The sequence below is a fragment of the Panicum virgatum genome, chromosome 2N (genome assembly GCF_016808335.1).
Source record: "Panicum virgatum strain AP13 chromosome 2N, P.virgatum_v5, whole genome shotgun sequence".
NCBI classification, from domain to species: domain Eukaryota; kingdom Viridiplantae; phylum Streptophyta; class Magnoliopsida; order Poales; family Poaceae; genus Panicum; species Panicum virgatum.
In genome coordinates this window covers 41,958,328-42,101,959 of record NC_053146.1, presented here as the reverse complement: position 1 = coordinate 42,101,959, position 143,632 = coordinate 41,958,328, and the positions used below count along the sequence as shown (strand labels likewise).

At 47.1% G+C, this 143,632-nt stretch overlaps 5 protein-coding genes across 9 annotated transcripts; 1 reads left to right on the top strand and 4 right to left on the bottom strand.

Annotated features, from left to right (window-relative positions):
- Positions 1–74,428: 74,428 nt before the first annotated feature.
- LOC120660540 lies at positions 74,429–75,640 on the bottom strand. The gene is made up of 3 exons (XM_039939110.1): positions 75,376–75,640; positions 75,147–75,265; positions 74,429–75,066 (listed from the first exon to the last, which is right to left on the bottom strand). Exons 1-3 carry the CDS (start codon positions 75,620–75,622, stop codon positions 74,575–74,577), a joined length of 858 nt encoding a protein of 285 aa, XP_039795044.1. The 5' UTR covers positions 75,623–75,640; the 3' UTR covers positions 74,429–74,574.
- Positions 75,641–75,766: 126 nt separating this feature from the next.
- On the bottom strand, positions 75,767–77,262 carry LOC120662643. The gene is made up of 4 exons (XM_039941747.1): positions 76,203–77,262; positions 75,983–76,127; positions 75,823–75,910; positions 75,767–75,775 (listed from the first exon to the last, which is right to left on the bottom strand). Exons 1-4 carry the CDS (start codon positions 77,260–77,262, stop codon positions 75,767–75,769), a joined length of 1,302 nt encoding a protein of 433 aa, XP_039797681.1.
- An 8,453-nt stretch (positions 77,263–85,715) lies between these two features.
- LOC120660539 lies at positions 85,716–88,884 on the bottom strand. Its single transcript, XM_039939109.1, has 2 exons — positions 87,686–88,884; positions 85,716–86,317 (listed from the first exon to the last, which is right to left on the bottom strand). The coding sequence occupies exons 1-2, from the start codon at positions 88,158–88,160 to the stop codon at positions 86,271–86,273; spliced, it is 522 nt and encodes a 173-aa protein (XP_039795043.1). The 5' UTR covers positions 88,161–88,884; the 3' UTR covers positions 85,716–86,270.
- Positions 88,885–112,278: 23,394 nt separating this feature from the next.
- Positions 112,279–130,723, top strand: LOC120660538 (CST complex subunit CTC1-like). 5 transcript variants are annotated; one of them, XM_039939103.1, is made up of 16 exons: positions 112,279–113,408; positions 113,484–113,602; positions 113,680–113,754; positions 113,880–113,958; positions 114,085–114,144; positions 114,415–114,492; positions 114,583–114,783; positions 115,618–115,722; positions 116,480–116,737; positions 116,834–117,172; positions 117,289–117,888; positions 117,969–118,060; positions 123,002–123,197; positions 123,397–123,487; positions 123,655–123,983; positions 129,880–130,723. In XM_039939103.1, exons 1-16 carry the CDS (start codon positions 112,311–112,313, stop codon positions 130,042–130,044), a joined length of 3,885 nt encoding a protein of 1,294 aa, XP_039795037.1. In that variant the 5' UTR covers positions 112,279–112,310; the 3' UTR covers positions 130,045–130,723. The 5 variants fall into 5 exon arrangements, with proteins under 5 accessions (XP_039795037.1, XP_039795038.1, XP_039795039.1 ...); XM_039939104.1 differs by lacking the exon at positions 116,480–116,737; XM_039939105.1 differs by lacking the exon at positions 129,880–130,723 and having other exon boundaries at positions 123,716–123,901.
- A 1,053-nt stretch (positions 130,724–131,776) lies between these two features.
- On the bottom strand, positions 131,777–134,290 carry LOC120660537 (RING-H2 finger protein ATL48-like). Its single transcript, XM_039939102.1, has 2 exons — positions 134,004–134,290; positions 131,777–132,214 (listed from the first exon to the last, which is right to left on the bottom strand). The coding sequence occupies exons 1-2, from the start codon at positions 134,116–134,118 to the stop codon at positions 132,027–132,029; spliced, it is 303 nt and encodes a 100-aa protein (XP_039795036.1). The 5' UTR covers positions 134,119–134,290; the 3' UTR covers positions 131,777–132,026.
- Between the last annotated feature and the right edge of the window lie 9,342 nt (positions 134,291–143,632).

Here is a 143,632-nt window from a genome sequence, read left to right as displayed (position 1 = left end):
ACATCAATAAGATTGAGACCAAGCTAGCAAAATGAGGGCACGAACAATGGAATGGATGCAAAGTGCAAATGCAGAGTTAGCAAAAACAAGTGTTAGCAAGATTGAAAGGATCTTTCGATGTTGTTCCGCAACTAGCTTATTCAAAAACAATTGCTAAGAGTGACAAAAAGCCTTCGCGACACTTCATAAGAAGTGAGGCTTTTGTCAATGAAAAGGTTATTCATCGAAAAAGGGTCAAGCAACCGAGCTAACAAGGTTTTAGAAGTAGGTTTATGGGTTTCCTATATTTTTAGCTTAAAAAATTTTTTTGAAGAGAGAGAGTGTTGGGTATAGAAATTCTATCTAAGGTGGTTTCAAAAAAAAACTAGAGAGAAACAAAAGTTAGCCTTTTTTTTGAATGAAAAACATACCCTATGGTTTTAGGATTGCTCTATGAGTGGTTTTCCTAAGGGTTTTAGGATCTCAAAAGCGAGGCTAGTCAATGTTTTTAGAAAAGTTTTTTTTAAATGCAACATGCAATGCAATGCAAGGGTGAGACGAACAACATGGTATGCAATGCAACACGGGGTGGGTGAACAAAATGATATGACATGATGAGGTGGTCTAAAACAAAACAAAAAGTTAGCCTAAGTTAACTAGCCACAAGTTTAGAATCAAAGGGTGGTGCAATGCTTCATAAATCTCTCTAAAAAGACACAAATAAAAAGACTCTAAACACTAATAGGCACACAAAAAGGTCTACAAGTTTCCCAAGAGCAAATAACAAAGTGCTCCCTCAATAACATTTAGAATGAACAACATGAAGTTGTGGTTTTTGTTAGAGCAATGGTACAATGTTACTTGATATTCCAATTAAAGAGTGCAATGTAGACGGTCATATTAATATATATAAAATAAAAGATCGGGTTGCCTCCCGCAAAGCGCTTCATTTAGAGTCATAGAGCTCGACTTTCTTACATACCTTCTCATTGATGCGAAGCCATGGTCCTTCATGCAAGAGGTGAAGGTGTTCCATGCAGCTCTTATTCCACTTCCCATGTTGGACATAATCAATCACGCTTAATGGAAAACTTGCCCAATCATCTCTCACATCATCGTCACCTCCTTCTTTGTTGTCCTTCGTCGCTACCTTTCTTTTCATGAATTTTCCTCTCTGTCCAGATTGGGAGTTGCACCAACCAACTGATCCAATGCAAGGTGCACGAAATCTTATTTCCAACAAGTCTTCATTTACCCAAAACGCATTCCAATTGAGGGAGTTATGCCCCTTTTTCCCCGATTACTGCAATCTGCCTCGTGCTGATTTCAGCACGCGCATCTCCGATGTTTGAGACATAGCTCCTCCCGTGGGTTTTCGATTGTATCGATCATGGATGCGTTGAACCGAGGACTTGATGGAGATCCTGAATATTCAACTTTCTTGCATTGCAAATCTCTGGACTTGTGCACAAAATTGATTAGGCTTAGCGACCTCCGTTCTTGAAACTTGAAGATGTTGATGATGGTGTTCAAAATTTTGGGCACAGTTTCCCTCCTCATCATTTGAGTTTCTTGTCCTGCATGGTTAGTGAAATTCGGGGCTTCTCCCGACATGTGCTCTTTTATGGTCATGAGCTTGACCAAGCGCAAAGCAAGATCGAGATTTGCAATTATTTGTAAACATATGCAACATAATCACATCCTCAATTAATTTTCATCAACAAGACATGGTGTAATTAAATGCAGCATGTGTTTCTTGCATAGTGCGGAGCTCATTATTAGGAAAAGGTTCTTTAAGCATGAAATCAACCTTCTCAAGAAACTCTAGCCTATCATCATGAAAAGAACAAGGCATAGAATTTAAACTTTCATTCCGACTATCGGTTCGAGCATGAGATTTTTAAAGATTATCAACAAAACCAATAGAAGCTTGAGAATTCACTGTATACCTTAGCCTCAGAGCTTTTTCATACTCATTGGAGTTGTGGTGCTTTGTGCGAGATGTCATCTTGATGCACTCTTCGTGGTCCGTCGTGATTTGCTTCTCACGTCTCCATGTGTTGAATGTTGCGCTCTTGTAATCCGTCGTGGTTTGTTTGCAACATCTTCATTTGTCTAAGGTCGACCGCTTGTGCCTTCATTTGCCAATGTCATTGGGGTTCTTCCTCTGCTCCAAGCCTATGAATTTTATCATGTACGCTTGATGAAAACATCGCCCAAGCTCCTCTTCATTGTTGTCATCGTCATCTTTTCTATCTTGTTCTCTTCGCGTTGCTCCTGCCTCTTCTTCATAGAATCTCTCCTGTACAATCAACAGAACATATACCAAAATATAGATCTATTGAAATTTTTATGAAATTACCTTTCCAACGAGTGGTCACTCGCTTTAAACGTAGTCCAAACGAGAGAGTTATGACCGTTTTACTTTAGCGCTGCGTGCTGTCTAGAAAATTTCAGAGTGCACGACTTTTGATGTTTTGGTCATAACTTCTTGTGGGAAACTTCGATTGACTTCATTCTTGATTCGTTGGAATCGGAACTTCGTGGAGCTTTTGAATATCCAAAAACATACTGCAATTTTCTTCTGAGGTCGAGCAGAATATTGATGAGAATAGTATCTTCTTGTGAATTCATCCGAAGATGTCAATGATCTCAATCATGTGGTCTTTGGAGCGTCTTGTCGTGCGTCCTTGGCTTCAAGGTCATCACCATTGATTTACCAGCACATAGCATGGCTTCAATGATGTGTCTTCTCCATGATTCTTGCTTTACCCAAGGTATCGGGATTAGTGGAGGCTCCCGTGCTTTGTGTTGATGATCTGACCGGTTTTCTTCCTTGATAGCATCACTCGACTAGAAGTATATCGAGCATCCCACTGGAGAAGATAGGTGGTGTCATGATTCTTCTAATCTTGTTGCCTCCAGCTTTGGTCAACTTCAAATCAACATCTTTTGTGCACTCGGCCTTCCAATCATCCTTTGACATCGTCATCACTTTCTCCGTTGTTTGCTGCTGCACCTTTCTTCGTTGAATTGCTCCTTTGTTCAGTGCAGAACATGTACCAAACTCCAAGCTCATTGTGAGGTGTATCAAATCATGTTTCCAACAAGTGGTCATTTACCCAAATTGGACCTCGGATGGAAAAGTTATGCTTGTTTTACTCCGGTGCTACGCTTCGTCCCGAGAGATTTCAGAACGCGCAGCGTTGAAAGATCTTTCCATAACTCTTCACACCGATCTCCAAATTAATGATTTTTGATGCGTTGGAAAGAAGACTTGACGGAACTTCATAATAATCTATTATTTCCTCATGGCACATATCTGATCTTGGACGAAAAACTCATCACAACAGCGACACTTCATAGATGATGATGATCCAATCGCACGATTTTCTTTTCGGACATGCTTCATACATATTGCTTGAGCAAACAAATCTTCCCAAAAACATTAGTCTTTAAAATCAATTGACATGGCGGCGTACCTTATTTATCATCTTTTGCTTTAGGGAGTGGGGACTCAATAGCGGATGCTGGGCCACTAACAAAAGTTAGCACCTACCACTAAAGAGCGAAACTTGATGTTTTTCACATCTTGTCGAAGTGGATCTAGGGTTTTCGATGTTGATGTCGAGAACTCCTCGATCGTCTTGTCGTCGATTGTCGAAGTTTGTTGGAGCGGGTTGTGGACTTCTCGAAGCCCAAGTTTGGTGTCTAGCTTTTTCCACCTGCTTTCAAGGACACGAACAAGAAAACAAGGGTATATGCAATAATAAAATTTAGGGTTAGCCCAAAAAAATTAGATAGATCGCCCTAGGGTTCGAGTTGCTGATTCCCGGCAACGGCGCTAGAAAAGCTTGTTGACGTTCACTAACGCCCCCGATTTGTATACCGCAAGCGCACGGTTCGTGGTAGCTTTTCCCTTAGAGTATTCCCCCAAGGTTTATCAATCCGTGGATCGACAATGAACTTACTAGGGTTTTCCATCTAATCTAATGGATCTATCCTAACATGAAGCATTAATTGCATATAAAAGCTGAACCTTTGATAAATATGAGTGATGTACGAAGGTTGATCTCATCCATGAACATCGGTAAGGATAAAGCATGACCGAAGGCATGACTAAACCTATCACACGCATTCTAGTTGTAGTTCTAGCTAAACGAGTAAGCTCAACATGCATCTCATCCAAAGCCTCTTTAAATCAAAACCTCCAATCCGATCCCTCGATACCCAACCTACTCTGTGGAGACGGCCTGTCACGACGCCCCCCTTTTCAACGGGATACCCTGAAGCAAGTCGAACCCCCTTTGGGTAGATCCGGTATGAACTCCTAGCCACCATAGCTACAAGAACACCCCATGCAATCTATCTCGAGAATAGATCTAGGAATAAGCGCACCCAAAGCAAGAACAAAATCGAAAGAGGAGAGACATGATCGCTAAATAGATCAGATGACATGAAGACATTACTCACATAATAGATTCGTTTGGATCGCCACCACCGCGTATACACCATTGATGACTCCAACTAGCTCATGAACTCCACCATGACACAACCACGTAGGGAGGCCATGGCGGCTAGGGATGGCCTAAGCCATCTCCTAGACAACTTCGAAGACTTGCGGCGGCCGTCGTCTCCCTCCGGTCTTGGCCCTAGGTTTTCGTCGAGTTCTGGTTGGATGGATGCCCCGAGTTGAGTAAGGTGGGAGCTATTTATAAGCCCAGGAAGCCACCGGTCGAAGGGGAAGGCAAACCGACTCGAAAACGGGCTGGGCCGGCCGGCCCCATAGGCCTAGGCCGGCCGGCCTACCCCTTTTCGGGCTCGCCTCGGTCTCATTTTTCACGTGTAGACTCCTCGCATCTTCTAGAGTTTCTGTCCTTCACAATTGCACCCCTTTGGACATCGTTATCTTGGAGATATCTTCGAGGAAAGGATAGGATAGGGAATCCTTCCTTAAATCTTCATTTGCTTTGCTTAATCCCGAAGTATCTTGATCTCATCTTCGTGGGCTTGGTCCTTTGGGCTCTCTTGGAGGATAGATGTGCATGAATGTGCTTCGAATCAACATGGGCTTTGGTCCTTCCTTTGGGCTTCGGCCTTCGTCTTTCTCCGTGTTAGCGCTCGATCACGGGCCTCGTCATTTCATGCTCCAAAATAGGCCAAAAACCTGCAAAAATGAAGTTCCTCCAAAATATATGTGCATATGTGAAAATGACCAATAATTAGGCCGGGGTTAGGACGGTTAGTGATTTTGATATTGAATTCATGCCATTATCAAGGATAAACAAGGGATAAAACGGATACTTAAGGAGCGCCAACAACCTCCCTTCTTCGGCACTACCTGGACTGGACTAACCCACTCGCTATGTGGCACGGGATAGATTATCCCGTCATGAAGGAGTTTCAGGACCTCTTTCTTGACAACCTCTCGCATCGTATGGTTGAGCCTACGCTAAGGCTCTCTGGAAGGTGTTTTTGTAGGATCTATCGGAATACGATGCATGCAAAGGGTAGCGCTGATTCCCTTAAGGTCTTGGAGTGAGTAGCCGAACACGGCCATATGCTTTTCCAGAACAGCAATTAATGTTGCTGTTTCCTCGTCAGATAGCTTGTCGCTAATGATGACGGGGGGTTTCAGTGTTATCATTTAGAAAAGCGTAGCGGAGTCCAGAGGGAAGAGGTTTCAATTCTATGGGTTGACGAGGAGGTTGTTCATCAGTAGGTAACTCAATTGTTTCATCCCGATCGTCCTCTTCTTCAGTAAAGAGTTCGGCATCGTTTTCTAAGGAAGATTCAGGAGTTTCTATGGGAAGGATGGCTTCAACCTCATCAACTATTTCCTCTTGGGGTGTAGGTTCGGTCAAGGAATCCTTTGCCCAGAGGATTCGCAAGCTAATGTCCTTACCCCCAAGAGTTACATCGAGTGATCCTAAAGTGGAATGTTTTGGAACATCTTCTCGACGGGATGCCCAATCAGAATTTCGAAGTCTTGGACTTCGAAAATATGAAAGTCTAGAGCAAGCTCAGTTTTATCATACCAAACAGGTATGTCATGCAAGATTCCGACCCCTTCCATGGTGGAGCGAGGTCCACTCCAGAGGGATCTTGAGGTCGGGTGCAATGGGTTGTCGCTTAGGTGGCTAAGCGCAAAGGATGCAAACATGATGTTTGCTCCGACCATGGGGCTGTAGTGAGCTGAGACAGCAGTTCCTTGGATGAAACAAGGAAGGGTATATAAGGGGGTTTGTAATCGAATTGCTTCGAGTGACATCTCCCCTTCGTGTACCCATTCATTGTTCATGATAGCTGTCACCCCCTTAACGGCTTCTTGTAAGGAAGCTTTGTCTGGAGGGGTTACTGGGTCCCTGGGAACTGGAGGTCTCTTTTCACATGGATATATCGAGGTGTTTCCAAAGTTTTGGAAAACGTCTTCCTCGATGTTGAAGGGAAACTCTGGAGGTTGAATTTCTTCTTCCTCCATTGTTTCTAGTTCGGGGGAAATTTCGGTGGTTGGTTCTATGGGATTTGGTGGTGGATTTGTGGAATCAACCATCAGAACTTCCACATGGCTTGAGGATTCTGCTGCCGGAAGGGTTTTTGTGAAGGATGTGTTCTCTAGGATACGATCCAGGAGAGCTTCTCCTTCGGCTGTGGTTTTATGGGTGAACAATCCAGTTCGACCCCACAGCTCCTTCTCCACCTGTTGGCGGTTTCGTGCAGACACCCCTGGCATCCTTCCCGATGTCACCTTTTCTTCCGACCGGGTTGTTTGCCAGCCCTACTGCTACTTCCACTTCTGCTCCGGCACCTACCCCATAGCCTAGTGTTTGGACTGCCGAGCAGCGTGCAGAGTTCCTTAGGCAGCAGCAGATTCTACACCAGCTCCAGCACCCGTCAGCTCAGTCCCTCACGTTCGAGTCACCTTCACAGGCTGAGGTGCTCCGTCCGTCCGTTGTGCGCCCCACTCAGCCAGACCTGACTCCCGTCACGTCTGCTCCTCCGATGGACTCCACAGTCGTCGCCGAGCCAGCTTCTACCGCTACTCCAGCTACTTCTGCAGCTCCGACGACTCCGGTCGAGCAGAAGTCCTCTTCGGTCGACGACGACTGGACGAACGACGACGCCGACGACTCCGCCGCTCAGTTTTCCACCAGACCCAGCCTGAAGACCCCACCTTCTCTAGCTCAGGATTAGATCGCCTTCCTTTTTGGTGCTTTGTTGCCAAAGGGGGAGATAGATAGGGGAGTAGAGATAGGGGAGCTTGGTGGTTTGTGGCGTGATTGGATCTTCATGGATTTTGTGTATGGACATGTTATTTGGATATTGTGTATGCTCTGTATTGACATGTCCCTACATGTGTTTTATTTCGAGTAATGCATGCTTGTTTTTCGCTTTCAATTTCATATCTTGTGTATCTCTACTTTGTGTTGTCATCAATCACCAAAAAGGGGGAGATTGAAGCGCATCTAGGCCGATAGATGCTAATGGTAAGTTTTGGTGATTAATGACAACCATATGCGACTAACGTGTGTTTTAAAGGAAAAATCAATGACTGGATTAGTCTCATATGAAATATGGAAGGAGACCCCTCAATTCGAAACAATCATGCGTGCCAAGGACTCAATTTGAAAGATTAAGGACCTTTCTAGTCTCAAGTGTCACAAGGAGATGAAGGACACTTGATTTAGCTAGGTTTTATAGTTTCTAGTTCTTGATCGTACTATTAAGAGGGGTTCATGAGTTAGTAGCTTGATCAAAATTGAGTTGGCCTTAGAAATCTTGCACACTCGCTCAAAAATAGTCTAAGATGGTCAATAGAAGTTAACACAACGCTTGGAGGAAGAAACAATCGAAGTTACATTCAAATCCAAGTCAATTCAGCTGAAAACAAAGAAAAACAGCAGCACCGGTTGAACCGATGCCCTAGCATCGGAGCATCCGATGCATGGTGGAAGGACCGATGCCCTGTCGGTCTATCTTCTCTGGATGAAGGCAGGAATCAAGTCAAAAGCTCTATAGCACCGGTTCAACCGATGGTCAAAAGATAAGCACCGGTGCAATGGAAGTACTTTGTTCCAGAGACTATGTTTTGGGGCACCTCAACTCCTCTTCAGCACCGGTTGAACCGACGCTTCAGAATCAAAGCATCGGTGCATTGAATGTACTATGTTCCAGAATGCTTGTTTGAGTTGATCAGTGAACCTCTTCAACACCGGTTGAACCGATGCCCCTACGGAGCATGCACCGGTGCAATGACGCAAGCCTGGATACTGTGTCAGAACCCCAACGGCTACAATTCGGACACAGAGAGACCGGTTGAACCGACGCCTCAACTTTGTCACCCGTCGGTTCTTCCGGTGGTCACGGTTTTTCTGCAGTAAACTTCCAACGGCTATGTGACCTCTTCCACTCTATATAAGGGCACCCCCTGGCTCATTTCAGTTGCCTTTGACACCTTGAAAACCTGAGGCCACCCTTGAGAAGAAGAGAAAGTGCTTTGAGCAAAAGAGAGAAGATCTAGTGTTTTGTTTGTGCTTCAACCTTGAAGAATTCATCCTTTGCAAGTGTAGCAAGTGTGCTTGAGCTAGGGCCAACTGAGTGTAGGTCAAGTGAAGGCTTAGGAGCTTGTTACTCTTGGTGATTGGCAGCACCTAGACGATCTTGGTGATTGAAGGTGTTTCTTCTGGAGCTTGCCAACGATTGTGGGAGCCCAAAGAAGTTTGTACGTGGCTTGAGCTCCACCACGCCGGGATGGTGAACGGAGACTCTTAGTGAGCGCCCAAGTCTCGGTGACATGGGAGGTGACAAGACTCTTAGTGAGTGTCACAATGTGGATTAAGGGTGTGTGCCAACACATCGACACCACGGGAAAAAAATCCGGTTGTCTCTTGCCCACTCTTTCATTTCAAGCACTTACTTTCTTGCAATCATTCATGTGCTTGACCTTAGAGACCATAACTTAGCTCTACCTTGCTTAGTTTCTTATCTTTGTTAGCTTGTGTAGTTTGCTTAGTTAGCCGGTTGGTGAATTGAGCCTTTCTAGCATTGCATAGGTTAAGGTTGCTTTAATTGTTTTAGAAATTTGAAAAAGGCCCAATTCACCCCCCCTCTTGGTCCATCGATCCTTACAATTGGTATCAGAGCCTCGTTGCTCATTTGGATCATTAGGCTTCACCGCCTAGAGCTATGGCCAAGATGGGAGGTTCGCCGCCTCACTTCGAGGGCAAGAACTTTGCCTATTGGAAAGTTCATATGGCCGCATACCTTGATGCGATTGCCCCCGAAGTGTGGTTGGCAACAAAGACCGGGTTCACCGGAACTCCCACCTTGGAGCAATTAAAATGGAATGCTAAGGCTAGAAATGTAATTTTTGAAGCCATTAGTGAGGAAGTCTTTGCTAGAGTAAATGGCATGGACTTAGCAAGTGATATATGGAAAGAGCTAATTGAAATTCATGAAGGCTCCACAAAAGTCTGTGAACAAAAATATCACTTGTTTAGAGCCAAGTATGATTCCTTTAAGATGCTAGCTCACGAAAATTACAATGATATGTATTCTTGCTTGAATGTCATTGTCAAGGACATTAATGCTCTTGAAGTTTCTAAAATTGACAGTGGCTCCATCAACCGCAAGATTCTCATGCTCCTTCCGAAGCCCAAGTATAACATCATCAATGCTATGCTTCAAAAGGAGAATCTTGATACAATGGAAGTGGGAGAGCTTGTGGGCGAAATTCGCACTCATGAAATGGGTATCCTTGGTATGTCCGAAGAGCCAACTACAAGCAAGTCAATCGCTCTCAAAACCAAGGTAAACAAGCCCCGCAAGCTCAAGATGATTAAGCAAGAATCAAGCTCAAGCAATGAAGAAGAAGATCATCATGAAAGCTCATCCGATGATGATGAAGATGGAGAACTTGCTCTCATGATGAGAAAGTTCACACGCTTGAGTGACAAGATCAACAAGAAGGGTTACAACTTTGACCCTAAAAGAAGAATGTTTCGGCCAAGGGAAGATATCAAGAACAAAACTTGCTACAATTGTGGAGAAAAAGGTCACATCTCTCCAAATTGCCCCAAGCCGGACAAGAGAAAGAAGGACAACAAGAGCAAGCATCGCCATGATTCAAGCGATGATGATGATGAAGATGAAAAGAAGAACAAAAACAAGAAACATGGGAAGAAGAAGAGCCATGACAAGAAGACCAAGCTCTTCCCAAAGAAAAAGGGCAACGCCAAGAGAAGCTTCTTGGTAGAAAAATAAGAGTGGGTGACCGATGTCTCATCAAGCGAAGAGTCAAGTGATGAGGAAGAAGATATCGTCACCATCGCCCTCACCAATGAAGAATCATCGCTACCTCCACCTCCCATGTGCCTCATGGCAAAAGGTAAAACAAAGGTATGTGAGGAGGATAGTGATAGTGATAATAATAGTGATGATGAGCTTGACCCTTTTGAGTTTACTAACCTCATTAATGAGTATACATCCGTTATCAAGAGGGAAAAGGGCAAAGTCCAGATTCTTGAGAGCACTCATGCCAAGTTAGAGCTTGCCCACTCCGACTTGCTTGGCAAGTACAATGACTTGCTCAAAAAGCACAATGAGTCACTTGTACTTGCTAAGCAAGTTGAAGAGAGCCACAAAAAGCTTAAACAAGAGCATAGGGAGTTGGCTCACAAATATCAAGAACTTGAATTTGCCTATGAAGCAATTGACCCAAGTCTTGAGAACTTTGTCAATGAAACTATTGAAAAGGTCAATGCTTCTACTTCATGTGGTGACCTACTCATTAATGCAAATGCCACTAATATTGTGCCCGAGCTTGCGTGTAACACCCGGTTTATAAAAGAACATAAACCGAGCAATCATATACGTGCCAGGATCAAGTCACACGTATATACAACAGAATGAACAGTATATCACAGCACATATCACGAATAAGACATAATAAATCGAAATACGAATGTTATTTATTACAATAATGACATAAATGTCTGATACAGCGGAAGCGAAGTACAAAATACGAAAAAGCTCTCCGAAGCTGAAGCAGGGCGCCACAGGGACATCGACTGGGAGACGAAGCACCTAGAAGTCCTCGTAGTCCTGGTAGCGCTGGACGAACTCCCTCGTGTCGGCAGGAACTGAGCAGCAGTAGCGTAGCCAAGAGGAAAAAGTAGAGAAGAGGCAAGGGTGAGTACACAACTTGTACTCAACAAGTATAACACAAACTATGAGGCTCTAAGGTTGGCTGACTCAACTGCATTAGCTTTTAAGTGTTGGCAAAATTTTATTAAAGCTATTTACTACGAGTTGATGAATTACCATTAACCCAGTTACATAGTAATTAATCAAGTTTAATCATGTGACTACTGAGAAACCAAACCAAAACCAAGCCACCAAGGTAACCCCGAGAAGCACCTCCCTCGTCGGAAGAAGATAACTCCACTAATCAAAAGGAGGATCTGGGCCGCTCATAACCGTGAGCACGGCTAGTATACCAGTTTTACACTCTGCAGAGGTTGCACATCTTTACCCACAAGCCGTGAGCTACGCTAGAGGTTCATCACACTTCCTTAGGTGAGATGACTAGCGACCCACTACGAGGCCTTTACAAAGAATCTCGTTGGTAAGGCGTAACCGCGAGAGTTAGGTCGGCGACGATGGGGCCCACCTCCGGGGGTACAAGCACAGGAGCGCAATCCAAGCACAGACCAAGCCGGAGGAGCAGGGACCATTGAAGCTTACTACTCTTGCCCCGCAGGTAAGTTACTCCAAACCAAAAAGATCTAATTATTACGCCAAGTCTATCCCATTCTAGCCTTGTGGTAGCGCTGTTGTCCCAGGTTGTCGCTCTATGAACCGGTCCTTATGGAGAGTGGCCAACCAGGCAGTAAGCACCGTGCTGGCCCCCTAAACCATGTTTCTACAAAAACCATCTTTTAACGAGACGTGAGCCACTCAAGCCACACAGAGGGCCACTCTCAGGATTAAGTTCAAGTAAACCATTAATCAAATTAATTAAAAAGGACCAAAGTGTGTTATAGCGCAGCAACCTAGAACAACTAACCAAAATGCAACCCAAAGGTATATATAAAGTGGCTAGGAAAGTCCTTATAGGCATACAGTATTAAAATGCAGTATGAAAATGTATTTAAAAATGATAGGTTGTTCATGTTATACTTGCCTTCCTCGTACTGCTCCTGCTGCTGCTCAAAGTGCTCGGAAGACGGCTGCTCCGGGTACTGGTACTGGGGCTCCTCAGATGGATCAACGTCTACTCACGAACACATGGCCAAAACAATGCACGAAAATAAGCATACAAACAAACATTAAAAAAAACTAAGAAACAGTACATCAATACATAAAAACAGCACACTAAACTACTCTAATACTGTTCTACGCGTTACAACGATCGTGTGGACATAAAGAACGCTAAAAACGGAGCTAAAACGCATTTTCTAGGCTAAAAACAAGTCCTAGGGGCTTTTCTGCGAGAAAAACTAAGTTCCAGGGGGTTTCCTGCAAAAACTGAGGGCTTAAACGTATTTAAACTAAAGCTTCAGGGTCTAACTCGCAAAAACGTCAAGCGTGGACTGCGGGTACTAAATCTAGAAAGGTCAGGGGGCTAAGCGCTAAAATCTGGGCCTCGGTGTAAATATTTTTACACTATATAGGATCGCGGGTTGAATACGAAGAAAGGTAGGGGTTCTTTAGCAAGTTTGCCAGGCCGAACCGGTATCTAGGGTTCTGGGCCGTTGGATCCGGATCTGAGGGTTGGGATTTGATCGGTTTGGGATCTAATCACGGGCGTACATCTCGGATCGGATGGCCAGGGTTGAACGCGACTGACGGCGGCGGCGGGACTCGCCGGGATTCCTCTCCCGCGGCGGGGGATCGCCGGCGTAAGCCGAAATCGACGCTCAGGGTCTCGATTCGACGCGGGTTAGTGTCTAGGATGGACTACGCGTCATGCGTAGTCCACCTGGGACCTTGGCGGGCCTCTGGGAGGTCCGTGGCGGTGAGAGCAAGGACGGCGGCGGCTCTGCACGGTGGCTCTCGCCGGCGAGCCGCGTTCTGGCGCCCAGGGTGTGCCTTGGCTACGGGAAGTAGCGCAGAAGCAAGAGGGGTCGGGGCGCAGCTCACCGAGGGGGTCGAGGTGGTCGGACTTGCAGCGTAGAGGCCCGGCGACTTCGACCGGCGGTGGTGAAGGGGCGGCGTTCGTGGTCCGGGCGGCGCGGGGTTCCTCCAGGCGCCTGGATTCCTTGGATCGACGCGTGGCGGCTCTACGAAGCAAGACCGGGGGTCAGCGGGGCACGGGAGACGCCGGCGGCGTGAACCCAAGCGAGCGGCGCAACTCACCATCGAGCGATTCGCGCGCGAATTCCGGCGAGGTGGGGCCTGGTCTCTGGGGCAAAGACCTTGGGGAGGTCCCCGGGTGCACGGCGGTTCTCCTGCGGGGTCTTGCGGAGTTGGTGGCGCAGCGGTGTGGCGTGGCCATGGCGACGCTGAGGGCTCTGCGCGGCGGAGCGAGCAGAGCGGGATGGAGGCGGCGCTAGGGTTCGTGGGGCGGCGCTCTGTTGGATTGGGAGAGGGCGCAGAGGATTGGGGCGGTTTAAAGGAGGCAGGCCGGGGATCTCGGCGTGGGAGCAAGGAAGGGAATCCCGGCGAACTCGGCGGGATTCAGGCGCGGGCGTTGCGCTGCGGGGGAGAAGAAGCTGGCAGGCGGGCCCGGGCTGCAGCGAGAGGAGAGGGGCGCTGGCTCGCTGGCGTGTGGGCCTAGGAGCGACGCGGGTCTTGCGAGCGACCGAGCGGGCCGGCGCGAAGCAGGCCGGGAGTGGGAGGGGGCCTGACGAGCGGGGCCCGGTGGCAGGCGGTGAGAGCGGGTCCGTGCGGGATGTCGCGCGCGGGCTGGGCTGCGCGTGAGGGAGAGCGTTGGGCCGCGGGGAAGTGGTGCGCTCGCGGGCTGAAGGGTGGCGTGCGGGCTGGGCCGAAGTGGGCCCGCGGAAAGGGAGAGGGCTTGGGCTGCTGGGTTGGGCTCGGGCCGGACTGGGGAGAGAGGTGGGCTGCGGGTTGGGTTTGCTTTGGGTTTTTCCTTTTCTATTTCTATTTCTATTCTATGTCTCACTCAAGCTCAACTATTTGAATTCAAAATAAATTTTGAATTCAAACCCCTATGAAATCAAACAATTAAAACAATGCATCAGCATGAATGCATTAACAAAGTTAAACCTAAGAAAATTTTTAATTACTTGTGAAACAAAAGCTAGATTAAATGCAAGTCTAACACAATAAACCTTAGAAATTTAAATAAAGCCAATTAAATTTATTAATAAATGCTGAAATTTAAATTAGGGTGTTACAGACCCTACCCCCTTAAAGAAATCTCGTCCCCGAGATTTAGCTGGGCTGGCTAGCAAAGAGATCTGGATACGTCTTCTTCAACTCATCTTCTCGCTCCCAAGTAGCCTCAGCTTCACTGTGGTGACTCCACTGAACTCTGCACATCTTGATGCGCTTGTTCCGAGTGACCCTCTCTGATGTCTCCAGAATCTTCACCGGATGCTCGGTATAAGTCAGATCTTCCTGGACATCCACTCCATCCAGGGGTGCCTGCTCCTCGGGTACTCGCAGACACCTCTTCAGCTGAGATATATGGAAGACATCATGAACTCCTGAGAGGCTGAGAGGTAACTCCAGGCGATAAGCAATTTGGCCTTTCCGCTCTAGCACCTTGAATGGCCCCACATAACGAGGTGCTAACTTCCCTTTGACATTAAATCTGCGGATTCCTCTCATCGGAGACACCTTCAGGTATACATAATCACCGACACTGAAAGTCAGGTCCCTCCGTTTGCCATCAGCATAGCTCTTCTGTCTGCTCTGTGCAATCCTCAGATTTTCTCGCACAGCCTGAACCATCTGCTCTGCATCATCTATGATCTCAGGGCCAAAGAGCTGCTTTTCACCAATCTGATCCCAATAGAGAGGAGTCCTGCACTTTCTGCCATACAATGCCTCAAAGGGGGACTTTTTCAGACTGGCCTGATAGCTGTTGTTATATGAGAACTCAGCATATGACAGGCACTTATCCCAACTAGTACCATACTGAATAGCACAAGCTCTCAGCATATCCTCCAACACTTGGTTGGTCCTCTCTGTCTGCCCATCTGTCTGAGGGTGATAAGCCGTACTGAAATGCAGCTTCGTATCCAACGAATCATGGAGCTGCTCCCAGAACCGAGAAGTGAACTGAGACCCTCTGTCAGATATAATCTTCTTCGGCACACCATGCAAGCAGACAATCCGAGAGATGTACAACTCTGCAAGTCTGGCACCGGAGTAAGTAGTGTTCACTGGAATGAAGTGAGCAACCTTCGTCAATCGATCCACTACTACCCAAATGGAGTTGTACCCTTTCTGAGTACGAGGCAATCCAACAATGAAATCCATAGTGATTTCCTCCCATTTCCACTCTGGAATCTTCAAAGGCTGTAACAGACCTGCTGGCCTCTGATGCTCAGCCTTGACACGTTGACAGGTGTCACAAATAGCCACGTACTCTGCCACTGAACGCTTCATCCCATACCACCAGAAACGTTCCTTCAGATCATAGTACATCTTCGTGCTGCCCGGATGAATAGAGTAAGCTGTATCATGGGCCTCACTCAGAATCAACTTCCGAAGATCCTTCACATCTGGAACACAGATCCGGTTCTTGTACCACAAAGTACCCTGATCATCCTCTCTGAAATAAGGAGCCTTGCCCTTCTTGAGCAACTCACGGATCTCCTGCAGCTTCTCATCATCTTTCTGATGCTGCCTGATCTCTGACTCTAGAGTCGGTACTGCCTCAAAAGCTGCACTAGAGGTATGATGCAAGAAGCCCAGACTCAACTGCTCGAACTCCTCGCATAACTCTGGAGGCATCTGGAAAGCCACGGCCATGTTGACATAACTTCTTCTGCTCAGAGCATCTGCTACAACATTGGCTTTGCCCGGATGATAGTGAATCTCCAGGTCATAATCCTTGACCAACTCTAGCCATCTTCTCTGCCGCATGTTCAGCTCATTCTGCGTGAAAATATACTTGAGGCTCTTGTGATCAGTGTAGATATCACACCGCTGCCCATACAAGTAATGCCTCCAAATCTTCAGAGCATGCACAACTGCGGCTAACTCAAGATCATGAGTAGGGTAATTCAGCTCATGCCGACGTAACTGCCGTGAAGCATAAGCTATCACTCTGCCCTCCTGCATCAGAACACACCCAAGACCATCCTTCGAAGCATCACAATACACCGTGAACCTCTTCGTCTGGTCTGGCAGAGTCAGGACTGGCGCCGTAGTCAACCTTTTCTTCAGCTCATCAAAGGCCATCTGACGCTCATCAGTCCATACAAAAGCCACATTCTTTTCTAGCAAAGAAGTCAAAGGCTTCGCGATCTTGGAGAAATTCTCAATGAACCTCCGATAATATCCAGCTAAGCCCAAGAAAGACCTGACTTCCTTCACTGTATGCGGTGTCTCCCACTCGAGCACATCCTTCACCTTGCTCGGATCAACAGCAATGCCTCCCTGAGAGATAACATGACCGAGGAATGGAACCTCGTCAATCTAGAACTCGCACTTGCTGAACTTGGCATACAGCTGATGCTCTCTCAATCTCTGCAACACGAGCCTCAGATGCTCTTCATGCTCTTCCTCTGTCTTGGAGAAGATCAGAATATCATCAATAAAGATCACCACGAAAACATCCAGATAATCCATGAAGACCATGTTCATCAGATGCATGAAGTAAGCCGGGGCATTAGTCAGGCCGAAGGACATGACTGTATACTCATATAGCCCGTACTTGCAGGTGAATGCCGTCTTCGGAATATCCCCAGGACGGATCCTCAGCTGAAAATAACCCGAACGAAGATCAATCTTCGAGAATATACGAGCACCTCGAAGTAGATCGAAGAGATCCTCAATACGGGGCAGTGGATGCTTGTTCTTGATAGTGACTGCATTCAGCTCACGATAATCCACACACATCCTCTTCGAGCCATCCTTCTTACCTACCAGCAACAATGGAAAAGCCCAAGGAGAGAAGCTGCGACGGATATAGCCCTTGGCTAGCAACTCATCAATAGTCTTCTTAACTTCTTCATGCTCTATAGGTGCCATACGGTAGGGCCGCTTTGCAATAGGAGTTGTGCCAGGCAAGAGATCAATACAAAACTCAATGGCGCGTTCAGGCAGCATACCTGGCAGATCATCCGGAAAGACATCCGGGAATTCAGACACCACGCGAATACCATCCGTGGGTCTAGCCTCCATCTGATGAAGAAATCCAGAAGGCTCTACTGCACTGATAACAACCTCTTGGCCACTGGAAGTTGATAGCAAGACTGTCCTCTGAGCACAATCTATCCGAACTCCCCATTTGGCCAGAGTCTCCATTCCCAGAATGACATCAATGCCCTTGGTGTCTAGCACCATCAGATCAGTACAGAACTCTACTCCCCTCAAAGAAACACTGACTCTCGGGCAGTAAGTGTGAGACCTCAACTGTCCTCCCGGTGAAGATACTAACAGGCACCTCTTTAATGTGCTAGTATGAATACCATGATGCTCGACAAAAGACTGAGTAATGAAGGAATGCGTAGCACCAGTATCAAAAAGCACTGTAGCTGGATATGAATTAACCATGAACGTACCAATAACCACGTTGGGAGCCTCGGCCGCTGACTCGGCCGTCACGTGGTTCACCCTGCCCTGTGCTGGCGCCCTGGGCTGAGCTGGGCGCCCCTGCTGTCCCGCCTGCGCCTTCCGGGGGCAAGCATTGGCGTAGTGCCCCGGCTGGCCGCAGTGAAAGCAGGTGCGAGGAGGTCCCTGAGCCTGCTGTCCGGTAGGAGCTGCCGGACGTGGAGCCTGTGGTGCCGGTGGAGCACGAGCCGGAGGTGCCGGTAACCTCTGGCCCTGACCTGCCTGCTGCTGTCGAGGCGGGTACTGCTGCGGTGGCCTCTGCTGGTACTGCTGAGGAGGCCGGTACTGCTGCTGGTACTGCTGGGGCGGCTGGAGTCGAGGACGAGTGTTGCTGCCGGAAGCAACGGGGACAACCTTCCTCTTCTTGTCCTCCATCTCCAGGTGCTTACGCTCAGTGTTGAGCGCACTGTCAACCAGATGGTTGAAGTCGTCGAAGCGGAGGTTGAGCAGCGCGTACTGGAGGTAGTCCTCAAGACCCTCCATGAAGTGCTCCTGCTTCTTGCGGTCATCCGCAACCTCGGCAGGGGCGTAGCGAGCCAGCTGAAGAAAGCGATCACGATACTCCGTGACCGACATAGTCCCCTGAAGTGACAAGGACAGATAGATGTCGAAAGATTAACTCAAGTTTTCATAAGGATAGAACAAGGGGGCATTAGCTCAAAAGAAAACGCTGAATGATTATACTCAAGGTTACCTGCTTCAGTGCAAGGAACTCCTTCTGCTTCATCTTCATAACGCCCGCGGGGACGTTGTGGCTACGGAAACGCTCCCTGAACTGGAGCCAGGTGAGAGTCTCGCGGTCGTGAACTGGGTGGGACTCCCACCAGTCCAAAGCTGCCCCTCGCAGCTGTCCTGCTGCGTACAAGACGCGCTCACGATCATCGCACTGGGCGATGTCCAGCTGACGCTCCACTGCACGGAGCCAGTCGTCGGCCTGAAGAGGGTCGGACGTGTGAGAAAACGTCGGCGGGTGACCCCTCAGGAACTCTGCACGCCTGTCGCGTGGCTGCGGCGGTGGAGGAGGCGGAGGCTGAGTGTGAGCGTGCTGAAGAGCCTGAACGGTGTTGTTTAGGGTAGCCATCATCTGCATCTGGAGCTGGAAGTACTGCTCCGGAGTCAAGGGTGGAGGCATCAGGATCCCGGTACTCTGGTTGTTCTGACCCTGTTGCTGGCCAGAACCGGAACCGGTGATCCTGGTGTTCACCATCTGATTTGAATAAAAGATTTCACGAGTAAGGATATTGCAGGAATAAATTCAGATGGATATGATAACTCTTTGCAGAAAAAGACTCAGCCATGATAAAGTAGACAGGATAGAGTTGACTGTTTTACCCCCAACGATCTAACTCATTTTATTAATTAGTTAACTTTAACATCCGAGTGATTTTCTTTAAACAAATTCAAGCTACTAAGCTATGCAATCATTCAAAAATCCAAATCAAGCATGTAGCATAATAACAAGCAGACAATTTTCACAACTTAGCCGAGTTTAACATACGACTCGACTAACACAACGCGTCGCAGAACGTGCTATCGTGTTATTATAAAAAGGTCACCTAGCTATACTCAAGGTGGTCAGATGACTGATTCAGGCCAAATCTACGAGAACTATTCTTCAGAGAGAGAAATCAAGGCAAGAAGGGTAAAAGTCATAGAAGTCAAGGGGTATAATAGTGAAATAATTTCAGCAGGCAAGGATTGGTGAGAAGAAGTCCTAAAACTCGACCAGTTCTATCTAGGCTTCGTCCTACAGTCGATACGGCTCTGATACCACTCTGTAACACCCGGTTTATAAAAGAACATAAACCGAGCAATCATATACGTGCCAGGATCAAGTCACACGTATATACAACAGAATGAACAGTATATCACAGCACATATCACGAATAAGACATAATAAATCGAAATACGAATGTTATTTATTACAATAATGACATAAATGTCTGATACAGCGGAAGCGAAGTACAAAATACGAAAAAGCTCTCCGAAGCTGAAGCAGGGCGCCACAGGGACGTCGACTGGGAGACGAAGCACCTAGAAGTCCTCGTAGTCCTGGTAGCGCTGGACGAACTCCCTCGTGTCGGCAGGAACTGAGCAGCAGTAGCGTAGCCAAGAGGAAAAAGTAGAGAAGAGGCAAGGGTGAGTACACAACTTGTACTCAACAAGTATAACACAAACTATGAGGCTCTAAGGTTGGCTGACTCAACTGCATTAGCTTTTAAGTGTTGGCAAAATTTTATTAAAGCTATTTACTACGAGTTGATGAATTACCATTAACCCAGTTACATAGTAATTAATCAAGTTTAATCATGTGACTACTGAGAAACCAAACCAAAACCAAGCCACCAAGGTAACCCCGAGAAGCACCTCCCTCGTCGGAAGAAGATAACTCCACTAATCAAAAGGAGGATCTGGGCCGCTCATAACCGTGAGCACGGCTAGTATACCAGTTTTACACTCTGCAGAGGTTGCACATCTTTACCCACAAGCCGTGAGCTACGCTAGAGGTTCATCACACTTCCTTAGGTGAGATGACTAGCGACCCACTACGAGGCCTTTACAAAGAATCTCGTTGGTAAGGTGTAACCGCGAGAGTTAGGTCGGCGACGATGGGGCCCACCTCCGGGGGTACAAGCACAGGAGCGCAATCCAAGCACAGACCAAGCCGGAGGAGCAGGGACCATTGAAGCTTACTACTCTTGCCCCGCAGGTAAGTTACTCCAAACCAAAAAGATCTAATTATTACGCCAAGTCTATCCCATTCTAGCCTTGTGGTAGCGCTGTTGTCCCAGGTTGTCGCTCTATGAACCGGTCCTTATGGAGAGTGGCCAACCAGGCAGTAAGCACCGTGCTGGCCCCCTAAACCATGTTTCTACAAAAACCATCTTTTAACGAGACGTGAGCCACTCAAGCCACACAGAGGGCCACTCTCAGGATTAAGTTCAAGTAAACCATTAATCAAATTAATTAAAAAGGACCAAAGTGTGTTATAGCGCAGCAACCTAGAACAACTAACCAAAATGCAACCCAAAGGTATATATAAAGGATATAAAGTGGCTAGGAAAGTCCTTATAGGCATACAGTATTAAAATGCAGTATGAAAATGTATTTAAAAATGATAGGTTGTTCATGTTATACTTGCCTTCCTCGTACTGCTCCTGCTGCTGCTCAAAGTGCTCGGAAGACGGCTGCTCCGGGTACTGGTACTGGGGCTCCTCAGATGGATCAACGTCTACTCACGAACACATGGCCAAAACAATGCACGAAAATAAGCATACAAACAAACATTAAAAAAAACTAAGAAACAGTACATCAATACATAAAAACAGCACACTAAACTACTCTAATACTGTTCTACGCGTTACAACGATCGCGTGGACATAAAGAACGCTAAAAACGGAGCTAAAACGCATTTTCTAGGCTAAAAACAAGTCCTAGGGGCTTTTCTGCGAGAAAAACTAAGTTCCAGGGGGTTTCCTGCAAAAACTGAGGGCTTAAACGTATTTAAACTAAAGCTTCAGGGTCTAACTCGCAAAAACGTCAAGCGTGGACTGCGGGTACTAAATCTAGAAAGGTCAGGGGGCTAAGCGCTAAAATCTGGGCCTCGGTGTAAATATTTTTACACTATATAGGATCGCGGGTTGAATACGAAGAAAGGTAGGGGTTCTTTAGCAAGTTTGCCAGGCCGAACCGGTATCTAGGGTTCTGGGCCGTTGGATCCGGATCTGAGGGTTGGGATTTGATCGGTTTGGGATCTAATCACGGGCGTACATCTCGGATCGGATGGCCAGGGTTGAACGCGACTGACGGCGGCGGCGGGACTCGCCGGGATTCCTCTCCCGCGGCGGGGGATCGCCGGCGTAAGCCGAAATCGACGCTCAGGGTCTCGATTCGACGCGGGTTAGTGTCTAGGATGGACTACGCGTCATGCGTAGTCCACCTGGGACCTTGGCGGGCCTCTGGGAGGTCCGTGGCGGTGAGAGCAAGGACGGCGGCGGCTCTGCACGGTGGCTCTCGCCGGCGAGCCGCGTTCTGGCGCCCAGGGTGTGCCTTGGCTACGGGAAGTAGCGCAGAAGCAAGAGGGGTCGGGGCGCAGCTCACCGAGGGGGTCGAGGCGGTCGGACTTGCAGCGTAGAGGCCCGGCGACTTCGACCGGCGGCGGTGAAGGGGCGGCGTTCGTGGTCCGGGCGGCGCGGGGTTCCTCCAGGCGCCTGGATTCCTTGGATCGACGCGTGGCGGCTCTACGAAGCAAGACCGGGGGTCAGCGGGGCACGGGAGACGCCGGCGGCGTGAACCCAAGCGAGCGGCGCAACTCACCGTCGAGCGATTCGCGCGCGAATTCCGGCGAGGTGGGGCCTGGTCTCTGGGGCAAAGACCTTGGGGAGGTCCCCGGGTGCACGGCGGTTCTCCTGCGGGGTCTTGCGGAGTTGGTGGCGCAGCGGTGTGGCGTGGCCACGGCGGCGCTGAGGGCTCTGCGCGGCGGAGCGAGCAGAGCGGGATGGAGGCGGCGCTAGGGTTCGTGGGGCGGCGCTCTGTTGGATTGGGAGAGGGCGCAGAGGATTGGGGCGGTTTAAAGGAGGCAGGCCGGGGATCTCGGCGTGGGAGCAAGGAAGGGAATCCCGGCGAACTCGGCGGGATTCAGGCGTGGGCGTTGCGCTGCGGGGGAGAAGAAGCTGGCAGGCGGGCCCGGGCTGCAGCGAGAGGAGAGGGGCGCTGGCTCGCTGGCGTGTGGGCCTAGGAGCGACGCGGGTCTTGCGAGCGACCGAGCGGGCCGGCGCGAAGCAGGCCGGGAGTGGGAGGGGGCCTGACGAGCGGGGCCCGGTGGCAGGCGGTGAGAGCGGGTCCGTGCGGGATGTCGCGCGCGGGCTGGGCTGCGCGTGAGGGACAGCGTTGGGCCGCGGGGAAGTGGTGCGCTTGCGGGCTGAAGGGTGGCGTGCGGGCTGGGCCGAAGTGGGCCCACGGAAAGGGAGAGGGCTTGGGCTGCTGGGTTGGGCTCGGGCCGGACTGGGGAGAGAGGTGGGCTGCGGGTTGGGTTTGCTTTGGGTTTTTCCTTTTCTATTTCTATTTCTATTCTATGTCTCACTCAAGCTCAACTATTTGAATTCAAAATAAATTTTGAATTCAAACCCCTATGAAATCAAACAATTAAAACAATGCATCAGCATGAATGCATTAACAAAGTTAAACCTAAGAAAATTTTTAATTACTTGTGAAACAAAAGCTAGATTAAATGCAAGTCTAACACAATAAACCTTAGAAATTTAAATAAAGCCAATTAAATTTATTAATAAATGCTGAAATTTAAATTAGGGTGTTACATTGCGCCTTCTAGGGAAAAGGAATTGATGGATCAAGTGGCAAGCCTCAAGAGTAGTGTGGAGAAGCTCTCAAGAGGAGAATACATCAACAAGGAAATTCTCTTCAACAATGCACATGACTATGGCAAGAGAGGTCTTGGTTCATTTCCGGAGCCAAATCAAGGCACTACTCCATCTCCGGAGATCAAGACTAGCTTCATCAAGGAAGTTGGTTCATATTGCCAACATTGCCAAGTCACCGGGCACCACACTAGGGAGTGCACCTTACCATCACGCCCTCTTCCCACTTTACCAACGAATTACTCATCAATGTTTCAAAATAACCATTTTCTTTTGAGTAAAGTGAAGGGAAAGGTGAAGGCCAAATTCATTGGCAAAATTGCTAAGGAGTCAAAGAAGAAGCTCCCCAAATAACTTTGGGTCCCAAAAGCTCTTGTCACACATGTGCAAGGCCCAAAGCTTGTTTTGGTTCCAAAAACTCAAAAGTGAATTCTCATGTGTGTAGGTGAACTACAAAGCCGGTGGAAAACATTGGGTACTTGATAGCGGTTGCTCTCAACACATGACCGGCAATGATAGCATGTTCACCTCTCTTGAAGACCCCGGCGATCATGAACATGTCACCTATGGTGATAACTCAAGGGGAAAAGTTTTAGGTTTGGGTAGAATAGCAATCTCTAAAGATTTATCTATTTCTAATTTCTTGTTTGTAGAAGCACTTAGTTTTAATCTCATTTCTATTGCTCAATTATGTGATCTTGGACTAACGTGTACCTTTGACAAGAATGGTGTTGTAGTAACTCTTGAAGAACACAAGTCATTGGTATTCACGGGGTTTAGGCATGGTAACATTTACTTGGTGGATTTCTCTTCAAAGCAAACAAGCTCCATGACATGCCTCTTCACCAAGTCGTCTCTTGGGTAGCTTTGGCATAGAAGAATTGCTCATATTGGCATGAGCAACCTCAAGAAAGCCCACAAGAGAGGGATGATCACCGGCTTGAAGGACGTCACATTTGACAAGAACAAGCTATGTAAAGCATGTCAAGCCGGGAAGCAAGTTGCAACACATCATCCCATCAAGACGATGTTGTCTACCTCCAAGCCGCTCGAGCTACTACACATGGATCTCTTTGGTCCAACTACATACAAGAGCATTGGTGGTAACCTCTATTGCCTAGTAATCGTTGATGATTTTTCACGTTATACTTGGGTTATGTTTCTAGGCGATAAGGGTGAAACTCCGGAAATCTTCAAGACATTTGCAAGAAGAGCTCAAAGGGAGTACAACTCCCCAATTGTGAAGATCCGGAGTGACAACGGCACCGAGTTCAAAAATATGAAGATTGAAGAATGGTGCGATGAAGAGGGCATCAAGCATGAATTCTCCGCCACCTACACGCCTCAACAAAATGGAGTGGTGGAAAGAAAGAACAAGACACTCATCACTCTAGCAAGAGCAATGTTGGATAATTATGGCACGTCCGAGAAGTTTTGGGCGGAAGCAATCAACACGGCGTGTCATGCATCCAACTGAGTGTATCCTCACCGACTCCTCAAGAAAACTCCATATGAGCTCATCACCGGGAAGAAACCAAATATATCATACTTTCGAGTCTTTGGTTGCAAATGCTTCATCTATAAGAAGAAAAGGCTCGGTAAGTTTGAGAGTAGATGTGATGAAGGTTTCTTTCTTGGTTATGCATCAAACTCCAAAGCATATAGAGTATTCAATCAAACCTCCGGGTTAGTTGAAGAAACATGTGATGTGGAGTTTGATGAATCTAATGGCTCCCAAGAGGAGGTTGTTGGCTATGACGATGTAGGTGATGAGGAGATTGATGAAGCTTTGAAGAAGATGTCCATTGGGGATATCAAGCCGGAAGAGGTGCATGAAGGCAATGATCAAGGGGGAGGACCTTTCTCATCTACACCAAGCACCTCTACGGCACCCCAAATGGATGAAGATCAAGAAAAAGATGATCCACAAACTCAAGAAAATGTGCCAACGCCAACACCCCAAGTCCAAGAACAAGAAGAGCAAATTGTTCCACCACAAGCACAAGTCACCAATGATCCACCCCAACAAGGATCCACGCAAGTACCACTAGTGAAGCATGGTCGCATCACCAAGGATCATCCAATTGATCAAATCATTGGTAGTCCTTCCAAGGGAATAAGAACTCGCTCTAAGCATGCTTCATTTTGCAAATATTACTCGTTTGTTTCTTGTATTGAACCCGCTAGCATAGAGGAAGCACTTGAGGACTCGGATTGGGTGATGGCCATGCAAGAAGAATTGAACAACTTCACCCGCAATGAAGTTTGGGTCCTCGAAGCTCCTCCGAAAGACAAGAACAGCATCGGCACAAACTGGGTCTTCCGAAACAAGCAAGATGAACATGGGGTGGTGATACACAACAAAGCAAGACTTGTGGCAAAAGGGTTCTCTCAAGTCGAAGGTTTGGCTTTTGGTGAAACTTTTGCTCCGGTCGCAAGACTTGAAGCTATCCGCATCCTTCTTGCTTACTCTTCACATCATAATATCAAGTTATATCAAATGGATGTGAAAAGTGCATTCTTAAATGGCGTTATTAACGAACTTGTTTATGTTGAGCAACCTCCCGGGTTTGAAGATCCGAGGAATCCTAACCATGTTTATAGGTTGCACAAGGCACTCTATGGGCTCAAACAAGCTCCAAGGGCTTGGTATGAGAGGCTTCGTGACTTCCTAATCATGCAAGGCTTCAAGATCGGGAGGGTGGACACCACATTGTTCACAAAAGACGTCAACGGGGATCTTTTCATTTGTCAAATTTATGTTGATGATATTATCTTTGGCTCAACTAATGATTCTCTAAGCCATGAGTTTGCTACCATGATGTCTAGGGAATTCGAGATGTCCATGATCGGCGAATTGACTTTCTTCCTTGGTTTTCAAGTCAAACAAATGAAGGAAGGGACATTCATCCATCAAGAAAAGTACACTAAAGATATCTTGAAGAAGTTCAAGATGGATGAATGCAAGCCGATCAAGACACCCATGGCAACCAATGGGCATCTCGACTTGGATGTGGACGGTAAACCGATTGATCAATCCCTCTATCATTCTATGATAGGGTCTTTGCTTTACCTTACCGCATCTAGGCCTGATATAATGTTTAGTGTGTGCTTGGGTGCCCGCTTTCAAGCAAACCCAAAGGAATCACACCTCTCGGCTGTGAATAGGATCCTTCGGTATCTCAAGCACACCCCAAGCATAGGCTTGTGGTACCCCAAAGGCGCTAGCTTAGATCTCTTGGGATACTCGGATTCGGATTTTGCCGAAAGCCGGGTGGATCGCAAGAGTACCTCCGGGGGTTGCCACTTGCTTGGGCGTTCTCTAGTTTCTTGGTCGAGTAAGAAGCAAAATTCCGTGGCTTTGTCCACCGCGGAAGCGGAATATATAGCGGCCGGTGCATGTTGTGCCCAAATCCTATATATGAAGCAAACCCTTTTGGACTTTGGTGTGAAACTAGATAGGATCCCACTCCTTTGTGACAATGAAAGTGCCGTAAAAATTGCCAAAAATCTGGTTCAACACTCACGCACAAAGCACATTGATATTCGCCATCACTTCTTGCGTGATCACGAAGCTAAAGGAGACATGTCTCTTCAAGGTGTGAGATCCGAGGAGCAATTGACGGATATTTTCACAAAACCATTAGACGAGAGTACTTTTGTTAGGCTAAGGAATGAGCTTAATGTATTAGATGCGGTAAACGTCATGTAAGTTGCCTTGTCATATAGAAAAATGCATACATATAGGACACTTGTCTAACCTTGTGAAGATAGTGATGAACATGGGTCTTGCATGAGCCGGTGGTCTTCGTTTCGCTCATGGCATGAAGAATGGTTCATCATGAAGAAGCTTACCAAGGGTTCAAACTTGACAAGATAGATTTAAATTTGTGCAATGCATGAGCTTGTCATATAGAATGCATCCATGTTTAATTTCTAGCTTTGCATTGGCATTGCATCACGTTAGTAGCATCACAAGGGAGCAAATCACACTTCGAGAAAGATATTAATGCTAAATATGATATATCATCTCTACAAGGGTGATAAGATCAATGTTGCGCTTTCATGCCTTTTGAGTCACGTCCTATCGAACTTAAAGTTTCAGTCTCTAAGTTCATAGGCAAAGTGGCTCATACATTTGGTTTTTGTGTTTAAACCTCGCTTGGATCTTAATTTGCCTATGTTAATATAAAAGCTTGCGAGCACTAAGTATGAGTGTTTGAGGAGTGAGGTTGTCCCTCGAAAATGGTCCAAATTGAGTGTTTATGGCTTTGGTTTTGAAAATTTGGATCAGAAGTAGAGTTTGTAGTTCAGCAGAAAATTCTCTTCACCACCGGTTAAACCGACGCCCTTGTTTTTCCCTGCATCAGTTCAACCAGTGCTTAAGTCTTCGTGGCTCGGGTTCTCCATCGTCTCTGGAACAAACTCCGACCGTTACACCGATGGCCACCAGTGCATCCGATGGTTGGCGGATGAACAGACGCCTTTGCATCGGTTCAACCGGTGCTACTGCGTGGAGTTTTGGCCCTTGCAGTGTCTCTGGACCTTACTCCTGATGTTGCACCGACGCCCGTCGGATGTTCCGATGCCTCAGTGGCGGTTCTTCCGGTGCCCCTAATGACCACGTTTTTCAACATATTCAGATCTGGTCAACCTTACACCGGTGGATACACCGACGCCTATTTCTCCGAACCATCGGACCTTCCGGTGCTTTAGGGTTGGCGGGCCCGCACGTTCTGTTTCACTTAATCTTTCCGCGGGCCCCGCGCGTCAGTCTCAACGACTCTTTTCTTCCTCCTCGCAAAACCGCCGCCCTCGCACCCGCGCCTCAGCCTGTACGCCGCTCCGCCGCCTCTCGCGCGCCGCTCCACCCCAGCTCGCACGCGCGCCGCCGCCGCAGCACTCCGCGCCCGCGCCGAGCCTTCACTGCGCCCGCGCCTCGCCCACGCCGCGCCTGCATCACCCGCGCGCCGCCCGCTCCGAGCCTGCGCCGCCCGTCCGCCGCCACGCCATTGCTGCTCCTCTGCGCTGCCGTTCGCCGCCGCCCGCAGCGCCAGCACACCTTCCTCACACTCCCACGCGCGTACATTCAAGGCCATTTCAAGTTCACTCCACCCTTGATACAAGTGCACGCAAGGTGTTCGAGGAATTGCCTCTTAGGCTTTTTCTTCGATTTCTTCCCTGATTTGTAAGGGTATGGCTTACACACTCTTTGGCATGTGAGGTTCCTTTGATACATCATCCTTTGCACACATACACATATACACACACACCCTTTCTTGATCCTGCAAACCCCTTTTTAGTGTGATGTTCGACAGATATCCACTAAATTTCGTGCTTTAGGCTCATTAGATGCTATGCTTCTATGACAGATGGCAGGAGACAAGAAGGGCAAGGGTAAGATGGTTGTGCAGAAGAAGAAGAAGCGCACCCGTGAGGATCGCGAGCGAGAGCAGGCTGAGGCAGTTGCAGATGCTGCAGACAGGCAGGGATCACTTCGAATCAGAGATCCTCAGACTCAGGGGGAGCCACAGCAGCAGTTACGTCGCTCAGGACGTACTCGTCAGCTAGAGACAGCGCAGACCACACCTGAGTCCCGCTCTCGTCCACGGACTGGAGGTGGTGGCACTCAGAGGGGAGCAGGTCCTGCACAGCAGCAGCACACCGGCAGTGGCACTGAGACAGGAGGTCAGGACAGTGGTGAGGAGCTGCCCGAGGTAGAGTTATTGGATCTCAGGGGCATTCCAGGACCTAGGGTCAAGAGATTGAGATATGTGACCCCGGAGCAGTGGTTTCCCGAGCAGAGGGACGTTGGAGTTGATCGTCGCTTTCACACTCTGCTCCAGGAGTCTTTTTACCATGCCTATTGCCAGTTGGATATCAAGATCAGTGAGCACAAGATGCTCCACTGGGTGGCTATGCGTGTGGCAGCAGGAGGGATTCCAGTGCTTCCTCTCTTCGAGAGATATGATGGATTGCCTGCTCTACTCAGTGAGAGGTCCAGATACATTCGAGAGTGGGTTCGAGTCTTCTACGCCACGCTGTTTATTGAGGAGGACTGACAGTTTATTGACTTCATGTTCCAGGAGAGGCACTATCGTCTAACTCGAGCACGTTTGGCTACTTTACTTGGAGTTCAGATTGCCGAGGAGCCACACTACTTACACTACATGGCCTATGGCAACATGGTGCCCCCTCGTCGCCCTCACGAGACTCTCTTCCCGTCTGACGAGGAAGTCAGCATTCTCTTTTAGCAGCCCTTCATACCTGGCACACCGAGGACTCCGGACAGGCTGACTCCCGTGGCACACTCTGTCCACCTAGCTTTGAGGAAGAGTCTGTTGTACCGGATTGGATACAACGAGGGGATTACAGCTCTGCAACAGTGGCTCTTGTCGACTTCTTCATCTGCGAGCTAGAGGACGTGATCATGGGTGGGATGACTGTTCACCATTGTCACCCCTTCGCTCATTGGATCTGTTGGATACTTTCTCAGCTCAGTCAGAATGCACAGGACGTTCTTTAGCTTCTATTCACCTTCTGCTCCTCGAGACGGTCGCCGCGGTCTGAGAGGCCAGCGCCGAGCACAGCGGATTCTGGATGAGCGTGTCTTGGCTGAGGGCAGAGTCGCAGATGATCCGACAGCAGCCGAGGATGCCTCACTAGCAGCAGCGGAGGCCCAGCTCCCACACTATCTAGTCACAGACTCAGAGGACTCGGAGGATGACGAGGAATATATTCCCACTATTACTGTTCCTCGAGGTGCTCATGACGATGAGGCAGGATCCTCCGGTGCAGCACGAGCCCCTGCTCCCCCAGTTACCACTGCTCCGGTCACACAGCCAGATTCTCTTGCAGCTATACTTTCTCGGCTATCAGACCAGCAGGACAGATTTGCTGTAGCTCAGCTGAGTATGCAAGCCGAGCAGGTTCACTAGCAGGAGGCACAGACTCTAGTCCTTGAGGGGATCCGTCAGCAGCAGGAGGCCATGAGGCTACAGCTACAGCAGCAGTCCCAGATTCAGCAGCAGATGTTCACATTCTTCTCGGGATGCTTCGGTCAGCTATACCGTCACACTGGACTGCCTGAGCCTCAGCTCCCTACACCCCAGCAGCTCCAGTTCGACCCCACAGCTCCTGCTCCACCTGTTGGCGGTTTCGTGCAGACACCCCTGGCATCCTTCCCGATGTCACCTTTTCTTCCGACCGGCTTGTTTGCTAGCCCTGCTGCTACTTCCACTTCTGCTCCGGCACCTGCCCCACAGCCTAGTGTTTGGACTGCCGAGCAGCGTGCAGAGTTCCTTAGGCAGCAGCAGATTCTACACCAGCTCCAGCACCCGTCAGCTCAGTCCCTCACGTTCGAGTCACCTTCACAGCCTGAGGTGCTCTGTCCGTCCGTTGTGCGCCCCACTCAGCCAGACCTGACACCTGTCATGTCTGCTCCTCCGACGGACTCCACGGTCGTCGCCGAGCCAGCTTCTACCGCTACTCCAGCTACTTCTGCTGCTTCGACGAGTAAGATCAACATGCATCTCATCCAAAGCCTCTTTAAATCAAAACCTCCAATCCGATCCCTTGATACCCAACCTACTTAGTGGCAACGGCCTGTCACGACGCCACCCCTTTCAACGGGATACCCTGAAGCAAGTCGAACCCCCTTTGGGTAGATCCGGTATGAACTCCTAGCCACCATAGCTACAAGAACACCCCATGCAATCTATCTCGAGAATAGATCTAGGAATAAGCGCACCCAAAGCAAGAACGAAATCGAAAGAGGAGAGACATGATCGCTAAATAGATCGGATGACATGAAGACATTACTTACATAATAGATTCGTTTGGATCGCCACCACCGCGTATACACCATTGACGACTCCAACTAGCTCATGAACTCCACCATGACACAACCACGCAGGGAGGCCATGGCGGCTAGGGATGGCCTAAGCCATCTCCTAGACAACTTCGAAGACTTGCGGCGGCCGTCGTCTCCCTCCGGTCTTGGCCCTAGGTTTTCGTCGAGTTCTGGTTGGATGGATGCTTCGAGTTGAATAAGGTGCGAGCTATTTATAAGCCGAGGAAGCCACCGGTCGAAGGGGAAGGCAAACCGCCTCAGAAAAGGGCTGGGCCGGCCGGCCCCATGGGCCTAGGCCGGCCGGCCTACCCCTTTTCGGGCTCGCCTCGGTCTCATTTTTGGCGTGTAGACTCCTCGCATCTTCTAGAGTTTCTGTCCTTCATGATTGCACCCCTTTGGACGTTGTTATCTTGGAGATATCTTCGAGAAAAGGATAGGATAGGGAATCCTTCCTTAAATCTTCATTTGCTTTGCTTAATCCCGAAGTATCTTGATCTCATCTTCGTGGGCTTGGTCCTTTGGGCTCTCTTGGAGGATGGATGTGCATGAATGTGCTTCGAATCAACATGGGCTTTGGTCCTTCCTTTGGGCTTTGGCCTTCGTCTTTCTCCATGTTAGCGCTCGATCACGGGCCTCGTCATTTCATGCTCCAAAATAAGCCAAAAACCTGCAAAAACGAAGTTCCTCCAAAATATATGTGCATATGTGAAAATGACCAATAATTAGGCCGGGGTTAGGACGGTTAGTGATTTTGATATAGAATTCATGCCATTATCAAGGATAAACAAGGGATAAAACGGGTACTTAAGGAGTGCCAACATTCCCCCCATGCTTAAACCTTGCTCGTCCTCGAGTAAGTCCAGGAGCTTTGCTTATAAAGAAATCAGCGTTGCCCCTCAATGTCCTCTCTGCACTTAGTCATACATAACAAGACATATTGCTCTCTCAAGTATTTAGCATTTAAGTTCATGTTGTGACCGGCTACTTCTTCATTATGGAAGATAGACTAGCAATTAAAGAACAAGCCACAATAATAAATAAATGCAATGCTCTCAAACTTAAGCGAACTTCAAACCTTTACCTTGTTTCATCGTGAAGAGTTTTCAAAAGAATGCATATCAAACATAAGTGAGGTTCTCTTGCAAAAGATCATGGAAATACTCATCTCATCAAGTCGCTCAAGCCTACATTAGATTGTTTTCAACCTATTCTACTCATATGTAAAAGTGGAAGGCTTATGTGGAGCTTGGTAGGTAAAAACAATCCTAGCAAAACAATATATCTGAAATATTGTCAAACTAAGAGAGAGATCTAATGGGATTACCGAGACTAGTCAAAATGGCCATTGGAAAATAATGTTGGAGAGGGGGAAAGATGAAACACACACATTTAGATAGGTGGACATGTGCAAGTGGCAAATGGATGATCCCGAGACACAAATGAAGTTCTCGTTATCGGATTGCACATGGTTGGAAGATTTGAGTATGGAATAATTCTTCAAAGTAACTTGGAAAATTAATGAAACCAAAAAGAACTAAGGAGCATTTTATTCTTCTCTTTTTTTTTCTTTTCTCCACTTTTTTTCATTTTTCATTTTTTTCTTTCTTTTTGCTCCTTAGAACTTTTGATAACATAGAATACTTACCCAGCCATCCCCCCATGCTTGAACGAATGCTCGTCCTCGAGTATGAATAGTGGGAGAACCAACTAGCTAGGGTAAGTATCTCAAATTCACCTTCTTCTTCGTAAAACCGCTTGAAGGTGTGTTCCAGGATCAAAACCTTTCCCTCCCGCATACTGTCACTACACGAGGATAATCGGTAACGAACAACAAGAACACGATAGTTGATGTACTCTAGGTAAACCATGCAAGAGCAAAGCAAACCCAAAGCGAAGTCGCGATTCTATTAGGCATCAAAGTATCTCCGGGGAGCCTTGTCTCCCAAAACTTTTCTTTATATGGTGCCCTTGATTCTTTTGATTCCGTCGAAATGATAATCCATACTCAAATTGGGTTGTGGTCAAGGAGGTAATCACAAAAAGATATTTTTGGTTTAGGGTGGATATCCAGCGAGGTTTGTAAAATTCCCGAAGTGGAAACTCACAATGCATGGATAGATAGGCTAGCAAAAAGAAGGTTACACAAAAAGAACGGAATGACCAGCTTCTTAGTCTCATACCAAAGAAATCAATCTTAATCCAACTCATCAAAATATAAGTTTGCAATCTAAAGGTTTCATCATGAAAGAATATGTGTGTATAGGCTTTGGTAGGTAGAACTTTGCAAGAGATTCACAAATGTAGATAGCATAGGAATTAAGTTTTCAAATTAAACAATCACAAGGTGTAAGGTCATCGGTAGACTTAAATCAAAGAGCAACATAGAATATGTGGGTTTAGAATTTAGTCATTTAACCTCCACAAATAAAAGAGCCGATATTTAATCATTTTAATTCTATTTAATTGAGAGCAAATGGTCAAGTCATATACAACATAGCGTAGGTAAAACAAAGCGGCAACTTCCATCATTTTTCCATAAGCATAAGGCATTGCCAAAATGTATCAATGTGGTGAGCACAAAGTGATGGTGGTCCTATACTTATTGAAAACAAAAACAAAACTAGGTTGTCCTCCTAGAAGCCATGTGATAGGTTGAGAGATATATACAAAGGTTGCATCTATGGTTGAAGGCATATATGTACAAGCATTTAGAAAAAGAGAGAGTTGAGGAAGAATTACCGTCCTTCTCGATGCTCGTAATGAAGTGTAGCGCGGCCTCCTCCATACTTAAGCATTGTGCTAAGCATGGAAGAAGAATCATAAGCATCTTGTGGCAACCGTGATTATCTTACTCCATGAGATCTTTCTTCCTTGTCCCCGAAATCCTCCCCCATGCTTAGCATGATGCTAGGCGTGGAAGGAGAAGATGGACCATCTTGAAATTCTTGAAGTCCTTCCCTCATGTGTATGAATATCATCTTCAATGTGTCTTCACCTTTGTTGCCTCAATTTCCTTCAACTTCTTCTTGTACTAAATCATGGTCCCAATCATTGCTTCACGTCGTCGTCGCCACCTTCAATTCCTTGTTGTCTCATTGCTGCCGCATCTTCACGAATTTTTCTTTCAATTTCCAGAACAGAACCTGTACTAAAACATTGCTCCATTGCGAAGTGCACGAATTTTTCTTTCCAACGAGTCCTATTCGCCCAAAATTGATTCCAAACAAGAGAGTTATGTTCATTTTATCCAAGCGCTGCAATCTGTCCCGACGAATTTCAGAACGCGCAACGTCCAATGTTCTTGCCATATCTCCTTGTACGGGTCTTCAAATTCATTGATCTTGAATGCGTTGGAATGAGAATTTGATGGAGCTTCTGAATATCAACTTTTTGCTTCTTGTACAGCTCTGAACATGTTCTCAAATTGGTGAAAACAGCTGCGTCCTTCTCGGGTTTCGACGATGTTGATGATCTTGATTGAAATTCTTTTGGTCTTGAACTCATGGGAGCGCTTCTTCATACCTGCAAAACATTTTAAACACACACTACCCCCGGGGTGACGGTCGGGAGTAGAAACAAATGCCAACAAACCTACCATTCCTAAGATCTCAATTTGTGGCAAAGTTAGCTTAGCGAAACTAGTGAGTGTATGTGTGTGCTAGTGTAAATGCAAATGAGAGGAAGGTATATAAACAAAGACAATGTTTACACCTAGTTCTAAACACCATGTTTACAACTAGATTGCCGAACTTCTTCATAGCCACAAAGACTTATTTAACCAAGGTCAAAACACCATGTCTATCCCAAGATCAATAGGTCTTCATAGCACAAGAAAAAAAATAAAGCGCATTGCAAAGCTTATAAACCAACCAAATGCAACCTCATAGCTTGGTAACTAAATGATGATGGTTTACAATCATGTCTAAACACCATGTTTACACAAGATTGCAAAAAGGAAAATGGTCACGTGAAGCATTAACATGGATATGAAAGCTTTCATCAATAAAGTTGAGACCAAGCTAGCAAAATGAGTGCATGAACAATGGAATGGACGCAAAGTGCAAATGCAAAGTTAGCAAAAACAAGAGTTAGCAAGATTGAAAGGACCTTTCGATATTGTTCCGCAACTAGCATATTCAAAAACAACTGCTAAGAGTGACAAAAAACCTTCGCGGCACTTCATAAGAAGTGAGGCTTTTGTCAATGAAAAAGGTTATTTATCAAAAAAGGATCAAGCAACCGAGCTAACAAGGTTTTAGAAGTAGGTTTATGGGTTTCCTATATTTTTTGCTTAAAACAAAAATTTTGAAGAGAGAGAGTGTTGGGTATAGAAATTCTATCTAAGGTGGTTTCAAAAAAAAACTAGAGAGAAACAAGAGTTAGATTTTTTTTGAATGAAAAACATACTCTATGGTTTTGGGATTGCTCTATGAGTGGTTTTTCTAAGGGTTTTAGGATCTCAAAAACGAGGCTAGTCAATGTTTTTTTAGAAAAGGTTTTTTTTCTTAAATGCAACATGCAATGCAATGTAAAGGTGAGATGAACAACATGGTATGCAATGCAACACGGGGTGGGTGAACAAAATGATATGACATGATGAGGTGGTCTAAAACAAAACAAAAAGTTAGCCTAAGTTAACTAGCCACAAGTTTAGAATCAAAGGGTGGTGCAATGCTTCATAAATCTCTCTAAAAAGACACAAAGAAAAAGACTCTAAACACTAATAGGCACACAAAAAGGTCTACAAGTTTCCCAAGAGCAAATAACAAAGTGCTCCCTCAATAACATTTAGAATGAACAACATGAAGTTGTGGTTTTTGTTAGAGCAATGGTACAATGTTACTTGATATTCCGATTAAAGAGTGCAATGTAGACGGTCATATTAATATATAAAATAAAAGATCGGGTTGCCTCCCGCAAAGCGCTTCATTTAAAGTCATAGAGCTCGACTTTCTTACATACCTTCTCATTGATGCGAAGCCATGGTCCTTCATGCAAGAGGTGAAGGTGTTCCATGCAGCTCTTATTTCACTTCCCATGTTGGACATGATCAATCACGCTTAATGGAAAACTTGCCCAATCGTCTCTCACATCATGATCACCTCCTTCTTTGTTGTCCTTCATCGCTACCTTTCTTTTCACGGATTTTCCTCTCTGTCCAAATTGGAAGTTGCACCAACCAATTGATCCAATGCAAGGTGCACGAAATCTTCTTTCCAACAAGTCTTCATTTACCCAAAACGCATTCCAATTGAGGGAGTTATGCCCCTTTTTCCCCGTTACTGCAATCTGCCTCGTGCTGATTTCAGCACGTGCATCTCCGATGTTTGAGACATAGCTCCTCCCGTGGGTTTTCAATTGTATCGATCATGGATGCGTTGAACCGAGGACTTGATGGAGATCCTGAATATTCAACTTTCTTGCATTGTAAACCTCTGGACTTGTGCACAAAATTGATGAAACTTAGCGACGTCCATTCTTGAAACTTGAATATGTTGATGATGGTGTTCAAAATTTTGGGCACAGTTTCCCTCCTCATCATTTGAGTTTCTTGTCCTGCATGGTTAGTGAAATTCGGGGCTTCTCCCGACATGTGCTCTTTTAGGGTCATGAGCTTGACCAAGCACAAAGCAAGATCGAGATTTGTAATTATTTGTAAACATACGCAACATAATCACATCCTCAATTAATTTTCATCAACAAGACATGGTGTAATTAAATGCAGCATGTGTTTCTTGCATAGTGTGGAGCTCATTATTAGGCAAAGGTTCTTTAAGCATGAAATCAACCTTCTCAAGAAACTCTAGCCTATCATCATGAAAAGAACAAGGCATAGAATTTAAACTTTCATTCCGACTATCGGTTCGAGCATGAGATTTTTAAAGATTATCAACAAAACCAATAGAAGCTTGAGAATTCACTGTATACCTTAGCCTCAGAGCTTTTTCATACTCATTGGAGTCGTGGTGCTTTGTGCGAGATGTCATCTTGATGCACTCTTCGTGGTCTGTCGTGATTTGCTTCTCACGTCTCCATGTGTTGAATGTTGCGCTCTTGTAATCCGTCGTGGTTTGTTTGCAACATCTTCATTTGTCTAAGGTCGACCGCTTGTGCCTTCATTTGCCAATGTCATTGGGGTTCTTCCTCTGCTCCAAGCCTCTGAATTTTATCATGTACGCTTGATGAAAACATCGCCCAAGCTCCTCTTCATTGTTGTCATCGTCATCTTTTCTATCTTGTTCTCTTCGCGTTGCTCCTGCCTCTTCTTCGTAGAATCTCTCCTGTACAATCAACAGAACATATACCAAAATATAGATCTATTGAAAAGTTTATGAAATTACCTTTCCAACGAGTGGTCACTCTCTTTAAACGGAGTCCAAACGAGAGAGTTATGACCGTTTTACTTTAGCGCTGCGTGCTGTCCAGAAAATTTTAGAGTGCACGACTTTTGATGTTTTGGCCATAACTTCTTGTGGGAAACTTCGATTGACTTCATTCTTGATTCGTTGGAATCGGAACTTCGTGGAGCTTTTGAATATCCAAAAATATACTGCAATTTTCTTCTGAGGTCGAGCAGAATATTGATGAGAATAGTATCTTCTTGTGAATTCATCCGAAGATGTCAATGATCTCAATCATGTGGTCTTTGGAGCGTCTTGTCGTGCGTCCTTGGCTTCAAGGTCATCACCATTGATTTACTAACACATAGCATGGCTTCAATGATGTGTCTTCTCCATGATTCTTGATTTACCCAAGGTATCGGGATTAGTGGAGGCTCACGTGCTTTGTGTTGATGATCTGAGCGGTTTTCTTCCTTGATAGCATCACTCGACTAGAAGTATATCGAGCATCCCACTGGAGAAGATAGGTGGTGTCATGATTCTTCTAATCTTGTTGCCTCCAGCTTTGGTCAACTTCAAATCATCATCTTTTGTGCAGTCGGCCTTCCAATCATCCTTTGACATCGTCATCACTTTCTCCGTTGTTTGCTGCTGCACCTTTCTTCGTTGAATTGCTCCTTTGTCTAGTTGTAGTTCTAGCTAAACGAGTAAGATAAACATGCATCTCATCCAAAGCCTCTTTAAATCAAAACCTCCAATCCGATCCCTTGATACCCAACCTACTTAGTGGCAACGGCCTGTCACGACGCCACCCCTTTCAACGGGATACCCTGAAGCAAGTCGAACCCCCTTTGGGTAGATCCGGTATGAACTCCTAGCCACCATAGCTACAAGAACACCACATGCAATCTATCTCAAGAATAGATCTAGGAATAAGCGCACCCAAAGCAAGAACGAAATCGAAAGAGGAGAGACATGATCGCTAAATAGATCGGATGACATGAAGACATTACTCACATAATAGATTCGTTTGGATCGCCACCACCGCGTATACACCATTGACGACTCCAACTAGCTCATGAACTCCACCATGACACAACCACGCAGGGAGGCCATGGCGGCTAGGGATGGCCTAAGCCATCTCCTAGACAACTTCGAAGACTTGCGGCGGCCGTCGTCTCCCTCCGGTCTTGGCCCTAGGTTTTCGTCGAGTTCTGGTTGGATGGATGCTTCGAGTTGAATAAGGTGCGAGCTATTTATAAGCCGAGGAAGCCACTGGTCGAAGGGGAAGGCAAACCGCCTCAGAAAAGGGCTGGGCCGGCCGGCCCCATGGGCCTAGGCTGGCCGGCCTACCCCTTTTCGGGCTCGCCTCGGTCTCATTTTTGGCGTGTAGACTCCTCGCATCTTCTAGAGTTTCTGTCCTTCACGATTGCACCCCTTTGGACGTTGTTATCTTGGAGATATCTTCGAGAAAAGGATAGGATAGGGAATCCTTCCTTAAATCTTCATTTGCTTTGCTTAATCCCGAAGTATCTTGATCTCATCTTCGTGGGCTTGGTCCTTTGGGCTCTCTTGGAGGATGGATGTGCATGAATGTGCTTCGAATCAACATGGGCTTTGGTCCTTCCTTTGGGCTTTGGCCTTCGTCTTTCTCCATGTTAGCGCTCGATCACGGGCCTCGTCATTTCATGCTCGAAAATAAGCCAAAAACCTGCAAAAACGAAGTTCCTCCAAAATATATGTGCATATGTGAAAATGACCAATAATTAGGCCGGGGTTGGGACGGTTAGTGATTTTGATATAGAATTCATGCCATTATCAAGGATAAACAAGGGATAAAACGGGTACTTAAGGAGCGCCAACAAGGACACTTGATTTAGCTAGGTTTTATAGTTTCTAGTTCTTGATCGTACTATTAAGAGGGGTTCATGAGTTAGTAGCTTGATCAAAATTGAGTTGGCCTTCGAATCTTGCACACTCGCTCAAAAACAGTCTAAGATGGTCAATAGAAGTTAACACAACGCTTGGAAGAAGAAACAATCGAAGTTACATTCAAATCCAAGCCAATTCAGCTGAAAACAAAGAAAAACAGTAGCACCGGTTGAACCGATGCCCTTGCATCGGAGCATCCAATGCATGGCGGAAGGACCGATGCCCTGTCGGTCTATCTTCTCTGGATGAAGGCAGGAATCAAGTCAAAAGCTCTATAGCACCGGTTGAACCGATGGTTAAAAGATAAGCACCGGTGCAATGGAAGTACTTTGTTCCAGAGAGTATGTTTTGGGGGACCTCAACTCCTCTTCAGCACCGGTTGAACCGACGCTTCAGAATCAAAGCACCGGTGCATTGAATGTACTATGTTCCAGAACGCTTGTTTGAGTTGATCAGTGAACCTCTTCAGCATCGGTTGAACCGATGCCCCTATGGAGCATGCACCGGTGCAATGACGCAAGCCTGGATACTGTGTTAGAACCCCAATGGCTACAATTTGGACACAGAGAGACCAGTTGAACCGACGCCTCAACTTTGTCACCCGTCGGTTCTTCCGGTGGTCACGGTTTTTCTGTAGTAAACTTCCAACAGCTATGTGACCTCCTCCACTCTATATAAGGGCACCCCTGGCTCATTTCAGTTGCCTTTGACACCTTGAATACCTGAGGCCACCCTTGAGAAGAAGAGAAAGTGCTTTGAGCAAAAGAGAGAAGATCTAGTGTTTTGTTTGTGCTTCAACCTTGAAGAATTCATCCTTTGCAAGTGTAGCAAGTGTGCTTGAGGTAGGGCCAACTGAGTGTAGGTCAAGTGAAGGCTTAGGAGCTTGTTACTCTTGGTGATTGGCAGAACCTAGACGATCTTGGTGATTGAAGGTGTTTCTTCCGGAGCTTGCCAACGATTGTGGGAGCCCGAAGAAGTTTGTACGTGGCTTGAGCTCCACCACGCCGGGATGGTGAACGGAGACTCTTAGTGAGTGCCCAAGTCTCGGTGACATGGGAGGTGACAAGACTCTTAGTGAGTGTCACAACGTGGATTAGGGGTGTGTGCCAACACATCGACACCACGGGAAAAAAAATCCGGTTGTCTCTTGCCCACTCTTTCATTTCAAGCACTTACTTTCTTGCAATCATTCATGTGCTTGACCTTAGAGACCATAACTTAGCTCTACCTTGCTTAGTTTCTTATCTTTGTTAGCTTGTATAGTTTGCTTAGTTAGCCGGTTGGTGAATTGAGCCTTTCTAGCATTGCATAGGTTAAGGTAGCTTTAATTGTTTTAGAAATTTGAAAAAGGCCCAATTCACCCCCCCTCTTGGTCCATCGATCCTTACAGCCCTAATCATAAGTGTTGGAGCAACACGTGGTCAGGGATAGACAAGTCTGGGCCGGCATGCGTAAGCTGTGAAAACCTGGCCCAGGCTGCACCTAAGGATTCCTTCTCATCCTTATGAAAGTCAAGGATTTCTTTTTGTAGGGAAGTGATGCGAGAAATGGGGAAGAACGTGAGACAGAATCTGTCCCGTAGTTCTTCCCATTCTCTGTTTACCTTTCCTACGTTATGGGCGTACCATTGTCTCGCCCTCTCATTGAGAGAGAAAGGAAACAACTTCCACCGAAGTGTTTTTTGTGCCATGCCTGCGATTGACAGGCATGAGCACAATTGCTCGAACTCTCGTAGGTGGTGGTAAGGATTTTCGTTATCAAATCTTGAGAAGGTTTGTTCCCGAACCATGGCTATAAAGCCAGAGCGGAGTTCAAAGCTAGGAGTTGTGATTGGCTTCAAAGATTGTGGTGCCTTTACAAATCCGCCCTTGGGAGCAGAAAGGTTTTGGATAGAAAGGTTTTCCATGATAAAAGAAAAGGATAAAATAAAAGAAAAGAAAAGGTAAAAGAAAAGATACACGGGCAAACTAGGTTCGAAGATAACTATAGCAACCATTCCCCGGCAACAGCGCCAGAAATGCTTGTTGATATTTCTTAACGTTCATAGAATAATCCGCAAGAACACGGAAGATACCATTGTAGCACTTCACCCGGAGAGTATTCAGGGTATTGTATTTTCACAGGGAACGGAGGTGTAACGATCTTCTGCCTAGTTTCAACCCAGGAGAATAAGAAGTAGGCGAGCTTTTGGGTAGTGTGGTTTATCTATGGTTAAGGATCAAGGCAAGGTAAACTTAGGCTCGTCACTTGTTTACTTCGGGCACCGGTCTGACCCAGGTACTGTTAGGGACCTCCGGCTTGTGGCTCTACACCGTACTCGGACAAGGGGGTGCACTAATCATGAAGCAGCTTCATAGCGGACCGACAGGGCTGTCGCCACATGTGGTCTACCCCGCAATACTGTGGAACACGAGGCAAACAAAGGCAATCTAGTACCTAAGTACCACGCTTAAGCCTTCGACTACGTACTCTAGCGTTGCGCAGGGTTACCCGTCTTTATCAGGGGCCCTCTACTAGAGTATCCGTTACGAGAACGGACGATGAACCCATAAACAAATGAATAACTTAAGAATACTAAACCAAGAACTTAACGAAAGATGAACTCCGGATACTTACTCAAATGATTCGTACCCGTCGAGGTACAAGACGAAGAGAGGCCAACACATCCGGCTCTTCTCCGATCCTTCTCCTTGCACACTCCCTCTACTCTAATGATACAAGTGGAGTCCTACAACTACTTCTCCAACAAGTGAATGGAATGGTGAATGGGAATGCTTGAGAGAGTGTGTGAAGGCCCTTTTTATAGCTCCAAAGGTCGGTTCCCGCCCTCAACAGATATGAGAACATTGACAACCGCCTTCTGGAGGATAAGAACGACGTTCCCGCCAAAACTCAGCCTGAGTCTCTGCCATGTGGGGTTGGCCGAACCCCTATGGCCGCCTCTGGCCACCTCCTTTGTCTGGGTCTCTGCTTGGTGGGTCCTGATGTCAGATTGGTCGGTGCCGGGGCTGGTTTGTGGGCCCTCTTTGTTGGTATGACGCAGCATCGCATATTCTATGCAATTGTGTTGCGTCTTTCGTCTGTTTTTGCTCTATTCCGGGTATGGGTGCCTGCAATCCAAGAATCACCAATTCCAGGTTATGGAAGACGGCCTCCACAGCGACATCACCACGCCTGGGCTTCGACGGGATGTTGGAGAAGGGAGCAGAGGCGAGAGCAGTAACGAGCGAGAGCAAGGAAGAGGATGGACACTAGAGGCGGCTGAGAGAGAAGGCAAGAGCCAGGCAAAGGGGGAGGTAAACCCCTCACTCCACGTACTAAAGGGCCAAAGGGTTTAGACTAGTGGGCCCCACCGGCCGGCGAGAAATCCGAAGTGGCACAGCATCAAGTGTGTTCGGCGCGTACCCCCGTTAGGCAGGAAGTAGGCTGGGCCCGATGGGCCGAATGCCCGTTGCGCGACGCCGAAGCCTGTCCATTCCCGACCTCCCTTGGGTGACGACCGACCCCGCGAGTCTGTGAAGTCTGAAGCCAATGACGGGACGGTCGCGGGGGTAACGGTCCCTTGTGGCCCCATCTTCCACAACAAAGAATGGCACTCACTCGAGACAAGACATGTTGGTTGATTGGTATGCGGAAATAGCGACACCAAGTCAAATTACACGGGATAAATGCACTTCCGATCAATTCCATTAAAACAATCTGCCAGAAGCCGTTACAATAGACGAAGACTAGCCATCCCCGACTCAAGGAAACAGCAGATACAATGAATCAAATCCATCTAATCCCTCGAAGGGGCGACTGTTATTGCCATAAATTAACAGGATTACTTTATGGGCCGAAAGCAAGATGGGCTTAAAACTGAAGATTAAAAAAACTTGTAAATCGGCTCCTGCGTGAGCGTCTGGGCCACATGGGCCATGTATCTTAGATTTAGTTTAAAAGACTAGAGATAGAGTCCGATCGGGACAAGATTAGTTTAGATTGTTTCCCAAGTCTCCGGACTATAAATATGTACCCTTTGTTATTCGTAAAGGAGAGTGTCATCACGTCTCGCAAACAACAACTCTCGGCGCATCGCCACCCCTAATTCTAGGGTTTCATCCAAGTAAGCGCCATGCTGCCCTGATTGCTTCTCGCGATCAGGGCAGTGTTGTTCTTGCTTTTACCTTGGTATTACTCGTACTGAAGCGTTTTTTATGGCGAGTAATGCTAGTTATCTTCATGTTCGTAGCATGGCTTTTAGTAGATCTATCGTGCCTTGTTGTTTATCATCTACGAATATCATGTTGTCTCTGTGCAGTCACGTTTCAATCTTATGCTAGTTCTTGTCATATAGGATTAGTTGCACAGAGACGACACCCTGCTTCTTTCATGTTTAGTAGATCTGATCTGTTACGGTTTGCTCTTGTTCTTAAGAGTTGGCGTAATATCTGCTAGGTTAGGCCATGCAAATGGGTTGGACGATCCGGTGGCGTCTTAGATGCTTTGCTTTAGTCTTAACAGGGAATTGATCCGGGAATCGGCTCTTGCTAGTTCTTAGGCCTCTGTTTTGGTTATGGTTTAGTTATCTGTTATGTTTATTAGGCCCAGTCACGTGTAGCATGTTCCGATCTAGCAGTGAAGCCTTTATCGTCGTGGATTAGATCAATTAGATTTAATTGAAGCAGCTTTACAGTTATTTGCTTTATTCATCAATATCCGGATAAATACAGATCTCATCTGACACCGGGACTCGATCGGCTCTTTAAAGCCGATGCAAGAGTCGTCCCGGGGAGCCGACCACGGCTCGGACTTATATTTCCATGTGTTTGTGTGTGCAGGTCAATCATCGCAATCACGTCCGCACCTTCCTGATCGGGTATAGGTCAGGTGGCACGCCCTGCGTCTTCACAAGCTGCGGCGCGTTGCTGGAATTGTGGGCCGTCGACGAGGGAGCAGTGCCTGCCAGCGCCCCGGCGACCTCCCGGCTCTTCGTGTTGCCTGTCGCTGCTCGCCGGTGGGTTTCGACCGACAACACATTATGGCACACCCGGTGGGACCCTTCTCGGCAACAACGTCCACCGCAACAATGACTGGAGCTCAAGATCAAGAACCCACTCCCAAGCCCGTCACAAATGAAGAGCTCCCTCCTGAACACAAGAAGAAGTATGATGAGATCAAAGCTCTGCTGGAAGCCGATCTCATCGGCTCTTTTGAGAAGACCCGCAACCATGGCATCAGGTGGAAGGGGTTCTCACCAGAAGGCACTCTTGACAATGTAGATCTGTCTGTGCCATCAGAAGAGCGCACCAGAGCCCTGCGTCAGGAGATGAATTACATGGTGGCCCATGCACTTCATCGGCACTCTCAGAGCCTGATGAACGAACTCGAGCGCATGGCGCATCGCGTCATCCAGGAGATAATCAAGAACCAGTACTCTCCATCGGGGCCAACCCTAGGGAGTCACACAGAGGAAGCTGCACTGCATTCTAGACCGATATTGCCGTTCTCATTTGCGGCTCCAAAACCACAAAATTCGCCGATCTACGTCGTCCACAAGATCGGCGGCGATCCTGGAGAAGGCCAATTCCTCACCGAGCCACCCAAGGAGATTCCGCACGGCTACACGTGCGCCTACATCCCTGACAGCGTCAATCCAACACGCTCGGTGCAGATGGTAAACCCAGGAGCTTCTGGAGCAGACGCGGAGAAACAAGCGTGGCTGGCAAAGTATGCTACTGGGCCGAGTGCTAAGCCATCGGTCCTAGGAGTTCTTAGTGTGGAGCAGGTCAGTGCAATACTGAGAGACCAATTCGGCATCCTGCCCAAGAGGAAAGCGATCGGCTATTCCAAGCCGTATCCAAGTGATTATGACTTGATCCCACTGCCACCCAAGTATCGGCTTCCTGAGTTCACCAAGTTCAACGGGTCAGAAGGAGCCAGCTCCATCGAGCACGTGAGCCGATACTTAACGCAGCTTGGGATGATCTCAGTGTCGGATCCGTTGAGGGTCCAGTTCTTCGGCTAATCCCTTATAGGCCTAGCTTTTGGATGGTATGCATCACTGGCTCCGGATTCGATTCGAACTTGGAGGCAGCTTGAAGATCAATTCCATACCCAGTACCACTCGGAGGCTGCTGAAGCTGGAATTGCCGACCTCGCCCAAGTCAGGCAGATGCGAGGAGAGACTGTGTCAGAATATATACAGCGCTTCAGGGAGGTCAAGAACCGATGCTACTCGTCGCGCATCACAGAGAAGGAGGCAGTCGATCTGGCTGTCCTGGGACTCGCTGTAACACCCTAATTTTAAATTTCAGTATTTATTAATAAATTAATTGGCTTTATTTAATTTTCTAAGGTTTATTGTGTTTAGTTGGCATTTAATCTAATTTTTGGTTCCTTGTTTAATTAAAATTTATCATAGGTTTAAATTTTTGTTGCATTCATGCTGGTGCATAATTTTTATTTGAGTGTGGTTTGGATTCAAATTCAAATTTGAATTCAAACTTTGTTTGGATTAGGTTTTGAATTGAGAGAGTAAATAGAAAATAGAAAGGAAAATTAGAAAACCCAGTCCGGCCCAAACCTTCAACCCAACCCAACCCGGCCGGCCCACCCCGGCCCAGCTAACTCTCCCTCTCTCTCGCCTCAGCCCGCGCGGAGCGCTCGCCCGCACCACCCGCTGCCACGCCGGGCCCACGCGTCAGACGCTCCTTCTACCTCGCGCAACCGCCGCGCCCATCACGCCGAGATCCCCGGCGAGTTCCCATCTGGGGCACGCCTGCCCAGGATCGCCCGCCTAGTTTAAAACGCGCCCCCGCGGCCCCTGCTCCCTATCCCGCAAGCCATCGCCGCCCCCAAAACCCTAACTAGCCGCGCCACGCCTCTGCTCCACCACCGAGCTCCATTCGCCGCCGCCACGCCACTCCGGCGGACCCCAACCCCACCGGAGCCACGCAGAGGCTTTGCCTCAACGCCGTGAAGCTCCCTGGAGCCTCCACACTCGTCCTAGATCCCTGCAGCGCCGGGATTTCGCCGGACCTCTCTCCGGTGAGTTTTCCCCCGCCCGCTCAATTTCTCGCCGCCGGCGCCGTTCGACCCGCGTTGACCCCTGCCCCAACTTTGCAGGAGTCCCACGAGCCGAACCGCAGGATCCCGAAGCCCGGAAGACCACCGCGCCGCCCTGTCCGCGAGCTCCACCCTGACCACGCCGCCGACCAACGTCGCCGCCGACCCTGCATCACGAATCCGCCGTCCCGAGTTTCTGGTGAGCCTCCCCGTGCTCCAATCTTGCCTCCAATCGTTTAGCGCTTCGAATTTATCCCTGGCACGGCGGGAACGACCGACTCCGGCGAGCCCGTCGCCGCAGCGCCGTCTCCACCGCCGAGCCCCACGCTCCGGCCATCCCCGGCCCACGCACGAGGTCCCAGTAGATCACACGTGTTTCCCTCATCCTTTTGCACCAGATCGCGACCCAAACGGGCCCCTGTAGCGGCCGAACGGCCAGCTCCGGCCGAGCGCCGCCGCGGAGCTCTGCTCCGGCGGTGTTCCGCCGCCGGCCGCGCGCCCTCTTGTCCCTGGCCACAGGATCAAGATCCAACGGCCTGAGTCAAGCCCGCCCGAAGTCAAAAAGAAAAGTTACCGGTCAGCGCCCGCGAATTTTCAAAAGAGCCCCTCCGTTTCTTTAGAATCAACCCGCGCTCCTTGCTAGTTCAAAAATATTTACAGATCGGCCCAAAACTTTGCACAGAACCCCCTAAGCTTTCTAGAAATCAAACCCGCCGTCCAAGGCCGCCGGTTTTGCGCGTTAGCCCCTGAAACTAAGGTTTAATTATGTTTAGGCCCTCGGTTTTAGCAGAAAAGTCCCTGGAACCCTGTTTTTATTACAAATAAGCCCCTGAACCTTGTTTTTAGCCTAGATTACGCGTTTTAACTCCGTTTTGGGCGTTCTTTATGTCCACGCGATCGTTGTAACGCGTAGAATAGTTTTAGACTAGTTTAGTGTGTTGTTTTTATGTATTGTTGTACTGTTTATTAGTGTTAGCCTTTGTTTGCTTGTATGTTTATGTTGTGAACTGTTTTTGGCCATGTGATCGTGAGTAGACGTTGATCCATCTGAGGAGCCCCAGTACCAGTACCCGGAGCAGCAGCCGTCTTCTGAGCACTTTGAGCAGCAGCCAGAGCAGTACGAGGAAGGCAAGTATAACATGAACAACCCATCACTTTTAAATACAATTTCATACTGCATTTTAATACTGTATGCCTTTAAGGATTTCCTAGCCACTTTATATCCTTTATATATACCTTTGGGTTGCATTTTGGTTAGTTGTGCTAGGTTGCTGCGCTATAACACACTCTGGTCCTTTTAATTAAATTGATTAATGGTTTACTTGAACTTAATTCTGAGAGTGGCACTCTGTGTGGCTTGAGTGGCTCACTTCTCGTTAAAAGATGTTTTTTTTAGAAACATGGTTTAGGGGGCCAGCACGGTGCTTACTGCCTGGTTGGCCACTCTCCATAAGGACCGGTTCATAGAGCGACAACCTGGGACAACAGCGCTACCACAAGGCTAGAATGGGATAGACTTGGCGTAATAATTAGATCTTTTTGGTTTGGAGTAACTTACCTGCGGGGCAAGAGTAGTAAGCTTCAATGGTCCCTGCTCCTCCGGCTTGGTCTGTGCTTGGATTGCGCTCCTGTGCTTGTACCCCCGGAGGTGGGCCCCATCGTCGCCGACCTAACTCTCGCGGTTACGCCTTACCAACGAGATTCTTTCTAAAGGCCTCGTAGTGAGTCGCTAGTCATCTCACCTAAGGAAGTGTGATGAACAACTGGCGTAGCTCACGACTTGTGGGTAAAGATGTGCAACCTCTGCAGAGTGTAAAACTGGTATACTAGCCGTGCTCACGGTTATGAGCGGCCCAGATCCTCCTTTTGATTAGTGAAGTTATCTCCTTCCGACGAGGGAGGTGCTTCTCGGGGTTTACCTTGGTGGCTTGGTCTTGGTTTGGATCTCAGTAGTAGTATAATTAAATTTGATTAATTACTATGTAACTGGGTAAATGGTAATTCATCAACTCGTAGTAAATAGCTTTAATAAAATTTTGCCAACACTTAAAAGCTAATGCAGTTGAGTCAGCCAGCCTAGAGCCTCATAGTTTGTGTTATACTTGTTGAGTACAAGTTGTGTACTCACTCTTGCCTCTTCTCTACTTTTTTTTTTCCTCTTGGCTACGCTACTGCTGCTCAGTTCCTGCCGACACGAGGGAGTTCGTCCAGCGCTACCAGGACTACGAGGACTTCTAGGTGCTTCGTCTCCCAGTCGACGTCCCTGTGGCGCCCTGTTTCAGCTTCGGAGAGCTTTTATTCGTATTTTGTACTTCGCTTCCGCTGTATCAGACATTTTGTCATTATTGTAATAAATAACACTCGTATTTCGCTTTATTATATCTTTTTACGTGATATGTGCTATGATATACTGTTCATTCTATTGTATATACGTGTGACTTGATCCTGGCACGTATATGATTGCTCGGTTTATGTTCTTTTATAAACCGGGTGTTACAGAGTGGTATCAGAGCCATATCGACTGTAGGACGAAGCCTAGATAGAACTGGTCGAGTTTTAGGACTTCTTCTCTCCAATCCTTGACTGCTGAAACTATTTTACTATTATACCCCTTGACTTCTATGGCTTTTTACCCTTCTTGCCTTGATTTCTCTCTCTGAAGAATAGTTTTCGTAGATTTTGGCCTGAATCAGTCATCTGACCACCATGAGTTAGCTAGGTGACCTTTTTATAATAACACGATAGCACGTTCTGCGACGCGTTGTGTTAGTCGAGTCTTTTGCTAAACTCGGCTAAGTCGTGAAAATTGTCTGCTTGTTATTATGCTACATGTTTGATTTGGATTTTTGAATGATTGCATAGCTTAGTAGTTTAAATTTGTTTAAAGAAAATCACTCAGATGTTAAAGTTAACTAATTAATAAAATGAGTTAGATCGTTGGGGGTAAAACAGTCAACTCTATCCTGTCCACTTTATCATGGCTGAGTCTTTTTCCGCTAAGAGTTATCATATCCATCTGAATTTATTCCTGCAATATCCTTACCCGTGAAATCTTTTGTTCAAATCAGATGGTGAACACCAGGAGCACCGGTTCAGGTTCTGGCCAGCAGCAGGGTCAGAACAACCAGGGTACTGGGATCCCGATGCCTCCACCCTTGACTCCGGAGCAGTACTTCCAGCTCCAGATGCAGATGATGGCTACCCTGAACAACACCGTTCAGGCTCTCCAGCACGCTCACACTCAGCCTCCGCCTCCTCCACCGCCGCAGCCTCGCGACAGGCGTGCTGAGTTCCTGAGGGGTCACCCGCCGACGTTCTCTCACACGTCCGACCCTCTTCAGGCCGACGACTGGCTCCGTGCAGTGGAGCGTCAGCTGGACATCGCCCAGTGCGATGATCGTGAGCGAGTTCTGTACGCAGCAGGACAGCTGCGAGGGGCAGCTTTGGACTGGTGGGAGTCCCACCCAGTTCACGACCGCGAGGCTCTCACCTGGCTCCAGTTCAGGGAGCGTTTCCGCAGCCACAACGTCCCCGCGGGCGTTATGAAGATGAAGCAGAAGGAGTTCCTTGCACTGAAGCAGGTAATCTTAAGTATAATCATTCAGCGGTTCCTTTTGAGCTAATGCCCCTTGTTCTATCCTTATGAATCTTGAGTTAATTTTCCGATATCTATCTGTCTTTGTGAATTCAGGGGACTATGTCGGTCACGGAGTATCGTGATCGTTTTCTTCAGCTGGCACGCTACGCCCCTGCCGAGGTTGCGGATGACCGCAAGAAGCAGGAGCACTTCATGGAGGGTCTTGAGGACTACCTCCAGTACGCGCTGCTCAACCTCCGCTTCGACGACTTCAACCATCTGGTTGACAGTGCGCTCAACACTGAGCGTAAGCACCTGGAGATGGAGGACAAGAAGAGGAAGGTTGTCCCCGTTGCTTCCGGCAGCAACACTCGTCCACGACTCCAGCAGCCTCAGCCGTACCAGCAGCAGTACCGGCCTCCTCAGCAGTACCAGCAGAGGCCACCGCAGCAGTACCCGCCTCGACAGCAGCAGGCAGGTCAGGGCCCGAGGTTACCGGCACCTCCGGCTCGTGCTCCACCAGCACCGCAGGCTCCACGTCCGGCAGCTCCTACCGGACAGCAGGCTCAGGGACCTCCTCGCACCTGCTTTCACTGCGGCCAGCCGGGGCACTACGCCAACGCTTGCCCCCGGAAGGCGCAGGCGGGACAGCAGGGGCGCCCAGCTCAGCCCAGGGCGCCAGCACAGGGCAGGGTGAACCACGTGACGGCCGAGTCAGCGGCCGAGGCTCCCAACGTGGTTATTGGTACGTTCATGGTTAATTCATATCCAGCTACAGTGCTTTTTGATACTGGTGCTACGCATTCCTTCATTACTCAGTCTTTTGTCGAGCATCATGGTATTCATACTAGCACATTAAAGAGGTGCCTGTTAGTATCTTCACCGGGAGGACAGTTGAGGTCTCACACTTACTGCCCGAGAGTCAGTATTTCTTTGAGGGGAGTAGAGTTCTGTACTGATCTGATGGTGCTAGACACCAAGGGTATTGATGTCATTCTGGGAATGGAGACTCTGGCCAAATGGGGAGTTCGTATAGATTGTGCTCAGAGGACAGTCTTGTTATCAGCTTCCAGTGGCCAAGAGGTTGTTATCAGTGCAGTAGAGCCTTCTGGATTTCTTCATCAGATGGAGGCTAGACCCACGGACGGTATTCGCGTGGTGTCTGAATTCCCGGATGTCTTTCCGGATGATCTGCCAGGTATGCCGCCTGAACGCGCCATTGAGTTTTGTATTGATCTCTTGCCTGGCACAGCTCCTATTGCAAAGCGGCCCTACCGTATGGCGCCTATAGAGCATGAAGAAGTTAAGAAGACTATTGATGAGTTGCTAGCCAAGGGCTATATCCGTCGCAGCTTCTCTCCTTGGGCTTTTCCGTTGCTGTTAGTAGATAAGAAGGATGGCTCGAAGAGGATGTGTGTGGATTATCGGGAGCTGAATGCAGTTACTATCAAGAACAAGCATCCACTGCCCCGTATTGAGGATCTCTTCGATTTGCTTCGAGGTGCTCGTATATTCTCGAAGATTGATCTTCGTTCGGGTTATTTTCAGCTGAGGATCCGTCCTGGGGATATTCCGAAGACGGCATTCACCTGCAAGTACGGGCTATATGAGTATACAGTCATGTCCTTCGGCTTGACTAATGCCCCGGCTTTCTTCATGCATCTGATGAACATGGTCTTCATGGATTATCTGGATGTCTTCGTGGTGATTTTCATTGATGATATTCTGATCTTCTCTAAGACAGAAGAAGAGCATGAGGAGCATCTGAGACTCGTGTTGCAGAGATTGAGAGAGCATCAGCTGTATGCCAAGTTCAGCAAGTGCGAGTTCTGGATTGACGAGGTTCCATTCCTCGGTCATGTTATCTCTCAGGGAGGCATTGCTGTTGATCCGAGCAAGGTGAAGGATGTGCTCGAGTGGGAGACACCGCAGACAGTGAAGGAAGTCAGATCTTTCTTGGGCTTAGCTGGATATTATCGGAGGTTCATTGAGAATTTCTCCAAGATCGCAAAGCCTTTGACTTCTTTGCTAGAGAAGAATGTGGCTTTTGTATGGACTGATGAGCGTCAGATGGCCTTCGATGAGTTGAAGAAAAGGTTGACTACGGCGCCAGTCCTGACTCTGCCAGACCAGACGAAGAGGTTCACGGTATATTGTGATGCTTCGAAGGATGGTCTTGGGTGTGTTCTGATGCAGGAGGGCAGAGTGATTGCTTATGCTTCACGGCAGTTACGCCGGCATGAGCTGAATTATCCTACTCATGATCTTGAGTTAGCCGCAGTTGTGCATGCTCTGAAGATTTGGAGGCATTACTTGTATGGGCAGCGATGTGATATCTACACTGATCACAAGAGCCTCAAGTATATTTTCACGCAGAATGAGCTGAATATGCGGCAGAGAAGATGGCTAGAGTTGGTCAAGGATTATGATCTGGAGATTCACTACCATCCGGGCAAGGCCAATGTTGTAGCAGATGCTTTGAGCAGAAGGAGTTATGTCAACATGGCTGTTGCTTTCCAGATGTCTCCAGAGTTATGCGAGGAGTTCGAGCAGTTGAGTCTGGGCTTCTTGCATCATACTTCGAGTGCAGCATTCGAGGCAGTACCGACTCTAGAGTCAGAGATCAGGCAGCATCAGAAAGATGATGAGAAGCTGCAGGAGATTCGTGAGTTGCTCAAGAAGGGCAAGGCTCCTCATTTCAGAGAGGATGATCAGGGTACCTTGTGGTACAAGAACCGGATCTGCGTGCCTGATGTGCATGATCTTCGGAAGTTGATTCTGAGTGAGGCCCATGATACAGCTTATTCTATTCATCCGGGCAGCACAAAGATGTATTATGATCTGAAGGAACGTTTCTGGTGGTATGGGATGAAGCGTTCAGTGGCAGAGTACGTGGCTATTTGTGACACCTGTCAGCGTGTCAAGGCTGAGCATCAGAGGCCAGCAGGTCTGTTACAGCCTTTGAAGATTCCAGAGTGGAAATGGGAGGAAATCACGATGGACTTCATTGTTGGATTGCCTCGTACTCAGAAAGGGTACAACTCCATCTGGGTAGTAGTGGATCGTCTGACGAAGGTTGCTCACTTCATTCCAGTGAACACTACTTACTCCGGTGCTAGACTAGCAGAGTTGTACATCTCTCGGATTGTCTGCTTGCATGGTGTGCCCAAGAAGATCATATCTGACAGAGGGTCTCAGTTCACTTCTCGGTTCTGGGAGCAGCTTCATGACTCGTTGGATACGAAGCTGCGATTCAGTACGGCTTATCACCCTCAGACAGATGGACAGACAGAGAGAACCAACCAAGTGTTGGAGGATATGCTGAGAGCTTGTGCTATTCAGTATGGTACTAGTTGGGATAAGTGCCTGTCATTTGCTGAGTTTTCATATAACAACAGCTATCAGGCCAGTCTGAAGAAGTCACCATTTGAGGCATTGTATGGCAGAAAGTGCAGGACTCCTCTCTATTGGGATCAGATCGGTGAGAAGCAGTTCTTTGGTCCTGAGATCATAGATGATGCAGAGCAGATGGTTCAGGCTGTGCGAGAAAATCTGAGGATTGCACAGAGCAGGCAGAAGAGCTATGCAGATGGCAAACGGAGAGACCTGACTTTCAGTGTCGGTGATTATGTGTATCTGAAGGTGTCTCCGATGAGAGGAATCCGCAGATTTAATGTCAAAGGGAAGTTAGCACCTCGGTATGTGGGGCCATTCAAGGTGCTAGAGCGGAAAGGCGAAGTTGCTTATCGCCTGGAGTTACCTCTCAGCCTCTCAGGAATTCATGATGTCTTCCATATATCTCAGCTGAAGAGGTGTTTGCGAGTACCCGAGGAGCAGGCACCCCTGGATGGAGTAGATGTCCAGGAGGACCTGACTTATACTGAGCATCCGGTGAAGATTCTGGAGACATCAGAGAGGGTTACTCGGAACAAGCGCATCAAGATGTGCAGAGTTCAGTGGAGTCACCACAGTGAAGCTGAGGCTACTTGGGAGCGAGAAGATGAGCTGATGAAGACATATCCAGATCTCTTTGCTAGCCAGCCCAGCTAAATCTCGGGACGAGATTTCTTTAAGGGGGTAGGGTCTGTAACACCCTAATTTTAAATTTCAGTATTTATTAATAAATTAATTGGCTTTATTTAATTTTCTAAGGTTTATTGTGTTTAGTTGGCATTTAATCTAATTTTTGGTTCCTTGTTTAATTAAAATTTATCATAGGTTTAAATTTTTGTTGCATTCATGCTGGTGCATAATTTTTATTTGAGTGTGGTTTGGATTCAAATTCAAATTTGAATTCAAACTTTGTTTGGATTAGGTTTTGAATTGAGAGAGTAAATAGAAAATAGAAAGGAAAATTAGAAAACCCAGTCCGGCCCAAACCTTCAACCCAACCCAACCCGGCCGGCCCACCCCGGCCCAGCTAACTCTCCCTCTCTCTCGCCTCAGCCCGCGCGGAGCGCTCGCCCGCACCACCCGCTGCCACGCCGGGCCCACGCGTCAGACGCTCCTTCTACCTCGCGCAACCGCCGCGCCCATCACGCCGAGATCCCCGGCGAGTTCCCATCTGGGGCACGCCTGCCCAGGATCGCCCGCCTAGTTTAAAACGCGCCCCCGCGGCCCCTGCTCCCTATCCCGCAAGCCATCGCCGCCCCCAAAACCCTAACTAGCCGCGCCACGCCTCTGCTCCACCACCGAGCTCCATTCGCCGCCGCCACGCCACTCCGGCGGACCCCAACCCCACCGGAGCCACGCAGAGGCTTTGCCTCAACGCCGTGAAGCTCCCTGGAGCCTCCACACTCGTCCTAGATCCCTGCAGCGCCGGGATTTCGCCGGACCTCTCTCCGGTGAGTTTTCCCCCGCCCGCTCAATTTCTCGCCGCCGGCGCCGTTCGACCCGCGTTGACCCCTGCCCCAACTTTGCAGGAGTCCCACGAGCCGAACCGCAGGATCCCGAAGCCCGGAAGACCACCGCGCCGCCCTGTCCGCGAGCTCCACCCTGACCACGCCGCCGACCAACGTCGCCGCCGACCCTGCATCACGAATCCGCCGTCCCGAGTTTCTGGTGAGCCTCCCCGTGCTCCAATCTTGCCTCCAATCGTTTAGCGCTTCGAATTTATCCCTGGCACGGCGGGAACGACCGACTCCGGCGAGCCCGTCGCCGCAGCGCCGTCTCCACCGCCGAGCCCCACGCTCCGGCCATCCCCGGCCCACGCACGAGGTCCCAGTAGATCACACGTGTTTCCCTCATCCTTTTGCACCAGATCGCGACCCAAACGGGCCCCTGTAGCGGCCGAACGGCCAGCTCCGGCCGAGCGCCGCCGCGGAGCTCTGCTCCGGCGGTGTTCCGCCGCCGGCCGCGCGCCCTCTTGTCCCTGGCCACAGGATCAAGATCCAACGGCCTGAGTCAAGCCCGCCCGAAGTCAAAAAGAAAAGTTACCGGTCAGCGCCCGCGAATTTTCAAAAGAGCCCCTCCGTTTCTTTAGAATCAACCCGCGCTCCTTGCTAGTTCAAAAATATTTACAGATCGGCCCAAAACTTTGCACAGAACCCCCTAAGCTTTCTAGAAATCAAACCCGCCGTCCAAGGCCGCCGGTTTTGCGCGTTAGCCCCTGAAACTAAGGTTTAATTATGTTTAGGCCCTCGGTTTTAGCAGAAAAGTCCCTGGAACCCTGTTTTTATTACAAATAAGCCCCTGAACCTTGTTTTTAGCCTAGATTACGCGTTTTAACTCCGTTTTGGGCGTTCTTTATGTCCACGCGATCGTTGTAACGCGTAGAATAGTTTTAGACTAGTTTAGTGTGTTGTTTTTATGTATTGTTGTACTGTTTATTAGTGTTAGCCTTTGTTTGCTTGTATGTTTATGTTGTGAACTGTTTTTGGCCATGTGATCGTGAGTAGACGTTGATCCATCTGAGGAGCCCCAGTACCAGTACCCGGAGCAGCAGCCGTCTTCTGAGCACTTTGAGCAGCAGCCAGAGCAGTACGAGGAAGGCAAGTATAACATGAACAACCCATCACTTTTAAATACAATTTCATACTGCATTTTAATACTGTATGCCTTTAAGGATTTCCTAGCCACTTTATATCCTTTATATATACCTTTGGGTTGCATTTTGGTTAGTTGTGCTAGGTTGCTGCGCTATAACACACTCTGGTCCTTTTAATTAAATTGATTAATGGTTTACTTGAACTTAATTCTGAGAGTGGCACTCTGTGTGGCTTGAGTGGCTCACTTCTCGTTAAAAGATGTTTTTTTTAGAAACATGGTTTAGGGGGCCAGCACGGTGCTTACTGCCTGGTTGGCCACTCTCCATAAGGACCGGTTCATAGAGCGACAACCTGGGACAACAGCGCTACCACAAGGCTAGAATGGGATAGACTTGGCGTAATAATTAGATCTTTTTGGTTTGGAGTAACTTACCTGCGGGGCAAGAGTAGTAAGCTTCAATGGTCCCTGCTCCTCCGGCTTGGTCTGTGCTTGGATTGCGCTCCTGTGCTTGTACCCCCGGAGGTGGGCCCCATCGTCGCCGACCTAACTCTCGCGGTTACGCCTTACCAACGAGATTCTTTCTAAAGGCCTCGTAGTGAGTCGCTAGTCATCTCACCTAAGGAAGTGTGATGAACAACTGGCGTAGCTCACGACTTGTGGGTAAAGATGTGCAACCTCTGCAGAGTGTAAAACTGGTATACTAGCCGTGCTCACGGTTATGAGCGGCCCAGATCCTCCTTTTGATTAGTGAAGTTATCTCCTTCCGACGAGGGAGGTGCTTCTCGGGGTTTACCTTGGTGGCTTGGTCTTGGTTTGGATCTCAGTAGTAGTATAATTAAATTTGATTAATTACTATGTAACTGGGTAAATGGTAATTCATCAACTCGTAGTAAATAGCTTTAATAAAATTTTGCCAACACTTAAAAGCTAATGCAGTTGAGTCAGCCAGCCTAGAGCCTCATAGTTTGTGTTATACTTGTTGAGTACAAGTTGTGTACTCACTCTTGCCTCTTCTCTACTTTTTTTTTCCTCTTGGCTACGCTACTGCTGCTCAGTTCCTGCCGACACGAGGGAGTTCGTCCAGCGCTACCAGGACTACGAGGACTTCTAGGTGCTTCGTCTCCCAGTCGACGTCCCTGTGGCGCCCTGTTTCAGCTTCGGAGAGCTTTTATTCGTATTTTGTACTTCGCTTCCGCTGTATCAGACATTTTGTCATTATTGTAATAAATAACACTCGTATTTCGCTTTATTATATCTTTTTACGTGATATGTGCTATGATATACTGTTCATTCTGTTGTATATACGTGTGACTTGATCCTGGCACGTATATGATTGCTCGGTTTATGTTCTTTTATAAACCGGGTGTTACACTCGCTAAGCCGATCAAGGATGCGGCTTTTCAGTTGGAGTTCACATCTTTGGCGCACCTGGTGCAGAAGCTTACAGCATACGAACATTATCATCCTGAGCTGTACCAGGACAAGTTCAAGTACCATGTAAACATGGCCCAGGCGGAAGAATCTGATGACTCTGGCGAGGAGCAAGAAGTAGCCGTGGCAGAGTGGACCCGGGGGACAAACCCTGTCCCGTGTAAGTGGGTCAAATAGCAGGGGCTTGTGAAGGGCTTCGACTTCGACGTGACCAAGGCAGAGCAGATATTTGATCTGCTCCTCAAAGAAAAACAGCTGAAGCTCCCAGAAAATCACAAGTTACCAACGGCACAAGAGCTGCAGGGAAGACTGTACTGCAAATGGCACCACTCGTTCACTCATTCCACGGGTGAATGCAAGGAGCTACGTCATTAGATACAATCGGCTATCGAGCAAGGCCGATTAATCCTGGCTCAACACACGATGAAGGTTGACACAAAGCCCTTCCCACAAGCTAACGTAGCAGAGCTGTCAGATTTTGGATCCAAGGGCCAGGATTTGGCGTTCCAGGTCAACATGGTGGGGTCCATGCGCCGCCATGACAAGCAGAGGAGAGAGGTCGCTTCTGGCAAACGGCCGCAGGATGAACGCAAGTTGGAACAGCATCATGTGACTGAGGAGCAGGTGCGTCACATCCGCAATCAGCTTCCAGCCTCTAATCGGCTTCTGGAAAAGTACCAGTACCAGTACAAGTTGCGCCGCCGATACAAATCGGAAGAGGATGAGTACGAGCACCGCTCAGGAAGGACACTGGGGAGACGCCAGGCTATACGCGACCACTGGCACTGCCCGTTCTTCAGGTACTGTTGGAATTCTGGCATGAGTTGATTGCCTACTATAGATGATTGCTTGGAGTGCAGGCCTCGAGGACACCAGCAGGACGAGACATCAGTGTTCCAGCGCTTAGGGCCCGGAACACGTCATGATGATCGTGTGAGGAGGCCAACCAGGGGTGATTCCAAGCAAGAAGAAGAAGAAGATAGGTACCATCGTCCACGATGGTGTCCTGACGGGCTTAATCGCTCGCAGAAGCGCAGAGTGCAGCGCTTGCGCAATCTGGAAGAGGCGGAAGCAAAGTACATCGACGTGCTGAGGAAAGCGCGTCCGGATCTCGCGGAGCAAGTAAGGCGACCGCGGAGGGAGGAAAGGCGCCCTCCGAGAAAAGAGTGGTGCCCCAAGCAGACAAAAGCCGATGAGAAGCCATCGGCTGATGTGAACATGGTGTTCGTGCTCCCATCGGAGTTTCGGGCACCCCAACCGGAAGAATCGGCTATCGCACAGCTGGATCTGGGCCCACAGCCAATCATCTTCGAGAAGCCCAAGGAGAAAAGCTACAAGCACCTAAAGGGATTGTATCTCAAGGGCTTCATCAATGGCAAGCCTATAAACAGTATGTTGGTCGACACTGGTGCCGCAGTCAACCTGATGCCGTATTCTGTGCTACGCCGATTGGGTCGTTCTTCTGCCGATCTGATCAAGACCAATGTGATGCTCAATGACTTCAAAGGACAACCATCAGAGGCAATGGGGGTCCTTAATGTGGAGTTGACAGTGGGCCGCAAGACAATCCCAACTTCGTTCTTCATCGTCAACAGCAAAAGTACATACACGGTATTGCTTGGGAGGGATTGGATTCACGCCAACTGTTGTATCCCTTCTACAATGCATCAGTATCTCGTCCAATGAGATGGCGATGAAGTGGAGGTGGCCCGTGCAGATGACTCTAGCGAGGTCTCGCTCGCAGACATGAACGCCTGGGATGCGGAAGGGCAGGAGCCGATCTCAGGGATCACCCTGGAAGACTGTGATCGGATCGAGGCGACAAAAAATGGACTGAGGCTGGTCTTATCCACTGGCCTCACAGAATAGATGCATCCTGGCATGCCATAGGATGTAATAGAAATAGAGAGGCTGATCCCAGCGATCGGCCCCAAAAAATAGAAAAATCCTGTTTTGGTTCGGAGTTGTTACATCATGTACACACGATGGCCTGCTCTGGCAGTTGGCCACTCATCGACAATTTGGTTTCGAATGATAATGGAATTATAGAGGTGGCCAGCCCGTGCGGTTGGCCAGATAATTTTTCTTGTCATCTCCCTGTGTTTGCCGCTGATCTTGTGGATAACGAAGACTCGCTTGCGTTCGCAGCTGGTTTTTCAGATGACGGCAAACTCGGATATGGGTTCACATCAGCTGATGATTTGGAAGAGGTTGACATCGGTCCTGGGGATAAGCCACGGCCGACATTTATCAGCAAGAAGTTGGATCCGGCCTTGCGAGAGGAGATGATTGCACTACTGAAAGAGTACCGGGACTGTTTTGCATGGGACTACACCGAGATGCCTGGTCTGGATAGAAGCATCGTCGAGCATCGGCTCCCGCTTGAGAAAGGGTTTCGGCCATTTCAGCAACGAGCACGTCAGATGAAGGCCGAAGTCCTAGAAGAAGTCAAGAAAGAGGTGGAGAAGATGCTGGATGCTGGGTTCATCAGGCCGTGCCGGTATGCAGAATGGATCTCTAGTGTGGTACCGGTGCAAAAGAAGGATGGCCGATGGCGTGTTTGCGTCGATTTTAGAGATCTCAACAGAGCGACGCCAAAGGACGAGTACCCGATGCCTGTTGCGGAGACATTGATCAACGCAGCTGCCGGCCACAAGATGATGAGTTTTATGGACGGTAATGCTGGTTACAACCAGATCTTCATGGCCCCAGAAGATGTGAACAAGACTGCGTTCAGAGTACCAGACGCAGTCGGCTTGTTCGAATATTTGGTTATGACCTTTGGACTGAAAAATGCCGGTGCAACGTACCAACGTGCCATGAATTATATTTTTCATGATCTCATCGGCAAACTGGTAGAGATTTATTTTGATGATGTCGTGGTCAAGTCCAAGTCAGCTGGGGGCATCTAGAAGATCTGCGCCAAGTTTTGGAACGGACTCGAAGGTTTGGGCTCAAAATGAACCCAAAGAAGTGTGCCTTTGGCGTGTCGGCCGGTCAATTTTTGGGATTCCTGGTGCATGAATGGGGAATTGAGATCGGCCTGAAGAGTCAAGAAGCTGTGAAGACGATGAAGCCACCAACTACGAAGAAAGAGTTGCAGAAGCTCATTGGTAAAATTAACTTTGTCAGGCGATTTATTTCTAATCTGTCTGGGCGCATCGAACCGTTCATGGGTTTAGTAAAGATCAAATCCGATGACGAGTTTCGCTGGGGGCAGAACAGCAGCAAGTTTTCGATGAAATCAAGGAATATTTGTCAAAGCCTCCAGTGTTGGTTCCTCCTCAGCAAGATAGGCCATTCTACGTGTACCTATCCGTGGGTGACACTTCCATTGCTTCGGTGTTAGTCCAGAAGCACGACGGCCAGGAGAGGGTGGTTTTCTACCTCAACAGGCGCATGTTAGACGCCGAGACCAGGTACCCTGAAATTGAGAAGCTTTGTCTTTGCTTATACTTTACATGTACAAAGCTTCGCCATATTTTGCTCTCGGCGGAAACAATTGTCATATGCAAATCGGATGTCATAAAACACATGTTGTCGGCTTCTGTCCTGAAAGGCCGGCTAGGAAAATGGATGTTTGCATTGTCAGAGCGATATTCGGTATCAGCCTGCGAAAGCGGTCAAAGGACAAGCACTGACGGATCTTGTTGCAGACAGAATCAGCACTGATATTGCTGCATTATTTATTCGTGCTTGGGCTATGTTTTTCGATGGATCGGCTTGTGATGATGGATGCGGTGTGGGAATTCTGTTGGTCTCGCCGTGTCGGGCGACTTACTCCTTTTCCATCAGAATGACCGCCCCATGCACCAATAATTTAGTGGAATATGAAGCCGTTCACAAAGGGATGGAACTGCTCCTCGAAGCTGGTGCAGAAGTGGTGGAAATTTTTGGAGATTCAAAGTTGGTGATTTCTCAGCTCACGGAAGAATATAGATGTGAGTGTGAGGCTCTATTTCCGATATGGATGCAGTGCCGTGAGTTGATGTCACAATTCAGGTACATCAATTTCCACTGGATACGCAGAACTCTGAACAATGAAGCCAATGATTTGGCACAGATGGCTTCCGGGTACAGGGAAACAGCCGATGGAGTTGACGTGGAGGTTCAGTTTCTAGAACCCGGAGACTGGAGAGCCGATATCTTCAATTACTTGAAGGATTCGGCTCGGGGGCACCCAGAAGGATAAGACTCAAGGCCATGAAGTATGTTCTGATAGGGGATAACATGTTCTACAGGACCTTGGAAGGACTACTGCTTAAGTGTCTGGGACCTTCAGAGTCAAATCGGCTCTTGCATGAGGTTCATGAAGGAGCCTGCAGTACTCATCAATCGGCTCACAAGATGAAGTGGCTGATTAGGCGATCGGGTTATTACTGGCCTACTATGATTGAAGATTGTTTCAAATATTACAAAGGATGTCAGGCATGTCAGAGGTTTGGCAAAATTCAGATAGTGCCAGCGTCAGTAATGAATCCTATCATCAAACCGTGGCCATTCAGAGGTTGGGCCATGGACATGATTGGTCAGATCAATCCGTCGTCTAGCAAGGGTCACCAATGGGTCTTAGCTGCCATAGATTATTTCACAAAGTGGGTGGAGGCAGTACCCATGAGGTCAGTAGCGTCGAAAGATGTGATCGGCTTTGTCAAAGAGCATATCGTTCACAGATTTGGGATTCCTCAGACCATTACGACCGATGGAGGGTCGGTTTTTATATCAGAGGAATTTAGGAAGTTTGCCGATGACATGGGAATTAAGCTGATCAGATCATCTCCATATTATGCCCAAGCTAATGGACAGGCTGAAGCATCCAACCAGAGCCTCATCAAGCTTACAAAGAGAAAGATCGATGAATATCCTAGGCGTTGGCATGAGGTGTTATCAGAAGCTTTGTGGGCATATCGTATTTCATGTCATGGGTCCACCAAGACGTCGCCATACCATCTAGTCTACGGCCAGGACGCTGTATTACCATGGGAAATCACGGCGGGATCAAGGCGTGTTGAGTTCCAGAATGATCTATCCGCTGAACAGTATGCAGCCTTGATAAATGACAACGTGGAGGACCTGACAGAGCTAAGGCTTTGGTCGCTGGAGAAGATCAAAGAAAATAAGGTTAAAGTTGCTCGTGCGTACAACAAGAAGGTCAGGCCTAAGGATTTCCAGGTTGGAGACTTGGTTTGGGAGGCAGTATTGCCATTGGGAACTAAAGATAAAAAGTTTGGTAAATGGTCTCCAACTTGGCATGGGCCGTACAAGGTTGATCAGGTCTTGCCTGGGAATGCATACATGCTCGAGGAATTGGACGGCGTCAAGTTTCCTGTTGCTGTCAATGGCCAACATCTCAAGAAGTTTTTCCCGAGCATGTGGGAAGGCGAGCAATGAAAAGCCGATGAGATCCATCTGGCTGCAGTGTAATAGGCCAACACATTGAGTTGGCCGCAAAAAAAAATAAAAATAATCATGATAGGCCAACACGTTGAGTTGGCCAATAAAAAAAAGGAAAATGACAGGCCAACACGTTGAGTTGGCCAGTAAGAAAAAAAAAAGGGGAAAAGTAAAGAGATAGGCCAACACGTTGAGTTGGCCAGTAAAAAAAATGGAGACAGGCCAACACGTTGAGTGGCCAGTAAAAAAAAGGAGAGAAGGGGCCAACACGTTGAGTTGGCTAGTAAAATATATATATAAAGCAAGACAGCCGATGTCTAACCATCGACTTAAGATGTTTTTTAAAAAACAGTTACAAGTTTCAGGTTAACAGGCAGTACTAATTGTATCTTGAGCCTATCTACTGGTTCAGGAATTCTTCTATGACATGGATGGCTTCTGTGCGGACGGCGTCTGCTCGTGCTATGATTGCTTCGTCATCCTTGTCATCGCCTGTTACTATCTGCCGGCTCAAGGTGCTTATCTCTGCAAACTCTGCTTGTATCTGCTCGGTTATTTCCTGGGTCTCTTGTTCGGAGTTTGCGATGGAAGTTTCTTCGGCCTGGATGAGTTCCTTGGTGGTGCGGACTTTTTCTTCGAGTTCCGCCAGTTCTTTCTTCAGGAGGTCGAGTCGTTTCTTGTTGGCAGACACGTCACCTTTGGTATCTAGAGTTGCCTTCTTCTGGTTGAGGGCCTTGCACTTTTGGGTAATGTCAGCTTTCAGAGAAGCTTGAGAGCGACGTGCTTCCATCCGTTGTTGTGCTTTATTCACTTCTATCCGAAAGAATGGAAGGTTGCTGGCTGGCCAGAGCTTGATTTGCAACGGCTCCGGGAGTTGGGTTTCTATTTGCTCGAAGATGTTCTTTATCTTGCTGGAATCATCAACCAGAGCAGTGATCGGAGTGGATAGTAGATCCTTGAAGAGTTGAAACTTATGTGCCAAGTTAGCTGATTGCTGCAAAGATGATGAGGGAGAGTCAGACCCATTGATGCCGGGTCAAAGGAAAGTAAACCTGAAATGTCAAAATCCTATGGACATATCTGGAGTTAGAGCAGGATGCATCTATGGAGCTATTGGCTGATTCAGAATTGGTTTTGTAATGTTACCTGTTCTGAAGAAGTGTTGGGCGGTTCAGAAGCAACCGTCCTGTTGGAGCTGGTGTTGACGTCAAGAACATTGACTGTATCGGCTTGTTCCTCGTTTACATCCATCAGTGCATCAGGAGTTGCAGCCATCTCATGTTGATCCGGGCTTTCTACATTGGGAATTTCTTCAGCTGCGTCCTGAAAATAGAATTACAGTCAACCAGAGTACACATGTATGAGATAAAGAAGAAGTTTCAGAAAAATGAGTTACTTGGTTGGTGTTGGACTCTGATGGACTCGGAGAAGCTGGTGCTGGTTTCTTGATCACTCGCCCCGTGATCATCTTCCTTTTCTTGGTCAAGACTCGGGGGGGCAACGCTTGCGGGAGTTTGTCTTCGTTTGGAAGCCGACTGAAGTAAGTCTGGCTGAACAGTCATTATAACTTTCTTCATTGTTGGTGATCCCTTGCAGAAGAGTACATCAGGGGCAGTTGGAAGAAAGTGGAATGGCTCCCCGTTGCTGGTCATAGGTTCTGGACCATCTTGTTGCTGCAAGCAGAGTGAGTTAGAATTAGACAAATGGAAGGATGGATGATCTGGAAAGAGCAAAATGTATAAATTCAATACCTCTTCTTCGGGGATTGCATATTCAGGATCAATCAGCTGCAGTCGAGGACCTAGAGCTTTCCTGAATGCATGTGTTTTCCACATGTTCCACCAAGTATCAAAGCCGATTGATGAAGAGGTAAAGGACAGATCGGCTGGTATTGGGATGTGGAGGTCATCAAACATGCTGTAGCATCTTGAACTGGTGAGACCATCAGGCAGATCGGCTCTACTCTCCACCAAGTGGTGAATATGGAAGTGGGGAGGGACCTGTCCTAGGCCAAATTGTCGAGCTGTTATGACTGGTTGGTAAGATTCATAACCTGGCTTGATAATTCTGTTAGAAGTGCTAATGCCAATAGGGAGGAAGCCAGGTCGGATCATTAAAGAGTATAAATGCCGAGTACTGTCGTCATCAGCAAAGTTATCTAATCTGAAGGCAGTTGGGTTCTCAAAGGATTCAGATTTAGTAAATGGGAAATAGAGTGGATTATCTAGTCCTTTGTAGAAGATTCTGAACCAATTTGGTGCATCTGCTGAATTTAGCTTGCTGCCAGGAAGACTAAATAAAGCTTGGCCATAGCTGGTACATCTGATTGGTTTGCCACTTTCGTCAGGAAAAGAGTTCTTGGTCAGGCCTTGGAAGTTTGGGATATGGTGCTGAAAGTACAGTTGTGCCCACAACTGAATAAACCACCAAGGGCCTCCAGTTCTCAGTTTCTTTTGGTTAAGCAAGTTGGATGTCATCAAATGGAGATATCTGTAGGTTTCTCCAAGGAAAAGTTTACCTAGGCCGGTGCGATTGCCATGGGCCAGGTGATAGGCCAAGGGAAGATAGTTTTTGGTTGGAGCTAAAGAAGGACCACAGAAGATGAAGTGTTCTAGCCAAAGAATTAAGAAGGCTGTGTGTTCCTTCTCAGTCACTGGACCTTTTGTTTTCAGATGCTGACTCATGTAAGTGCCCCAGTTTGTGCAGTTAACCTTGGAAGACAGCTTGAAGGGGACTTCTGCCATTTTGTGAGCAGCAGGATTAGGAGAACTAATGTCTAGGCCAATGATCACGGTGATATCCAACAGAGTAATGGTCATGGGTCCATGACCAAAAAGGAAGCAGTTCAGAGCATCAAACCAGAAATAGCCGATGGTTTTCAGAAGATTTTCATCTTTGTCAAGTGGAGACAATGATAAGCTAAGTGCATCGGCTATGTTCAAATCCTGCCATAAGGGCATGTGAGCTTTTGCTACTCTGTTGTACCATGTAATCCAGCTCTCAGGGGGATTAGGCCAGGCTCTTAAGCAGTCGGCCCAGAGGTTCAGATCGATGTTTTGACTCACAAAAGGGATCCTATTTACTTCACAAGAGACCAAATCTATGGGATTTTCATGGGTTTGTGGGCCAAGACAGAAAGATTTTGGATTGGAGGGATGCGGCAGAAGGATGTCTGACACCTGAAGTTCAAAAATTCAGAAGTATGCGTATGGTGTCAAGTTTCAAAGTTTTAGTTTCAGAGGCTTGGTAAGCTGAAGAAAACTAAAAGATTAGGCCGAATATTACCTTCAGGCCGTAGATTGCCGCATCGTCGGTTGCTGAGCTTGTTGTCTGAGCTGCAGAATCCGCCATGGTTCAGATCTGTTGACTTGAGGTTTAGTTGCTGTGGGTTCTGATTCGAATTCCGACTGCTTGGAGAGTTCTTGCTCGAGTTTATGGTGTTTGGTTTTTGAATTGTGCTCGGATTCAAGAGTTCGGTTCAAGCTGGAAGTGATGTTCTACTCTTGTGCGGGTTGCTTTTAGTTTGAATTCCGTCGGCTCTTGGATATTTATAGAAGCCTGATGCATTGCCATCGGCTTTTTGGAAGATAAACGAAGACACATGGAATTGAAGGGAAACTCAATTTCATTAAAGGAAACTGATTTCATTAATACGAAATCATTACAAGGAAAGCCGATTTTACAAAGGAATCGATCCTTCGGCTTTGTGATTCTACCCCTACAATGCTACCTACATCTACCAGTCGTAGGTGTCTGAATTCCTACGGCGCTTCGGTCTTCGCGACGGTGTGTCTCCGCCGTCGTCATCGTCATCATCGCCGTCGTCGCCGCTGCTGCTGCCGTCATCCTCGCCGCTGCTAATGCTTCGCCCGCCGCCGCTGCTGCTTCCCTCTTCGCTTCCCTCCGTGTGGGCTTTGAGGAACTGGTGGGGGTTTCCTCCTGTCGCCGTGTCATCGCTGGAAGAAGAGCCGATCTCTTCGGAGGAGTCAGCTCCTTCCCAAGAGAAGGCGTCGTCTTCACTGCTCTCCAGTTCCTCTTGGAAGAGGAACTGGAGGTCTACCTCTCCCTCAGTTGTGGGTTCATCTTCCTCGGAGGCGACCCCGAAGTCGAACTCCTCTGCATCCCAGTGCAGAGGAGCCAGCGCCTCGTAGGCTACTGTCGGGTCCCATTCGGGGGTCGGCTCTCGGCTCTCTGAGATAGGATCAATGGAGGAGGCGAAAAGGGAAGAAGAGGAAGAGGGAGAAGAGGAAGAAGAGGAATCTCCAAAGGAGTTGGATACGGAGGAAGAAGAGATGGCCATGGCTGGTGAAGGATTGGGGTTTTCTGCGCTACTGGCTATGGGAGGAAGAAGGAGTTTGATGTGGAGAAGAGCCGATTCGGGTGAGATTAAATAGTGAAAAGATGGGAGTCGGAACGGCTGTTTTCACATTCTACGAGAAGCCAGTTGCAGAGACGTTGCGTCTTCCTTGGTGGTTGCAGTGTGTTTAATGAGCATTAACGGGAAGATGAAGCGACGGATTGGTTTTGGAACTATCATTGCCAAAACCAGGGGGCATGTGTTATCGCCATAAATTAACATGATTAATTTATGGGCCGAAAGCAAGATGGGCTTAAAGCAGAAGATTAAAAAGAATTTTAAATCGGCTCCTGCGTGAGCGTCTGGGCCACATGGGCCATGTATCTTAGATTTAGTTTAAAAGACTAGAGATAGAGTCCGATCGGGACAAGATTAGTTTAGATTGTTTCCCAAGTCTCCGGACTATAAATATGTACCCTTTGTTATTCGTAAAGGAGAGCGTCATCACATCTCGCAAACAACAACTCTCGGCGCATCGCCATCCCTAATTCTAGGGTTTCATCCAAGTAAGCGCCATGCTGCCCTGATTGCTTCTCGCGATCAGGGCAGCGTTGTTCTTGCTTTTACCTTGGTATTACTCGTACTGAAGCGTTTTTTATGGCGAGTAATGCTAGTTATCTTGATGTTCGTAGCATGGCTTTTAGTAGATCTATCATGCCTTGTTGTTTATCATCTACGAATATCATGTTGTCTCTGTGCAGTCACGTTTCAATCTTATGCTAGTTCTTGTCATATAGGATTAGTTGCACAGAGACGACACCCTGCTTCTTTCATGTTTAGTAGATCTGATCTGTTACGGTTTGCTCTTGTTCTTAAGAGTTGGCGTAATATCTGCTAGGTTAGGCCTTGCAAACGGGTTGGACGATCCGGTGGCGCCTTAGATGCTTTGCTTTAGTCTTAACAGGGAATTGATCCGGGAATCGTCTCTTGCTAGTTCTTAGGCCTCTGTTTTGGTTATGGTTTAGTTATCTGTTACGTTTATTAGGCCCAGTCACGTGTAGGATGTTCCGATCTAGCAGTGAAGCCTTTATCGTCGTGGATTAGATCAATTAGATTTAATTGAAGCAGCTTTATAGTTATTTGCTTTATTCATCAATATCCGGATAAATACAGATCCCATCTGACACCGGGACTCGATCGGCTCTTTAAAGTCGATGCAAGAGTCGTCCCGGGGAGCCGACCACGGCTCGGACTTATATTTCCACGTGTTTTGTGTGCAGGTCAATCATCGCAAGCACGTCCGCACCTTCCTGATCGGGTATAGGTCAGGTGGCACGCCCTGCGTCTTCACAAGCCGCGGCGCGTTGCTAGAATTGCGGGCCGTCGACGAGGGAGCAGTGCCTGCCAGCGCCCCGGTGACCTCCCGGCTTTTCGTGTTGCCTGTCGCTGCTCGCCTGTGGGTTTCGAACGACAACAGCGACAAAGAAGGCGCCCTCGGGAACCCATTCTCCGGCTACGACCTTCCCCCTCAACTGCTGAAGAAAAAGGCAACGGGCACTGCGGACGGAGGTAGAGGACATGCTCAAGGAACCCCACGGGGACCTTTCAGGCATCCTCGCCGACCCATCCCCCCGGCGTCCGTCTCACCAAGGGACCTCCAGTGGCGAAAAAGTGGGGTGCCGCGGCACGGGAAGACTCCAAAGCCGACGCGAGCCCGAGTGTCTCGTCGAGGCCCCCTCCTGACTCCTTGCCGAGCCCTTCGCCAGACCGGCACCAAAGGAATACCAAGGGAGCCACAAGCGAGATATGGCCACTTACTACGCCCCTTGGAAAGGGAACCAGTGGCCTGGCTTGCCTAACTCCAGTAGGCAGCCCCCGGGTCCATTGGCGCCGGGTCGCGATTCGCGGAAGGAGCGCGATATCGGGCCCATGTCTGAGGAAGATCTCCCGCCGCTCGCAAGCATTCTTCTAGCACCAGAGACATAGGACATGCTCGCTCTCATCTGGGGGGCGGGTGTGGGGTGTGAAGAAGAAAACTACCAAAGGAATTTCCATGATCCGTTTTCTCGTGTGGAACCATATCTCCATAATGCCCCTATTTATAGGCAAGAGTGGACACGAACGGCCCCAGCACCCAACGGGCTGGTCAAACATGGCATGCCAAAAGTCTTCACCAAACAGAACCCCTCTCTTAAATACTGGTGGAACGGGGCCGGCTCGCCGAGCGACCGCCGCGCCACTCGGGCATGGGCACCGCACGACCCACCAATGAGGGGCGGTCCCGAGCAGGGGGGAAGCCGAGGCGCCCGCAGCGCGGTGATAACACACGACGGCAGGCCTCGAGATTCCACGGCACCCGCGCTCCAGCCGGCCATCAAGACCGGCACGACTCCGTCACGCCAGCACTGGCGCCCACTGGGAATGCGGACAGGTAGATGGGACACCCCGGCCAGGGGTCATCAAACCAAGTCCAGCGGCTCCGCGGTTATCAAAATCGCAGAGCCACTTGGGGGGCCTTTGATGGGGGTGTAAACCCGGGACCCCCGACGGGCTTGACTCGTGCAGGGACAGCCCAACCAGTCTCCTGGGCCGGACGCGGCGCAGCCCACCAACCAGCGTAGGCAGTTGCCTTCGTTCATAAGCCAACACGGCTGGGAGCCCGACCTCCCAGGACACGTAGAGGCTCCCCGACCTAGCGCTCCGGGTCAGAGCCGTACCGGACGACCCAGGCCGTGAGCTCCAAGATTGCCTCCCCGCCTGACAGGCGTGCTGATCAAGACAGGCCCCCGTACAGGCTCCACGACGCCTGTTCCCCTTATCTTGCGCCGTAGACATAGGCTACAGGGCTCTCTGACAGAGGGACAGCACCGCAAGTGCGGGCCCCGCGACACTGCGGAAGAGGGCGTCAACGGACGTCGCCTCCTACGCCGTAATGATGGTTGCCCCTGCGCACCACTCCATTACGCCAGCGAGCGTGACCGGACGTCTCCCACCAGACCTCGGTAAGGCACCCCTCACCGGGCGCGCTGCCCTACGGGCAGGGGTTACGAAAGGAGGAGGTGAGGTAGCCCTGCAGATAAGGGGCGTAGACCCAGGCGGATAAGACAGGAGGTGATCCCCGAGCGATCATCCGAGTGACCAGGCTGTCCCGACTGGTCGAAGATGGGACAGTGCTTGGACAACCCGTTGCCCATGAAAACCAGCCAGACTCGAGCCTCCCCACTCCCGACTGACCGAGTGGGCCCCGACGACTGACGAGGACGAAGGACTCCTAGACAAAGCCAAGACACATCGCTAGATATATGTAAATGGGGGGCCCCACCTTGGACTATACAAGGAAAAGACCCCCACGTAGGAAATGTTTGGACTCCTAGATGTTCGATACTAGTTGACACCGCTTGTAAGCTCCTCTCAGAACTTTGAGCACCCGGGCTCGAGAGCAATAGAGTAAGAACACCACCCCCATACTGAACGTAGGGCATTTTTGGCCCGAACAAGTCTAAATCCTCGAGTCTTTGTGTGCTAGACCATAAGCACACAACAAACGAGCAATCGAGTAGTTTAGTAGTCGCTCATTTCCCGCAGCGACACTTGGTCTCCATGTTCTTCTCCTATTCCTCTCGATTCTCCCCAGATTTCCTCATCTTATCTAGTTTATCCGAGTAGGTTCATAACAATCGGTAATCAGAGCCTTGTTCTTCAGAATCCATCAATTTTTCCCCCAAATCAGACCCAAGCGCGGCTGAATTTGAGAGTGCCATGGCTCCACCTGTTCCTGCCGCTGCCGACGGGTTGCTATGGAAGATGGAGGAGGCGCTTGCAAGGATGCATACCACCCCAAGGTTATCGCGTCTACGACATGGTCATCAGCGCCCTCCGCTCCGATCTTGACACAGGTCGCGGCATCGGCACCCTCCACTCCAACCTCGGCGCAGGTCGCCGCCAGCCCTGCGTCGGCACCTTCACCTACACCCGCGGGTGCCACGATGGCTGGCGCTCATCGACTGCTCCTTCGCCTACAACCACGGCCGCCACGACGACCAGCGTTGTCTGCACCAACTCGCCCTCGACGACAACTCCACCGACCTCCAAGGATGCATCCCCAGCCTCCTTTGCTGCCCATGACACATCCACCTCGAGAAGTGCCCGGAAGATGTTCGATGGAATGCTTTGCAAGCCTGCAACAAGCACTCTTCACATCAAGGTGGCCAAGTACATAGAAGATAAAACGACTACATGCGTGGTTTTTTGCACGTCCATGCCCACCGCATCGACAAGATTTTGATGAAGCGGCTCAGGCACCTCAACCGGAAGCTTGCGGCATCCTCGGCTCCGACCACGGCGCCGACCACACCCGCTGCTGTTCTAACAATTGGGCGGGGCGCACCACCAATGGCACCAGCGCCCACCCATTCCCAGGCTCAATCAGGTGCTAAAGATGGAGTCACAAGTTCCACGCCAACATCCACACAAGCAACAACTGCTTCGAGTTCAGAGGATATGGGTTCCCCAGCAGATCACCCACCACGTGCTCAATGCAAATTTAGAGCACCATCATGCCAATAGCGCTAGCGAGCAACTCTGCAGCAACATTAGTGGATTCCACATTGGACACCAATGAGGGCAACTCATTTGAGTGCAATCAGATCAGGTACATCACCAACACCATCCCTGAGTGCTCAATTGGTGTTGTTTGTGATGCCGAGAAGGTGTTTGGGAGAATCATTGCTCAGAACCCGTCACCTGCTACTTTAGTCAAGGGACAAAGGTCATCTACTTGGAATCCTAAGAAAGTTGACATTGTGCCAAAAACCCCCATGGTCAGTGATTTGTCTAGATGGCGCTAGATCCAAGGGAGTGTTAGTTGACCTTAGGCATGAGTGTGTTTTTACTACTCAGATTGCATGGATGCTATGGCCACATCTTCAGAGGGACAGTAACACCTTGCTCAGACCATTACTGGCCATCCTTCAATTGTCATATATTGGTTATGCTGTTGGAAAAGTTGTTGCCAATAATGTTTTGTTATTCAGTCAGTAAGTGCAAGATGAAGTTGCTAACTGAAGGAATCAGAGAGCTTCTTGCGGTTAGCTACACAGAAAGTGTGTGTCTGTTCCAGGGGTTTGAGCAACTATTTCAATGGGATAGAACCTATCTTACAGTAGTAGTTCCTAATTCCATTTGGTGGAGTGAAGTCAAGATCAATGCCATAGTATGCATGCTGGACAGTTTCAAGTGCAATGGTGGTATGGCCAAATCTTTCAGAGTGTTTGTTCTGTCAGCCTTGGTTCAGTCAAGGAATTGGGCACTGATTGTTTAGCAAGGTGGTTTATAGCTGCTAGTTGAACTGAAGCAATGGCCTCCTCTGGTGAATTTTTTCTATGTCAGGCAAACAACAAGCTTTTGCATTATACAACTGATGGATGTCTATTTCTTGTCCTGCAATTACTACAAAGACTGTATTTCAGAGGACTACATTTTTGCAACTGCAAATAAAAGGAACAAGAAGGTACTGGACCTTGACCTCTACTGCTTTGTATTTGCATATGGAATCCTACAGATGTGTCCCAAATTCCATGTTTGGCCTATTCTTCAGAGAATGTGGTTGTGCATTCACATGATCAGATTGCTTGAGCATTATTGAACAAAAGCCAGGTGTGGCTAACACAGCATTTATGGAAGTTCCATGCTTCAATTTGCAAGCTCTGAAGTCTTACAAATGAGTGACAATATCATCAGTGTGCTCCTAACAAAGCATCTTGTGTCTACATGGTTACTGTCTCAACCAAGTTAGCCCATTCAGTTTGGTGCATCAGTTTGGTGCATATTCAGTCAAGCAACCGGCATGAAACTGGGGAGGCTTGCGATGAACTATTTGCATGTTCAGTCAATAGAGTTGGGTGCATTGAGCGTATAAGTGCCAGCATGTGTAGAGAACAACAAGGTGGCTTCAACAGCAGCGGCTTGAGGGCAAGCCACATTTTAGACGGGAGAGAATGTCACGGACCGGGCAGTGTCTGGGCCATCTTGGGCTGAGTCTTATATCTGGGCGTGTAGACCGGTTGCCCAAACCGGTCAGATCGGTTCTGATCAAGGATGCCTAGAAAAACTGAAATCAGAGTGTCCTAAAGCAAATGGGGGGTAAAGACCATTTTAAGCACAAGAGCAGAAAGCCAAAGCTCAGTTTTGATGAACTTCTAGCTAAATACCTAAAAGAGAATGAGGCCAAACGTGCTAATCAGTCAAATGATGTTAACTCATCAAGATTGCCTCTGAACATAAATCTAGGAGTTGCAATTGGCAAAGGAAAAACTTTCATTCAGCAGCATCATATTCTCCTTCGGAGCCATCAATGCCAATTCCATATGCTCCACATCCCACTGGTTTTCATCGTTATTCATCACGGGGGTGGGATGATCCATGGGCACATACTCCTTCATATTTTAGACCATATTATGTGAAGTATGCAGCGCCAGTAGAGCCATCATGTGCAAGGCAGCCGTGTGTTGAGAATGACCGACTTAAGCCAAAGGATCGGTCTAGAGTTCGAAATAAGAAAAAGGTTATCAAGCAGGTTTATGTGGTAAAAAAGGAAATCCGCAATAATATAAGTTCAGATCTGAATTCAATTAGTGAAAAGCCGATTGATGTATTGAAAAATTCGGCTATTGATAGCAAACAAAGGGGAAAATTAGCTATTGATTCTCCAAGTGCTAAATCTGAACAAAGTAAGTTGAAAGATCCAAATATCAAGAAAGTAGTGGTGCATCCAAAACTGAAGTACAACCGAGATGCTTGCTCGGTTCATCAAATTGGCAAAAGAGGAAGCTCCAGAGACTTAGTGCCCAGGAGCTGAAAGAAAAGGCATGGCATGGGTTCCTAAAGGAAGCAATCAAACTCAAGACAAAGATGATGTTCACATAAAAGGTGCAGTACAACTGAAGAAGAAGAGAAGGTCCAAGAGGCAATCTTCAAACATGAGGTTTGCCCCAAATCATCAAAATTATTGGTCAACGCATCATCTGTTTGATCTACACAATGTTTTTAAGGCGGTAAGGCGAAGCGCGGCGACTCAGCCCTTTGAGTCGACTAGGCGCTTAAGGCGCGCGGCGAGGCGACGCCATACAGATGTCCTAGCATGTAGGAAAAGAGCAGAAACATACCTTGTTGGTGCCAATTTTCCAGCTCTCTTCTTTCCAATTTCTCTTACTTGATGTAGCATGTACTTGCAACATGTTGTGAGTGATAATGAATGTAAGAAACAAGTTATAATGCAATTAATTAGCTATGTAAATATGGATCAAGTGTACCTTGTTCTTGCTGATGATTTGTGATCTCTTTTATTCTCCCAAGCACCAAGCTAAAAAAAATAGAGAAATTTAGCAATATGTGGTCACAATCCACAATAGTAGTATATGGGAAAGTTCACAAGTAGCATAATGGGTAAAAATATAGCATAAGTAACATCAATACATCAGTCCATAAACTTAGATACTAGTGGGATAATTTGCAGCATAAGTAGCATAACTTAGATACATCAGTCCATAAAAATACAGCATAAGTAACATCTCTCAAAAGCCAACCCCAGCTCAAAAGACAACCCCAACTCAATATCCATCATCAAACTCATCATGGTTATTTGCAGCTTGCAATCCTTCCATGCTTTCTCCACCATCGGGAGGAGCATCCTCAGAATCTGTCACATAAGCATCATCATGTGGGTCTTCATCTTCTTCCTCTTCATTGCCTAAACCTGATTCATCTTCATCCAACCTTGGGTTTGAATTTGTTGCACACCTACTGCTTGCATTCCTTGGGAGATTGCGTCCTCGAAGTGAGTTTGATGCACCAAGAGCTTCATCAACAGCAGCCCATGTGAGGTCATTTTCATCACACCCACGTGCACCTTGAGGGTGTACATACGACGAGTCAGCCCACTCATTATCCCGATTGAACTCTTCAATGACTAAAGGGTCAAAGCTTTTCCCTTTCTTCTCCCGCCTTATTTGAAACCTAGTCTTCATCTTTCGATTGTAGGAAATGTAGACAATATCATTCAACCTCTTATGCAGTAACCTATTTCTTTTTTTGGTGTGGATCTGAAAATGGGGGAAGACATAAAGAGAATGGTTAACATGCTGAAACTAAACAAAAACTGAGCAGGGGAAATGGTACTCACAAACTCGAACGTGCTCCAGTTTCTCTCACAGCCGGATGATGAAGCACATAGGCTAACAATGCGCCTAGCAAACCTTTGAAGGTCAATAGCACGACCACCATATGAGGCCCACCAATCAACTACATGACCAAATATAATCATATATTAGGAATTATGAATGAAATGGACTTGCTGCAATAAATTTACTATTATGCAAGCTGCTGAAATTACATGTAAAAACATGACTTACGAGGACTCATTTTCTCAAGGTTTTGCTTAGCTCTTATATTTGAGAATGCTTCTCCTCTAAGGGCTTCATAGTCCAAAGACTGAGCATCAATCTTGTCTTGGGTATCTCTATCTTCCACCATTCTTCCAAGAACTTCAAGGAAGCAACCTCTTAGCTGCCCAACAGTGGCATCATCATCATCTCTTATGAGGGGATGTAATTTTCCTGGGTTCAAATACAATGCAGCCCCATACAAAGGATGGTCCATTGCTTCACCCAACGCTTCTCAATAATATCTATGATTTTCTTGAGCAATATTTTCTTAGTTGGGATAGCAAAGCTTTGCTTGATCCTATCTTTTGCTTGATTCATTAATGCTGCAACCTCTGGCATGGCAGGCTTCTCATCACTATCAACCACCCTAAGAACAATGAGAAGAGGGGCTGAAGCACTAAGGCAGTCCTCAACCTTGTTCCAAAACTCAGTAGAGAGCACAATGTCATGCACATCCTCACCAGCTTTAGTTTTTGCCAATTTATTCCCAGTCCATACTTCACTGACAAAAAGAGATTTCAAAGAATCTCTATGCTTGTGCAAACTTTTTAAAGTGAGGAAAGCTGTGGCAAACCTTGTGGCTGCAGGTCTCACAAGATCAGACCCACCTGTCTTTTCTCTCATTGCACTAAGGATTCTCCCATGTCTATAGATGAAAGTTGTTACACGCCTTGCACCTGCTATGGGCTTCTTAAATTCCTTCAACCCTCCTATATCTTCTAGCATAAGATCCAGACAATGTGCAACACATGGGCTCCAAAACAGTGAAGGAATTCTCTCCATTAGATGCTTACCCGCTGCCTTGTAGTTAGCTCCATTATCAGTAATAACTTGAACGACCTTTTCCTTTCCAATCTCCTCAATTCTTTTCTCCAACAAATCAGCAAGCATATATGCATCGTGGGCCTCGCTTGATGCATCGACAGACTCTAAGAAGAAAGTCCCCTCTAGGCTATTGACAAGGAAGTTAATCAAATGTCGTCCCCTCCTATCAGTCCATCCATCTGACATGAGAGTGCAGCCAAAATGCTTCCATGCTCTCTCATGGTCCTCCCTCATGGTACTTGTCAACTTCACTGCATCTTTAAGCAACGGTTCCCCAAACTGATATGGAGAAGGAGGCTTGTACCCTGAACCAAACTGTGTTGTTGCCTCAACTGCCACCTGAAATTGTCTTGATGCTGCTGCATTGAATGGTATGCCACACTCATAGAAAAACAGGGCCCATTGCATATCCACATAATGATGTTGCTCCTTGGTCTTAGTGCTGGACTGAATTGGGGGCTGGTAAGACCCTTTACGCCTTTCATCGACTATTTCTTCAGGTGATTTTCTTAACATCTCAAGAATTGTCTTGTTTCCCTTTGGCTTTTCCTTGCCTTTGCTCACTGCTACAGCCTTGAATGAATAGGTTGCACGCCTTTTCTTTGCTGCTGTCCCTGAACTTGGCATCACTTTAGAGGCCTGGGATTCAACTTCATTCACAGGTGCACTTGCCTCTACCACGACCACATCTGCTTCTCCATTCTCCTCTACCTGCTCTTCCTCATCATCTAGGTACATTGGCCTTTGCCTCTTGTGTTTTTCCAAGTAATTTGTCATCTCCACCCTAATCTCTGTAGTAGTTTCGCTGCATATTTTTGAATCTCCAAAGCCACTTGCTAGATGTTGCTTCAGCCTTTTTATGCCCCCATGAACCATTGTGCCACATAGGGTACATGTCACCTCATCTCGGTTACCAAGGTCTGCCCAATATCCATACTTCCAGCCTGGGTCCTTAGACCTTTTGGGCTTCCTGGCTGGATCAGTCTTGGGATCATATGCAGGGTTGACAGAGGCAGCTGGAGTTGCCATTTTTTGTTGCTAGATAGTACATGAAAAGAGCCAACCACCATAGACATAATTAAAATATGATGAGGACAATAGTGCATATTAAAAGATCAAGCTAGCAGACAAGATATAATTGACCAGATTAAACTAATCACTTAATCAGGTGAGCACATAGTTCAGAGCACTAGACAGCCAAAGCACAAAGCACAGAGTAAATTGAATAAGAAATTAGCAGAGCGCCATGGATCAATCAATAAACTAAACACAATGTACAGGCCTACAGGGCACAAATAGTTGAGCAATGGGCATAGCAGTATAGCACCAAGTTGTAAACAAAGCAAAGCAGAAAGCAAAGCAGTGGCATCGCAATTAGTAAACAAAGCAAAGCAGAAAGCAACAATATATAATAACAGAGGCAGAGAGTACAGACTAAAGCAACATCGTTTGAGCTGCTAGAATGGACTGCACTCAAACCTGAACTTGGCCTTTTGGTACCTTGAGGACCTAGCGTCCATAGCAGACAGACCGAGGGCATGGCGAGGTGGGGAAAAGAGAGGGGTGGAGAAGGGGGACTCATTTGAGGGCTCACCGACGCTGGAGGACCACGTGGATGGCAGATCTGCTGTTCATGGCGCTCGATGGCCGGAGGTCCAGCTTATTGCAGAGTGGAGGGGGATGCGAGAGCGGCAGAGTCGGCGGCGAGCGCGCCGGGGAGGCAAGAGCGAAGAGCGAGGGGGAGGGCGAAGCGGCGCCCAGGCGCGTGAGAGCGGCGGCGGCGAGCGCGGGTGTCGAGCGCGTGAGACTAGAGCAAAGAGAGGATTCCTGGGCTCCTTGGTGGAAGCTGCTGGTGAGGAAGCGGAGAAGAGGAAGGAAAGGACCGGCAGAAGATCCGCCGGAGTCGGAGAAGAAGGGGAGGGAAAGGCTAGACGGAGGCTGTCCGCCGCCGCCAACCTTCAGGTGCGCCGCCGCCCTCTCTCCCTTTTCTCTTCTTTCCCTATCTGAATCTCAGCTCTCGCCCTTCCCCCGCGCGGGTCATCCTTCCGCGCGCGCGCCTCCCCGCGCGGGTCGCGCTTTCCCGCGCGCTCCTCCCCGCGCGGGTCGCACTTTCCCGCGTGCTCCTCCCGCGCCGCTATTCCCCCGCGCGCTCCTCCCGCGCTGTGATATGGCGTCGTCTTCTACCCATGAGGCATCCAAAGTCGCCATATAGCGCCTAGGTGACGCCAAACTACCTAAGTCGGACGCCATACCTCGGATTGGTAAGTCGAGCGTGACGCCCAGTACCTGGAGGGCGACCGGACGACTAGGCGACGCCTAGGCGATGACTTTTAAACATTGGATCTACAAATGCCATACATGCCTATGTCTTGGAATTCATCCTTAGATACCAATTTTCTTATTTTGATCCTTGGATGCCATATGGGTCTTTATATCATTGAGGAGTACCACAAAATTGCTATGCATGTTGATTAATTTCAAAAGCCGAAATATTTAGTTCTTAGAGATGGTTCCCTATGTTGACGGCGCTTAAGTACCAATTTTATGCCGTCAATTTTTGCATAAATACATAAAATATGAGCATCAACCTAGTGGTAGGGGTTTATTACTAACCATTTCCACAAGTGTTGGTAAATATTTGTATGCAGGTGTAATAAGGCAGAAAACACATCTCAAAGAGCATGGAAACACACTCCTCAATCCAAGGCAAAAGGCGTCGACCAATCAGAGCACGCCATTCAACCTCACATGGATTCATGGGCCCACCAGAGCAAGTTACCAACTTAGACAAGAGCTATGGCACGTGGATTAGTGATGAGGGCCCACCTAGCAGCCACCTGGCCAAACTTGGGCCGATTCGGAGCTGACCAATGGTTGGCCCACCGGCCCGTGGGCCCAACCGACTTCAGCTTTGACGTGGTGCCTCCTGATTGGCTCCTAATGTCGGTTCAAGGAGGCATAGCCCCAACTCTCGGCCGAGCAAGCCTTGGCACCCATCTATAAATATGAGATGAGGGGGCTCAAATGGAGAACATCCATCAAGTGATCAACTTTCTCAAGAGAGGCTTATAGCCTTGCTTAGTTAGTGTCTTCAAAGTAGGGAGAGGGTAGAGGTACTCAGGAGGGGTGTCGGTTGTCGGCGCTCTTCTCCAAATTGTACCTCTACGAGAGTGAGGGAGTAATTCGGGAGAAGTGCCAGGGTGTCGGCACTCTGCCCCTAGCTTGTACCTCTACAGATGCTGCTACATTCTTCAGTGCTCAGTAAGCATTCATGGTTCCTATCTCTAGTTTTATACTTGGTATAGTATAGCTAGTAGTGCTTGTAGTTGAGTGAGATCAGTTCTATTACTCGCGGGTTCATCGCTCTGTATTTATACAGAGTACTGTAGTTTGCTACGGGGATCCATACGTAGTTAGACTGCAGTAGTAAACCATAGCGTAGGTGTGATGTCTAGGCTAAGGATTGTCCTTCGCTTGCCTTATATCCCACGGTTCGTTAGAGGTAGCCCATAGGTTGTGATAGTCCTATTGGTCCTTCCTAATCCTCCACGTCCGGATATAGCGTAGAGCTATTGGCCAGAGTCACCTGTCAAACCAGGTGTAAGCCGGTGCCCGAAGCGAGTATTGTGCCCGAGAGATCAACCTTTAACTCAGCTATAGCACTATCTTAGGAGTCCTCTCTACCCTGTGACCTATCTTGGACCGACTAGAATAGAAGTTAGTGCACACACGTTCCCTGTGGATTCGATAACCCTTGAAATACTCTGAGGTGAAAGCTACAATGGTATCCGTGTGCTTGTGAATTTATTCATGACGCTAAAATACCCAACACTCTACACTTTATTTCGATTATACATGTTCTTATGGATGAATTCACTATGGATGATAATTTATATCGTCCTTAGTAACATATACGGCCGATGAATGTCTTTGACCATCATCCTAAAGCATTAAGCTTACCAATAAGATATCACTTAGTTGCTTTAATGCTCAGGGGGCAGGGTATTAGCAAAATGTGTATTTTTCCCCTATGGATTTTATACTTTATTGAATCGGCTTGAAAGAGTTCTCAAGGCATTGGTGTTGTTTTGTTTCATCAAGTGGTGCTATTTTGAGACGTGTAGCCAGTTTAAATATCTTTATATCAATAATTAAGCCGAATATGAAGTTTAGAATTCGAGCTATAAATCTTGAGATCCATAGGTGTGAAATATTCAAAAGTTTTTGTTGATTCAATATTGATAGGTGCAGCAAGTACCTAAGTTGAACTAATGCTTACTTGGATCACAAAAGGATTATCATGAGAATGTCTAGATGTGATATTTTACTTTGCTGAATTCGTCATTTATCATATATCTAGACATGTCAATAACGGAGCTAACATTTTGACACATCAAACATCTGGCTATATGATTAGAAAAGGTCAATTTCATATCAAAGGCCGATGTTTGTTGATGTCAAAGTGTGCTCTCTGGACAAATTGGTCCAACTGGCTCATGAGACCAGTCTGACCGGGTTCCAAGACCGGTCAGACCGCTTGTAAAACCGGTCTTTTTATTTTTCAAGCAGAAAAATACTAAGTCGGCTATGGTAGTCCAAAATCATAATGCAGCCAAGGTTAGTGTTTGGGGAAAATCTTTTATCACCAGAGTTCTAGCTGTATAAAGGTTTGTCATTTCGCATTCAGTTATATTTTGATGATGAGTTATGCCATCAAGATGCCAAAGGTTCATTCTTGACAGTAATCTAATCTTGGCCATTTGCATCATGATTGTGGCATATTCATTTATGAGGCCGATTTGGAATATTTTCACTAAAAAGCAAGCCGAATATGGTTCTTTTATTTCGGCTAGAGGTTTATGATTCATGGATGTAAGGCTGCTGGATGCTATCTTTATTCATTATATGCTCTCAATTTTGATTCTAGAAGACATTGCAAACACCAATTGCTATTCATTGTAATTGGGTCAATTTGTGCATCCATGGTCATTTGAAGTGTGAGATTGACTTTGAATCGTATTTCAAACAATTATAGCCGAGGTGGTGTGTACTCAGGCTCATATCTCACTGGAGATGCAAGAATATGAGCAGCAAGGTGAAACCATTGTCTTGAGCCATATCAAGATATGTGATTAATCGGATTCCTTCATCATTAGAGACAGGTGTGATTGCTGCATAGGTTGGAGAAATGTTTCTTGGTACGCAAGCTTTACCAAGAAACAGGGGGCATATGTGATTAATCATTGTTTCAGTGCAGTTTTGGCTTGGAGAAATGTTTCTTGGTACGCAAGCTTTACCAAGAAACAGGGGGCATATGTTGACACCCAAAATTGGCACAAGTCAAGGTTTGCTGGGCGAACCGGTCAGACCGGTCTAGATAAAGTTGTCAAATGATCAATTGGACAGCACCATTGTATAGATCTCATCGAGACGATCGAAATGCATATATGGAACGTCCAATTTGGAGTCCGGATGAGGAAGTTATGCCTCCAAGAAGACCTACACCTCGGTCTGACCGGACAGACCAATTCGAAGACCGGTTAGACCGATCTGAAAAGCCCAATCCGAGTTATGAGTTGTAATTTGACATGGGATTTGTAAGGGTTTCGACTCCTAATGGGTACAGACCACCCCCACCCTATAAATATAAAGGGTTACGGGCGATTGAGACACATCCAATCGAATCAATCTACTATACATCTACTTTTTACTCTAATTCTCTTCCAACCTCAACATGTTGTTCGTCTACTGATCTCCACGACCAGAGATGGCATCCTAAGGCTTGCTGGTCAACCTAGGGTACGTCCGGCGACGTTCACGCCCTGACGGGGTCCCTCCCGGGCGAGAGCTTCGACGATCTTTACTAGTTTGCTCGTAAACTAGTCGTTCTTCGTCATGTAAGCACATTGGTTATCCTTTGCTAGTTTGCTTGTAAACCTTGTCATCTTTCACCACGTAAGTGTGATAGTTATCCCTCGAAACAACAGATTCTGGCGAAACCCTAGAAACCGGTCCGACCGGTTTGCTCAACCGGTCTAACCGATCTGCGCGGCCTCGCTGCCCTTCGGTCCATTTGTGACTTGCACGATCGAGTGCTCTCGTGTGTTGACCGGAATTTGCGTCAACACATAGTTGTTCGCCGCCCACTCGGGCCCCACCCCTCCGGCGCCTGGACGACGCCATCGTGGAGATGCTCGGCGGCCGAGGAGGAGGAGACGTGGATCCGCGGATCACGACCACGGCCATGGTGGAGGCGAGGTGGATCCATGGATCCCAGACACTGTGGAGGCGAGGTGTGGGCTAAGGGACCGGCGGCCTTGGGGGCCAGCAATGGCTGCGGTGGTCTACGCAGGGAACGAGTCTGCGGTGGATGGGTGTGGGCGGACGCGAAAGGGGGTGGAGGTGGTGTGGGCTGACGCGAGAGGGAAGTTAACGGGATTGAAATGAAAATTTGGGTCCGGGAACTGGTGGTGGATAACGGACATTCCGTGGCCCGTTACCACAAATATTAAAGGTAACGGACGTTAATGAACACCCGTTACCAATAAGGCTGGGCTGCAGTCTGGAGGCCTTATGGGTAACGGACGTAGACTCATTGGTAACGGGCGTTAATGACGCCGTTACCTTTAATATTTTTTTGTAACGGGCCACATAAGCCCGTTACTAATGCCGCGTTACCTATTTGAGGTTTTTACGTTGTGATAAAAACTAAATTGACAAAACCAAAATCATACCTCAAAATTACAAAATATTACAAATACTTCCATTAATTCAATCAGACCTAAAGAAAAGACATCATGCATAACACATACAACTTTAATATTGAAATAAGAAACACGTAGCTCAGGTTGGTTAGGTTCTTTAATCAAACCTACCATTCTGGATTCAAGTCAACGACTCAGCAAGGAGCTCATATTGTCCTAGACTTATTTAAGGTAATGGGTTATTCTTTCAGTGGTACATGACGTGCTTGTTAACACAGAGACAACCTTCGTAATGACTTTGTTAATCTCAAGATCTTTGGTAAAGTCTCGGAGATGCTCATAGGGTAGGACTGTATACGTCTATTCATAGGGTGAGCTTATGTGCATACTTTGTAACAAGCACGTCATGTACCACTGAAGCTGACCCTATGACCTGACCTGACCTGACTTGATCGCAGGCACGTTACCTAAATTTGGAAAAGACTAACACATAAAAATGAACCATCTACGAACTAGAACTCAAATATCTCTAAAAAATCCAGAGAAACTATCAAACTTTTTCAACACCCACAGTGTGTGTAGAAATCCCGCACGAAGAACCCTAATTTTTTAACAGATTCTAATCGCTATATCCTTTATTTAGGGGTTTCTCATCGCTATATCCGATACTGTTCTAACAGACACCGAGGACTGGGGCCTCAAGTGGGACCACTACAGCCCAATCTTGAACCCCTGAGAGTACGTACATTGCAACACGCATGCAATGCCACCTAGAATTTTTAGAGGTTTCTAAACACTACTCCCTCCATTCCTAAATAACTGTCATTTTCGTTTTTCGAGAAATAACTTTGATTAATTTTATATAAAAATATTAATATTTATGATACATAATTAATATCATTAGATTGATCTTTTAATTTAGTTTTTTACCAATTTTATTTGGAGATACAAATATTGCACGGTTTTTTCTACAAATCGAGTCAAATTTGTGTTACGCACACCGACGGCGAGACTTAAAAGGACAGAGGGAGTATATCCGATACTGTTCAACATCTTTTTCGTTAAGAAACGGGCCGCCGAGAAATGATACTCAAACATCGAGAGTTCTGCGTTTACATACAAGGAAACAAAATGATAACAAATGATGAATTTTGGGCCTTCCCTGGAAATAGTCCAGGTCGTACGCACGACCTAGAGAAGCTTCTCTCCCTCTTCGGGCTTTGTCTTTCTTTTTTCTTTCGCTGCTTCCAGCCCATGATTCGTTAGCCCAACTGCTCATATGGTGCATGGGGTTCCGTTCTTCAGTGTAAAGAAAGATTCAAATGAAAAAAAATCCATAGTTATCAAATTAACTATCCAAATTAAATTATGATCATATTATTATATTTTCAGTGACGAGATCTTCAAAATAAGGCTACACTTGACTACACTCCAAAAAGTTTAAAGATGGAACAATTTTATTTTAGAGCTAGAACAATTGTTCCCTTTCAAGAAAAAAATGTTAAACCTTAAAAGTTATTTAAATATAGTCAATAGGAACCTTATTTTGAAGATTTCATGAAAAAATTTAATGTGCAATCCAAATTTGATCTGAAAATTTAATTGAAAATTACAAATTCATTTACTTCAAATTTTCTTTTATATGTTTTCTCAGGAGTTGCGCCCGTAGGCCTGCCCGCTGACTGCTGCCAGTCCGCGTGCTACCCTAGTAGCGCTCCCCTTCCCCGTAGTTAAGGATGAGAAACGGATACTAGATATCCGAATTATTCGATATCCGTATCCGCTTAAACATCAATATGGATATCCGTATCTGTATTCGAATTAAATGTGGTAGTAAAGTGGATACATTCGAATCCAATTTTCATTGATTTTCTCTATCCGATTTCACATCCGTATTCGATAATATCCGACACTATCCGTATCCGTCTCATTCAAAACTATTTAAATATTATATTTATTTCTCATCACCCATATTATTATTATTTTATTAAATTTACTTTTATGTATTCTTATTTTATCTTCAAATTACCTCTATATTTTTTTATTTATATATAATAAAAATTGTTTATATGTTTATTGCAATATAATTTTTTTCTAATTTTATTTATATGTATTTATTTATTAACATATTTATTGATAAATAAAATATTTTTAACTAGCTATATTTATTGTAATATTATTATACTTTAGTTTTTACGTGTATAACGGTTTTATAACCTAAAACTATTACTAAAGAAAATAGCTAAATGTTAGCTCATATAGTAAGTCAATATCCGAATTAGAATCCGAATCCGAGGCATTTGTTTTGTATTTGTATCCGATAATATTCGAATTTGTATTCGTATTCGATTTAAAATATGATAAAAGGTGCTATCCAAATCCGATTCCATGCGAATCCGATCTGTTTCCATCCTTACCCGTAGTAGAGAGCCCCCAGAAGAACAGAGATTGAAATCGATGACAGCTTACTATGAGGCCATTAAATAGTCCCACTGATAATGTTGTCGCATCTTGTTTTAATTTGGTCTACTCTTGAAAAACTAATTACCATTGACTTTAGGATATGATGGATTCATGATCATAAGCCACAAAGCTTGGATCAAGCCAGGCCTTGTTTCTGCTTCAGTTCAGTCCAAGGAGATTCTCCCTGCCTTGGCAATTTGGAATGGTCTCAACCCATCCTTTCCAAATTCAAGTCACGCATTCGCATCCTTCATCCTTCACTTATAAAATGATTCGATAATACACTGACATCTCACTTGACAGGCCGACAAACACTCACGAGAAACCAAAATTTACATTCTCACAAAATTTATATACAGCAGATTGATTCATTCATAAGCATTCAGTTCCAATGCACAAGAATAGCACGCACACGCACCACACACTGAAGAATAGCGCAACTGCAGTTTGCGCAGACTATATACACTGCAAGAACACTATCTACATACAGTAGAATTCGAGGTCCACAAGCAAGTGGGAAAAACTAACAATGGAATAGCGTTCATCTCTACATGTTATCAATCAAATGTTAGCACTCAGCACATATCAGACATGGCAAAATCTTTTTTCAATGACGCACAGCTTGTCTTGTTCAGCATTCGCCTTGCATTGCAAGAGTAGAATAGCCTTGGAACCTCAGGAAGGACATACCCATTCAGTGCTGCTTCAGAATCCCACTGCTCATTGTTTTTCTTTTCGGTTTATGCTTCTTTTTTTAGGTTTTTCATGTCTTCCTTCATCGATACATCCTGCGTCTAGGACAAACATAGTAGTACAAAACGGAGCAATACTATTTAGTATTTACAGCGTAGCTAGGGGAAGCCTGAGTTATCAGTTCTGGAGAGAAGAAAGCCACTGCTCTACAAAATTCTTCCCATCTGCAAAATCAAGTAAAGAAGAATATTAGAACATACACCAGTCATGTTAGGCTTAGCAATGCTCTCTGATCAATATTCTGAACTGAAGGACAAAAATGTGATTATTTTGAAAGCATTAAATTCTAAATGTGATTATTTCTGTTATGATGAAAAACCCCTTTTCACAATCCAATTCAGTGGCATGCAAATTAAGAAAGCTTGAGAAGGCAACTGAATGATATCAATCAGATTGAACAGGAAGGGGGAAAATGATCCCACTGAACTGTAGGACTGAGGTACATAGTACAAGAAGATGGAACAACTGAATGATATCAATCAGATTGAACGGGGGTGTAGTTCCCAAAAAATTTTCTACACTACCCATCACATCAAATCTTCGGACACATGCACGATGCATTAAATACACTTTAAAAAATAACTAATTACACACAATTTAACTGATTAGAACGAGATGAATCTTCTAAGCCTAATTAATTTATAATTTGACATTAATTACCAAATAACAACAAAATGTGCTACAGTACCCCAAACCCAAACTTTTTCACCAACTAAACACCCCCTGAGGTACTCTAACTAAAAGGACATGGATTATTAACTTTTAAAACCAAAGGTAAACGACAAGTCTTAGTGTACCAAACTGTTGAGTACAAGATGAACTTTATAAACAAACTAAAACTATATTGCAAGACAATAGTACAAAGTAAGCCACCTAACCTATGAATCAATAGCACACAAATCATGAAAATGGCATATGACTAGTAGGCCAATCTACTCCCACAAATGCGGTAGAACTACTCCGTGCAGCTCATTACTGAACCAAATAATCAAAGAAGAACACTACATATTCACATACAAAGCAATCATTGGGGGAATAACTCTAGCTGCCTATTAGCATCTGACCACAAATTTCTATCAGAAAAGGGGGAAAGAAAGCCAATCTACCTGCTAAAGACATTAGCTCCTTATCCTATTACTTTATGTTATGTCAGCTTAACAAACTGAAATTATTGCCAAAACAAGAATTTGTAACTGAAAAGTGCCGAATCCAGGAAGTTTATGTCAGCTTGTGAAACAGAAGACTGAACTATTCAGAGTACTTAAGTACTAGCACACAAGAATCAGCCAGCTCACAAGATTCTTTCCTAATTCTACAGCAGACCGTATGCGTGCTGTTGCTAGTATATGATTTCCTCCCAATCCGAAACAACAACAGAACTGAATCTTTCCACAAACATAAGCAATTAAATTGAATTCACATAACTAAAATAGCACGACTAAATCCTTTCATAAATATAACTAAAATAGCATGGCCACTTGTGAGCTTTGAAGAAAGCACATCGAATTCGCATATCAGATCAGCATGCTCACCAGAGAGGCCACCGTCGGCCAGGGCTCCGGCGCCAAGAAACCTGCCCTCGCGCCTCTCAGGCTGCTCTGGGCGGCCATGGCGGTAGCACGGCACGAGGACGGCGAAGCAGTTCTCGGGGTCGCCGTCCGTCTGCAGCTCCGGCGCCTGGGGCTCGAGCCAGCCGATGGACCAGTCGGAGTCGTCAGAGTCCGACCCAGACAGGCACCCGCCGCCGTCGGACGGCACGATGACCATGTCGTACTCCCTGTCGACCCTAGGCTCCCCGCGGCTGCGGCGCCGGTTCCGGGCCCTCCTTGGCCGCGTGCGGCGGCCGGCGGTGTAGAACGTGACGGTGTCGGGCTCCCGGAACCCGGAGGGGAAGTCCGGGAAGGAGGAGCTTGTGAGCGCCGTGCCCGGGAGCTCGTGGGTGGCCACCCGGGCGGCGGCGCCCCCCGGCCACAGCCATTGCGTGAAGCGGCTCAACGCCATGGACATGGCGCAAAAAGAAAAATACTTGCTTCACGCGAAAAAACAGGCTCGGGGGCCTCCCGATCAGACCAAAAATCGCGGCGAAATCAACCAAAATTCGGCGTTCTCTTGGATCTGCCAGGCCGAAAACCTAAATCAACAAATAGTATCTCAGATAAAAACCCGATTTTTTTACACGAGTAAATCCAAGGTTAAGAAGGAAAATCACTTCTTTTGAAGCCAATAACAAAAATCCGGGCCCAATTGGGAAAGTTACTTCCTTCAGAGTTCAAGTCCACTGGATTGATGAATAGCACAACCAAAAAAATGGTTCTTTTTGGGCAAAATTCTGTAATCGGCTCGTATCAAATCTTCATGTGGCGAACAGGGAATCCAACCAAAATCATTGCTCCCAACACACAAACAAAAACAAAAATCTACACAAATTGGCTCCTGCTTAAAAACCCCGACCAAAATTGAACACCCGAAACACAAAATCCACGAGGATAACAACTTGCAGCCCCCGAAATTCACCAAAACCAACCTTGCCTGCTCAAATTCGAGGCCTCTCCGCTCGTAAGATGAGAACTACCCCTCCTCCCGACTCGTGAACAGCTAATCGCTCTCCTCCATGCCCTCCCCGCTCGGACCCTCCTCCTCTCGCACGCACGCACGCGGCCGCCCACTCCACCTCCAACTCCAAGCAACGCAACCACCCAAATCGACGGGGTCAGATTAGAGGGGGGAGAGCTCCGTGGCCGCACGCCCGGATAAATAACCGCTCCGCCCCCTCCGCGGACGGCCGAGATCGTGGTGGCGTGACTCCGTCAGACTGCGCGAGGGATCCAGACCGTCCGCGCCGCCGGGGCCCCACCCAGACCGATCGTCCTCGCCGCGAGCGCGCTGACGTGTCGCTTTCGTGAGCTCCGGGGACACTTGTCGCTGGGCATTTTTTTGTTTCGCAGCCGCGAATCGTGTCTGGTCCGGTTTCGCGGCCATGTGGGTGCCGTCACGCGAATGCATCTGGTCATCGGGATGGGTTTCATGTCGCGATCAGCTGGGCTGGGGAAAGTTCGGTGAATGTATTGCGTGCAGGGACCTGGGATTACTGTAGTTATTATACCAGTAAAAACCAGTTTGGAGTGGTGGTGGTGTTTACGTGTGTGCATCACGTTTGTAAAAACACGGAGGAGATCTGGTCAGACCTTCCTGGCTGCTTACGAGTATACCTTTTTTTTTAGGTCAATGGGGCATGGGGAATCTCCACCTGAGTTGCATTGAAGGGCCTTGAGCACCCAAAAACACTACAAGGTTTTCAACTGGGAAAATAAAGAGGCGATACAATTTGGAAAGAGTAGTAACAAAGAAGATATACACCTTACACTTCATCAAAAGATAAACCATGATGCCAGCTGATAAAATGATCACCCATCACCTAATTAAAACCGTCATTGAATAACATACTCGCCCACTAGCCATTGCACCTTCACCTGATCACATCACCTCTTTTGTAACTACGTGGTTCTATTATCATCCTCCATCTAAGGATAAGGCCAGCGAAAATGGTGGGAGGCACGCAAATAAAAATTTACTGGACACATACAATCTCCCTTAGAGCTGATTGCACCTTTTCATAGTGTTGCCGTCCAATTCCGTCCAAGGGGAAGAAATCTCAACCTAGCTCGCCCCTACATGCAGGCCCTGGGCCTGGGAGTTGCTAATCCGGCCGGGCAGCGGAACATTTGGCTCCGTGTATCCTATTATAGTTTCTAACAGTAGGAAGATTGTATACTGATTTGGCTTATATACTTATCAACTTATGCTATTATACAATCTGCATCTTCGCTGAACCTTACTTGGTCACTTTGTCGTTCTTATTACACGAGGTGAGGTGGTGTAGTAAATGAGGACGGGTTCAACGATGATGCAGGTTGTATGATTCACAAAGCAAAGTTCTTAACAGGAGTACACGTTATTGAGCTCTTTGTTTACTCAGTGCTTTATGCTCTTTGGGTTCAGAATTACGAAGCTGTATGCCATTATACACTTTTAAATATTGAAAATCAACTTTTTTGTAAATACATTTCACGATTTGTTTCCCAATGAGGAAGTAATTGCTTCAAACCAGCACCCGTAAGCTCCTCCCTAATCCATTTACGCTGCGTTAAAGCTCAAGCTAAGCCACGCTTTCTTTGGACACAAAGGGCCTGATTGGTTGCCCGGATGGAGCCTTGGCCAGGCCCGTGGGGTGCAAGGGTCCCCTGATTGGATGCCTGGTTGGGGTCTGCAGCCTGGCTGGCGGCATGCAATCCGAGCGCGCGGGCCAGGCTCCGGAGATACGAAAAATTCGGCCGTTTCTCCGGAGCCTGGCTGCCGTGATGCGCGTCGAGTGTGTGGATGGACTTCCATAGTTGTTGGCGTGCATGTGTTCTTCACTCATCAGGGTAACCAATCATCTTCTCTGTGTAGCCTGGCTCTACTGACACATGCATCCAAACACAATGCTGATGCATGCTCCCAGCCAGGCCACGGAGGGCCTGGATCTCTAATGCGAGCCAGGCCGGTGGGAGAAGACAACCAATCAGGCCCAAAGATTCTTTAGGCTGATCTCTCCATTGACGCCATCTAGGGCCTGATTGGTTGCTCGGAGGAACCTGGCTCGTACTAGGGCCTGATTGGTTCCCTGCATATGAGGGAACCAGGCTCCCGGGATGCAGGGTCCTTATGTTTGGATATCTGGTCAAGGGGTAGAGCTTGGCCCTATAGATGCAGCGGAGGCCATCGAGCCAGGCTCGCTGGAGAAGGTCAGATCGAGCGTTTCTCGGGAGCTTGGCCGGGCGCGTGCGAGTGGGAGCTGCGCGCAGAGAGCACCGATGCAAGAACAGCTCATACACCCAGGCAACCAATCAACTTCATGCTCAGCCATGCTACATGCGCACAGGCAACCAAAACAGCGGGCATTTGCATGCGCAGGACCTAGCTCAGTGGAGCCTGGCTCCGTGATGCGAGCCTGGCTCGCGTGGGAAGACAACCAATCGGACCCCTAGTGAGCCAGGCCGCTCTCGGCCATGCTGCGAGCATGCAGTATTCTCTTGATTGGTTGCACGCATGTACACAGCATGGATTCGCGGAGCATCTGATTGGTTACCTGCATGGCAGTGCTTTCCAGTAGTTTTCAGCCCAGCTCGCACCTCATCGTGCACCGCAGGAGCCTGGCTCGCCAGAAACGCTCGAAATCCCCGTATCCCGTGACTCCGTGGGCCAGGCTGAGGGGCGCGATTTGCATCTCGAGGGCCAGGCCCAGTAGCTGGTGCACGCATCCAATCACAGCAAAGTTGCATTCGACGAGCCTGGCTAGGCCGGATTCAGACATCCAATCATGCCCCTAGAATCTTCGAACGTGTGCATAAGAATCACACTCGGATGCCAGAGAAAGTCTTGGGTCATTATATTGTGGGTCCCCGACCGCCACTTGTTGCGTCCCTGTGGAGTCAGGGGGGAGAGTCCTGCGTCAGAGGCCCGACACCTCACGCGCCCAATCTCCGGCTTGTGCCGCGCGGTGTCGCGCCACGCCAGACACGTCCCCCATCTCTGGTCTCTCGCACCTGACCTGAGCAGCCGCGGTGTACCCTCTTCGTCCAAAATAACGCAACTCTCGTTGTTAGCAAGTCAAATAATTTCAAATTTAACTGAATATACATAATTATATTTATATATAATAATTATTATTAGATTAATTATATAGTATTTTTTATTAATTATATAATTTAGAAATGTTATTAATTTTTAACTTATCTAGAAGCAAGAGTTATATATATGTATTTTTTTATAGATGGAGTACGTAGGGACGTCCCGTCTAGTAAGTTTGGCAGCGGCCAACACGGTTCAGGATCATGATGCGCCGGGATTAAATTAAAACGAAATCAAATAACTGGTAATCAGATCAGATTGGATGCGCCCATGCGCAGGTGTCAAGCGATTGGCAGACCCGGGGGGTACTGGCCGTCTGGCCCGGCCGGTGCTGCTTCAGAATGTGTTTAGTTGGTGAAAAAATTTGAGTTTTGTTACTGTAACATATTTCGTTGTTATTTAATAAATAATATTAAATTATAAACTAATTAGGCTTAAAAGATTCAGCTCGTGCTAATCAGTTAGACTGTGTAATTAATTATTTTTTCAACTATATTTAATGCTCCATGTATGTATCCGAAGATTCGATGTGACGGGTACTATGCAAAATTTTTTGGAAACTAAACAGGGCCTCATTTCATCTGCGGTGGACGCATGTGTTTCGGGCCAAGTACTGACCAACCTCGTGTTTGGTTTGGATGTGAAAAAATTTTGGTGAAATTTTTCGCAGCTTTGACCACTAATTAGAGATATTAAATAAAGTCTAATTACAAAACTATCTCCGTAACTATAGTAATGTAACAGTACTGTATCTAATGGGGTCTTTGACCGTACCATTAAAAGATGATTAGAGCATAGTACTGTAGAATGTATCTAGTCAGTGGTGTATCTAGAGGGTGGACCGGGTGGGCCGCGGCCCACCCTAAGATCCAGCCCAACAAACTCATTTATTGTATTTTGTCTTTTTTTTAAAAAGAAATTAACTATATTTTCAGCCTCACAACTAGTTAAAAAAATTTGTTTGCATTGGACCACCCTAACATTGACATCTAGATTCGCCACTGTATCTAGTCATGGTTAAATTAGACTCGTTAGATTCAAGTCGCAAATTTATACCTATCTTTAAATTTTTTTTGCAAAACTACGTTTAATACGTCGTGCATATGTAAGATTCCTTGCCGGAAAAAAAAAACATTATTTGTAACCAAACGCGGGCACGTCTTCTCAGGTGATACACTCTCCGTTCCAATGTACTACATCGTTTTTTTCTTAATTTAAAGTATTTGCTATATATCTAAATAATGTATGTCTACTGCATAATAAAAACTATGAACACGAAAAATCAAATCTATATTTTAAAACGGAGGAAATAATTAGCATGATAAAGTGACAGAGCGTAGTACTGCACGGTACTACTAGCACTTGCATCCAGTTCAATGTCAGCCATTGGCAAAACTTGTGCACTTTGTGGGGAGCGTAGTTCACTTACCACACATCCTGAAGAAGTTTTCATGCCATTATTTGGCTATCCATATGCCATTTATAGAACACGAGACAAGAATAACCGGAATCTCAACCTCGGCCATATGCGGCAATTTCGGGCAGCACTTAACTTTTGCAAGCTACGAGAGATACATCTGCAGAACCGCAAATACACCTCGAGAATGAGAGACGCCGACCGACCTTGTGCCGCCTTGACAGGGTCTTCGCTAATAATGAGAGCTGGGACTTAGCTTTTGACCATCATGGGCTCCAGGTGTTGTCCACTTCCCTCTCCGAACATTGCCCGTTGTTGCTGTCGAACCAGCCCGGACCTAGCACTCCACGACCCTTCCGTTTCGAGGACTTCCGGACAAAGTCGCCAAGCTTCACTGAGGAGGTTCAAGCCATGTGGAAGCAGCCCACGACACACACCAACCTCTGCCAATCCTTTACCATAACATGGCGGCGACGGCCAGGCACTTGAGGTCCTGGAGTAAATCCATTATCTCAGAAAATAAGCTCAGCTTCTCATGGCACTCGAGGTGATTAAGAGCCAAAGTTCAGCTAGGCGCTAGGCGGATTCTAGACGCTGACCCATTGCCTAGCGCCTAAGCGGGATTAATCACGCCTAGGCGTTCCTAGGCGTTTTTCTAGGCGGTGATTAATACATGTACAAATACTTTTTTTAGCAGAATACATGCACAAATACTTAAAACAAAAGAAAAAAAATAGAAGATCAGTGCTCATGAAATGAGAAGAATGGGGAAAAGGCCCATTTAAAGGCCCAACTTGCATCTCTCTTCCGCATCCTCTCCCGCACGCCGCCACTTCCGCTCCCTGCGCCCGCGCCGCCACATCCCAGTGCTCGTGCCGCCGCATCCCTGCGCCCACGTCCCCGCCGCCGCACCCATGCGCCCGCGTCCCCGCCGCCAGTTCCTCTCCCGCATCTCTCTCCCTCAGTCCGAGCCCGCCGCCGCCCGCGCCCGCCGTCCAACGCCGCCCGTGCCCGCCATCCGACCTCACCGGCGACCTCCGCCCGCCTAGGGGTCCGCCTACCCCCATAGGCGAGGCGGAACCCCCTCGACTACCGGTTAGTCGCGCCTAGTCGCCGTCTAGGCGCCGCCTAGCTGAACTTGGTTAAGAGCCTAGACATTGCTCAAGAAACTAGGGAACTCTCCTCGGCCGAATTCCGGCTACGACAAGGGCTCAAGCGCAGGGTTTTGGGATATGCGGTGACCGAGCGAGCTAGGAAAAAACAAACATCCAGGGTTAAAAACTTGAGAGAGGGTGACGCCAACACGAAGTACTTCCACTTGAAAGCAAATGGTCGCTGACGTAGGAATCACATCAATCGCTTCCAGGATGGGCTGGGCTAGGTGACTTCCCATGAGGACAATGCAAGACTGGCTCAACTCCATTTTGCCAATGTGATGACCACAGTTGAGCCTCATGACCTGGACTTCTACTGGAATACACTTAACCACCAAACCTTCAATTTGTCACACCTTGATGCACCATTCACAAAACAAGAGGTCCTTGCAGCAATCAACCACACGGCTCCGAACAAGGCGCCGGGCCCTGATGGGTTTATAGGGGCCTTCTTTCGCTCTTGCTGGAGCATAATAAAGGGGGACCTAATGGCGACGTTCCACACGCTTCATAGCCTGCAAAATTTAAACGTTGACCTGCTAAATACGGTGAACATAATCCTCCTCCCCAAAAAAGTTGGAGCTGAAAAAAATCACAAACTATAGATCGGTCAGCATCATTCATAGTGTCGCGAAGCTTTTCACCAAGATTCTTGCGTTGAGGCTGGCCCCAGCAATGAAGGACATCATCTCAAAGAGCCAGAGCGCTTTTATCAAAGGACCCAGCGTCCACGACAATTTTTGTATGTGCGTAGTATGGCAAGACGTTTTCATTGCCTTAGAGTGCCCATGCTCTTGGTAAAATTGGACATTCAGAAAGCCTTCGACTCAGTTCGCTGGGACTATCTCCTCTCGCTCTTGAGCCGTCTGGGATTCCCAATGAGTTGGAGGGACTGGATAGCTGCACTGTTAACGACCTCCTCTTCGCAGCTGCTCCTCACGGCATACCCGGCGAGCCGATTGAGCATGGAAGAGGACTCCACCAGGGGATCCGCTTTCACCCCTCCTTTTCATCCATCCGATCGACCCTCTACAACGTCTTCTACAGCTTGCAACAGAATCTGACCTTCTAAGCAGAATTTGTCGCATCCCCTTGTAAGTGCATTTGGCCCCCTAAGTAGGTTTTGATGATAATAACACGCACAATTAATGAGCTAATGTGTTTATTGAGTTATGAGCAGGAGTTAAAATCATTGAAATAAGAAAGAGCTTTAACGACGTCATATTTGCTAAAGAAACGGTGGTTGAGCTTCAACGAGGATCTTTTATAATTTTCTATTTTAAATTTGAGTATAGGATCACCGTACTATTAAGAGGGACGAGAAAAGGTAGTGTGGAGATGCTCAGGTGCTTAGAAGAATTAACAAAAAACTCTTTCGTTTCATAACACACACTCCACAGCCTTTAACCTGCAAAAACTGCACAGGTCGGAAGTTCTGACCATCATCGGATGTTCACTGCTATTTCCTTGAAAACCCTCTCAGTCTGCAGTTTTTCATTTCGTCGGAAGTTCCGACGTGAGGTCGGAAGTTCCGACCGGCCTCGGAACTTCTGTGTAATTTCCGACAAGGGGCTCTCGGGCAATTTTCTTTACAACTTGTTGGAAGTTCTGACCTTGTGTCGGAAGTTCCGGTAAATGTATAAAACGCCCAGTAACAGCTAGTTTTTGGAGCTCAGGTATTTATACCCCCTCAGCCCCTCATTCATTTGTAGCTGCTTCTCCCGACTTGAACACACTCTTGAGCTTCCAAAATCTCTCTCCATCCCTTCCAAGAGCAAATCCTTAAGTTGATTCAATCAAGGGCTTGGATAAGAGCAAGATTTGAGTGTGAGCTTGAGCCTTGACTTGAGTGAGAAGCCACCACCATCTTGAGCACCTTAAGAGCATCTCCTTCCTTCCGATTCGCGTTTGTTACTCTTGGAGCTTGCTCCTAGACGGTTCGACGTCGCCCGTGGAGCGTCCTCTCGTGTGTGAGCGCCCCGAAAAGTTTGTATTACCCCGTCCTTTGTGGACAAGAGCTAGCAAGAACTCAATCCTCCTAAGTGGTGGATTAGGTGAGGATAAGAGTTATAGGGCAACCCGGCTCTTTATGAGCTCCTCAACAGAGACGTAGCATCCTTTGTGGATGTGAACTTCGGGAACAAATCTTTGTGTCATTACTTTACTTGTTCATATCTGGTTCTTGTTGACCTAACCTTGTTTTGTCCCAATCTACGTCGTTGAGTAGTTCTAGTGCACGAGATCATTTGCAGGGGTATCTACGACTCTTTGGTGAACTTCTGATTCAAACAGGTTTTTCGGTTTCATAGTTAATTTTGAATCTCGTTCAAAACTTAGTGTAGGTTCGAAACTTCCTTCACAGGGTCGGAAGTTCTGACAGGACTAATTTCTGCGAAGAATTTTTTAAGTTTTGCAGGTTCGCCTATTCACACCCCCCCCCCCTCTAGGCATCACCAAGATCATTTCACCCCTGCAGATTGTGCACCTCTTTGTATGCAGATGATGTCGTTCTTTTTGTCAAGGAGATCAAAGAGGAAATCAACACACTAGCCAGGATACTTGAGTCTTTTGGCAAAGTCACTAGCTTGCACTGCAACCTCTAGAAGTCCATAGTGGTGCCAATAAGGTGTACTGAACTTGACCTCGATGACTTTTTGCATGAATTCCAAACCCAACATGGGAGTTTCCCGATCAAGTACCTCGGCCTATTGCTCATAGTGTAACACCTGAAAAGGACGGACCTACAACCATTGGTAGATATGGTGGCTGGGAAACTAAAAGCTTGGCGGGGTCGAAACCTAACGCAAGCTGGGCGAGTCGTTTTAACAAAATATGTGCTCTCATCCCAACTTGTATACCTGCTCACAATCATCAACACCTCTACTGAGTTCCTGGAAGATCTAGACAAATTGAGGAAACACTTCTTGTGGGCGGGAGACAATGTGCTGTCTGGCGGCAAGTGTAAAGTAAATTGGCCAACGGTTGGGCGACCGTTGCAGCTAGGAGGCCTAGGCGTGCTTGACCTCAAATCTTTTGCAAGAGCACTCTGGTTGCGATGGCTTTGGCAAGAACAAAACCAGCCAGACAAACCATGGGCGGGGCTCGGCACACCATGCATAGAAACTGATAAATTGCTCTTCGCGGCTTGCACGACCACTCATGTTGGTGACGGGTCCAGCATCTCATTTTGGCACACTGCCTGGGCGAAGGGAAGGCAACCTAAGGACTTAGCAATGAACATTTATAACACATCTCGACGACCATGCGTGGATCAAGGACTTGGATTTATCTACGTGCGCGCCTCACAGTGGGGCACCTGCAGCAGTTTATTGTGTTATGGACAAAGGTGCAAGAGGTGCACCTTCAGCAGGGGGCACACTGACGTGGAAGCTTACATCATCCGGAGTATATGGCTCCATCTCAGCTTACCATGCACAATTCTTCAGGTCAGTGAAGTTTGACCTCCTGGCTTATTTGGAAGCCATGGGCTCTGACAAAATGCAAATTCTTCGCTTGGTTCATTATCAGGAACAGAGTGTGGACTGAATAGAGTGTGGACTGCGGATAGACTTGCTGCACATAACTTACCGTGAAATGAGGTGTGTCCTCTGTGCAGAAGCCAGCCGGAAACAACGCACCACATCCTCGGTGTATGTCGCTACTCCAAGCGTCTTTGGGGCCTAGTTGCTGGATGGATTTCAATCCCCCAAGCTGACCCTTCAAGATAGTGGGACACAGACACGGTGAGGGACTGTTGGCTTAGCATGGGAGCTTTGGAAGGGGCTCCGGGGCGTGGATTTCGCTCACTCCTTCTTGTGACCTGGGAATTATGGCTCGAGCGCAACGTGAGAACATTCAAGACAGCAGAGCGGCCGGTGCATATCCTACTACTCAAGATCAAGGAAGAGGCTAGAGCTTGGGGCGTTGCGGGAGCCGAGCACCTTTCTGCCCTTCTGGAGGGGGCTTAGGACCTCGTTCAGATCTGTACAGCTCTACTTTTTGTTGAGTTTTCTTGTACAGTCTCTTTTTTGTTTCTCCTGTGAATGATCCGCCGGGACCGTTTGCTTGTAACCTTCTTCTATATTAATAGAAATAGCACAGTCTATGGTCGTTCGTTCAAAGAAAAAAAATGGTTATCCATAAAGTATGTAGTACTAACATCTACTATATGAAACGGGCCAATATAAAGCTCTATTAGGCCAGTCTTAATGGGAGTTTCATGAAGAGTTTCATATCATTAAATATCATCAATTTTGCTGACGTGGCAAGGAGAGAGAAGGTTGGAGTTTCATGGGATGTGAGGAGAGTTTTATCACCATGAAACTCATCTGGCACAGTTACCTAATTCCCAGTCTAGATAATTATACCATAAAACTGTGCACTGAGACTAGTCTTATGATTTATGAATGGCCTTCAAAGAAAAGGAAAGTGAAGGTTTCGCAATGAAAGTGTCCCTGTCAACTAGTACTCCTGTGTAGTGAATCGAACCTCTTAAAAACCACTTGCAATCAGCAAATTAATAGCAGCCGAGACGGTGTTCTAAACAAAAGGCAACTCCACATCAAGGCAATCAAAGAGATGCCCCCTAATCCCTATAGCCTATGAGCTACTTAGCCCAGGTTAGCGTAGAACAGAGCGCCGCACAGGCACACACTACTGGAAAACGGGCTATCTGAACTGGTTGGAAATAGTCCTAGGCACCGGTTTTGCAATCGGTTTCCGCCAACCGAGACCAATGGCCTCGTCTTAGGACACCGGGTATTTAACCCGGTGCCTTAGGCACCCATTGGTACCAGTTAGAAAGTTAAACCGGTACCAAAGAGGCTGCCACGCTGACGCAAAGTGGCAGCCCCTTTGGTACCGGTTGGTCTTTTCAACCGGTACCAATGACCTTTTCTCTTTTTTTCCCAAATCCAGTTTTTGTTTGTTATATTTATTACTGTTTATTTTTTTATAATTGTTAAATGCACTTGAGCTCTACAGAACTATACGTTCATTGGTCGTTTGTGTTCGTTTTTAGAGAATATTTGAAACTAACTAAAAGTGAAATGCGAGCATATAATTAAGCTAATTAGATGAACTAATATATTTACAAATATACAAATATCAAGGCATCACGTTTAGAAATATTTATAAATGTACAAGTCATGTTTGTAATCCAACTACTGGTCCCTTTAGGAGCTCGATGGAAGTCCTCTATGGATGTGACTGTCGTGGTAGAACTCGCCTATAGGATTCAAGATCTCATTCAAAATGAATCCGACGAGCTGCTCGCACACGGCGTTGATCCGATCAGTAGAATAACATTCATCCCCCATTTGAGACATCTATCATTTAGGAAAAAAGGATTAACATCATGTGCGTTAGTACAATTATGAAAATGTACTAGTGAACGGTTTGGACGTACTCTCATGTCCTCATCAGTAGTCTTCCCACATGGAGTCATGATGTGCAAGTAGTCGCATACGTAGTATCCGCACCAATCAGTTCCTTGTTGCTGTCTCGCACACTTAAGGAGAAACAAATAAATTACTCAATTTAGAACAATTTGGGATTATATACTTAACTAGACAAATCTTTGTGAATCAACATATCGGATAATCCATTTTAACGTTCAGTTCGGACCTCCATTGACCACGTCCTTTGTTATTTTTCACAAATTTTTTCCAAACCCTGCGCTCAAAGTTAAGTTTGATATTCAGGAATTGTTATTAACAAAAAAGGATTTGATTGTGCAAACTGAACTTACCTGTTCAAGGGGTCTATGATATGTTGGATTGCGGACTTTGTAATTTTCATTGAGTCAAAGACTATAAGATTGCCGGTCTCTACGGAAAGTATGAGTAAAATCCAATGATAACTGCAGATATAGATAGGATATATACAATGCATTAGACGACTTAGTATTTATTTAGTAATATAACAGAGAATTGAGTCGACCAAGACTTACCCAAAGTTGTATGATATGAATATATAGGATTTGTAATTTTGCCTAGTCAACGAATCGTACATGTTTTGGCATGTTTCCTTGTAATTTTCGTTGAGCACTTTCTGGTTGACTAGCAAAGGAGACATGAAGCCGATCTGATGGTGCCATCCATTTTTTCGGCTTCTTTGGGTCTCCTGTCTAAACGATACAATAGAAATTTTATAATGCACACATATAATTATGTTCTTGTTAACAAAAAGTATTAATGTAGAGGTAAGTGATACTTACAAAACCCAAATGGTGATGTTAGAGATGTCGAGGGCTTGTCGATGGTAAATGTGATATAATTTTTCGAAGTACACCCAGAAGTCGTCCTCCCCGCGGAAGAAATCATGGTCACGATACTTGACTCCGAACATTTTCCCTTCGTCATTCGACATTCGCAGGTACCATCTATGCAAATTGAACATCTGCGTGCCTAGACTTTTCTCCTCTTCCTCAGTGACAAAAGGTTTTCTATGCTGCAATGGAGTAAGAACGGGAGCGACAGGGATTTCCGCCTCCCGCACGCCCTTTTTTTGCCAGAACTTTGGTACCGGTTGAAACCTTCAACCGATACCAATAGGTTATTTACAAAATTGATTTTAATTACATAATAAATCATAATAAATCAAATAATTATATAATAAATCATTTGAATGAAAAATAATTCCAATTATTACATAATAAATCATTTAGGTGCATAATTAATCTTTTTAGTTGCATAATAAATCATAATAAATCAAATAATTGCATAATAAATCATGTAAATGTACAATAATTCTAATTATTACATAATAAATTATTTAGGTGCATAATTAATCTTTTTAGTTGCATAATAAATCATTTAGGTGCATAATTAATCTTTTTAGTTGCATAATAAATCATAATAAATCAAATAATTGCATAATAAATTATTTAAATGCACAATAAGTTAGATAATTGTATAATAAATCATTTAAATGCACAATAAATCAGATAATTGCATAATAAATCGGGTAATTGCATAACAAATCTGATAATGTTCACAAAAAATATTACAAGACATTATCATTCAACTAAGGGAATATTAACGATGGTTCGCTTTACAATCGTTCCTTTATTATGATCATGACGTGCGTATGGAGTCTCCTCTTCGGCTAAAAGAATACTTGTGTCAACCTCCACTGCGAACGGAGTCATATCTTCAACCGTATTGTATTATTATTCATCTGTGACATTGTCGACTCCCACAATTTTTCTTTTTCCTGCCAGAACAATATGGCGCTTTGGCTCATCTCCGGCACCTACAAAACTTGATTTATTCCTAGACTTGTCCTTTCTCGATTTGCTAGACATGTCCTGCACATAGAAAACTTGAGTGACATCTTTAGCTAGGACAAATGGTTCGTCTCGATAGCCAAGCTCTTTAAGGTCTACCGTTGTCATTCCGTACTCATCGATATCGACACCTTTTCCTGTGAGTTTAACCCATTGGCAACGAAATAGAGGGATCCTCAACGGCCCATAGTCGAGTTCCCAGATCTCTTCAATGTAACTAAAATATGAGTTTGTTTGGCCACTAGAGTCAGTGACATCTATACGGACACCACTATTTTGATTGGTGCTCTTGTTATCTTGGGCTCTTGTATAAAATGTATAACCATTAATTTTATATCCTTGGGACATCAGGATTGAATTTGCCGGACCCCTGGCCAGCCAAGCTAGCTGCTCATGAATTTGATCGTTGGCCATGACTTCCTTATACAACCAGGTGGCGAATGTATCGTTATGATGTTTTGTAATCCATGTCTCAGACTTCAAAGGGTACATGCTTCGCACAATTTACATGTGCTCCTCCATGTATGGAGCCACCAAGGCTGATTGTTGCGGAACTGTGAGATGTGCTTTGCTCAACGTGGCATGTCTGTGGCATTTACTAATTTTCTTCCAAGTGTGCCCTTTCCAATCAACCGCCCCTCATGATGTGATACTGGAATCCCAATTGGGCAGAGTTCTTCCACATAGTCAACACAAAACTCAATGACCTCCTCTGTGACGTAACCCTTCGCAATGCTTCCTTCTAGACGAGCTCGATTACGAACATATTTCTTTAGAACTGCAAAGTATCGTTCAAAAGGGAACATATTATGAAGGAAAACAGGACCGAGAATACCAATCTCTTTGACCAGGTGAACTAGAAGATGCGTCATAATATTGAAGAATGATGGAGGAAATATCATTTCAAGACTGACTAAACTTTGGACAACATGCTCTTGTAGCCTGTTTAAACTCGATGGATCGATTGCCTTCTGAGAAATTGTGTTGAGAAAGACGCATAGCTTTATGATTGTTGCTCGAACATTAGCTGGTAGAATACCTCTAAGTGCAACTGGAATCAATTGTGTCATCAACACATGACAGTCATGGGATTTTACGTGTGCGAATTTCTTCTCTTTCAAGTTCAGTAGCCTCTTTATATTCGAAGAGTAGCCTGATGGGACTTTGATACTGTTCAAACAGTCGAACATATTTTTGCTTCTCTTCTTTACTAAGAGTGTAGCACGCAGGACCTAGGTAATGACATCCTTTATCCTTTTTTCTGGATGTAGGGCAGCCCGTTGTTTCATACGTTGAAGATCTTGCCGCACTTCCAATGTATCCTTTGGCTTACCGTAGACACCAAGGAAGTCTAGAAGGTTCACACAAAGATTCTTTGTTAGGTGCATCACATCAATTGCGTGGCGGACGTCTAAAACTTCCAATAAGATAACTCCCAAAAAATATTCTTCTTCTTCCACATAGGTGCACGTCCGTCATCACTCTGCACTAATCTGCTGCCGGGTCCTTTTCTGAATACTACTTTTATATCTTTGACCATTTCAAACACCATTTTCCCACAACAGTGCCTAGGTTTGGTACGATGATGTGCCTTTCCATCGTAGTGAGCATGCCTCCTCATTAATGGGTGCTTGATCGGAAGAAATCGACGATGACCCATATACATGATCTTCCTACAGTGCTTGAGGTACGTGCTGTCGGTTTCTTCTAAACAATGGGTGCATGCCCTATGACCCTTATTGGAATGTTCGGAGAGGTTGCTTAGTGCTGGCCAATCGTTGGTGGTTACGAAAAGCAATGCACAAAATTTAAAATGTTCCTCTGTGTGCGCATCCCACATACGAACACCCTCCTCTTTCCACAACAATAGAAGATCCTCAATCAGTGGTTTCAGATACACATCTATATTGTTACCGGGTTGCTTCGGGCCGGGGATAAGCACCGGCATCATAATGAATTTCTGCTTCATACACAACCAGGGAGGAAGGTTGTATATATAGAGTGTCACAGGCCATGTACTATGGTCACTGCTATGCTCACCGAAAGGATTCATGCCATCCGTACTTAAGCCGAACCTTATATTCCTCGCATCATTTGCAAATATTGGGAATGTTCTGTCCACTTTTCTCCACTGCGACCCATCAGCGGGGTGTCTCAACATATTGTCTTGCTTACGTTCTTCTTTGTGCCATCGCATCAATTTAGTATTCGTTTTGTTCATGAACAAACGTTTCAGACGTGGTATTAGAGGGAAATACCACATCAACTTGGCAGGCACCCTCTTCTTGACACGCATCCCCTCAATGTCGCCTGGATCATCTCGAGGGATCTTATACCGGCATGCGTTGCATACAGGGCATGAATCCAAATTTTCATACTCACCTCGATATAGGATGCAATCATTAGGACAAGCATATATCTTCTGTGCCTCTAATCCTAAAGGACAAATAACTTTTTTTGCCTCGTATGTTGTCTCAGGCAAGGTGTTACCTTCAGGGAGTAAGTTTTTTATAAATTTCAGCAACTCCTCGAATCCCTTGTCAGACAAACCATTTGATGCCTTCCATTGCAACAATTCCAATGTGGTACCCAACTTCTTTTGGCCTTGTTTGCAATCTGGGTACAACAATGTTCTGTAGTCCTCCAACATACGCTTCAGATCTCTCGATTCCTTTTCTATTTCGCAAACTTCCTCAGCTTCGCGCAGCATCTGACCAAGATCATCTTCTACAACGTATCCTTCAGTATCTTCTTCAGGCTCACCCATTGCAGTGTCATTGAAAAATGCATCATAATTGGCTGCAAAGTCAGGAATCCTGTCCTCTTCTTCTACATTATTATCCAGTATAATTCCTCTTTCTCCATGCTTGGTCTAAATATAGTAGTTCGGCATGAAACCACTATTGAACAAGTGACTGTGGATGGTTCTTGATGATGAGTAATCCTTCTCATTCTTATAGAATTTGCATGGACAACGAACGAAACCGCCATACTTGTGTTTCTCGGCCGCTTCTATGAATTCATGCACGCCATCAATTAACTCCTTTGAACGTCGGTCGGCCATGTACATCCATTGCCGACTCATCTGGGTCCATAATACATTTATATACATCATTGTATTGTACAAATAGTTCATTCATACTACCAATTTATAACTAACATTGAATACGCTATTAATAAAACTTAACTACAAAATTATAACGATGCATATGGCCTTCTGACTGCATGATTGTGTAAAAACTTTATTTCTCTATATGGAACTTTATATTTTTGTACAAAAAACGACGCATGTGGCCTTCTGGCTGCATGACTGGGTAAAAAACTTTATTTTTATATATGGACCTTGGTTTGTTTGCCTAGAGCCTTGAGGATTTGGGATCATCGTCTCTGCAATGATTCTCTTTGGCACGGTAATTCTGGCTGTATTAATGGCACTGGCACGCTAATGTTTTTTTTTCTTATAGACGCGCACGCTGCAGCGCAGCAGCGGTAGGCCTAGCTGAGCTGCAGGTCTCGAATTGGCGCAGCATGCATCTCGAATGTGGAATCTTGTAAAGTTTTGGAATTTTGAATGGAACTAAATAAAGCCCCCTTGCATATGTAATTGATAATAATATTTCCATACAAAATTTGAATTCAAATATATAATTGATAATGCATATAACTATAATGAATAGATACTATTCACTTATCAAATAAATTGATAAAACATATAAATACAATAATTTGATAGTATTCACATATCAAATAAATTGATAACGCATATAACTACAACAAGATGCTACAACTAAAAATAATTATCACATGTATAAACTAAATTAAGTGATAACTACTTCTAAAAACCAATTGCTAAGTTATTGAGAAAAATAACTAACCTTTTTTGAAAAAAAATAAAAATTCGCCTCCCCTCCCCTCACTCAGCTGCCATGAACAGTGAGTTCACGACAGCTTGGAGGGGGAGGGGTTGGGGTATTTATAGGCGTGGGCCAAAGGCACTGGTTGGTGCTCAACAACCGGTACCAAACAATAGGCATAGGCACCGGTTGAAGTTACCAACCGGTGCCTTTGTGGTGGGCACGTGGCGGCACTGGGTCGTGGCAAAACCCGGTGTCATTGTCCGCTCTTTAGGCACCGGTTAGTGCCACCAACCGGTTGGTGGCACTAACCGGTGCCTAGACTAGGGTTTTGGTACCGGGTGATGCTTTAACCCGGTACCAAACCCCTTACCTTTGATCGCCGCTGGCCAGTACCGACTGCAACAGCAGCTAGTACCTTTGGCCAGGACCTTTGACCCGTTTTCTAGTAGTGACACTAGGCCCTTATTTAGTTGCAAAATTCAAAATTCCAAATCTATCACATCGAAAAGATAATCTTACATGCATGAAGTATTAAATTTAGATGAAATAAAAAACGAATTATATAGTTTGCTTGTAAACTGCAAGGCCAATCTAATGAGTCTAAGTAGACTATGATTAGATACTAAATTGCTACAGTAATTTCTATAGTACGCATGCTCTAATGATGGATTAATTAGACTCATTAGATTCGTCTCGTAGTTTACAGATAAGTTTTGTAATTAGTCTATGTTTAATATTTTAAATATGGAAAGATTCCATTTCAAAAAATTTATGGGCGCTACTAAACAAGGGCTAGACCCGGGAGCAACGCATGGTCCTCGTCCGCTCCAACTTGCACGCTGCTGCTTTCAAGAGTTTTCTCCTTTCACAGGAAAGAAGATTAACAAAGAGAAAAGAAAATCAAGAAATTAAAAAAAAAGAGGAAGAAAGCGCCTGATGAATTGATTCCGGGCATCAACCTGCGCCATCAGCCACAAGTTCTTTTCTGGAGCTTGGCCTTTCGTGCTCGCCAAAAACAGCTGCTGCTCATAATTTCCCCTTTTAAAAATAATACGTCATGTAGTATAAAACAGCAGCAAATTCTTGTGTGTATGTGTGACTGTCAGAGATAGGGAGATAGATGTGTGCGTGTGCGTGTGCCTGTCCAATTCCAATGCAACAAGTTGCTTTCCTTTTCTCGTCCTGCGTTAGATTAATTGGTGAGCGGCGACGACGCCCCCATGAGCCATATGAATGATTAGTCGCCCATTTGTCATCAGCCTTGGAAAATGATGGCTGATTGTGCCATTACCACTCATCAGCGATTCCTATCTGCTAATGAGCGGGTCATCACTTTAGGTCATCCTATTTACACTGAAAATCTGCCCCTGGTGACTACCAAATATTTTTGGATCATCCTAATGGGTATTTACACTGAAAATTTTATTTCTAGATATTGGGTCACTGGGTCGGCTCAGGAAAATCTGCATCCTCACCTAGATGGCAAAGAAATTATCATAATTGGAGGGCACCAAACTATCAGTGGCCCTCTCTTCTTGACATAGTATTACAACTCCGAATGTGTGTTAAGTATACGTATCAGCCCGGTTATATTTATGATTTGCAGTTGAGATCAGCATGTTAACTCCCGGAGAGAGAAGTTCAAAAAAAAAACAGGAGAGAGAGAGAGATGTTAAGATTGAGTCGGTCGTGGACTCTTGTATGAGAGAAAGAGAGATGTTAAGATTGAGTCGGTCGTGGACTCTTGTATCTCCTATCTCATCATATTTGGGTTTAGCCAGCTCTCATGTACCCGCACTCAATGTTAGCGTAAACATTAAACGGTAAATGATTGGTTACCCATTGTTTAGCAAAAAATTCAATATACACATCCGTTTAAACAATCTTTTAAATGGTCGAAATGATTTATACTCCCCGTTGAGTAGCATTTACACGCCGTGTAAACGAGGCACTCACTACACGAAAACGGTTGTTCGCCATGTGCCTGAATTTTTGTCGTGTGCTTTTTTTTCGGGCAAACGGCAAAGGAACTATTTGCCGTGTGCCTCGTAGAAAACACACGGCAAATAAAACACACTCGGCAAAACAGCCATTTTCGCCATGTGCCGACCACAGGCACACGACAAACAACCATTTTCGTCGTGTGTCGAGGCCCCGGCACATGGCGAAGCCGTTTCACGCACATAGCACGTGCTCCTGCCGTCAGGCCCCGTCGCTCGGGCTAATGGATGTCAGCGTTTGCCGTGTGCCCCATCTCTGGCACACGGCAAAAAGCAACCTTTGCCGTGTGCCACCCTTGAGCACACGACAATTTAATTAAAATGTTTTAATTTTTCCTCCCAAAATTTTTCTACATTGTCCATATATTGTTTGGTACTAAATGTTTGAATATGAGATTTTTATAGAAATGTTAGTTCTATTTAACTAATTTATTTCATTTAGATGATTTTTGTGGTATAAATCAATTTTTAATGAAAAGTAAATGAAATAATAGGAAAAGAATTGTAAAAATGATTTTCATGATATTAACTGTAGTGTGAACCTTAACTAGTAGTTCAAACAAAATTTCAAAGTTTCTAGTAATGAAACATTACAACGATCGTGGAGGCAAATAGTATTTAAATTCTATAAAATTAGAACTATGTCAGAAAATTATGAGATTTGTCGCACCTTCATGCTATCATACGTGGAATGTATGGTAAAAATTTGAGCACGATACGAATATTTTGTCACGATGATGCTTACAAATTGAGAGTTTCCCGAAGAAGTTTCAGAGAGAAGAAGAGGATGAGTTTAGATTTGTATGTGTCATGATAGAAAAAATTGAGTTTGACTTTTAAACTTTTTCTATAGACAATATGCGTTAATGATTGCTTCATGTTGAATTTTCATATTTTTCCGGGTCTATTTGGTATTTTTAATATATTAATTACAAGTAAACTATTTTAATTGACATAATTAAAATATAATCAATAATGACATGAAACAATAAATTTTGAGTTAGTCAAAAATATTTATCATGTCATTGAGGGCCTATAAAAAATATGTGTGTTTAGGTTTAATTAATTTTTGAATATTTCATTATCAAACTAGTGGACATAAAATAATAGAAATTAACTTTGTCGTGTGTCTAGAGTCTGACACACAATAAAGTAAGACTTCGTCATGTGTTTTGGATCTTGGCACACGGCGAACTACGGCTCATGAGTTAACTCCACCGACCCGCTCCGCCTCCGCGCGCCGAGCCCGGCCGGCGCCGCCACCCAAGGCCGCCGCCGTCCGCCGCCGCCCCCTCTCCTTCATCTTCCACCACACACGCTACCTCTCCTCTCTCTATCCTTCATCTTCCACCACACACGCTCCCTCTCATCTCTCTCTCTCTGATCTTTTTCTCCCCATCTCTTGCTCCATCCGTGCTGCCCTGACGCAGCGAGGCCCATGGCGAGCGCGGCGGCCGGAGGGCCACGAGCCTCCTGGAGGGCCCGGTCGGAGGGCCACGGCCGGAGGGAGCCGACGGGAGCGGCCCCGACGCGGCGGCCACGGGCACGTGCGGCGGCCGGCGGCGGCTTGGACCTGTGGCGGGTGGCGGGACGCGGTGGCGCGGGGCGACCGGCGGCGCGCGGCAGTTGTAGCAAAATCTTTTTTTAATTTTTTTAAATCTTTGCCGTGTGCCAGGATCCATGGCACACGGTGAACTTCATATCCGGCGCCGTCTCCTCGCGCTGTTACCGTCCCCGCCGTTATGTGCTTTAGTTTGCCATGTGCCCGATAATAGGTACACGGCGAAGCCGGCTTTGCCGTCGTGGTTGGTCGCCGTCGAGGTTTCGCCGTGGGCCGCGCACGGCGAACATGTATGCCGTGTGTTTTGGAGCCTTCGCGGTGTGCCTTGGGCACACGGCAAATGGCCAGAATCCGGTAGTGACTACTGCAATAATGAATAGTACCAATTGGTTTAGTCGGAACCCAGAATGGCAGTATTCTAGCTACGAGTGAGCTTTGTGTGGTTTTGATTTTTGAACTCACAAGCTTTTGCTTCAACAGTCGAGGTGTCGCGCTGTTAAATTTTTATCATTATTAAATTCTCGCCCTTTTGTGAAAGTCTGCACTAGCTAGTTTATTTCTTTTTTCATGCCGGACAAGCCGCACAAGCGCCCATGTTTTTTCTGAGCTCACCAAAGAAAATCACTAATGATCGATATACACAGACTACTCGTACAAATAAAGCAAGGAAAGCAAAAGGTACGAGTACATAAATATCAGCTTGGTGCATGCGGAATATTACATGTCTTAGATTACACTCCAGTGTCGATTAGCTGAGTTCAGACAAACCTTGGTGCCTTTACAAGCAGCAGTTGCTCGTGAAGGGCAACGCACAAGCACAACCTATCACTTGTGCCTCTCCCACAGTTTTTCTTCTTTTGCTATCATGATCATCAGTGAATTCTTGATCTCACAAAATTGGTAATCAAAACCTGGACGATGGAGAGATGGAGACCTTATTCTGAATTGGAATACTACTAGGATAGAGTGAGGGCACATGGTACTCGCTCATCAGTCCTCTTTGACATAGCTTCTTGGATGGGAGAGCTTCCCTTTGAATACCCTAAATCGATGAGTGATGGATCAACGGCCGCCGCAGCGCATGGAACGGGTCCCTCTCATTCTCTCTCTCGTTGGTGTTCCTGCAGGGCGCTGTGGTCGTCGGTGTACGACCGCGGACAGCGACGGGCTGCCCAACGGCGGCCCCTCGCCGTGTGCAGTGTCGAATACGGTTTGTTTTGGCTGCTATTTTTGGCAAGAGGCCCGAGGATCAGGCCCGCGCGCGCGTGTGGGTCAAGCAGCGCTGCAGCGGCCGCGCAAAGGAAAGGGCGTCAAGCTGGCTGCCGATCCACTTGCCGTTCTCCTCTTCCTCCTCCGTGGAGTTCCTGGCTGGATCGCGTGTGCTTCCGGTCGTGTTCAACAAGACCAGGCGCCAGGCCCTGTTTAGATTCATAAAGCCAAAATACAAATTTTTTATAAATCACTTGCATGGTGTACTAAATATAGTCGAAAAATGGACTGTAAATCGCGAGACGAATCTAATGAGATTAATTAGGACGTGATTAGACACTAAATTGCCACAGTAAACATGCTCTAATGATGGATTAATTAGGCTCATTAGATTCGTCTCGTAGTTTACAAACGGGATCTGTAATTAGTTTTGTGATTAGTCTACATTTAATACTTCAAATGTTGAAGATTCCCTTCCAAAAATCCAAAAAACTAAAATACAAAGTGAACTAAACAAGACCCGGTACTCCTGGCCTAACCTTTTGTTTAGGGTCGACTACATCTTGTCCTAGTATCTACTACTAGTAGCTAGTTTGCTGTGCGTCGACCTGCGTGGCCCTGGTTGCTTTGGCTGTGGCCAAGTCAGTGATTATGGCTGTGCTTCGCGTAGCATCGAGGAGGACGACTTCACCCTCGAGCCTGCCTTCCCTGAGTTATTCGTGGCCACCTTCCGGTCTCAGGAGCTTCAAGATCGGGTTTGGGCGGCAAGTGTTTCCCAGGAGAAGCCATCGCCCTCCGGTGGTCTGCTGGGACACTCTAGGGCTGCCACACCCATGACACCTGTGGAGGTGCCACCATCGGCCGAGGTGGTGCCGGCTGTGGAGGTGCCGCCTTCGGCCGAGATTGTGGTGCCGGCTTCTGAGGAGGCAACCAACACAGTCGGGTCGTCGGAGGATAGCAATTCCGCGGCTTTGGAGGGCTTCATTAGCAATATTTCGAAGAATATTCCGCCGCCTATTGTGGACAAGCCGTCTCGTCGCCATTGAGTTGATCCTGTCCTCGTCGACGCGCCTGTCTTCGTTTGAGCCATATGGCCTCAGGTGTAGTCATCACCAAGCCTTGGACCCTCTCTCGGCCGTCAAGCTGGCAAAGCGAGGGGCGGTGCTCCTGATGCGCCGACTCGGTGAGGTTGGCCCGCCTCTTCCCTTGGCGGCTTTGGCAGAGCAACAGGTGGAGAATTTGTTTCGCGAAGGATCTCAGACGCACCACATGGATGCATTGCAGGACATATTTCCAATATTGAAGAACAAGAGCAAGAGCTCTTCCTCCGTGGGATGGAGCACTGACTAAGGGCTACGCTTTGAGCCAGTCGTTTATGTTGTGCGGGATATGAGTAGTTCATGTTGGAGTTTATCTTTCGGGTTGTGTTCAGCTGGTATGCCGGGTTGTGTCCACATGAAGTCTGTTCCATTTAGGTTGTAATTAAATACTGTACCAATTTCTTCTTCTTCATCTTAATATAATGATACGCTGCGCGCGTATTCGAGGAAAAAAAACTAGTTTGCTGCTGAATAGTGAATAGGTCAGTGATTACATCGATTACGCGGCGCTTACTTGGATCACTTTCTACCCAGGGTTTCATCATACATGACTCGCTTCTCTTCCGCTTAATACTCATCACTGAAATGGTCACACCGTGAGCTACCAAGTCACAACGGATTCTTCACAGTTGACACTGTCCTCGAAAAAGAAAAAATCGAGTTCCTAGTCGTAACAAATGGAAAAAGGCTGAGCCCAACAACATGTCTCTATTCAAGCCCAAACTAACAATAGCAGGCCCAGATCAGCCCACTACGCACCGCGCGCACACCCAATTGGGTGGGCCCTACATCCCGCTCCTGGTCCCCCCTCGTTTCCCGCCCACTCGCCTTCTCCCCTCCTTGGCTTCTCTCCCCGCTCCCCTCCCAAAGTCCCGAACCCCAAACACTCCAATCCCTAGCCATGGAGCCGCCGCCGACGCCGGAGCCCGCGCCCACTCCGCGGCGGTTCACCGTTGCCGACCTGCTCCGCCTCCGGCGCCCCACCACCGGCGCCTCCTCCCTTCATTTTCCTCCCGCACCCGCCCCCGCCCCCACCTCCCCCTCCCCTCCCCGAAAAAAACCCAAGCTCGCCGCCTCCGCCGGCCGAACCCCCACCTCGACCTCGACCTCTGGCACGGCCCCGTTCGCTCCGATATCCCACCCCGTCCTCCTCTCCGGTACGCTCTCCCTCCCCTCCGCGGCCGCCCCCGCCGGCTGCCGCAACAACTGCTTCTCCTTCTCCGACCCCGCCCCCTCCGCCTCGGCCTCCGTCTGCTGCTGCCTCCTCGACTTCGACCCCGCGGCGCTGGGACGCGAGATACTCGCCCTCGCGTGGAACTACCTCCCCTCCGTCCGCCTCCACGGCGCCGCGGGCGTGCTCGAGGTGGTCCGCTGGCGCCTCGCGGAGGAGGAGCCCGCGCCGGCCCCGGAACGTAGCTTGCTGGCGACGGTCCCGCTCAATTGCCCCGCTCCAGACCCCGACTTGGCCGCCCGTGGCTTCTTGTTTGGGGTGGTCACGTCCGTCAGCGTGCTGTTTAGTATGCCGCAAGCCAAGGCTGAAAAGAGGAGCGCCAGTTCAGTCGGGTTTCTGGCTGAGATTTTGTGCTGTGGGTGCCGCGGGTGCTGGGTATCACCGCCAGAAGCTGCCCAGGATCATAAGTTTGAGGTGGTCAAGTTCGTGTACTTTGTGGATTCATCATGTCTATGGCGGCCCCTGCTGGTGTGGTTTGTTGGGAGGCTGGTGTACATCTCGGGTTTGAAGAAAAAGATGGTCTCTGTTGCGGAGAAAGGCTCACACACAATGTTCGTGTCATCCACAAATACAGCAATGGCATGGTGCCGAGCCTACAGGGGAAACCTACCGTTGAATGGCTCGCCAGACAAGTGTGGTGGGGTGTATGCTGGGGTCATCACTGGGATCTACTTGCAGGGCATGGTGGTTGAGCTGGATGACACTGTGTGGCTGCTCATAGATGATCTGCTGCTTCTGCCGCAACATTCTCTTCGAGTTGGTGCTGTTGTATGTTCTAATCTTTACCTTGAGTTTCAAAATTCCATCCTAAGATGTCACTGTAGCTATTCTACTTCTTTGTAGATCTCCGTAAAGAACTTTCAAGCAATGCGTCTGAATTTTGCTTGGACGGGAACTGTTCTGCTTGCAACATGTAGTAGAACTAGCATCACTGTAAATTCTTTCTCCCTGGTGGACTCCAAGTAAGATGGTAACTGTATATGCAATCATTACCCAGTATGTGCTATTACAGACTCAACAGTTTCTACTCTTGGACCAGAACTCATATAAAGGCAGAGAGCAGGAGCCTCCTGGGGAAGTTTGTTGACTCACTGGAGACATATGCTAGATTTTGGTATGGATTTGATATGATTTAACCTTTATAGTTCTATGACAAATACTTATCTTGATAAGTATCTGACAAAGCAAACACTTTTCATGTCAAGGTATGCTCTCATTGTTCTTTCCCCTCTATTGCAGGATGTTACTTCTAATATCTTGCTTTACACAAAAGTTCACCAAACTATTTTCGGATAAGGAGATTATAGGCTCACAAAATGTATGTTGCTAATTCATATAGCATCATCTGAACAATTTATTGACTGCAGTAGTTACTAGTTGTTAGCCTGTTATATTGTCTGCTAATTTAAAGAACTGAAACTCTTGTACTGCAAGGTACCAACAGAAGCAAGGAGTGGTTCATGCCTATGCTACTAAAATTCTCTCCTCAAAGTGCCAACCTCAGGCAAGTTTGTTAGTAGATACCTGTCTATTTCACTGAATGTGTGCCTATTATTTCTGCTTCAAGATATTGAATGTGATGGACAACTTTTTTGGTTGGGTGAGCCATGCCCCTGGACAATAAATGTTTGCTGGAAAACCAGTACTGTGTATGTTTATTTTTGAAGATTTACTTTGGTAATACAGCGTTTAATTTAATTGTGCTCATTGTGTTTCTGATGCTCATCCGATGCCTTTTCCCTGTGAATTAATTAAATTGAACTTTGTTGTGCAGCAAAGTTTAATTATGAAATTCTGCAGCCATGATTGTGGTAGCTCAAGGCTTGGATCAAAATTGGAGGCTTGCAAATTGGTATTAGTATCTTCTTTTATTCTTTACTTGAAACTAAGCTTACTTTTATTTTGTTTATGCCTGTTATTAATTCAATTTCGAATTCATTAGGTCATACCTTTCTCTAATTTTATCTGCAAAGGTGAATCATTGTTGATATCATCGATGCTCAAGTTTTGGAATGGTCCTGAAGAAGTGGGCTCGAGCCAGGGACAGAACCGATTATTCTGTGATGGGTTTTCTTATCCCGGCTGGACCAAAAAATTAATTTCGAGTGAAGATCTGGATTTTGTATTAGTGGGGACTATCAAGGTTATGTCCAATTTCCTATGTTATCTGCCTCATGTTGACTATACTTTCTTATTACTCTTTATCCTGGCATAAGATACCGGAATTGTGATATCTGGAATGTTCACTATTAAGGTTGTGTTTGGTAGGGTTTCTCCAAACCAATTTCCAGTGGAATTCCTACCAAACGGAAACCGTTTCTTGAGAGAAACCGGAGAATCCCTACCAAAGGATTCAGGGATTCAGAGACAACTAGAAACTCTGAAAATCCTGTTTTGCATGAGAATCAGAATCACATTCTTTCTAGAAAGGTTTCTTGGAGAAACTGAATCCCTCTACCAAACCGGAACTAAGACTATTGAACCCCAGGTTTTCCTGTCACTGGATTCTCTCTATTACTGGATTATTACTCCTTGTTAGTGATATTTTTGTTCATTCTTTATTTATTGATTCTCCCATGGCACATGTATCTTGGAGCACAACAAATATAGTCCTTATTCCTCTGTTATTGTATCCAGAGGCTTTACTTTTTCAGGCTTAGTACTCAATGTAGTTTGCATGTAGACAGTACTATAAGGAGATTAGGCTAATTACTTTGAGAATCCCACTTTGCTTCATGTTCAAAGTTGTACGACACTTTTAAGGCTAGAGTTTGGCAAAATAAACATTAGAGTACATGCAAGGTGGTTTTCTGAAATATTTTGGTAGCATATTCATGGTGCAGTGCAGACAAGTGAATAGATGTGCTACATAAATTATTTTACTTCATGACTGAAGTCTTAAGACTTTGGATTAGGATACATTTTGAACTGTTCAAGATGATACATTTTGAAATGCCTGTGCCCTTATTGCTTACAGACTTCTTCGCTGTCGGGGTGGCTGCAGTTGGTTGATTCCACTGGATGTGTAGATGTTATTATACCTGATCTTCCATCAAATGAGAGTTTATATGGCATCTATGAGGTAATAACCATTGTTTACTCTGCAATATTTGTACATGTGAATATGCCATGCAATGGCCTACCCTAATATGCTTGGGAGTTGGGACAAGATCACAAGGCTATATTGTTGTATGATGCATCTGATGAATGTAATTCTGATAATCAGTTGCCATTCCTGCCTTCATAAAGTTTGAGTACTCATTTGTTCGCTTGGACATCAGAATAAAGACCTTTGCAATTATTGGTTGGAAAATCCAGCAGAGGTGGATGATGTGTCACCTGGAATTGATGGGCAACTAGTGCTGTGGGGTCGGAGAAAGTCCCAGGCCTTGTCAACCTGGTGCCACAGTGAAGGTGGCAGTGCAGATGGATAATCCAGTAACTAATCCTTTCTCATGCAGGGCAGCAGGGCTTACTGCCTTGCTGCACAATCTTGCAGAGACATGATAATATGTTGAAAGCAGGGACATACTGTTCTGTAGAAATGCCTTGGGATATATATCTTCAGGTTAATGATTCTGATTATAGTGATTACTGATTCTACACATGGTATTGGAACATACTAGCATCCTAGTACTTTTTTTTAAAGCAACATAATGTACAGAAGAATGATGCCGTGCAGTTCTAGTTCCAAGAGTGCCTATTTGCTATCGTTAGCTTGCTTAAAACACAACTTCAAGAAAGTAGAGCTTACCTAATTCTTCTGCTTTACTTGTTTATGCGCGCCATTCGGGTGTATATATTATTTTTTTTCTTCTGATTTTCGTTTTGCCATCCAGATCAGCAATTATAAACTAGTCCTTGAAGGCCCAGTGGCTTATCTAGATCATTGTGATGTTGCTGATCCCCTGTCCTGTAAGGCTATCTTTCAGAAGCTTCCGTACCGAAAAAGAGTGCATCACCTCAATATGTATGTTATAGTGTGCTGGAGGGAGCTAAATCAAATTAGCCCTTCCTTGCATATTCCTTTGCACATTAATTATAGTGCCAAGTCATTTCACCTAGTTAAATTGTCCCACATATTTCCTGCAAATAATGTGAGTCCCGTTTCTTTTCATCTACCAAAAATCTAGAGATCTGTTGCATAATCATGCTCCTAAAATAGTGTCTATGTTCTCATTTTGTTATTGCAGATTCAACATCAGAACATGTCAGGGCCTATCCTGTATGCTGAAGCTGTAATACTTCCATATGGTTTGCAGTTTATTGGGCAAGGTGGATGCATTGAGCATGCAGACGCCTTTAGAATATTACACTCTCATTTACTAGGTAATTCTGAAGCCTCTATGGAAAAATTGTATAATGTCCCATGTTCCCTAAGTTTCGGGAGCACCAATCTTTGTGGTACTCTGGTGTCTACCAATTCCTTTGGATCAGATAGTAATGTTCTAAATGAACGTATTGTATGTGAAAGAGAACGCACATCAAGGATTTTGTTGGAGTTCAAGGAGGGAAATTTTATCAAGTATCAGGTACGGTATTGATGATGATGGCTATTTCTCACTATTTATTTGTCACCACTTTCCCCATTTAGCTGCACAGCTGTAGCTAGCATCTCTAAATTCTACTTAATCTCATCAATATGCAGTTACTGCGGATCAATGGCTACTATCTTCTCCAATGTCCCAGTGGAAATCTTATTAGCACCATGGAAGGTTGTGGATGTTTGGAAGGTGGTAAAGTCTCACTGGATTCTCAGGATAAAATTTTGAGCATTGCCATTACCTTTGATGGTAATATGAGCATCAAAGGGATGGTTGGAGATCAGTCTGTTGGAGTTACTGAAGTAAAGATGGACGAGCCATTTTCCAGAAACATCATCCGTGATGAAATAAAATTAGTACAGTCTTGGAATGACTTTTACCTTAATTCTGATTTCCATTTGAATTTTTCTTGTGAGGCGATAAGCACAAAGATGGAAGAATATAACACCATATGTCATGTATTTGATGGGCTGTGTGCTTCTTTCGGTGAAGTTTTAAGTGTGTCATCATGCGTTGACATTATGATGCCTAAGGAAACTTCTGAGTCTGCTAACTTGAAAACTGGAGAATGGGTTCAGGGAGATTTGATATCAGTTCGGGGAAAAGTAGAAAATATACATTCACATGTCTACAAGGGGGGAAGAAGTTTGCTTGGTAATGAGAAGTACAGTCTATGTATCCATGTTGCTGATAATAATCATATGGTAAATTACCAGGTCTATCAATTTACTGCTTAGTTGTTAATTTGATATAATGATATTCCATCTCATGGCATCCTGTGCAGGTATGTATCCGTGGATACTTAAGCAAACATTCTTCTACTGTTGGCATTGGACCAGGGGCAACAGTGACATTCCATCGTGTCCTTTTGATACGGTTTGTTCCTTCCCTTTCTTCTATTTTTTCATTAAATGTTACTTCCATTGTCTTGTTAGTATGGTTACAGCAAAAGGTCATATTTGCCTGTATGAAAAATTGTAGCTTTTACCACAAATTTGATGTATGACCTTTACCTGACAAGGAAGCTGATGTCTGACACTTGCTTTGTAAAAGATGGTAACTTGAATAGAATGAGTAATAGAATAGTGTGCATTCTCCATACGGTTGCGTTGTTTCATTTTGTGTTCGTCAGTCCTTGGGTTACGAAGGTGTAGGCCCGCTTACTAATACGGAGATACGTAGTGACACTCCCTAAGAATGAATTAAGTACATAATCCATAGTTTTACTTGGTTTTGCTTGTAAAGGTAAATGGTCTCGACTCTGGAGTGAGCAATGTTATATGCTGTTATGCAGCTAATGTGAGGGCAAATACTTGGGCACTGTATAGAAGTATTTGATCTCCCCAAATAGTAAACATGCAAATGTGTAACCTCATCCATAAAGGACTAATCAAGTCCCATGCGGGGCTCACTCTGGACTGTCCATATGGATGGTGAAACTAAAATCCCAGCCCATCCACATAGATTGTTGCGCTAAATTGGCAACTCAGATTAATTGTTGCACCAGATGGAGAGCTCTTCACAATCTATTTGCCATTCCTCCTCTTCGGGTACTCATGACCCAAGAGAGACTCTGCTTGTTACACCACATGGAGCACTACTCTGTCAGAATTCAAGCACCTGAGAGCGTAATCGTGGTGGACGGGTGGCCGGGGACTCGGCTCCCGGCGACGGCGAGGGCGCGACACTGTCCTGACGGCCGGCGTTGAGCTTGAGCAGAGCAGGAACGGAGGGGCTAGGACAAGTAGACGCAAGCGCCCAGAGATCTAAACTGATCTCTAAACGTAACTTCCATTAGATGTCCAGTACACAAGATATAAGCTACAAGTTACAACCGACCACTAATACAAATTCAAATAACACACGAAGCAACTATCAGAACGTGCACGCTCCCTTGTCCTTCTCTCTCAGCCACGACGTCTTCGCTCATGTACTCTTCCGACCATAACATCTCTCCCTCCCTCGGGAAACAGCTCGTCCTCGAGCTGGAAGTCCGGAAGTGATGTACGGAAGTCGTTGACCGGTTTCCACGTTGATTCCGCATTCGAGAGTCCATTCCATTGGACGAGGATGTGCCAGAGCAAGCGATCTGTGGATGGGATGTCCCATCTTGTAGAGTCAATTCCCTTCCAAAGGACACGCCTGCCTTGATGCCAAAAGGCCATGCACAAATCATCAAAGTCCCAAAGGATTGATCCCAATGTGCGAAGGAATGACACCCCTAGGACCATGTCATAGCAGTGTAAGGGTATTGTGTAGTAATCAACCGTGAAGTACCCACTCCAATGCGTAACGCGACATCTTTTGCAAGGCCACGGCAAGGAACACGGTGACCATTGGCCACAGTAACATAGGCGCCACGGCTGTCGTGGAAGCATAATCCAACATGTTGAGCTGCTGGCCCGCTGATAAAGTTGTGAGTGGACCCTGAGTCAAGCAAGGCAGTGAACTGATGATTGCCTATACCCACTTTGATTTGCATTGTGTCTGTTGTGCGGATGCCAGTAAATCAGTAATGGCATGAAGGGAGAGGAGTGGAGGAAGGTCATTAGCACTGTTGTCCTCTTTTTCATGTGATTGAACTGATTCATCAAAGTCTGACACTTCCACAGGCAATGATTCTGAGCTGATGGAATGAAGTCGACCAGTGGGTTTAATATCCCACCGCGTAGACCCAATGCCCTTCCAAAGAATTCGCTGGCCGTGATGCCAAAAGGCCATGCAGAGATCATCAAAGTCCCACAAGATGGAACCTAGAGTGCGCAAGAATTGTACTCCTAGGACCATATCGTAGCAGTCCAATGGGATTGTGTAAGAATCCACCGTGAAGAATGATCCTGCAATGCAGAGTGCGACATCGCGCGCTAGGCCACGGCAGGCGACGCGATCACCATTGGCAATTACTACATTTTTACCTTTGCTATCATGGATTGACAATCCGATATGTCGAGCTGCTTCCATACTGACAAAGTTATGAGTAGACCCTGAATCAACCAATGCTGTGAGCTCATGATTTCCAATATTGACATGAAGTTGCATGGTGTCTTCTGTTCTTATTCCTGTGATAGCATGCAGAGATATCAATGGTGGTAGCTCTGAATTTTCTGGATCTTTCTCAGGGCTAAGTTCAGCTGATGCATCAAAGTCGGACACTTCCAAATAGAACAAGCGCTGACACTTGTGACCCTGAACATAAGGCTCATCACAGTTATAAGTCCTTGGCGGCGGCATTCTGCCATCTCAGCGGATGAGAGACGACGCAACTGGCGAGGGGGTGCTGCAGGCATTGATGGTGTAGACGTGGGCGTTGCTGTTGCCGTCGGCGCCGATTGCTGTGGCGGTGGCGACTGATCCAAGAAGCGTTGCTGGTGGCCTTGTGCTGCTAGCGAGGCCGTCGCACGCCGTTCGTATGCTCTTGCCAAGGACATTGCACGCTGTAGATCGGCTGGCGCTTGGAGCTCGACATCTGTCCGAAGCGGATCAGGGAGGCCACCGGTGAACAACTGGACTTGTTGAGCAGGCGAAAGGTAGCCAGCATGCGCCATCCGAGCCTGGAACATTTCTTGGTATTCTTGCACGGAGCCACGGAAAGGTAGGCGAGCCAGACCGGCTAGGTGGTTGGCGCCCAATGGTGGCCCGAAGCGCTGTTGGTAGAGTGAGCGGAACAAGGGCCACGAGATGGCGTTGATGTCGCCGGTGTCGCGCTCAAGCATGTAGAACCAATGTTGGGCCACGCCAGTCATGTGGAAGGAGGCAAGGCCGACTTTCTGGTGTTCGCGGGTGCGCTGGGCACGGAAGAAGTGCTCACAGCGGTTTAGCCAGCCCAATGGGTCCTCTTTTCCGTCGTAAGTCGGAAAAGAGAGTTTGTAGTAGCGTGGAACACCGAGATCATCATCGTGATCGTCGGTATGGTCATGGGGGTTGAATTGTGGAATGGGTGATGGCGAATGGGGAAAAGGGATGTGTGTGATTGGAACAGAGTGGGATGGTGTTGTGGCGGATGTAGTAGCCGGCGCAACAAATTGGTCATACAGGCAATGGAAATTGGGCATACCCGTGGGTGGTGCCGGCGGAGGAGGAAAGGAAGGTCCGGCGGGGATGAGTGCTGAGGACGGCGGCGCCCCCTGGAGGAGCAGCAGGGGCGGGACGCCGAGCCCCAGGGTGGGGTACGGCGCGGCGGCAGGGGCTTCGGCGGTGGTCCCCAGGGTGGGGTACGGCGCGGCGGCAGTCCGCAGGGTGGGGTACGGTGCGGCGGCAGGTGCTCCGGCGGCGGTGACAACTACAGACGTCGGCGGTGGCGCCGGAGGTATGCCACCAAAGCCCGGCATCCCATATGGAAAGGCCTGCAGTTGTGGTGACGAGGGCCCGGCGGACGATGGTCCGGCGTGACCTGGCCAGGGAAGCGATGTCGTGGGCGCGGCGCCGATGGCCAGAGTGGCCAGAGAGGGAATCGACGAGAAATGAGCGCCGCCCGTGGAGGGGACCGCACGAGCTTCGACGTCGGCGAGCCGCGAGAACTGGGTCATCTGGCGCTGCAGTCCATAGATCGCGGTGGTGAGAGTATCCAAGGCGGCGGAAGAGGGGGGATGGGTGGGCGGTGGGAGCGTAGGCGCAGGCAGAGGAAGCGGCGGAGCGGTGCTGACGGTTGGAGCGGCGGCGGCAGTGGTGTTGGTGTTGGTCCCAGACATCGGAGATGTCTCTGATACCAGATTGTCAGAAATCAAGCACCTAAGAGCGTAATCGTGGTGGACGGGTGGCCGGGGACTCGGCTCCCGGCAACGGCGAGGGCGCGACGCCGTCCTTACGGCCGGCGTCGAGGTTGAGCAGAGCAGGAACGGAGGGGCTAGGACAAGTAGACGCAAGCGCCCAGAGATCTAAACTGATCTCTAAACGTAACTTCCAGTACACAAGATATAAGCTACAAGTTACAACCGACCACTAATACAAATTCAAATAACACACGAATCAACTATCAGAACGTGCACGCTCCCTTGTCCTTCTCTCTCAGCCACGACGTCTTCGCTCATGTACTCTTCCGACCATAACATACTCAGCGCTTAATCTTCATTCCTCTTGGGAAGAATCATACCCCATGAAGAGACCATACTGCCCCACCCATTGATTTCCATTGTATATGGTTTTCAACCGAATGCACATTGCTGAAATTGTGATTAGAAGGATACCACCTATCAGATATCAGATAAGCAAACAGGTCCGTAAGCTGAAGCTTAGCTTGCTATGATAAGCACCCAAGTGTCCTTGAAGAGGATAATTTGGTTTGTTTGCAAGTTATGAGAGACAATGTTCTTAAGGCAGTAAGTTGCCCTGTCTTGTGGTAACTTGGGTACGCCAACAAGGTCTAACTTGGCCCATGCAGATGTGACGACCTAGATAGGCTACATTACACCTTAAGAACCTTGATGAGAAAGTAGAATATTAGGGTAGGTAATAAGGTGTTGAGCCAGCACTGCACATGGCATGTCAAGTGGTTGGGACTTGGGATACTGATTTGGCCCAAAAATTGTAAACCTTCAGGTTTAGATTAGACCTTTTAAATTTGAGGTTCAGTTTGACCCTTTGGCCATACTTCAAGGACCAAAATGGCTGTTAATTAATACTGGATAAAAATGTAAATTAGCTTAGTGCATTACTGCATCCTGAATTTATTATCTTACTGTTGTCAATACTTGGGAAAGTTTGCAGACTAGAATAATTTATCATGCAAATTGTTTGGTATAATATTTTAGTTTTCACTATGTAAATATGCAGTTACATTCTGTGTGGTTGGTTCATGCATCCTCTGTTTTCTTGCTGCAGGCATGAATTAGTGTTAACTCCTGTTACATACATTGAAGTTACCTCTATCAGCCATCCTGACCTGACTGAAGAAAGTGTTATTTCACCACTCAAGTCTAATTGCTTAAAGGATTGTTCACTTAGCACAGTTTCACCATGTTTGTTCTTTCATCGGAAGCATTTTGTAGAGGATAGGCCCATGCAATTTCAGTGCAGGGTAGGTTGCTTTCTGGTTATATTTGGCCCATGTATAGGTTACACAGATGTACTCTATTTGAATCTTCATGGATCCTTTCACAACGGCTTAATGTTGTTCAGATGTTTTCTTTGATCTCAAGCTCAATTTTATCTTTTGCTTTACTCCTTTCACGCCTCTACTTTAAGTTCAGCATTTGATGTCTTCACCTTTGTTTCAGGTGGCAACTGTTCTTAAGCTGGTTTTGGATAAATCGACTAATCATGGTAAAATACCAAATGTAAAAGTTCGGCTAGCTGGTTTTATTCTTGGTAAGAGATGATGTAATTCTTCTTGTTAGGCAACACTGTAATGTGCATCATATACAATCCTAGATCAAAATTCAAAATATTCCAATGATACACAGGGATGATTTTACTTTTATGATTCACATGGAGCACATGTATTAATCATATTGTACTACCTATACTTTTTCTAGATGATGGATCATCCCTTTGCTGTTGCTGGGCTGATGATGCAAGGGCTGAATTGTTGCTTAGACTGCAGGAAGTTGCACATATGGATGCTTTTGTTAATTTAAAGCTTTCAAAAGGTGGAAAGAGGACCAAATTACATCATACTATTGGTTGCTGCCTAGAAACAATGTTGAAGAGGCACACAGGTGTTATTGTTAAAAACTGTGGAATTCCTCCTGATTTCTCTTGCCAAGACTTAGATGCATCTTCTGTTTTGCATAAAGTCTTGAGTCGCTTTGAAGACAAACTTCTGAAATTTATTATCCTTAATGCTTGTTGGAAGGGAACTCTGGTGAGTTTAGTTATCCATTAATTGTCAAAGCATGTTTCAGTTTGGATCAATTATTGTAGGAGGGAAATAATAGATGTATTCCTCCAAACTCTAAATGGGTGGGTATATATAGTCCTATACATGGGCCTCTAGATGGGCCTCTATACATGGGCTCAATATACTCCAACACCCCCCGCAGTCTGAACTACCGGCGCAGCGGTGTTCAAGACTGGACAACAAGAAAACCAACACAACACCCCCCGCAGTCTGAACTACCGTCGCAGCGGTGTTCAAGACTGGACAGGAAGCAAGTACAAAGGGCAAATACCCCCCGCAGCCACAACTAGCCACCTGCTACGTTGAGGCTGGAGCGAAACTCCGAGAAGGTCGAAGAGGGTAGTCTCTTGGTGAAGATGTCGGCAAACTGGGAGGTGGTCGCCTAGTCGGGACCTGGAGTACCCGAACATCGCCGATGGCGACCCTGTCACGCACGAAGTGTAGGTCGATCTCCACATGTTTCGTCCGCTGGTGCTGGACGGGGTTGGTGGAGAGATATACGGCCCTGACATTGTCGCAGTAGATGAGTGTGCTCTTGGCGAGTGGGCTGTGGAGCTCCGCCAAGAGCTGTCGTAGCCACGACGCCTCCGCCACGCCGTTAGCGACAGCTCGGTACTCCGCCTCGGCACTGGAGCGGGAGACAACCGGCTGCCGCTTGGACGACCAGGAGACCAGGTTGCCGCCCAGGAAGACGGCGTAGCCGGAAGTGGAGCGGCGAGTGTCTGGGCAGCCAGCCCAGTCGGCGTCGGTGTGGACAACCAGCTCAGCTAAGGACGAGCGGTGAAGCCCCAGGCCGAGGTCCACAGTGCCACGGACGTAGCGGAGGAGACGCTTCAGCGCAGCAAGGTGTGACTCTCGGGGATCATGCATATGGAGACAGACCTGCTGAACAGCGTAGGTGAGGTCCGGCTTGGTGAAGGTGAGGTACTGCAACGCGCCGGCCAGACTCCGGTAGACAGTAGGATCAGCCACTGGATCACCCAGATCAGCAGACAGCTTCGCCTGAGTGTCGACAGGAGTGGAGCAGGGCTTACAATCAGTCATCCCAGCCCGCTCCAGAATATCCAGTGCGTACTGCCGCTGGTGAAGGAGAAGACCAGACGGGCGAGGCTCAACAGTGACGCCCAAGAAGTGGTGGAGCTGACCCAGATCCTTCATAGCAAACTCCTGCTACAGAGAGGAGATGACAATCTGAAGCAACTGCTGACTGGAGGCTGTGAGCACAATGTCATCGACATAGAGCAGCAGATATGCAGTCTCATCCCCACGGCGGTAGATGAAGAGAGACGTGTCAGATTTGGCCTCGGTGAATCCCAATGTCAGCAAGAACGTGGCGAACCGAGAGTACCAAGCCCGAGGAGTCTGCTTCAGACCATAGAGAGACTTGTTGAGCCGGCAGATCATATCCGGACGACTCAAGTCCACAAATCCCGCTGGCTGAGAGCAGTAGACAGTCTCTGACAGAGTGCCGTGAAGAAACGCATTCTTCACGTCTAGCTGGTGCACAGGCCAAGAGTGCGAGAGCGCAAGCGAGATGACCGTGCGCACAGTAGCAGGCTTCACTACTGGACTGAAGGTCTCACCATAGTCTACACCAGGCTGTTGAGTGAACCCCCGGAGAACCCATCGAGCCTTGTAGCGCTCCAGTGTGCCATCAGCCCGACGCTTATGCGTCCAGATCCACTTGCCAGTCATCATATTGCAACCAGACGGACGCGGCACGAGGTCCCACGTCCGATTGGCAAGAAGAGCCGCGTATTCCTCTTCCATTGCGCGACGCCAGTGAGGATCCACTAAGGCGTCGCGGACAGAGGAGGGTATCGGAGAGACCCGCGGCTCTCCCTCGGTGGTGGAGAGAGTCGCAGCCGGAGACACCATCCGCCGAGTCACCATGGGATGGATATGCCGAGGATCCCGATGTATCATTGGCGGGTGGTACACCGCCGGCTCGGCTCGAGAGCGAGTCGGCGGAGGCGGCGGCGGCGACGGCTCCGGTGTAGGCGCCGCAGGAGCCTCCGGAGCAGGAGGCGGCGCCGAACGACGCCGGTACACCTGCACCGGTTGAGCGTACCGCGCAGGTGCAGCGGAAGGTACCGGGGCCGCGCGTGGCGCAGCAGGAGACACCGGGTCCGCGCGCGGCACGACCGGAGGTCCAGGGGCCGCGCGTGGCGCGACCGCGGGCACCGGGGCTGCGCTCGGCACAGCAGGGATCACCGGAAGACCACCGAGTCAGTCGAAAACAGTGAATCCAACTCAGGGTCAGGAGAAGGTGTAGAGGAGGTGGAGTAGTGGAAATCCGACTCGTCAAAAACGACGTGTCGGGAGATCAGAACGCGGCGAGAGGTGAGGTCAAAGCATCGGTACCCCTTGTGGTCAGGGGAGTACCCAAGGAACACACAACGAGTCAAGCGGGGTGCCAGCTTGTGAGAAGCGGTGGCGGAGGTGTTAGGGTAACACGCACACCCGAAGACCCGAAGGTGGTCGTAGCGAGAAGGGGTACCGAAAAGAGCGTGGTGTGGAGTAGGAGCATGAGAAGCAGTGGACGGAAGACGGTTGAGCAAGTAGGTGGTGATGTGGAGGCTCAGTCCAGAAGCGCGGGGGTAGAGAGGCCTGGATCAGAAGGGTGCGCACGACGTCGTTCGTTGTGCGAATCATCCGCTCAGCCTTGCCGTTCTGAGGAGAGGTATACGAACAAGACATACACAGCTGAACACCCCGAGAGAGAAAGAAGGAACGGGAGGTGGAGTTATCGAACTCACGCTCGTCGCACTGGACGGCCTTAACGGTGAGGCCGAACTGAGTGGACACCCAGGCAAAAAAGTCGAGAAGGGTGGGGAAGGTCTCAGACTTGGCGCGCAAAGGGAAAGTCCAAGAGTAATGAGAAAAATCAACAATGACCAGATAATATTTATAGCCAGACATGCTGAGAATAGGAGATGTCCACATGTCACAGTGAATAAGATCAAAAGTATGCGCAGCATGCGAAGAAGAAGAAAAAGGAAGTCTAACATGATGACCTAACTGGCACGCATGACAGAGGTGGTGGAAGAAGGCATCACAGCAAAAGCAGCAGACGAAGATGGAGTCGAAGGCGGAGCAGCGTAAGCAGAAAGTCGAAGAGTGTAAAGGGGCTCCGGGCTGTCACATTTGAGGAGCGAATGTCGGAAAGCTGAATCTTTCACAGTAAGACCAGAAGGGTCAAATTCGATAGAACAGGAGTTGTCAGCAGTAAACTGGCGAATGGAAAGAATGTTGTGAACCATCTGAGAAGCAACAAGAACATTAGGAAAGACGAGGAGCTGAACCCACGGCGGTGACAAGAAGGCAAGACCCATCACCAACCATGATGGAAGAAGGACAAGAGGGGTGTGGGGGTCGGATGGAAGAGAGGATACCAGCATCAGGAGTGGTGTGGAAGGAGGCACCCAAGTCGGCGATCCACTCGGTGCTGACTGGCGGCGTCAGTCCCATGGTGCTGAAGGACTGCGCTAGAGCGGCCTGGTCCCACTCCCCAGGCTAGGTGAACATGGCCGCCGGCTGAAGCCGAGGACGAGGCCCCCCTCCTGGACCCTGGAACGGCCACATCGAGATGCGCCCTGACCATGGGTTGCTGAAGGATGGCCAGGGCGTACCTCCAGGGACAGGGGCAGGAGCGGGAGCGGGAGCTGGAGTCGGCGCGCCCCGACGGCCCCCACTGGTACTGGTACCCCCAGGAGCAGGGTCACCAGTACCACCACCACCCCTTCCCCCCCGCCGACGACGTCCACGCCCCACCACCTCCGGTCTGCCCGGCGGGAGCAGCACCAAGGAGCGAGGTGGCAGGAGCGGTGGAGGAGGCCGGAGGAACAGCGACGAGCGCGGTGGGGGTGGGCGAGGACGATCCGGGCGCGAGACCCGTGGTGATCTCCTCGAGGGCGAGGTTGTCCCGGACCTGCAGGAAAGAGGAGAAGGGCTTCTGGCGGGTGATCCAGGTCTTCAGGTGGTCATAGGTGCTGCTCAAGCCCCGTAGGACATTGAGCACCAAGACCCGATCGGACACCGGATCCCCGAGGTCATGAAGAGCAGGAGCCATGCCCTTCATCCGCCGGCAGTACTCACCAACGGAGAGATCCCCCTGCTCGAAGGTGCGGAAGGTGGCGTCGAGCTTGAGGGTGCGGAACTCGGCGTTGCCGAGGAACTGCCCCTCGAGCGCCAACCAGGCCTGTCGCGCGGTGCCGCCGTGGGTCCTGACGAGGTCCTGAAGATCTAGGGAGATGGTCCCGAAGATCCAGGACATGGCGACGCTGTCGAGGCGCAGCCACACCACGTCCTGCGCCTCGATCGGCGTGTCGAGGAGGACGTGGTCGTCGAGGGCGTAGCGGCGGAGGGCGAGCAGGACTTGGTTCCGCCAGCGTCCGTAGGAGGACGTCGGGTCGAGGAGGACGGTGACCAGGGCCCAGATGTTCTGGACGCCGGCGGCCTGGAAATGGAGCTGGGCGATCATGGGGTCGATTGAGTCGTACCGGGCTCCAGATCCAGTGGGCGGGGCCTGGTGGGAGGAAGAGGCGCCGGGCTCGGGGACGACGGGCTGGCCGGAGGAGACGCGGATGAAGTGCTCCGCCTCGGCGACCCGGAGAGCGGAGGCGTCGGCCGCGGCGCACTCGCGCTCCCAGGCGAGGGCAGCCACGCGGACCCGCTCCTGGGCCGCCGAAGCCTCTGACTTGGCGGCGAGGAGGGCCGCGGCGAGAGCGGCGTCGGCGTATCCGCGGGCGACATCCCCAGCCCGGTCCACGCGGGATCGGGCGCGGCGTCGGCGGCGAGCTGCTTACACGGGCGGCGGCCAGGGGGCCCTGCACGGGCGGCCGCACGGGCGGCTCCAAGATGGGTGGCTGCACGGGCGGCTCCAGGACGGGCGGCGGGTGCTGCACGAGCCGTAGGGCGCAGGCTCGACGGCAGCCAGCGCGACGGCCAGGGCGTGCTAGGCCAGAGGAGGCCAGGCGGCGGCGCCTAGGGCTGGAAAAAAAGCTCGTTAAGCTGGCTCGGTGGCTCGTTTCAAAATTGCTTCGATTACATTTGTTCTTTTTTTAAAATAAAGATTAGTTGATTTGGAACAAAAGTTAATTTTGGCAGGCTCGGTTCGGCTCGGCTCGTTATGCTCGATTTGAAGTTGCGTATCAAACAACATGGGAGACTATAATAAATACAAATATATTGATTTCGAAGAAAACTCGAAAAAAATCGAGGCTCGGCCCGATTCCAGCCCTAGCGGCGCCAGTAGAGGAGTCGGCCGGAGCAGAGGAAGAAGAGGGCGCACGGGCGGCGGCCGGAGCAGAGGAGGTAGACAGGGGAGGGAAAGAGGAAGGGGAGAGAGGAGGGGGCGCCTGCGGCCGGCGGCTGGGAGGTGGGGAGGGAGGAGAGGAGAGGGATCCCTAACCCTAGGCTAATGATACCATGTAGGAGGGAAATAATGAATGTATTCCTCCAAACCCTAGATGGATGGGTATATAAAGTCCTATACATGGGCCTCTAGATGCTCCTCTATACATGGGCTCAATATACTCCAACAATTATCTTGGATATTATACAGCATTCGAGCTAAGAAAATGTATGTTTAGGTATGATTCTGAAAGACATCATATTGTTTTGAACTCAATATTAGTATTCTACCAGCATGTGAATTGTTCTGTCAGAATCAAATGTGCTGTTTGTGCCATTTGTCTTGTGTTTTGTTCATTTGTGCAGTATGAAAGCATGTATTTATTTGTGTCTCATGAGATATGCAACTTCCTTTTATTTTGTAGTTTCGTAGACATTAAACCTATCATTAATTACTTGAATTCTTAGAAGTTATGTTGTCTGATGACCCTTTACACTTTTGCAGAATGTCATAGCATCAGTTAGAAACCCAGATGACTTCAATGGGTTCAATATAGAGTTTCCTGATTTCCCAGTACGGAACATGCAGATGCTTTGGATAAAAGAAGTTTTTCCAGTAGATCCTTTGGAAGAAGCTAGAAGGCTACATGCCATTTTGGAAAACAGCTAGTGTTGTTCAATGAGCACTTCAGCTTTTGAATGATTTAGTGCAAAGTATCCTGGTTGATGTACTGTGCATTTCATGGTCAGTTGGTCACACCCATACAGAAAATGCTATGATCCAAGGAGAACTGCAATTTCACTGTGATGTTTTGCAAACAGAAAACCTGTTTTGCCAGTTGCATTTGCTCAGTGGTAAATATTTGCAAGGAACAAGAAATGAGAGTACAAAGGGGACAGGCGGTATTTGTATTTCTTGGTTGGAGGGTGCTGCATCTTCATTTTAAGTAGTACTCTCATGGTGGCATGGTGGCCTGAACAGTTAGGTGATTCAGTTCATCAAGCCTGGAGTGATAATTTAACTTTATGTTTGTTTTTTTGGGTTGTCAGGAGACATGGTGGCATGATGAGAGGCATCATTGGGATTTGTGTTTGTTATTGATAGCTCAATGTATGGTCAGTATAGCAATTTCCAAAGCATCTGCTTGTAAAGGTGCAGTTTTTTTTGGGGGGGCTTGTGTATTTATGCCAACAGGGGGCTGCTTTATGATGGTAGCTCATAGACTGATATCCATGTTCTGCACTTAGTTTTGACGAGATCAATGTTGGCGCTACATGCCTGGTTTGTATTTTGTACAAAGTTCAGAAACTTGCAAAGTTATTGGTGAAATTTCTTTCAGCGGTTGCTAGATCTCGTTGTAAGCAGCGAGTGGTTTTTGCGGTCTTCAAAGTCTTGTGTGGCGATGATGTTTGCAGGTGTTCCTTTCCCTTACTGCATTTTCAGTGTGTTTTTCAAGCTCCGGTGGACGACGAACAATCGTTGAAGAAGACGATCAGAGAGTTCTTCGATGTAATTTTATTTTCTTTATGTCGTCTTGTGTCAAGTTGTCCTTCTATTATACTACCAATTGTTTTCCTTCATATGAATCAGGTATGAGACACCTTTTGGTGTCTTCTTCAAAAAAAAAGAATGCATAGCATGTGTACAAGTCTCTGAATCCTGTGCTAACTGTCAGTGATCCAACAGAAAGTACGATTGAAATTTCTTGTAGCAGTAAGAATATCCATCGTTGACTAGTGCAAATTGTTTGTCTGAGGCCATCAAAGTGTATGGTGCCCAACAGAGAAGGATGGAGCTCGAGCTGCTTGTGCAACTGCTGTTGTAACCAAAACTTTTGTTTCTACACCATAAGTCCCAACTTTTAAGGCAGAAACTGCTTGTCAAAAACAACGAAAAGGGGTGAAATTTAGGCGTGTGTTGTATCGCGAGACTCATCATCAGAGTAATCAGTGAAGCTAGAGTAGAATTGTAGAAATCACCAAAACAGCTGGAATGGTCGAGTTGATCTCCCTTCTAAGATGCTCATCTTGTAATCTCTTTCGCAGACTGTTATGCAGATATTTTATTTTCCTCCATATTTTGCTACGTGCAAGGAATATACTGGCGATCTTTACATACACTTAGTTTTGGCTGTTGGATCTGTTCTAATGAGAAATCTTTTGATGTTGATGTTCAATGTTACATTTGCTCATTGATGATGCTTCATGTCTACCGCTCCCACTATCTGGGAGGTGCTAAGATCATATTGACTTTGAAAACACATCGTCGTCACTGAACTTGTATCACAGATTACAAACTTCCACGCAGCCAAATCATAAAAACCACAAATAAACACAGGAGTTCCCATCTATGGTAAAGTATCATGGCTAAATGCGCTTGAGCTGTCTATCGTGCAACCTCATTTGTCAGAAAGATCAGCAAAATCATGCGATTATTTAATAAATTATACATAACCTAATCAACAAATAAATTATTTATTATCAAGCCTGCCGATTGAACCAATACCCATTTCTGGTTAGCTATTACATGTCAGGCCAAATGATAGGGTTAAGCCCAATGTTAGGAGGGACAAACAGCAGGATCCAGGTGCAAGTTCAGCGTACATATGGCATTCCATATACTAAAAGGAGAAACGTCCGCTCCAGCGAAGTTCATGGGCTAGATCCTTTCTTGAACAGCTTGATTTGATCACCATAGTAGTAAGCGCTGCCGATCATTAGAGCGACTGTTGCCCCTTGGGCTACAACACGCGCCCTCATCAGTTTTTGACCCAGTTGAGAGTTCCCATATCGGAAGCTGATCAGACCAGCAGTCAGAACTCCAGCAGTAACCAATGCACCTAGATGAAAACGCAATAGATTATAGGAGTGTAGTAATTCGAGCGATTATATAAGGAGAAGTCGACAATGATACAAAGATATTTTAGCAGTAATGCAAATTAGTATCTCCATCGGCAACAGTAGTGTAAAATACTAAAATGATAATATGATTCAATTCTAGTACACGCAAAAAAACATATGGTTAGCAGATCCATAAAGTGCAGTAAAGACGTGATTGAATGGTATGAGCGTTTAAATGCGAAACAAATAGAGGAATATTGATAAACTCAGAATTAATCAAATACTTCCTACTAAATCGAGATAATTGTAGGACCCTTGGCCTAGCTTATACTTCATGAATCAACTTAAACCTGATGCCTATAGATGTGAAATAAGCTGAACTATGTTAAAGGCATCAAAAATGTTTCATGAGTTCCAGAACATCCGCCTCTTGAAGAATGATTCACATAACTGTTATAAGGGCATGATCAAAGTGGAAGCTTGAGATGGTGATCATGGAGGTGCTACACATCCTGACTCCAACATCTACTCTATATGCTACACACCCAAGCAAAACCACTGCATGTGCTCAAAACTAGATAAACTTCCACATACCCATATAAACAGCTATAATTTACCCCGAGTTACCCTAGCTGCCTCATTTTTGTTTTCATCAACAACTGATCACAACATAGTCATTGTTCTCATACACCCAACCAAGGAGCAATATACTATATAACCCACTTTTGAATTATTAATGAAACCATTCAATAGGCTAAGAGCAGCTGAATTAATGAGAAGTCAACTTTATCAGTCTTTGTGGCTCTAGAAATTAGAACTCAGTGAGCAATCACCCAAGTAACCATACATTATAAGATTGAGGCATAAGTGATGATAAGCAGGTATTCCAAGGCCTCGTCAAAATAATCTGGCTATTCAGTTGCATTCTGCAAATGAGCCCAGTGGAGCCAGATCATTAGTGGGAATGGGACGGGCACAAATACATTATATTAAACAAGAAAGGTCAGGTAACCAATAGCAGCACAAGATGCCATCAAACTAATTTAACTAATTCAGACCGGCTAAAGCATGTGTTAGATCAGCAAAATGAACATCTAGAATAAGAAACATTGATCCTCCTACCATGTACACATACTTAAACAACACAGCCTTTATCATTCTTTCATAGAGGTGCGCCACAATTTAAAACAAAATCGTAAATGTGGCCACTGAATAAACATCCATCCACATTATCATCTGGCCTACTGCCCAGTTTGTCCAACCCAGTCCTCAACAAAGCAAACTAATATATAAATCTATATGTACTTTTTGGCAACCGATAAAACCAAAAATTTCAACCAGGGTCTGCATACAAGATGGGATTTCATATTCTCCGATTGAGCCGTATGTGTGCAGTTACTGGGTCAATGCACATAAGAATGTGCATGAGGTAAAAGAACTACAACGAACAGAAACAGACAGAATACATCATAGCACCTATGGATTATGTAAGCATTCAATTTCACACCACTTGACCCATTTTAATCCTGAGGTAGCTGCTACATCAATCTAGCCTCGTCATAAGCCTGGTCGGCCGGTCAGCAGAACAAAACCACGGTCCTGGAAAGCAACAGAGCTAGATCCCCCGCCGACCCAACCCCAAGCCTAAAATCCCCAAAGAATAACGATCCCACGACCTTGGATCCTGCCATCCGGGGCACGGCGACTGAACCAACTCCTCCCCGTTCCCCAGCGCCAAAAGGGGCCGCGTGCATCAACGAGAGGGAGGCGCGCGTACGGCGTACAAACCGATGGGGACGAAAGGGTTCTTGACGGGCTTCTTCCCCTCCAGCTGGAAATCCTCCATGTGGAACGGCGAAGGCGGGGCGCTGCCTCCAGCGGCGGCGCCACTGCTCTTTTCCATGGCGGCGCCGGTGTGGTGGTGATGGACGGAACAAAGAAAAAGAGGAGTCTTTGGCAACAGCGGCGGCGCTGAGCTTCTTCGTTCGGGTCCGCCGGGTGGCTGCCGCTGCCGCTGCCGCTCTTGAGGTGGTGAGAAGAAGGTGTCCGGGCCGTTGAATTGTGATCCGAGGGTGGACAGGCGTTCTGGGCAGCGGGCAAAAAGGAGCGCGCGGTGCTTGTGGTGCCAAACCTGCCAACCGGGTCGGTGCGACCCCTTCTCCGTCGTCGACGTGACCTAATTGTTCTGAGAGGCTAATTTCGAGTGGCGAATCTGAGCTTAGAGGGGCTCATCTTTCTTTTTTTATTCCTTCCCTCTCCTTTTCTTCTTCTTCTTCATTTTCCTTCTTGTCCTCTTGATTCATGATTGAAATTTATAGAGGAGACTTTGAGGGGCTTCATAAGTTGTATAGGGGTAGGGGGGCTGGAGCATCCCAGCACCCCTCCTGACTCCGCCGCTGCTAATTTCTGTTTCGAACGGAAGCAGTGTGTTTACTGTTTAGGTTACGATGTGATATGCCAAAATTAAGCATAGTTTTTCTCTTATTTTGATAAAGTAAAGCATCACTTTGCAGACATTTATTTTTAGATCATATTAGGATTTTAAAAAACAAATTTTATGAGCTTTGATCATCAGTTAGTCAAACTATATGCATGTCTAGTGTATAAAAATTCCAATGGGAATTTCGCAAATACAACACTGATTTGTAGTAATTGATGATATGTTGCACAAACAATTGATGTGTTGGGGATCGCCGTCTCAGAGGTCGGAGGTTGCCCGAAAGCTGCGACACGGGAGCCAAGCGAGCCGAAGGTAGCTGGAGCCCGAAGGTCACCCCGCCGCCCGAAGGTCGGCAGATGCGCCCGAAGGTGTGTAGATGAAGCCGAAGGTCTCCATGAGCTACCGAAGGTCCAGGGAAGCGAACGAAGGTCAACTGCTGATCCGAAGGTTACCGCGGTACCTTCGGGATAGCGTCCCGATCACGAATCGGATAGGGTAGACAATTTGTACATTCCAACCTGTATGAAATGACCTATGGCCCGGAATATTCGCCGAATATCCCGAGCACGTAGGGGCATTATGGTCATTATGTAACAAAGGTTAGGGGTATAAATACTCCCAACCAATCTATACTGGACACGTGCTAATACGAGGGCGAAACTTTGTCACCTTGCTTTGTTTAAACTTCGTGTATGCACTTTGATTGGGTTATAAGGAAGCCGAGGACCCAACAAGGGCGCCCACCATGTTCTCAGCTCGAAAACCAACCCCCGATGGCACCACAAAAGAGGAAACCCACAGACCCTCCTGCGGGGGACAACCAAAATGATTCCTGAACCTCCCAGGAAAACCTTTCCACGCAACTCCCACCACACGACAACCAGCCACCCAATACCACACCCGAAGTCACAGAACCTTCGGGATCCAACCAAGATGAGCTCACCATTGTGAGCCTCCAGCTCCAGGCCTTGGAGAAGCAAAAAGACATCCTCGCCAAGCAGTTAGCCACGCAGCAAAACGCGCTACAGCAGGCAAACCAACTGGCTGAGGCCAAGCACAAGGTAGCAGCCATGCAAGCAGAAATTGACAAAATGCAGCAAGAATGTGCACGTACCCAGACCAATCATGAACAGCAACCTCCGATAGGGACCTCTCATCAGAGTGATTTCCACAACATCAGAACCATTCATACCCTCCAAGACCACTACGTCCCACCTTCGGCTGGCACATACGACCCAAGCTCGCCACTCTCTGCAGCCTTGTAGCACACACCATGGCCGCTAGGCTACAAGCCAACACAGCTCCCTAAGTACAATGGTTCTGAGGACCCTACTCAGTTCATCATGGCCTACGAAGCCACCATAGCTTCGGCTGGCGGCGACGGCCCTATCATGGCAAAATCCTTCATCATGTCCTGTGAAGGTCCAGTAGCTAACTGGTACTCTCACCAACCCTCGGGCTCCATCACAAGCTGGCCTCAGCTAAAGGCGAGGCTCAGGCAAGACTTCCAAGGCTTCGGGCGACTCGACCCGAACACCATAGAAAACTTCCAGTGTCTGCAAGAAGACAAAGAACCACTCTATGATTACTTCCAAAGGTTCGTCCAGAAAAATGCCTTGATTCCAAACTTCCCAGAAAGAGATGCAATCGTCAAGTGCATCGCCGGCCTACTACCCGAACAGCTAGCTTCGCATCTGTCTAGAGAGCCACCCAGAACACTTAGTGACCTATATGCAGAAGCAGAAAAATATGCTAGGTCAGACGCAGACCACAGACGGAGGGTCGAACAACGAAGGATAATGAGGCAAGCTGAAAAACACAACTGGAACTATCAGAACAAAAACCCGCAGTTCGTGTTCCCCATGGAACCTTCTCAAGAAACTAGCCCCGAACAAGATCAGGACCCATTCATGACTCTCCCAAATAAGCCCCCCGAAGATCAACGCAACAACCAAGGCCGAGGCCGAGGCCGCGGGTGCGGTCGTGGAAAAGGTCGCGGACCTTCGCACGGACCGAAAAAGTTTTTCTATCATTTCCACGGCAATGAGTCGGATCATACAACCAATTTCTGCCCCGACAAAAAAGAGAACACTAGAGCGAATGGAAGAAGAGAAAAAGGCAAAGTTGGTCAGCCACACTACGTGGTCAGGACCTCCGGCACCACCGTTCCCGTCAGCACCCACCCTGTACAATCCAACCTTCCAACCCACGCCCGCCTTCACCTATTACCTGTACCCAAACAACTAGCCCCCTCAGCCACCAGCTTACCCCAAGCCGCTCTTCTTACCCCCACCTCCGAGCCAACAGCAGGCTCAGGAAGAACTACCTCCACCTCCTCTAGGCCCACCCCTGAAGCAAGAGCCCCAAGGCTCCCAAACCCCCCAAACAGCCGCACTGCCATCCTTCGACATGATCATGCCCATATCCAGAGGCTCCACCCTCGAATTCCAAAACAAGAGGCAGCGCAGAGATTACTTCAGACAAGTCAACAACATCCTAGTTGACGGCCCAGCAAAGAAAACTCCTTGGTCTCACATGCCGATAACCTTTTCAGAGGAGGACATGAGCCTCAACAGCTACCCCCACACTGATGCAATGGTGATCGAGGCCAACATCCAAGGTTGGACCATCGGGAAAATACTAGTTGACACTGGCAGCTCTGCAGACATCATCTTCTCAAGCACCTTCGACATAATGAACATCGACAGAAACCTCCTCCAACCAGCCGAAATCCCCTTAATTGGTTTTGGAGGGAAAAGGGTCAAGGCCCTTGGAAAAATTTCACTCCCAGTATCCTTCGGTGACACCATTAACCCAAAAATAGAACATATCACCTTCGATGTTGTCGAAATGAACTACCATTACCTCGCCATCTTCGGCCGAGGACTCATCAACATGTTCGAAGTAGTCGTACACCAACTGTACCTGTGCATGAAAATGCCAGCATCAAGGGGCATCATCACTGTGCGTGGCAATCAGCAACTCGCCAGAGACATTGAGCGAGGGGTAGCCCCAGGGCAAAGAAATGTACATATCCTCGAAGCTGAAAAGACAACAGTCACCGAAAAGCTCAACAAAGAAAAAGTAACCTTCGAGCAAGGGTGCGAAGTCAAAAGAGTACCCCTTGACAAGCACCTCCCGTATAAGGTTGTAACAATCAGTGCAACACTCTCCGAAGAAGAAGAAAAAGAACTACTCGACTTCCTGAACAAGAATAAGGATGTCTTCGCATGGTCAGCAAGTGACCTTCGGGGAGTCAGCAGAGACATAGTTGAACATCGGCTTGACATAAGACCTGGTGACAAGCCCAAAAAACAAAGGCCTCACAAATGTCCGATGAAAAGGCCACCGCCGTCAAAGCGGAGGTACAACGCTTGCTGGACGCGAAGGTCATCCGCGAAGTTAAATACCCAACTTGGCTCGCTAACACGGTACCCTCAAGAAAAAGAATGGCAAATGGAGAATGTGCATAGACTTCACAGACTTGAACAAAGCTTGCCCGAAAGACGATTTCCCTCTTCCACAAATTGACAAAATTGTTGATGACGCCGCAAACAGTCAACTAATGTCACTCCTGGATTGCTTCTCTGGGTACCACCAGATCTGGATGAGAACGGAAGATGAAGAAAAAACAAGTTTTATAACCCCCTTCGGCATTTACTGCTTCGTAAGAATGCCCAAAGGTCTGAAAAACGCCGGTCAGTCATTTTCAAGGATGACCTCCAAAGTACTGGAACCACAGCTAAAAAGAAACATCCTGGCCTATGTCGATGACATTGTCGTCATCAGCGCAGCATGACAAGATCACATCTCAGATCTGGCAGAAACCTTCGCCAACCTCCGGAAAGCAAATCTGAGCCTCGATCCCGAAAAATGTGTCTTTGGGGTACACAAGGGAAAGATCTTAGGATGCCTGGTCTCAACCAAAGGCATCGAAGCAAACCCAGACAAAATCGCAGCTCTTCGCAACATGGAAGAGCCGCAGTCAATAAGGGATGTACAAAAGCTCACGGGCAGAATCGCTCCTTTAAATAGATTCATCCCACGATCGACAGATCGAAGCTTGCCGTTCTTTAAAGTGCTCCGAAGCTCACATAAATTTGAATGGGACGAACAACAAAGAGAGGCCTTCAACTCCCTCAAAGAATACCTCTAGAATATGACCAAACTAACTTCTCCAAGCCTGAAGGAGACACTCTTGTTGTATACCTCGGCCTCTCAAAAAGCTGTCAGCGCCGCATTAGTTGTTGAAAGAGAGGCAGATGGCACTCGCAAACAATTCCTAGTTTACTTCACATCCGAAGCCCTAGCAGGATCCAAGTTGCATTACTCGGAACTTGAAAAGATAGCCTATGCAGTTATCATGGCCTCCCGCAAGCTTCGCCACTATTTCGAAGCCCACATAATCATAGCTATCTCTAATCAACCTCTGCATGACCTGCTACATAACAGAGAAGCTTCACCAAGAATAGCCAAATGGGCCTCAGAACTGGGAGTCGACTTCGAAAAACGAACAGCAATCAAATCCCAGGTCCTGGCTGACTTCATAGTAGACTGGACATTCCCCGAAGCTCAACAAGAAGAGCCCATAGAAACATGGACAATTCACTGTGACAGAGCTTGGAAAAACGAAGGTGTCAGTATTGCAGCAATCCTCGAATCACCTTCGAGCGCAAAAATAAGATACGCTGCCCGTCTCAACTTTGAACAGTCAACACCATCGACAAACAATACAATTGAATATGAAGCTCTCTTACTTGGACTTCGCAAAATGAAGGCACTTGGACATCAAAACTGTGTCATCAAAACAGACTCGAAGATCATAGCGGACCATATAGAAAAAGAATCCAAAGCCAAGAAACCCGAGCTTATCCAATACCTGGAAGCCGTAAGGGCAATGGAAAAACATTTCAGAGGCTTTACAATCGTCCATATCCCTCGCGCCCAGAATGACGAAGACGATAGGCTCGCAAAAGCAGCTGCTAGAAAGCAGCAACTCCCACCAGATGTTTTCTTCGAGGAAATCTCTACACCTTTGACCAGGACAAGGAAGGAAAACAGAATCAATGCGATCTTCAGCGAAGATTGGAGAGCGTCGATAATGGCGTATCTTCGGGCACACTACGAACCTTCTGACGAAGCAGAAGAGAAAAAGCTCTCTCAAAGAGCAAGAGGCTACGTAATCTCGCAAGGCGAGCTATACAAGTCAGGGGTAGTAACCCCTTGGCTCACATGCATTCTAGTCGCCCAAGGTGTCGAACTCCTTAACGAGATCCACTCTGGCATCTGCGGATCCCACATAGGAGTCAGACCCTCGCAGCAAAAGCTTTCAGGCATGGTTTTTTCTAGCCATCAGCGCTAAAAGATGCAGAGAAAGTGGTCAAGACATGCGAAGCTTGCCAAAAGTTGGGTCCAAAATCCAACAAACCTTCGGAACGCTTGCAACTGATAGCCCCTGCCTGGGTTCTCCAACGGTGGGGAATGGACCTCGTAGGCCCCCTGCCTACTGCCTAAGGAAATTACAAATATGCAGTGGTTGCCATAGAGTACTTCACCAAATGGGTCGAAGCTAAACCCTTGATAAAAATTACCTCCGAAGTAGTTCGAAAATTATTTTGGCAGAACATCATATGCAGATTCGGGGTACCGAAGGAGCTCACGGTAGACAACGGCAAACAATTTGACTCGCAGCCATTCAGAGAATTCTGCCGAAGCATAGGAACCAAACTCATGTTCGCTTCGGTCTACCACCCCCAATCCAATGGGGCTGTGGAGTGCGCTAATGGCGTCATCTTCACAGGCATAAAAAAATGCCTCTTTGATCAGAAAAAGGGTAAATGGGTTGATGAACTCCCGATGGTTGTTTGGTCACATAACACGTCCGAAACAAGAATCACCAAATTCACTCCATTCAGGCTACTGTACGGTGCCGAAGCCATGAGTCCAGAAGAGCTAAAAACCAAAGCCTAAGAGCAACCTCCGCACCCGAAGGCAATGAACCTCCGGACAACTCAGATCTAATAGAGCTTGACATCCTACAAGCAGCCTCCAATTTGAACCAATACCAGAAAGAAACTAGCAAATGGAGGGATAACAAAGTGGTCAAGAAGAACATCTCTGTGGGAGACTGGGTCCTCAAGCGGAAGCCAAACGTAGAAAATGTAGGAAAAATGGAACCAAAATGGGACGGCCCATACCTCGTCATCTCCAGCAAAAGGCCTGGGTCATACCATCTGGCCGACTCCGAAGGTAACGAGCTGCCGCATTCATGGAATGATGACAACCTCAAAAAGTACTATATCTAGCAAAATGTAAAACGGGCTGGACTGTGAACCTATAAGCAGGACCAAACCCATTAGGTGCTTTTTCACTTTCCTTTTCATTTTTGAACCTTCAGGCCGTACTCTTTTCCTCACAAAGGGGACTCCATTCAGGAGGTGAGGTTTTTAACGAGGCGGACCCTTTGTAAATTTCATCACATTATGAATGAAAACAATTCCCCCTATCTCCGAAGCTCTCGATAGTTGAAGCAACATTAAAGCTGCAAACTTCGACCGTCGCTCGACGAAATTCATAAAACTAAGTCAGCTAGGCTCGCTCCCCTCTCGAGAGCCCAGCATACTTATCCAAAGGGGTCAAAACCCTCGCTTTTAGCAACATAGGCAAGGTGGGGGAGACATTTTCTCAAGAACTACCCATGTCGCTAAAAATAGCCAAAACACCTTCGCCCTAAAAGTTAAAGTGCAATAAGCACTAACAAGCAAGGGGCTGTCGATCCAGAATCGAAGCCAAAACACCTTCGCCCTAAAAGTTAAAGTGCAATAAGCACTAACAGGCAAGGGGTGTTGACCCAGAATCAAAGCCAAAACACCTTCGCCCTAAAAGTTAAGTGCAATAAGCACTAACAGGCAAGGGGCTGTCGACCCAGAATCGAAGCCAAAACACCTTCGCCCTAAAAGTTAAAGTGCAATAAGCACTAACAGGCAAGGGGCTGTCGACCCAGAATCGAAGCCAAAACACCTTCGCCCTAAAAGTTAAAATGCAATAAGCACTAACAGGCAAGGGGCTGTCGACCTAGCGATGAAGCCCAAAAACCTTCGCTCAGCTTCAACTAGCATGTGCAAGGTGGGGGGAGACGTTTTTCCAAAAACAAGATCTGCCCATGCTGTTTAAAGCATGTGGTCACTCATACGTGGACGAAGCCCAAAAACCTTCGCTCAGCTTCAACCAGCATGTGTAATGTGGGGGGAGATGTTTTTCCAAAAACAAGATCTGCCCATGCTATTTAAAGCATGTGGTCACTCATACCTTCGCCAACTTTAACTACCATGAACAAAGTAAGGGGAGACGTTTTTATAGACCAAAAACTCACGAACCGAAGCATACAAGCAATAGGCCAAACAAAAAGGCAATAAGACAAGAAAGTAAGCATGCGAAAATCATAGCAAGTTCAAATATCACCACAGACAAGTCACAGCCAACATTACATAAGTCCATCACAGAGCATCCCAGTAGCACCCTCAGCAGAACCTTCGAGCATATTGTCAGACTCTGCCTTCGGCCGTTGCAGTAGCACCCTCCCAGCTACAAGAGCCTTCGCGTTCATCGCCGCAACCACGTGACCAAGATCCCCAGTACCGAAATCTTCGAGCTCCTTCTTAAAACCTGCATAAAGCACAGTCGTTAAATATTTCACTACACGCACATAAAAAAATACCTTCAATGTCAAAAAGTTCCTTCTCCAGCTGTTGATCCACACCCGAAGAAGCGCCCTGCGCAGGCATAGGCACCTTTGCAGACCCAACCTCGATCTCGTGGCTCAGCTCCGCCATCATTGTGGCAACATCTACTTCACGAACCCAAGGAAGATAAGGATAAATATCCGGACCCTGAAAATCAAGAGGACGAGGCAGTAGAATCCCACCTAGCTCGTTGAAGCGATGTTGACCGTCGTCACGTGCGTCATCACCCATCAAGACCTCCTCCGCCCTCACCGGGTCCTCACGGGCCGCGGTAGCAGCGACACCAGCATCTTCATTAACAACACCCTCCGAAACCCCCGACGGTAAACGCTCGGGGTCACAATGACTGTGCTAGCAACCTTCGCGGCGACTTTCGCTGGGGTAGGTGTCAGACCCGGGGCAGCGGGACTGCTTATAGGCATAGAATGTTCTAGAGTAAGGGATAGCTCATGGATGTACCTTATCTCTCTTATAACTACCCGAATAGGCGTAGAACTAGCCGCAGTACAAAACAAACTACCCGGTTGTATTATAGTAGGACTCCAAATGTACTCGGCTAGGACTTTCCATGTAACTCCAAAGGTCAGATACCCATCAATCCAGAAAGTTCTATATGGAATTCTAATCACCTCCAGGAAGCTTCGACACTATTTCGACGAGTACAAGATCTCAGTGATAATTGACTTCCCATTAACGGATATACTCCACAATCGGGATACCACTGGATGAATCTCAAAGTGGGCAGTTGAACTGGGAGCCTTGGATATCAACTTCAAGCCAAGGACAACAATCAAGTCACAAGCACTAGTCGACTTCTTTGCTGAATGGAGAGAAAATCAAATCCCAGCACCTCACAACGTCCCTGAGCATTGGGTAATGTACTTTGATGGCTCACTCAAGCTCGATGGAGGTGGCGCGGGAGTTCTGTTCATCTCCCCCAAGGGAGAACAATTAAAATATGTGTTCCAAATCTTGTTCAAAGTCTCCAACAATGAAGCAGAATATGAGGCATTTCTACACGGGCTTCGCCTAGCAGTTTCTCTCGGCATCAAGCGACTACTTGTCTACGGTGATTCTCTGCTCGTCGTCCAGCAAGTAAATAAAGAATGAGACATCAACAAGGATGTCGGTGTTTACCGCCAAGTCTGCTCAAGGATACCCTTAGAAGTAAGGTTTGTAGGTAGGGATCGACTGCTCTGGAACTCGATGGTGCAAGGAACACAAAGATTTAGACA

Excerpts from the sequence above, each read along its gene's own strand:
- LOC120660538 (XM_039939103.1), top strand. The coding sequence starts at position 112,311 with ATGGAGCCGCCGCCGACGCCGGAGCCCGCGCCCACTCCGCGGCGGTTC. Across the intron at positions 114,784-115,617 it reads TATTAGTGGGGACTATCAAG|ACTTCTTCGCTGTCGGGGTG; the intron begins GTTATGTCCAAT and ends TATTGCTTACAG. Across the intron at positions 117,889-117,968 it reads TTGCTGATAATAATCATATG|GTATGTATCCGTGGATACTT; the intron begins GTAAATTACCAG and ends CATCCTGTGCAG.
- LOC120660540 (XM_039939110.1), bottom strand. The coding sequence starts at position 75,622 with ATGGACCATCCTTTGTATGGGGCTGCATTGTATTTGAACCCAGGAAAA. Across the intron at positions 75,266-75,375 it reads CCTTGAGAAAATGAGTCCTC|TTGATTGGTGGGCCTCATAT; the intron begins GTAAGTCATGTT and ends TTGGTCATGTAG. Across the intron at positions 75,067-75,146 it reads ACTGGAGCACGTTCGAGTTT|ATCCACACCAAAAAAAGAAA; the intron begins GTGAGTACCATT and ends CCCCATTTTCAG.
- LOC120662643 (XM_039941747.1), bottom strand. The coding sequence starts at position 77,262 with ATGGCAACTCCAGCTGCCTCTGTCAACCCTGCATATGATCCCAAGACT. Across the intron at positions 76,128-76,202 it reads AGCTAACTACAAGGCAGCGG|AAGATATAGGAGGGTTGAAG; the intron begins GTAAGCATCTAA and ends ATCTTATGCTAG. Across the intron at positions 75,911-75,982 it reads GTGAGACCTGCAGCCACAAG|TGAAGTATGGACTGGGAATA; the intron begins GTTTGCCACAGC and ends TCTTTTTGTCAG.
- LOC120660539 (XM_039939109.1), bottom strand. The coding sequence starts at position 88,160 with ATGTCCATGGCGTTGAGCCGCTTCACGCAATGGCTGTGGCCGGGGGGC. Across the intron at positions 86,318-87,685 it reads GGCCGACGGTGGCCTCTCTG|ATGGGAAGAATTTTGTAGAG; the intron begins GTGAGCATGCTG and ends TTGATTTTGCAG.
- LOC120660537 (XM_039939102.1), bottom strand. The coding sequence starts at position 134,118 with ATGGAAAAGAGCAGTGGCGCCGCCGCTGGAGGCAGCGCCCCGCCTTCG. Across the intron at positions 132,215-134,003 it reads GAACCCTTTCGTCCCCATCG|GTGCATTGGTTACTGCTGGA; the intron begins GTTTGTACGCCG and ends GTTTTCATCTAG.